Consider the following 144179-nt stretch of genomic DNA (forward strand, 5'->3'; position numbering starts at 1 on the left):
AGATGGCAGCCTTTACTTCAGTGCCAATCTCCATTATGCTGTACTGTTGTACAGAGGGCAGCCATAGGCTTGGGCACTGCTGTCAGAAGCTGCTGTGTATGAGGAGTTGTTTCCCACATATTCTAACCTCAGTCAGGCTGAACTTACCTCATATTTAGATGAAAAAGATGGTGCTCAGGCTATAACTGAGTTTTCAAGTGAGTGTTGTGGCCATAGAAGTTAAAATCCTAGCAAAAGTAATATTAACATCTTTTCTTTCATTTTCAGTCCCAGATGGCGAAGTAGCTATCTTTTTTCACTGTGAATAGCAGTGGAGCTTTTTCCTTTAATGAGAAATGTGCTCATTCTTGGGAAACTTCTTTTTCCAAAGAAAATAACCAGGAGGGGGCTGATTTTTTACATGGTCTAACAGTAATAGGACGAGAGAATGGCTTTCAACTAAAAAAGGGGAGATTTAGGTCAGATGTTAGGAGGAAATTCTTTACCCAGAGGGCAGTGGGGCCCTGGCATAGGCTGCCCAGAGAAGCTTATGGCTTAGAGGGGTTGGAATTGGATGGGGTTTAAGTTCCCTTCCCACTTAAGCCATTCTATAATTCTATGATTCTATGATTCCCTGCTACTACTATGTATCCCAGGTTATTCTCTCTCTGCTACATAGGATAGGGCAAAAAAAAAATTTAAAGAGAAACACACAGACAGAGAACAGAAACTCAGAAGCCAAGCGCTACAAATAAAGAGCAGAACAGCAAATGAAACTGGAAATGAAACATTGATTGCCAAGTATGGGAGCTCAGCAGGCAAAGAAAAAGTTGCAGTTCACTGTCAATGCACACATTTAATTTCCCTTTCTGGGTTTTCACCAAGGTTAAATTTGCTTTCTGTGTGCTTGTAGGAAGCAACTAAGCAGGGAACATTTACAAAGCAAAAGTGGTTGTTTTAAACGTCTCTGTGAAAAAGTCTAGAAGTAAAAGAGGATACCCAACAACGTTTTTTTTCATAGCAATGGAGTCACTGATTTGTCCATTTTTCTATTTGTTGGTGCTTCTGTTAAGAAATGAGAGCTGTACTCTGTATAAAGAACATAAAACCAGGATCCAGCTTGCCCATGGTATGATTTCTTGCCAGAGAAAAGCACATGCTGTTAGGCAGCATACCTGATCAATAGCACATGGGCACCAACAGGGGAGAAACCTACACGTTGTGACAAGTTAACTAGTACATCCCTCTGTGTGGTATTGTTCTTCAAGTATGTGATGCTAATTTGTGCCTATGGTTGGAGGTATGCTTGGTCCTGGAAAAAAGGAGATAAAACAGCATGAAACTGGAGGTTGGATCAAACATGGACTGGGAAGTATTGCTGATGAATGATCACTAACGGGACCAGACTGAAGGCTGCAACCATTTGTTTGCTCAGCGTGGTCTCTAAGATTGGATGTTCTGCCATTAGCATCCTGGAACCCGGTCAGACCTCCTCCTAGCCCAGTACAGGGAGCACAGATAGAAGGATGCTGCCTACACCTGCCCTTAGAAAATTGTAAATGCAGTTCAGTTCCCATCGAGATGCTGATGGACTTAGTGTGGGCCTTGGCTACCTCATTGGTACCCACCTCTCCCACTTCACCCCTCACTTTGAGAAAACAGAGCATCCCCTACTTCTGCTAGGGGTTGCAGGGCTCTCCAACTATGGTCCATGAAGCTGGACCCCAAGCTCCGATGGAGCAAAACAAAGGCTTTTCCACCCTGTAGCCTGGTGAGGACTCTGTTCTGTTTCTAGTGGAAAGAGTTGTTCCCACTGTTTCAGCCTTTTTCATGATGGCAGCAGCTTGTTTCTTTGAGAGCTGTCAGTGGTAATAAACTCTGCCCCATACTCTTTCAAAACTGGTTTAAGATGCCTGGATGTTTAATATTTAAGCCAGACATTTAATGTTTAAACTGGGCAATTGTTCTGATAGTCAAAAGAGGCATAGAAGCAGAATGGAAACTGTTTGGTGACTTCTGACAGTCACAAACACTGCCCTCTCCTGTAGAAGCACAGTGTCTGGGAGCCACACAAGTTTCAGAAATGCTGTTTTTAATCACCCTCCTTTGTTTGCTGATTGTTGCTCCCACTTGCAGTGAGATGTGCCCCTTCCCCAAGCAGTGAGCAACATGCCCCCTCTTCCGCTAGTTCAGGTGGTTTGCCCTTGCTCTTCAAAACACAAGCAAATTGCAATGGAAACGTGCACAAGTGAGGTGAAAGGTGAAGTTGAATGGTGTTGGCTCACAGGTATACGGCAGATTACTCTGGGTCTCCTTTGAACATATGCAAAGAGGCTGTTTATGGCTGCAATTCAGAAGTTTTGAATCAGCAACAAAGCGACTGGCTCTAACCACCATAAATACAAATGTGGGTGAGTATTTTGGAATGGGTGTTGTGCTCAACACTGTCACCAATCAGAAAAGGGACATGATGACAAGGGGCCACCAAAGCAACCCCTTCCCTCTGCGGAGGGCTTCTGTTGAGCCCACCAGCACCTGGGCTAAGATTCATCCACATAAATTATGGGGTCTGCAAAGCTTTTGCCCCAACTCTTACCCCTCCCTCTCCCCACCCCCCCCCCCAAAAAAAAAGTAAGAGGACATTTGAATATGATGGACAAGGCGGCGAGGAGTGAAGTCATCTTGCTTGGTAGGTGTTTCCCATGTGTGGCTACTGCACATGATAAGCCCTGTGACTTAATAAAGACGCAGAGAAACACCACCTTCCACAAACTCACCAAAAATAACACGAGAAAAAGAATATGAAGAAAAGTTTATAGAAGAGATTTTCTTATCAAGGTCTCAGGATTATTGAAAGGCACATTTCACTGATGTTGAATGACAATGGAGTTCCTGGACACATACAATGCTCACATTTCACGGCAAAAAGATTGCATAATGATAGTACGTTGTGAAACCTATATTCCAGACTTCAGTTAACACTAAAGTGATTATTTTAAGTGTGTCGTGTACATAATAAGAACGGAACAGGCAGATGCATCCAATTACTGTAATTTACAAGGCAGTAATTCAAGCCCCAAATATATTTCTCCTTATTGTAGGAAGGCAGTACAGATTATGAGCAATACGAGGGAGAGCAAATTGACAGGGAACCAGGAAACTGCTGACATTCTGAACATAACAGCGAGCATGTGCTGCAAGTCAGAGGGGCTTCAGCTTTGCTAATTCACTTCACTCCACATTAACAGCCAGTGGCCAGGATGGATCAATTGCACTTGGGCCAGGAAGCAGCTGAGAGCTGCTCCATAGTAGAATTGTAAAGCGTGAGGCTCACTGCCCTGCACGGCTTTTGCAGCCACACAGTGTTGCTACTTGCTCAGCTGTGGGCAGAATGAAGTCTACATGTGCTTCTACTCTCGCTCTTTAACGATCCACTTCATGCTAATTATCTTCTTCCATAGAGCTGATAGTAAAGTTTCACATTGTGATGATTAATAATTAATCAAATGCCTTTGGAAATTAATTTAACAATTCTGTGCCTGATTGGCATGCTAATTTCTGCTGCGCAGCAGGGATGCTACAGAAGAAACCTCCAATATTCTGAACCACTGAGGTGAATACGTAAGGGTACTTACTAACTCATGTGACAAAAAATAAAGCACCAAGTGGAAATGAATGCATATTCCAAGAGCTCTTCACGTTTTGGGAAAGATTTTCCTTTGCCTTCCCTATATTAGGAATACAACATTGATATAAAGACGTCCAATCAAACAAATGGACAAGGAAGAGGCAATTCTCAAAAATACCCCCACAGTTGATTTAGTTTTGTTTTGCTGGTAGCCACTGCAGTAGATTTAATGCATTAATTACAGTTTTAAAAAGAAAATCACAAGGAGAACACCTCTTGCCCTTTCAAATCGTCCATATCACTTCTCTCCAAAAATAACCCTCACCTGATAAAAGTGAAGAAGAGCAAGTATGCCCATTTGGCTGGACATTTAGTTTGCACTAGTTTCGAATTAACAGTCCCTTTTTAGAGGCAAACAGCACTGCAGCAGCCACAGAGGTGAAGAGCACAGTAGACCCAAGTAGACAGAGCAGTCCTGGCGCAGATGGCAGGTTCCTTTCCCAGAAGGTGGTGATGAATGGTCGGGATGGGACATCCTGGAGGAGAGAGAAATTTGTATGACCATAGGCTCTCCCTCACTGTGCAAGGGGACACATCAAATCATAGAATCATTAAGATTGGAAAAAACACTCTGATCATCAAGTCCAACCATCAATTCATCACTATCATCCCACTAAATCTTGTCACTCTGTGCCATATCTACACTTTTCTTGAAAACTTCCAAGGATAATGACTACACTAGAAAAAAAATATGGAAAGCTTTGCAAATTTGCATGCCATCCTTGCACAGGGATGCTCCCCACTAGGCAAGGGATATCACAAGTTTTCCTGAGGACCAAATAAGGTGGGGGTGGGTCAGGGTTCTGAAAAAGATCTGTTGAACCATGTGGCCACAGGACAGCGAAGGTAGAGCTATCTATGGGTCTTGGTTGCCCATCTCTTACAAGGGGATAATGATATTCCTTGGACAAGTTGAATAAATGGATACCATCAGCATGTGAAGTAAGGGAAGGAGAGCAGATTTAGTTTGGATGTCAGGGAGAAGTTCTTTACTATGAGAGAGATGAAGTGCTGGCACAGGTTGCCTGGAGAGATTGTGGATGCCCCATCCCTGGAGATGTTTAAGGCCAGATTGTGGGCCCAGACGGGGCCCTGGGCAGCTTTGTCTAGTATTAATTGTGGAGGTTGTTGGCCCTGCCCATGGTGGAGTGGTTGGAGATTCATGAACCTTGAGGTCGCTTCCAACCTGGGCCATTCCATGACTCTGTGATTCTGTGAATTAAAACCTAGCAGAGGAGCCACCAACAGAGAGCCTGCAGATCGATCAAGGGGCTGAATTCTCTGATTATGACAAGAAAGTCAGGCTTACCTTTGACTCTGGCTCTGGCATCCAAATTTCATTCTTGGGGATCTTCCCCATATGATATAATATCTAGAAAAGATAAACATTGGTACCACATGAGAAAAATGAAAAAAGCACACCAACTACTTTCTGTTTCAGGAAAACAGAGCAAGATGACACTGATAAAAAGCAAAATTGTGACCAGAAAACTGAATAGTGATTGAACCAGAAAACAAATAGTGATTTCTCTGTTTATATCAGTAATGAGAGAAAGAGGCAGTTTTGATAGTTTGTGTAAAAACAGGATAGTTAGTCATCAAATGGTTATGTGTCTACCAATGTCTTAAGGATGAAAGGAAAGTTCCACAGAGTCTCTTGTACCATCTGCAAGAAGTAGGCCAATCCGAAAGACCTATAGTTTTCCCAGATGTTGTGTTTTGGCTTTGTTCTTCTGTTTCTGACTACGAGTGCTTTCTCACACGGCAGCTTGAGAAATAGCATAGTGCCACGAACTCAGGACTGAAAGGCTGCTGGGAATGATGCTTCTTGAATCACAAATGAGGAAAATGAGAGATTCAAGTCTGGGGCTTTCAAAGTGCACCATTATGAAGTTACCTCTTGGCTACACTCAGGTATTATGAAGTTCATCACGGATCTTTTTTTTTTTTTTTTACAACAAATTGATTTTAACAATCATGGAGGCTCTTGCGGGTGAGTGAATGTCTCCAGAAGAGAGAGCTAACTGTTGTTATAACAGCTACTCAGGCATGGAGAAGAGAAATGAGAAATGAGGAGACTCAAGCACATAATGAAGATTATAAGGTGAATGTGACACTGTCAAAGGGAAACAAGGGGTTGATTTTCCATTATTTAACAGAACTGTGTCTCTACCACATAGCAGCTGTAACTGTAATACATATCCTTTAATGTGCATTTTTTCCCTCTTTCCAGACAGTTATAGAGATTTTACCTACTGGGAACCTAGCCCAATGTGTGTCATTCTGAGGAGATTTAAACATTATCAGAGGCACCCATTATGGAATTCATAAAGCCAAGCTCACTGTTCTCTCTGGTGAAAGAAGAAGAAAGGATGAATCAAAAATCAGAAAAATGCTCAGATTTCCAGATTGTTTCATAGGAAATAACTGCAAGCATTTCTGATGACTGAAACTGATTGCAAAGCATACCACGATTAATTAGATAGAAAGTATGGTGGTATATCTAAGGGCCTTAACAGGTTGGAGGGTTTGTTTTTCTAGGCATGGGGTATACAGCATGAACTTTGGTTTAAATCTCTGGTGTGGCAACATGCTGTGTAATGTTCAGATTGTTACACTATATTCAATAATTAAGTTCAAAAAGTGTTGTTTTGGCTTTTTTATTTTTATTTTTAAAGCCTTTGTTTCACTTTCTTTTCTAGGATTATCTGATTCTTCCCCACCAACCTCAGCACAATCACAGTGTGTGAGGCACCAAGTCAGACCTCTCCAAGCTAATCCTTTTTAGCCTTTAAAAGAGATGACCAAAGCAAACCAGTGGTACCTCTCTGGCTGCTCTCTCTCCTGCCTGTACAGCCCCCTCCATGTACCCGCTCCATTGGGTAGCTGTCTCTGTGCCAGCGAAGTAGATTCTGTCAACGGGCTGGCGAATGATCCTTCAAAACAAATGGAGAATGTCAGATGACAAGTCATAAGAAGGCGATGATCCTTCTAAAAGCAATTTGTTGGCTTTGATGAAGCATTCAACTTTGTTTCTCCATCATTCCTGCAGAGCAGGGCTGGGAGGCATGGTGCAATAAGCTGTTCCTGCAGGACCACCAACTTGTTTCTGTAAACAACGCTCAAGAGCTGAGAGAGAAAAACCAATGCATAAATCAGTACGCCCAGCTTCTGTGCAAAATAATATCAGCCTTATTTTAATGCTAGGATAAGAAATAATCTTAATGGCCTCCCAAAATATAGTGCAGCTGGCAGGTTCGTGACAGCTTTGCTGTTATCCTGCTATTACAATGGGGTGTGAATTATGTTTTTGCTGTGGTGGGTCACCAATATCAGCTACTCTTTGGGGGTTGGACTTGCTTGCCAAAAGAGGCTGGCTGCTGGAGGCCTCTGCATTCAGTGAGTTGCATCTGACCCTGAACAGAGGCATAAGCCAGCTTATCAGCCATGCAAAGCTGCACAAGCATCTTGCTCAAGCCAGATAAAGGGAATGAACTCCCTTTCCCATCCAACTGTGGATAAGAGACCTCAGCCACTGCTACATCTGAACACAAAGCGTTCAGATAAATTGTTACAGAAGAGTCTGTGTATGGGATGACTCCTTCCTACTCACATCTTGGACAGAGGTCAGGTATAGCTCCACAACGGACAGTCAGTTTGAGGAAAACATGTAAGAGCCCACACTGTCGTTTGGTGCTTGGTAATGAATATGCAATTTGCCTGGTTGTTTCTAATAGGTGCTGAATTGTGCTTTCCATAGGCTTTTCAGTGATACACCAAACGTTAATCGCTGTTATCTACTATGACCCTTTATGAATACAGCAGGTCTGTGTGGGGAGAGTACTGCAGGCTTTGCTGAATGGGAAGAGAGAATGAGTTTTTCTGTAAGGGTTTTGTGTCTTTTCCTGGTGATGCAACTCAACAGGCTCTGCTAGAACTCGATGTTCCACCAGCAGTCAGCGGAGACTCCTCCTCTGTCTAAGGAGGAGGCCTCATGCTCTCGAGGCCTTAGAAAGCACTACAAATTATAATGCAAATAGGCAAATAGTGCACAGAGGTCGATACTGCAACTAGACTACTGTGGAGAGGTTTTATAGCTCCGGCAGGTCTTTTCGTGACTGTTTTGTTGCCTTGAAAATCACAAGAGAAACTTGGCTCTTATTAAAAGTCAAAAGCAAGACTCATTAGCTGGCATGTAAGGGAATGCAAAGAGGGTTGGAAGTCTCCCACTGTGCTAAATATGCCCTAAGTTTTTTGCATAAAATAGATCACTGTACATGAGCTACAAAAGTATTCTGTTTTACCTTCCATATGAATACATTATGCCAGGTGGGAAGTAGGCTGTGTAACAGCCCCCTGAATACTGCTCCATAGTCCAGTTCTTCTCTTCATAATGCACTGGCTGTAAGTATTACCAAACATTAGACAGTGAAACAGTGGCAAAGAAATTGGAAATAAAAATAAAAAACAAGTTTTCTTTGAAGAAGGCAAAAGAACAGGTTAAGGATGCCATGTCATGTCATCTGATTAATGCTATCCACGTACACACAACAAACATTTGCATCTTTAGAGAAGCAGTAGTTTCCTGTGTGGAAATGATAGAGCTAATCAAACCGCACTCTTCCTCATTCTTGCAAAGAATGAGATTGCCAGGTCTTTTTTTCCTGCCCTCCCCTTGGCATTGTACATTCTATGGCACAACACAGAATTTGGGGTACCAGGAATTTTGACTTCATCCTCCAGAACAAAATAGCAACATTACTCTACAACGAAGGTGAAAATGGGTTCTAATTTCTTACATGTAAAGCCTCTTCCATCTGCATTGCCTTGGCATATGACTCACAGATTTTCTTCCTCCTATATATGAAAATAAAAGCATTTGGGAAAAGAAAAGGGGGAGATAAAAACCTCTCAGCTATTGCTCTTGTTATTAAAAAAAAAAAATAAAAAAAATTGTACACATTGCAATACACTGGAAAGAAAGCTGGATTTTGCTTTGCTTTTAAGTCTGATTTCCAGTTCTTATCTTAGTGTGCATATTCAAATGCTGATGCATAAATGTGACATCCAAAGTGGACCCTGGAATGGAAAATGAAGGCCAATTTTGGCAAAGTACTATAAAAAATAAATCTTGGTACACTTATTCTAGGATGCAGAGACAATTTGTTCTCATGTTCACTGGTGTAAGACCAGAAGAGACGTAATATAAATCAATGAAATCCTTACAGATCTACCATAGCTGAGAACAAAATATGAGCTGGAGTGTACTACTCACATTCCTAAGCAGAATTCCTCTTTTTTTGCACGTATACTAAAATCGCATTTAGAACATATTGTGTTCACTTCAGAGACTAATGAAGAAATCATACTGTTGTAAACACGGAGGTTTAAAACTTCTGGCGCACAATCTAAATGTGAAGGATAAGCAAAACTTTGTACATCAGAGCTGCATTTACCCCTGGGGTGAAACATTACTAAGTGGGGATGCAGTCTGAGAAATATGGAAGAGCAGGATGTGGAAACTCAGAAATATCCACAATTGGATGATATCAGCGTTCCTGTCTAGACCTAAAAGCTAAACCTTCACTGCAGTTTCCAGCATTGGCAATTGCACTGATCAAGTGTGTATATACACATGCAGGCACAAACCACGTACACTTCTGTGGAGAAGCATCATAGAATCATATTATAGAATCACAGAATGGTTTGAGCTAGAGGGGACCTCAAAGCCCACCCACCCCAACACCTGCCGTGGGCAGGGCTGCCTCCCCCCAGCTCAGGCTGCCCAGAGCCCCATCCAACCTGGCCTTGAGCGCCTCGAGGGATGGGGCACCACAGCTTCTCTGAGCAGCTGTGTCAGCGCCTCACCGCCCTCTGAGGAAAGAATTTCCCCAATATCTAGCCCAAATCTCCCCTCTTTTAGTTTAAAGCCATTACCCCTCATCCTATCACTACCAGATGGTGTAAAAAGTTGGTCCCTCCTCCTGCTTGTAAGCTCCCTTCAAGTACTGGAAGGTCGCAATGAAGTCTCTCCAAGAAGTAGCCCATATCTGAAGTATTTACTATTTCTGAACTCTTACCTCTCCTCCTTACTGAGGCTGGCCAGTTTAACAGCCTTTCTGGTAAGGATGAAACTGAAAAAGAAAAATATGGCATATAAATATCACAGTGTCAGCACTCCAGCTGATTTGTAAGTTTTTGCTTGAAATGACTCTAAAAAAAGATGGGTCAAGCATTCTAATGGTATGTAATGGGCTTGAGAGCTTTTCACTGTATGACATCACTTAGTAATTACAGGTCACAGGGGTGAAAGGCCTATGTGGGATACCCTGCGGAGTTAATTGAATGGAGGGCAAGTGTTCCCAGGGGGCATGCAGAAAGGACTGCCCGGCAGCTACCAGCTGAGAAAGCTGCAGATTGTAGGCGTGTTTGCAAAGCTGCCAACGCTGGTCTCATTCTCGTCTGGAATGAGCTCTTCATCCCCACTGATTCAGGAGAGCAAAGATATCCGCAAACTGAGCAGAGAGAAATGACAGCATTTAACAAGCCAGCTTGCACCAGCTCCCTTCTTACATTTAGTTCTCATCCAAAAAGTCTCAGACTAAGTTTTCTCGTGATTTTGATGCCTTACAGGCAGTTTGCCATACCACTGCCACTGCTGACTGGCCCTGTTAAGTGCTTGCTGCTCTGACAGGATCATGGCCAATTTTGTAAGAATTGGGACTGATATTCTCTCAACTTGAAAGAAACAGATTTGGTGGTTAGTTTCTCTGACTTCAGTGGAGATTTGCAGGAGATGAAGTAGGTTTCTACACCAAAGTTGAACAGAGAAGTCCACAAGAAGGAAGCATGAAATCATTTGCCTTTTGAGGTGTGGAGGAGGTTTACTGCTCTCAGGACAGAAATTGTTAAGCTTTGAATATGCCCATAAACACGTGCAGTTCTAGAACTGGCAAGCTGTCTTGCCAAATATTTCACATTTAGTTGCCTGACATTTATATTGGCTTTTTGGGCGGGGCAGGGGGGGAAGTTTCTCCTCAGATTACAGTGGAAATATTTGTAAAAATTGTTTGTTCATATTAGCTTAACCTTATTTTAAAAGCCAATAAATGCTGCTACATATTTTCTCATCTGTTCGTCTAAACTACAGCTCCTCTACTTGGCAGTTTCTTCAGAATGCTCATTTCCTCACTGAACAGCTGCTGCCGAACTTAACCACAAGCCAATGCCCTTCGTCCCTCCTCAGTCTGATGGGGAAAGGAGGCAAACGATGATGTCTTGAATAATTGCATTTTCATTTTGGTCCAGGTGCTAAATACAAGGTCCAACGTGAGCAGAATACTAGCTCACAAAACTAGATAAGTAAAGGATTTATTTCTAAATCTACTCAGCAGCAAAACACTATCTGATTGCTTAAAATGAGCAAAGATTAATTCAGCATCTCTTTCCCCACAACTGTCTCTGTATGGGGATATTTGTAGCAGTTTGTTGGTTTTTTTTTTTCCCCACATAAAAGCTTACATAGGCTAGAGGGGCACAAGGGAGATGTAGGAAGTATTCTCCTCTATATATGAATGATGTGGGAGTGGGCACAACTGATTTGAATCTCATTCCCATCTCTTCCTCTTTCTCTGGCTTCCTTATACAAAAGAAATACACATGTGCTAGAAGCTCCTAACCCCATAATGGCAGGAAAAGATCCATCAGGTTTCGTGTCATCCAAGGTAATTCCAATTGGACATTCTTCATCATCAATGAAGAGAGAAGCACAGCAACCTAAGGGGAGAAAGGAAAACAAAATGATTGTCAGAAAGACTCAGTGATGATCACCACTTCTGACAGCAGTGAACAGGGGAAACTATCAGTAAAATAATTGTACAGTAGTTCCTCAGTCACCAATAAGATCTACAAGTCTGAAGCATTCTTACAACAGTTTCTCCTTCTCTTTTCCACCTGACCCTGGAAAATTTTCTACACAGACTTATGAAAGTCACATTTAATTTCTGTTACTACTTAGCAGGAATTTTTGTGGCTTGCTGTAGGTGCCTTTGGCTTTCTATATTGGGCACAATAAGCATTAAAAAAATCTGTCTAGCAAGAACTATGATGGTTCATTCCATGAGCATCTTCAGTCAAAACAAGAGCAGCAAGAAATCTCACTGTAATTACATCTGGTCACCATAGGCACAAATGTGCACTCCATATTGATTTTGCTGATAAGACCATTGGGAATGGAGTCCAGTAACAGTAATGGTCAATCTAATCAAGTATCACATCCCCATTCCGACCGACGTGTTTCAGATGACCATGCAAAAAATAGATGGCAATGTATAAACCTGCTTACATTTCTTTTTATTCCCATTCAATTAATGGTTTATGTCTTGAAACACGCAAAATAATATTCTTTCAATTGAGAAACATTCTTGACCAGTGCAAATCTCGCTATCATTATACAGGAAGTGGAAATAAAGGGGTTGGAATTAGATGATCTTTAAGGACTCTTCCAACAGAAGTCAATCTATGATTCTATGAAACTAATCTGTCCATATGAATGTTTTTGGAAATGGTGACTGATTTTTTGATCATTTCTTAACAGTTAAAGCTGAGAAATGTGCGATGTTGCAACACTGGGAAAAATACATCCCGAGTTGAACAAAAAGGTAACCTAGTTTTTCCTTTCCTCTGAGATATCAAGTCCCTAGAACAGGCATATAACCAAGGAAGGGCCTTGCCCACACCTAAAGCTCTCACTGTGATTTGCTGTAAACTCTCTCTGGCTGCCCTAACTGTCCCAGCAAGGACTTCCTACTGCAGGCCTTTGTTTCTGCGTGCTGCAGGTGGCCTGGCAGCTTTCAGCTTCAGTTCACTGTGAAATCTGGCTTCTATCAGTCATCAGCTGGCAGCTTAGAGCTTTGGGACCGTGCTTGGGTCTGAAGTCTGCTTTGAGATGAAGTATATACTTAAGCTTAGAAAAACAGCTCTCCTTCCCAAAGAGCTTTACTTTTTGTTTTTTTTTCCGTGTGTTTAATGTGTTTTTTTTTTTCCACATTTAATCCCTCCTTGGATTTATTCCCTGACAGACAGCAGAGCTTCAAAATTATCAGAGCACTGGACTCCCAGGTCCTTCACCTTCCTCACATACCCTTCTTCTGCCAGAAGGCTTCCTTGTAGTACATCATGCATTTTATGACAGATCCCATAGGCAAACGCTGAATTAACTGGTTTCTCTTTGGTGGCAGTTCTGGTTTGAAGTGAATCTTTGTCGTCAGGATAGGAGGGATAGCAGAGATTACATACTTGCCCTGAAAGGTAAAACACAGTCAGTAGAAACAAGGCACTGCCTCTTATTGAGGTTGTCCTGCAGGACACATACATTGGAATAGGCTGCCCAGAGAAGTTGTGGTGCCCCATCCTTGGAGGCGCTCAAGGCAGCCTGAGCTGGTGGGGGGCAGGCCTGCCCACAGCAGGAGTTGGAGGGGTATGGGCTTTGAGGTCCCTTCCAACCCAAACCATTCTGTGATTCTATTCTATGATTTTAAAGATGCTCTTATTCATTGTTAACAACTTTCCCATGCTTGACATTAGTATTTGGCTTTCCCACACAGGTATTTCCAGGTGGCCAGAAGAATTCTGCCACTTGGGAAAAAGAACGTAGGGAAAAATACATTGTTTTGTGATTAGGTGATTCTTGGCAGCTTTCTGAACATTACAGGACCAGAGATGAAATCTGGCAGAATACAAGTTGGGGAATGCGACAAGCATAGTTAAAAGTGCCTTTTACCCCTCTCAAGGAAATATGACCCATGTTTATCCAAATGACAAGTTGTTAAAAAAATAATCATCATCATTTCTGATATGCATATTCACAGGATGATACTTCAGGATAAGCAATAGCAATGGTGATTTCAGCTTTCCTGAACGTGCTCCATTCTTCCCACAGTTCTGTCTCTGACCAGAGTGACGAAGGATGCTCTGCTTCAGGGCTCAGGATGACACTGAATCATTACACACAGGCTTGGCTCTGTATGTAGCACTGCATGTCATCATTGCACTGACAGCACCTCCCTGTGTGAGGTGGCTGAGCTCTGGTCTTGCTTAGTTCGTGACCAGCTGATCTTTCAAATCTTACTAAATGAGTATAAAATGTCTCTTCCTTCCCTTCCCCCCTTCTCTCTCTCCCCCCCAAACCACAAGCTTAGATACAAACAGGAACTTTATTTTTCTTCATTTGAAATAGTCTCAATGTTTAAAACGTAAAATCATATAATCTAGAAAATGTTAAGATGGACAAGGCAGACTAATGAGCAATTTGCAAAACACCAAGAGTGACTGAGCCATAAATAAATCTATAAAACAGGTTTCACAGATTGTCTGTCAGGACAGTCTGAGGAACAGACACTCACAAATGTGTACTTCCTGATTACATCTGGCTAAGAGCTACAGCAGATGTATTCCCCACTAAATGCATATTCTTCTTTTATCCTGATCAAATTACCTCATATGTCTCACGGTTTAGAGTCTCCACAATGACATTATCACCTGTCTGATCAATACAGACCACAGGTCTCTCCAGTTTAACCCTGCCTTTGAGGCGCTCCATTATTTTCTCCGATATCTGACCAGAACCCCCAACAAACTTCCTCTCCTAAAAAAAAAAGAGGAAAAACACAACAAAACAAAAATTCACCATCATTAGTCACAATGACATTGAAAAAGACTTCTGTTCATAATGAAGAAACTGCAGATCAAATCAGCAGACTTTCAGAAGAGCTAATCCCTAAGCCAAGAACTCAATGGAGAATGATACCAAAAGCATTTTTGCAATGGCTTTCCCAGCTAGCCAGTTTGGAGGCTCATGAGGCCAACAGAACAGAGAAACATAAAACAGGTAATTTACCTACTTTAAACAAATCACTTAATTTTAAAAAGGTTTTTAGTATTTTGCCTGTCACTGTGCTATTATAACCCTTAAGTGTGACAAAACTAACAGCTTGCATCCGTATAGCTGAAGTATTTACTTACAAATGCAGGAGCAAGACACATCTTGAACCAAATTAGGCCATGAGTGTGGAATGTAATGAGTTTTATTCATCCCTGGGAAGACACAGCACAATTTGCTTTTCTTTTTGTGTGATGTCCATGTAGAGCATCAGTGGAATCACTGACCCTCTTTTAACTGCTAGTCACTGTAGTTATATCAAGCAGCTCACTTTTACATGTTGGATACAGGTACTGGCAGGAAGGTTATTTTTATAAGACTCATCTTGGCTGTTAAGTCAGAAACACTCTCTGCTGTTGTTCAGCTGATTTTGATCGGGATGAGGAAAGGCAGGTAGAAACCAAGACAGCTTGATAGATCCAGGCACAAGGAACACGAAATACTATTTTCAGTCTTGCTTTCCTCTCTCCACACCCTGTCTAGCTAGGAGTGTCCTGGAATTCATCTTGTTTTTAATTCTTACCACAACATCTATCTAGCACTTGCTGACATGGAACAGCAACTGTAGCTGAGAGGCCACTGGGTAGGAAGACTCTTGCTCTTATTTGAGGGCAGCATTAGCTTTGCTTATTTCCTTCCCAACACATAGTTGTCCATTCTCACCACAATGGACAAATGTTGACTGGGACTTCACATCTCTCCAGGCAACTTCTTTCTATGTTTCCCTTCCTTTAGTGCTTGGAAACATGGATCTCTCTCTGCTTTTGCAGTTCATGGCTTAAGTCTGAAATACTGCACGTACCTTCTGAGGCAGTGTTAACTGAAGTAGGCTAATGAAGGGTGTTAACATATCATATTCCAATTATTTTGACAGATTCCCTCTTCCCTTTTCTGAAACTTCATCAAGAACAATCACATAAAAAACATGAGGTTCTGAATCCTGATGGGACCAAGGTGAAAAAGTCTCAAGGACTCAAAAAACATGCTGCCATGTAAGCTGTCTCGAGATGGAGGGTCATTTTACAAGCTCTTTCCAATTCTTGTCACTAGAGACTTTCACAAAAAATAAATAAATTGGTATTTCAGACTCAAGCACACTTGCTTTGAACTCTTGACAAACATTCAAATGTGATTAGTATCTCATGGAAAACAAATTGGCAGATAAAGAAAAGCAACAAAACTGTAACTAAAGGACTGATTGAACTGAATGCAGGAAGGAAGAATTAATTAAATTGTACCAATTTATCCCAAAGCCTTGCTAATAAAAAACCTCACTGCACAGAGCTGAGAGGGCTGCTCAGCCCTGTGAGAACATAACTGCCACATAAACTTGATGTTTTGGCCTCCTTCCACTAACTGCAGTTGGACAGGTACAACACTCCACTTGCTCTTTATGGTTTCAAGGGGGAAAGAACATGAGACATTTTGTACCTGGCCCCCATTGGTGACAGAGAATATCCTGGCTGTGCCACCACACTGCCTCACATACCACAGGAACCAGAGAGCAGAGACTTCATGAGGCTCAGACGTAACGTTGACATTCACAAAGAGGGTGGCAAAGTCTTTAACAGCTCTGCATGAAACACAGGAGCAGAATCAGATAGTGAATAAATGTGACATGCTGGTGGCTTTCATTATTGCTTATTTAGAAGTGTTGCTATCCTACAGTCAAAAAAATCAAAAATGGTTTGTATGTGTCTCATTTTTAGCCTGAAGCTTGAATGTTTCACAGAATCACAGAATTGTAGGGGTTGGAAGGGACCTCAAGAGATCACCAAGTCCAACCCCCTGCTAAAGCAGGTTCCCTACAATAGGTCACAGATGTAGGCATCCAGACAGGTATTGAATATAGAAGGAGACTCCACAACCTCTCTGGGCAACCTGCTCCAGTGCTCTGTAACCCTTATAAAGAAGTTCTTCTGCACATTAGTATGGAGCTTCTTATATTCAAGTTTTAGGCCATTGTTCCTTATCCTGTTGCCACTGAGAAGAGCCTGGCCTCATCCATTTGCCTCCCACTTCCCTTCAGATATTTATTAACATTTATCAGATCCCTTCTCAAGTTTTTTTTTCTCAAGGCTGAACAGACCTAGGTTACTCAGCCTTTTCTCATACAGGAAATGCTCCAGGCCCTTTATCATCTTTGTGGTCCTTCACTGGACTCCTTCTAGGAGACCCTTGTCTTTTTTTAACTGGGGAGCTCAGAACTGTACACAGTAGTCTACATGTAACCTCACCAGGGCAGAATAGAGGGAGAGGATCACCTCACTCGATCTGCTGGCCAAGCTCTTTTTAATGCACTCCAGGATATCACTGGCCTTCTTGGCCACAAGGGCACACTGCTGGCTCATGGCCAACCTGTTGTCTACCAGGACATCCAGGTTCTTCCTTGCAGAGCTCCTCTCCAGCAGGTCAGCCCCTAAACTGTACTGATGCATGTGGTTATTCCTCCCCAGGTGCAAGACTCTGCACTTGCTCTTGTTAAACCCCATCAGGTTCCTCCCTGCCCAACTCTCCAGTCTGTATAGGTTCTGTTGAAGGGTAGCACAGCCTTCAGGTGCGTCAGACACTCCTCCCAGTTTTTGTATCTTGAGCAAATTTGCTGAAGTCAGAGTCTATCCCTTCATCCACGTCGCTGATTGAAGATGTTGAACAAGACCAGATTCAGTACCAACCCATGGGGAACACCACTAGTTACAGGCTACCAACCAGACTCTGATTGCTGATGACCACCCTCTGAGCTCTTTCAGACAGCCAGTTCTCAATCCACCTCACCGTCCACTCATTTATCCCACATTTTCTAAGTTTTCTAAGCTGTTGTGGGAGACAGTGTCTAACACCTTGCTGAAGTCAAGTACAGAACATTCACTGCTCTCCCTGCATCTACTCAGCCATTGATGACATTACAGAAGGCTATTAGGTTAGTCAAGCATGATTTGCCCTTGGTGAATCCACGTTGACTACTCCTGATAACCTTCTTTTTCAATTGCTTGGAGATGGCATCCAGAACAAGTTGTACCTTCATCTTTGCAGAGACGGAGGTGAGGCTGACTGGCCTCAATGGTTGTATCAAGATCTCCTTCCCTTTCTCCTAAAACATTCACCCATACAGTTTTAAATCCCTCTGATTTTACCTCAGTTATTTCTTAATTAGTTTTCCACTCATCGTTTCATCAAAACATATACTTTTCTCAACAGTAGAATGCATTTCATAATGTGCTAGTGAAAATCTTCTGCATTTCTCCTCCACAGGGTGCTCATAAGGTACATTGTTTCCAAGGCCTAATTGGCCCTCGGGACCTCAACTAGACACACTGCCAAGACATTCCCCATCTTCCACATGACTGTGCTCACACTGCTTTTGTGAGACCAAGAGTTAGACACTGTAAGTAGCTCAAAGAAATCCAATATATAACTTATAAACTTTTATAACCCATTTTCTCTGGACATGAAGTCCAGTCACCTCTAGTCCATTAGCAAGGATATGAAGACACCATGCATGCAAGAGCCCTCTGTAACCATCCTGAAAACACTAACATACAAAATGCTGTATCCTGAGAAATGTGTAGAGAGTCTCCAGGATCAGCACATGCTGACCTATGACACATAACAAATTATTCTTATATTACAATCTTGACCGAACTTATACAGAAAATGCTGGAAAAGAGCTTTTCTGTTTAGGACAGTACAGTTTTTAACTATTTAAAAAAATCTGTTTTGTCTTGAAGATCTAAAAGAGGTTTTTCAATGTGTTCCCACTGTGCACATGTATTAACAGTGCAGAGTCACAAAGCCACTGAAAGTAGAAACAGCCTTGCAGAGGAACACTTTCCCACAGAGATCACTATAAACTCAGTTTTGCTTATACTTCACTGACTTCCTGACTAAGAGGAACAGTAAAAACAAGAAGAGGAAGAGCCAGTGCACTTGGAACAGAAAGGGTGGCTCAAGGGGACTGAATTTGCAGAGAAACAGCTCATGAAATTTATTGTAAAGAAAACTACGATGCAACAGAGAGCAAGAAAAAGTCAAAATCACTGTATCTTGTATCACATGCAGCCAGAGTGAGATTTAACACAGTGAAATAATTTCAAATGGAAAGTTTTGGCCAGGAAACTGCAGGCACAGCGCTAAACCACAGTCAGCATGAAAAAGTAAACAGAGCACAGTCAAACAAATAAAAAATACTGAATGCAAGGCAAGAGAGTAGTACAGAGTAGCATAGGGCCAGCAAAGCATGCAGGGATACAGGTGCTAGCATAAGCATGTTTCTCTTTGCCTAATAAATAGAATTAATTGAAAAGGATAGGAAGAAAAGAGTATTTCCAGCTGTTATCATTCCATATTGAACATTGTTCCTTTTTCTATTCATACAGTGCTGTCCTTCATAGACATATAAAATGCACCACACATCTTCTAAGCAATATATTAACTTGGGCCATGATCCTACAAACTAGGGAGATGCTCTGTTGGACCTGCTACTTACAGACAAGGAAGACCTGCTGGATGAGGCAAAGGTGAAAGGCATCCTTAGCTACAGTAAGCATGAGACTGTGGAGTCTAAGACCTTGGCAGGAGTAAGATAAACAGCAGAATTACAACCCTGGATTTTGGAAGGGCAGATTTTAGCTTCCTCAAAGAATCGATAGGCAGGATCCCATGGGAAACTACCCGGTAGGGCAGAGGAACCCAAGAGAACTGGCTGATGCTCAAGGACAGCTCTTTGGAGCAGAAGAATGGTGCTTTGCAATGGGCAGAGAGTTGGATAAGTATAGCAAGAGGCCAGCAGGGATGAAGATAGAGCTCCTGGTCCAGCTCAGGCACAACATGGCAAGGGAGGTAAAAGGCAACAAGAAGACCTTGTTTCATTTAAAGGGCTAAAGCAGACACACATTATAACTAAGTAGGAGAGGTCATAGCCAGCATCATTCCTCAGCTCCTAGTCTGCCATGGGGCTGGGTAAAACTCTTCACTTTTTCTGGCTTCATTTCTACGCCTGCCAGTGACCTTCATTCATACTTACAAAGTGGAGTTATTTACACTTTGCTTTTTCTAACGACAAAGAAAAGTATGTTCTCTAACTGAGTTAAGTGGAAATGTTAAAAAGAGCACATGCTGTCACTCCCACGTGTGGGTCTGCAGAAGAAAACCTCAAGTTCCTCTGGCATCTTCAATCATATCTGCCAGCCAACACAAGCACTGTGTTCTACCCTGTCATCCACACATCCTCATTCAGCACCTAACAACAGCACAACAATAAGATCAGTCTCATCTCAAAAATCTCCTGCCCTCTCATTGCCTGTGTACACACCTGCTATCTCTCAGACTAAACCATAAGCACTTGGGGTGAAATGCCATATATTTCTGTTGTGTTTGCAAAGCATCATACTCTGTAAGTATCTGGTCTGTGAATAGAGCTCAATGGCACTAAAATCATAAAAACAGATGTTGATAATAAAGCTTAGTCAGCTCAAATGACTGGCAATTACTTCTTTATTATTTGTGAATGGCATACCCTTACCTTCTCAAAAGTGTTTCAAAAGACTTGTTTAAATAGCTACTGTTTTATGTCAGTTCGAGCTGTCTGCATGCTTATCATAGATGTTTATATCTCATCTTCTCTGTCGGTTCCCTTTAGCTAAAACAATAACTGCACTGAAGACCACAGGAATTTTTCTACAAGGCTTCACATCATATGGTAATACTTCTCAACACCTCTACAAAGGCTTCCTCCAAATTCCTGGTAAGTTTCATACCAATTTGAGTCAGTCCTATTTTTCCAGTCCCCTTTTTTTTTTTTTTGTAACACTAAGAAAAAAAACATCATTTTAATTTCCTCCATAGCACTGAATAAAAAGGAACAAATGTTAATCTTGTTTTATCTGAGCTACTGTGTGTTACAGCAGTGTGAAATGTTAATGCATTCAATGTACTGTCCATATTACCTTTCTTTTTCTACATTGTCACTGTCTTATACTACCATCCTTGCCTTTGTTGGTATGAACCACATCTCATCTGCTTGAGACACTTATAAATTCTTGGGCTTAATTTGTCCTTTCAGTTCCCAAAGGCTTTTGCTACCCTTCATCCCATGTGTGCATAGCCCACCAGAGATTTGATTGTGCCCCATCTGAAGTCAAAGGAAACACGAGCAGGTCCTTCACAAGTAAGCTTCATGCTACTGTACTCCAGAATTTGCTAGGGGCCAACTGTCATTCTAGGCTTGATTTTGAAACGAGGGGTTACTTACTTGGTCCAACAAATCTTATTTATCAGCTCTTTCATGGTCATTTTGTCCCACTTTTCGGCATGTGGAGCGTCCCATGGTGCTTCAGGAGGAATCTAAAGACAGAAGCAACTTATTCAAGAAATAATTCAGCACTGTATCATTGCCAGGTCAAAGCTAGTTTGTGGCACCAAGTTGACTGATATGCTGGCCCCAAGATTTGTTCTTGTTCTCTGTTCATGGCGCTAAGTTTGAAACAAGTCCACTGAATGGAGTAGCTTTTATAACTCATACCCTTGAGTACAAATTGTACCAGGAGAACTAAATCTGACTTTGACTAATGAATTATATCCTTATGTTGGGACTCACCCAGCCTTTAGTGATCTAGGAGGGAGGTGTGTATTCTAATTTAATTGTCTTGGTTTCCTCTAAAAGCAAAGCGAAAAAAAATCCTTCTCCAGACATTCACTGAGTTATAAGACAGATATCTGAAGGCCTTTATGTCTCTCTGTTAACTACAGACAGATCAAAAATGTCTAGATACTATTAAATGATGTTTACACAGTTAAATTCTTACTGATAATCCATGACATTTGAGTACATTTGTGTACATTTTAATGTTTTAAAAATGCGTATTATTTTACAAAAAGATGTACAGTATAGTATACAAATTTGATTGTGCTAAATCCCATACAGCAAATGAACTTTCCTGTGATAACAGTAACTTCATAGAATCATAGAATTGTTTAAGTAGGAAGGGACCCTTGAAGTCCAGGTGGTAACACTCCCTGCAACGTACAGGGACACCGAGCAAGCTCAATCAGCTTGCTCAGAGCCCCGTCCAGTCTGAATGTCTCCAGGGACAGAACATCCACCACATCCATTTGACATGGATCTATTGACCACCGCTCTCTGGGTACGATCTGGGTACGATCTCATAATCAATTTCTTGTTCACTGAACAGTCCGCCCATCAAATCTTTATCTTTACAATTTAAGAGAACGATTTGTGGGGTACTGTGTCAAAGACCTTACTCAAGTTCAGATAAATGACATCAGTGGCTCTTCCCTTGTCCATTGACGCAGTTACACCATCACAGAAGGCCACCTGGTTGGTCAAGCAGGTCTGCCCTTGGTGAAGGCAAGCTGGTTGTCTTGCATCACATCCCGCTCTTCTATGTGCCTTAGCATAGCTTCCAGAAGGATCTGTTCTATGACTTTCCCCAGCACAAAGGTGAGGGTGACAGTTTGGTAGTTTCCTGGGTGGTCCTTTCCACCCTTCTTAAAAGTGGATGTGACACTGCTTTTATTCCAGTCACCGGGGAATTCACCTGACTGCCATGACTTTTCAAATATATACTATGCTTGTAGGTTATTGTATGGTGAGGCCCCTGGATAGACCATAAAGCAGCTGATAAATATTTGAAAAACAGTACGACTCTCCAAGGGATACTCTTTTGTACACAGGAAGACCTCCAGATGTAATTCTCATCCCCCAGTTTGTGTAGTGTTTTTCCCTGACATGAGAAAGTACAAACATTAAGTACATACAGTGAAAGTACTTTTTTTTTTTTTTTCAGATATCTTAGATGATCAGATCTTTTTCTACCTTCTTGGTAAGAAAGCCCTGTCATAGCTCACAGCTTCTGGTTAATCTAGATTTCTTTCCTGATGAGAGTTACTGTTTTATTTTTTATTTTATTTTATTTTTATATTAGAGAAGCAATAAAAAGTCCGCTGAGGGTGCAGTCAATCCCAGTGCCAATGCCATTGATGAAGATATTAAAGAGCATCGGTCCCAGTACTAAACCCTGAGGGACACCATTTGTCACTGATCTCCATTTGGACATTGATCTATTGACCACCACTCTCTGGAAAAAAAATATAAACAAGACAGATTTTCTTATGGTGACATAGGCATTACAAAAAACAGGTGGAATTAACACAGCCTACCTCTTTTCCCATCTTGTCCATGGTCCTCCAGAAGTTATTGTAATCCAGATACACTAAGGGATTCCATGTTGGAGGGTTAATACCCATGAACTGACGTGACTTGCCCTAAAATAAGAATATAAGCAACATAAATAACAGAGACACCACATCCACATTAATCATGAACACAGAATTCCCAAAGTCATCACTTAGTCAAACTTTTGGCCCCAAAGACTTAACTCACTATATTTTTTTTTCCCTGCACAAAAGTGATAACAATTGAATGCATAAAGCTAAGTATGAAGAAAAAAAAATAAGTTGGGCTGATATTACAGCTGTTGTTTTTAATTTTGTTCTGGACAGATTGTCAAATTCTGGGCTATGGAGACTCAGGCAAAGGCCAAGGAGGTGATATTCCTTGTTCCTATGCATTCTTCATTACCACATATCAACATATTTTTATATCACAGAATATGCTTACCTGCCTGCTGGACAATTTGCACGGGTTTAAAACTGCACACATTTTAAACTTTCTGACTATCTAAGTGCCTTTATGACGCCCTTCACCTTTATAAAATAAACATATTTCTTTATTATTCCAAGTGTCTAGAGAGAAAAATAGACCCCCAAAAATTATTTTGCCAAAAAGGAAGATTTAGGCTGCAGAAAGAAAAACTCTGCAAACTTGCAAAAATATTATCAGTACTTACAATGCTCAAGACTCACAGTTGCAACAGGAATACAGACCATTTACAGATAATTCTGTGATATAAAGATGAGCAAAACTATCTAACAGCAGCTGGTTCTTTCTGATAATATTAATCTGAAGGAGGATTGGATGAGCAGGCAGCATTTTCTCTTATTAAATTGCTCTGAACCATTTCCATGTAACTCAAGTGCAAATGTCTCACCAAAACATTTAAATATTTGCTTTTCCAGGTGTGTCAAAAGTTTGCACAGGTCACGTGGCAGGATGCAGGGAATATGCTGGACCATAGCAGGTAGGAGGTGTGGTTCTATGCTGTGTTTAATATGCTTCTTGTGCAATGCATATGCCATACCAACACACCAAAGTCTTCCCCACCGATAACTGTGTGCAGATTTCTGATATTTTCCAGACCACTTCTTTGCAAAGATCTTAACAACAACAAATGGCTCAATATGAAACTTAGAGAGCATACTGAACTGTCAGTCTTGAGAAAAGTAGTAAGAAAAGCCAAACTTTCACATTTTAGTCAACTTTTGCCATCCCCAGAGCAGGTGCAACAGCGGAAAGAGGAGTACTTGGGCAGGGGACCAAGATATAAGAAGGACTGGGTATGTACAAGTTGGCTAGGGAGGTTGTTCCAGCCTTCTCCAGGTACATGTGTGCATGCAAAACAAACTTCTGCCACAGCCAGAACAGAGAAAGTGCTCCTACAAACTACCAGTAAGGGAATGCTCCCTTCCTTTTGCCTGAGCAGTATTCAAACATAAAGCCCACCCACCCCAACCCCTGCCATGGGCAGGACTGCCCCCCACCAGCTCAAGCTGCCCAGGGCCCCATCCAACCTGGCCTTGAGTGCCTCCAGGGATGGGGCACCACAGCTTCTCTGGGCAGCCTATTCCTCACTGCATGTTCAGATACAGAAAAATGGACCAAAAAAATGTATTCAGTGTGGCCAACTGCATGCTATAGCTTCTACTGTAACAAACTGATGCTGTATCAAGCATGGTAATCCTTATGCAAAGCAGTAATACTTAGGTAATCATTTTCTTCTTACTGCACAACATTTTATTTTTCAAAAGATTATTGCACAGCACTCTGTCAGTTTATTTAATGCTGGTCAGGAATGCAGGTGGCATCAACGTGTCTTCCTCTATGTTCCTCTATGCTTTAAAACTAATAATTTTGACCTTAAGCAGAGGTGAAGAGCAATGTTAACAGGTAAATATGAGTTATTACTGAAATCTTGTCATGGTGATACTGTAAGGGAAAAAATAATGCCCTCAGTTCAGGGCTGTTTTGTTCAGTTTGAAAAAATTCCCACGATTTTTCACTGTTGAGTAAAGTAAGATGTTCTTCTAAGCTTTTCAAGAGAGTGTTTGAATGGAATGGTGTAACTTGAAAACACTTGTCCTGTCCTTGGCTCACATAACTCAAAAAGAAAAAACAACAACAAAAAGAAAAGCAGCACTTATTTTTAAAAAGAAAGTAAAATAAATAACTTTTTAAGGCTTCCTTCCTTTTTTTTCTTCTTCTTTTTTTTTTTTTCCCCAGTCAAACATATCCCTTACATTTCTTGAAACAACAGCCCAAGAAAAGTATCACTAGGTAACTCTATGATGGGGTTTGTGCCAAAACTTTTCCAACTCCCAGTATTGACTTTAGCATGTTAAACAGTTCCAGGTTCAGAAACTCCCAAACCTATTCTGCAGATGGCTGCAGACGGAATGATTGCTGGGGCAGAGAGAACTTGCCCACCTCCTGCCTGCCTCACATCTTCCTCCAAATTGTCCAACACTACACACTGGCTTTGAATCACTATGACCACAATCCATTGAGAACTAATCAAGAAATCCTATAGTCTAGGCCACTGGTATGTCACAATGGATATTCACTTAACTGCTATTTAAAAAAAAATAAAAAGAACGATCATTTTATTGATCTGAAAATAGTCCCACATCTTTGGTCAATGGCAAAGGCCGAGAAGATCAATAGGAAAGCGTATTTTAACCCTCTCAGAACTAGCAACTGCCAAATGACAATGTATACAGTCTAAATCAGTGTTATTTTCTGTTCTCTTATGCATGCAAAATTCATAACTCTAGTAAGATTCAAGACAAAGGGAGGAAATCCTGGAAAAATGCACTACCAACTGATCTGGAAGGGGCTGAGACAGAATTTATAGAGCCTGGAACAGTTCACAGGTTCACTAACTCCTTGTGCAGGGGTCTGGACCTGTAACAGGTCAGGGCCAATTGGACAAAAGCCCCATTCTTCTAAGTTCCAGGAGAGAAATTCCCATTGTCCACCAGACAGAGAGCCAGATCTCTTTGTTCACGGAAGTTCCTCCATAGCAGGGACTATCCAGCCCATATGGCATGGGGTTGGTAAATTATTCATTGTTTTTTAATATCAGCTTCCTGCTAGGCACAGGAGCTCTGGTCACATGCTTCACAGAGAAGGTCGTTGCAAATAGCCAAGATCTTGCAACAGTCCATTTTTAAATGAGTTTACAGTGTTCTGGTTAGATTATTTTGGGAACTACTGTTTTCTTAACTGAAAGGCAAACAGCCTCCTGGCTTTGTTCCCATGCTAACACAAGGCTGCTTGATCGCCTCACAGAGTTTATCTAACTCTTTTTTCCCATTTCCTGGCATGTTGAATACTTTCCTGCAGACCTCAGAGTTGCATCCTGCTGCCTGCCTGGATTAGTTATCCCACATCAATCCAAAGAAATTATATCCCCAGGCACTGTAGTTCCACGACTAGCAAGGCCTCAGAAAGATGCTGTGCCATCCAAGATCTATCTTCTCTCTGCCCAGAGTTAAGCTGCAGCTTGTAGCCATTGCTACAGAAATGAAGCCCAAGTGATAATACCACTGCAAGAATGGACAATTTTGCTTAGGAACATTGTTTAGTGGGCATGATGGTGATAGGTGGATGGTTGGACTAGATGATCTCTGCAGTCTTCTTCAACCTTACTGACTTTTTGATTTAACTACTAGGATCTTTGATTGATATCTATGAAATAAATAGGGTATTTAAACCTCAATAGTGTCTTTATGTTTATGAAGCAAAAGTAAAGAACATTTCTTGTGCTTCAAGAACAAAACTCCTATTGCTCCTGGGCCATATACAGCATGCACAGCTGTAGCAGCAGCTCCTTAAGGTATGAGTCTCTTGTGTGCACCCCTCCCTGCTAAATACCTCCAGCAGGTGTAACCTAGCAAGCTCTGCAGAACCTGGGGTTGCCTTTGATTCCCATGGCTGGACTGCAGATATACAGTGACAACGTTAATCTCTTAATCTTAAAGCTGGATGAAGGAAAGAGAAGATTAGGATGGTGAATGTGAAGCACCGCATTAAAATTGCTCATCTTTTGTCACAGGTTACCTTGCTCTGAAAATGGTAAGCAAACAAATAAGCAAAACCAGTCCTTATTTACTGCTCTCAGGTGGAGTTGAGTGCTGCAGCCACGCACCTAGAGAACTGCTGTCATATGAGGAGGTTAATAATTTACCAAAGCATGAATGCCTTTACATTCTAAGGTCTTCTGCTAAAAAGAAGGTGAAAATGAAGCTCAGCAAATTTCAAGGACCTCTGTAAAAAAAGCAAAGCTATCTACCCCTTCTGGAAAGACAGAACCTCAGCACATCTGCCTTTTCTCAGTCCAAAAATGCTTTTTACGAACTATGGGAGAGCAGCCATGGAGCAATCTGGCTGGAAAGAAAGTCTGGCAAAAAAAAAAAACAAAAAAACCTACGCCCAGAAGTTACAGATTTTCAGTGACAGGATACAAACAAGTTTCTGATTGATATCAAAGCAGTTCATGCTACCATGCTAACTGATGGGAGAGAATGAATATATAAAAGAAAAGATAAACTATAATTACACATTTGGAATTTCAAATAAACCAAGACTGCAAAGCAAACCTGCCTACACGAAGCAACAGTTTCTAAAGCATCTAGCATGTGGGATTTTTCCACAAACATACTGGAAAAATTCCATCCAGAACAGAACAGCTCATGAAATCCCTCAGGGGGACTTCCACTTTCCCTTGGCAGCTTCCCCTTCTGGACTTTCCTACTTTTTCCTAACCCAGCCCAAGCTGTATCCTGGAAACCTGCAGAAGGAGCCAAACTGAACTGTGGTAAACAAACGGCCAAAAATCTCTTTATCTGGGTATGGTGAGGATCACATATGATTGAATGAATCATTGCCAGAACTACATCTAAAGAAATGTTCGGCCTTTCCTCAGTACAACTCTCCCTCTCACCACTGACAAAACTGCTGCAGGATCACAGAGCCCACAGATAGGCCCTTGGGAAGAGCCCCTCCTTTCTGATCTTGCCTCTGCAGCCATTAAGGGACAGAAACAGTACATGAGATGCAAGGGGAAAAGCTTTCAGGCTGACTCCTCAAACTCGAAGGGAAGCTGGCCCACAGCTGGCAGTGTCCAAGAAGCTGAACACATCCCTCTTCTAGATTAATATTGAATTTCTGGGGCAGTATCCTCTAATATCAATTCACTTCTTCAGTAACACAATTTTTATCTCCTAGGAAATACTACTTTGGGTTCCCTAAGCACCTCTGATGAATATGAAATGTACACCTACAGCAAAGAAAGCACAAATCCCCAGCAGGAAACTCACTGTCAGTGCACGATAGATAAAAAGTACAAGCCCTAAGATCACTGAGCACTCATCAACCTAGCCAACAGCCTGGACTGCACAGTTTGTTTTCAAAAACTTTCAAGCAGAAGTGGGATGTAGAGACAGTTCAATAACAAATCCCTGAAACAAAGGACACGGTGACTACATGAGCTCTCAGGGAAGGAGTAAGGAGAAAAAAGCAGTGAAAAACCTTAGGGAAAGAAAAGAAAACAAAAAGCCTGCAATTCATGGGAAGAGGTTGTGGGAGGAATGAGACCTATTGGAGGAAAAGCATAATTATTATTTATTCCGTGTTTAAGTCATTCCACACAGGGAGATCTCAGATTCTCTTTGCTGTCCTCCTGTTCAACAGCTACGCCTCTCTTGGGAACCTTGGTTTTCTTGGCATGACCACAATGCCCAGTCTAGAATTGATCCAGAGCCTGTGATCCAACTAACAGCTCATAATTCCACCTCTTGCTTAGGAACATGATTCCACTTCAAAGAAAACTTACAAAATTACTTGGTCATTAGCAAGGACATGCATAATGTAATAAGGGACTGAAAAAGCTGTATTTTCTGTGTCAAAATGGATTAAGGACTCAAATTCATGAAACCCGTTAGAGCCTTTTATTTAACACACAGAGGATAAGTGCCTTTTAAGAAGCAAAGAGTTCCATGTGTGTGCTCAAATTAAATACAGTGGGCCAAGCATACAGCTGGTAAAAACAGCCCAGCTCTCTTGTCATAGAACTATGTCAGCTTTACACCAGGTGGTGCAGTTAATATTTTGAGTGGAGTGACTATACAATTATTTAAGATGTGACTATTCTATGAGCATGGCATGAATCTCCCCAGTAAGGAGAAACTATAGAAGTAGGCCATTGAACTTTCCAGCATGAGCTTATTGCTCTAATAATAGGAAGAAAAAGTGAGAAGATAATAAAAATTAAATCAGTTAAGAATCCACCACATAGACTTGCCTCTATCAAGCAGGTCAATTCTGCCTCTCACAGGCTTCAAGCCTTGTCTGGGAAGTACCAAAACAAAAAGATATTAAAAAAAAAAATAATAATAATGGAAAGTAATTTGTGAGTTATGAAGATGGACACTTAGCACCTTATACAATTGTCCCTCTCTCTACCACTCTCCCTCTGTACTGGTCCTGAGTAGGACCTGAGTAAAAAACGGATGGGCTAAAGAACTAAGACAAGAGCTGATAAACTGCTCTAAAGATAGTTTTCATTTAAGTTCACTTTAGCCATTTAGCCATACCTAAACAGAAGGAGTTATTCGAACTCCCTCGGTCTCACATCTCAGACACGTTTATAGTGAGCCTTGGAAGTGTCTGTTCCACACCATGAGCCAGAGAATCTCAGAAGTGTGCAATTTCTAGACATCTAATTTTAAGTAAGATGAATCCCACTCTAAGGAACTGAGAGATACCTCATGTGAAGCTAGCAACATAACTGGGCCAAATACATTACAATACTCCAGTGCTAGTCCCTTAATACTCTTGTTTAATATCATTATTCAATATTATCTAATAGCATTATTCTTTTTCCAGTATTGAACTGGGCTTGTATTTCAGAAAGAATTTTCAGGCAACAATTCTTCAGAGAATGTGTGAAAAGATAATCAGGTGCTGAATGTATCAAATTTTAGAATGCCACGTGTCTAATTTTTTGAGTCCTTTTCAAAAGAAAACAAGAATCATTTATCTAACTGCCAGGAAGCTATAGGAGAGTAACAACACTTCAAAAGGTGTTAATGGGATTCCCAAGAGCAAGCTTTAAATGAAACCCCTTGAATGACTGCCAGCATTTTCCAAAATTCAGTGTTATCTTTAAGTATCTGAACATGAAAGATGTAATACTTACCCACTTATAATGGATGAAATAGCCATCTACATTCACTTTGTAGGTCTCAATACCCAGCTCTTTTGCCAGCCGGAGAACACGATTTTGTGTAGGTCCCACATATGCTCCACCAACATCCACATAATTAACTTGCTTGTTCTGTCAAAAAAAATAATACAGGAATCAAAAGCTGTATAGGAAACTCCTCAGTACAAACACCTATAATCAGAAAAAATTATTCCATACTGAATAGCACTGCAACCATATGAAGAGGAGACAAGACATTCTAACATAAGCAACAATGAGCCCTTAATGACAGACACACAAAAGATCAATGTCTTTACCACGCATATGTTCAACAGGGCTTAACTTGTTTAAATTTCACTATAGTTTTCAGTATTGGCTTTTTGTTTACACAAAAGGCATGAGAATATCCAACTAAATACCTTGGTAAGAAGTCTAACCTCACCCTCTCAGAACTCATAATACTTTACTTGCCATTGCAAAACCTTTCTCAAATCAAAACTATCTCAAGCACCAGGGTTGTTTTTTTTTTTTCCCTCTCTCTCTCTGCAGATACCTGCTTACATTTAATGCTGTAGATGCTGAGCACTGCAGTGCAGTATTCAAAGGATGTAAGCTCCTTTGCAGCATAGCACACCATGGATCTGCCCCGCTGCACCTAGGCTAGCAGCCTCTAGCCATGCCTGCCAACAAAGGCACTCTGCACATAACACTTGGACCAGCATCACGCTCAATTGGGAAGCAGGCAGAAGAAGTTTAAGGTACATGCCGTTAAAAGCAGGCTGATTTTCCAAGGCAGTAACACTTTGGACAGTTAACTTTTTAATGCTGTTTATAGCGAGCATTTGAAGCCAGGCATTTTCAGCATCACAGAGGGATGCTGTTTATGTTTCATGTACAATTATTTCTACTGAAACACCACTGTTTACCACTGTTTCCCAAGCAATGGCATCTGACCTAATTTAAATCTCTCCCATTTTTAGATTGGGAGGCAGAAGTAACATCTGTATTACATTACCCTGTGCCTCAGGTGACTCATCGTTTCTTTCATTTTCTTTTCAATAGCAGCCAAGATGCAGTCAATTTTCAAAAGCAGGATAATGTTAAGCCATGCTAAAACATATACCTGTGCTGTAGTGATGTCTGGCCCTGCTCAGGCTGCTTCCTACATAGCTATCATGCCTGCTAAAGTTTGCAAAGTGAGAGGGGAATGGGAGGAGAAATATTTTGAACTTCACAGTCTCAGATGATGGTTTCTCTCTATAATCACAAAATCATTAAGGTTGGAAAAGACCTCTATGATCATGTAGTCCAACTATCCTACCATCAATATTGCCCACTAAATCGTGTCCCTAACTACTACATCTACACCCTTTCCTTAAACACCTCCAGGGACAGTGACTCCAGCACCTTCTGGGCAGCCTGTTCCAGTGCCTCATCATTCCTTTGGAGAAGAAATTCTTCCTAATATCCAACCTGAACCTCCCCTGGTGTAACTTGAGGCCATTCTCTCTTGTCCTATGACTAGTTACATGCAGAGCAGATCCTGCCATGGATAAAGGATATGGACAATGCAGGCAGAGTTCAATTACCTTAATAAAGATGATCAACAATGTTTTAGACAGCCTAAGGTATCCAACACTTCAGTGCACCTACAGAAAACCTGCTATCAGAGGCCAGGCAAGGTATCACAGTTCAGCTAAAATAGCACTACATGCATAAGATTCTTAGGAATCCAAATTCCATTTCATAACTCTCAAGTGTCACACCTAGATCAATTTTAAAGTGCCTCCTGTCAGAGGAGCCCACTGGCACATATGTGATGCAACTTGCGTTCAAGCAGGGCCACCAAGAGCTGCTTGCTCAAGACCACGCTCAGATTGCTTTCGAGTATCACGAAGGAGGAAGACCTCTCTGGGCAATCTGTACCAGTGCTCAGTCAATCTTAGAGAAAAAAAAAACCAAAACATTTTCTGGTTTTCAAATGGGACCTCCTTTGTGCCAATTTATGCCCATTGCCTCTTGTCCTGTCACTTGGCACCAGCAAGAAGAACATGGTTCTGTCTTCTTTTCATCCTCCTTTCATATATTTATACACACTGATAGAGTCCTCCCCTGAGCCTTTTCTTCTCCAGGCCAACCAGTCTCATCTCTCTCTGCCTTTCCTCACAGGAGAATGCTCAAGTTCCTTCATTATCTTAGTTGTGGCCCCTTGTTAGATTCTCTCCAGTGTTTGATACTGGGACTTGTAGTATTCAATATCTTTATTAAAACCCCAGATGGTAGGACTGAGTGAATCCTCAGCAAGTTTACAGAAACACCATGATGCAGCTGATATGACAGAAATAAGAGATGCCCTCCAAAAGGCATCTGAACATGAGCCAGAAGTGGCCAAGAAGGCCCTGGAATGTGCTCGAAGAACGGCAACAAAGCTGGTGAGGGGTCTGAAGCACAGGCCTTATGAGGAGAGGCTGAAGGAGCTGGCTGGGATTGTTCAGTCTGAAGAAGAGGAGGCTTAGGGAAGACCTTACTGCTCTCTATGACTACCTGAAAAGAGATTGTAGTGAGCTGGGGGTCGGCCTCATGTCTCGTGTAACTGGTGATAGGTCTAGAGGGAATGGCTCCAAGTTGCACCAGGGGAGATTTAGGCTGGACGTTAGGAAATACTATTTGTCTGAAAGAGTGGTCAGGCACTGGAATGGGCTGCCCAGGGAGGTGGTGGAGTCACCAACCTTGGAAGTGTTCAAGGAACATTTGGATTTTGTGTTGAGGGACATGGTTTAGTGAGAACTATTGGTGATAGGTGGATGGTTGGACTGGATGATCTTGTGGGTCTTTTCCAACCTTGATGATTCTATGATTCTGTGAAAGGGACCTGGACAGGCTTGAGAAAAGAATCCATCTGAATCTTGTGAAGTTCAACAAGGCCAAGTACAATGTCAAACATCTGGATCAAGGCAACCCCTGGTATCAGTACAGATTAGGGGAGGAATGGATGGAAAGCATCCATTGGAAAGAAGGACTTCATGGTACTTGTGGATGAAAAATTGGACATGAGATAGCAGTGCGTGCTTGGTGCTTGGAGGAGATCATCTTTAAAGGTTCCTTCTCACCCAAATCACAAGTTTCTATAATTCCATGTTCTTGCCTCTCTTGAACTGCGATCCCAGAACTGGACACAGTCCTCCAAATGTAGCCTCACTAGTGCTGAGTAGATCACTTCCCTCCACCTGCTGCCAATACTTTGCCTAATGCAACCCCACCAAAAAACATGAGATTTCTTTGCGGCATAAGTTGAATGTGGCTGGCTCACATTCAACTTGGTGTACACTAGAATCTCTCAGGTCCTTTATTGCCAATCTGCTTTCCAGCTGGGTGACCCTCAGCATGCATTCATGCCTAGTGCTGTTCCTCGTCAGGTACGGGACTCTGTACTTCCCCTCGCAAAACTTCATGAAGTTCCCATCAAGCCATTCCTCCAGCCTGTCCAGGTCCATAGGGATGGCAGTATTACCCTCTGGTGTACTAACAACTGATTTCACTTCGGTATCATCAGTCAACTTGCTGAGGATACACTTTACCTCACCATTCAGATCATGACATAGATATGATAGCACCTCAACCACAGTGTTCAGTTTTAGGCCCCTCACCTTGAGAAAGATACTGAGTCATTGAAACATGTTCAGAAAAGCTAGTGAAGAGACAAGAAAGCAAGACATATGAGGAGCAGCAGAAGGTACAGCAGCTGTTTAGTCTGAGGAAAAGGAGGCTGAGAAGAGACCTCATTGCTCTCTACAACCACCTGATAGGAGTGTGTAGCAATGTGAGAGTCGATTTCTTTTCTAAAGTAAGAAGCAATAGGACACAAGGAAGTAGTCTCCAGTTACAAAAGGTTTAGACTGGATATCAGGAAGAATTTCTACATGGAAAGGATGGTTTGGCATAGGAACAGGCTGTCCAGGGAAGTGGTAGAGGTGCCATTTAAGAGATGTGTAGATGGTGGTGCTGGAGGACAGGAATTAGTATTAAGTAATGGTTGGACTTTATGATCTTATGGATCTTTTCCAATCTAAATGTTCCTAGCAACATTAATGAATACATTGAACAGGATTGGACCCCTTGGATACCCCATTAGGTACATGTCTCCCTCCACACTTCATAGAAGTGCTCATCAACCTTTGGGACCTTCCATTTAGGTAATTTTCAATCACACTATCAGCTTAACATACTTCATATTTTCTCTATGAGGATGTTATGGAAGACACTGCTAAATTGCTGAGGTCCAGGCAGACAGTATCCACTGCTCTCCCACTGTCTATCATGATAGTCATTTCATCATAAGTTATCAAGTATGACTTCCCCTTCCTGAATCCATGCAGACTGCTAAATTTCTTGTCCTTCATATGCCTGGAAATGGATTGAATTGAAGCTTGAGGCCTGTAGTTCCCTGAATCCTCTTTCTTGCCCTTCTGGAAGACAGGTGTGACATTTGCAGTACCATAGACCAGCAAAAGTGAGAGAGTCACAAATTTTAGAAAGCACCTACCCTGATGGTGAATGTCCTTCCTCCAACTCTGTCCCGGGCCTCGAGCACCACTACATTGAGTCCAAACTCATAGAGCAACTTGGCAGCCGACAAGCCTACAAAAAAAAAAGAGATAGCGTGCTTTAAACCAAGTGGCAACTATTAAACACAATGGTCCAAAACCAAATCAAGGCTTCATGATCAGGAACTATAACAATATTTTCAAAGATTCCTGCAAGAATTCTGAAACTTTTCACAGTGCCTTATCACAGAAATTATATGACTGCTGCTTAGCTGCATATTACAAGTAACTGTAAACAACATTCCACAGATTTAAGTTGCCTCCTCTGGGTTAGCATTTTTGGCTTTTTAAATAAATTAATCTCTGTTGCTACGAGCATGCATCTCATTTTTCTTTTGTGTAGTGCATTGAAAGGGGGAGTCCACCACATGGAGCTTGTGTGGCTAGAGTGATAGGAATAGTAATATAACAAATAGATATGTTCTAGCACATTTCTTCTCTCACCCAACTCTCTATTCTGCTGCTGTCCATTGTCCTCACTTACATACAGAAATAAAGTCTGCTTCACTGTCAAGATTAATTTTAAACAACAGAGTTTGATCGTGGCAATCAAATGGCCTGTATGTAGATACTTTATAAAAGGAATTCCCATCTCAGCAAAAATTATTTAATTATGGGATTTTGTGATAGACACACTACAGAGAACCAAAAATTCAATAGGAGAGAAGTCCTTTTCACTTTTTACAAATGAGAAATGAAATTGTTAAAAGCAATCATGAGTTTCTGAAATCAGATTATCCCATTGTCCTGTAGGGCAATTTGGCACTGAAGCATTGTTCCTCTGGAGTTGTTTCCCCTCCTTAAGTATACAAAAGCCAGACTTATTGATCAAAACTTCTAATATACCCTGTAATAAGGAATAATAATATTATATTCATATATATTACACTACTTCAAAATTTGATTAAAAGCAACTGTTTGTGAGCCCACAAAGAGTGCAAGTCTTAAAGGGTCAGATGAGAGGAATCATTCTAAGGTTCTGAGCAGCGCCAAGGGTACTTATTTACACTGAGGACAATATAGAACAGCCCATAAACTTCAGTGTATGTGATCTTTTAATATGGTAGTTTAGGATTTAATGGAAACAAGAAGAGAGGAAGTTCAAATGTTTTACACTGACAAAAAAATTCTCAGTAGAAGTGAACATCTTGTTAATTGATATAATTTTTTTCAATAACTTTTCTTGCGTGAGAGACTACAGGCAAGACAGTTAATTATAGTGATTGTTCATTCTTAAGTCAATTTGCTGATAGTGTTCTCATCCTCAGCATAAACAGAGACAACATAAGTCTTCAGTGCTGGAAATGCAAACTGCAGCATTTTCTTATAAATCAATATTTTTATATTTGGAAGAATGATTTTTTTCAAAAAATCGCACTGGTTACTGTCACAAAAACTTGGATTTCCTAAACACATAAAATGGAAACTTGAATTTATATATTCTTTATGAATTAGACACTCAGGCACGAATGGTAATTCTTTTACAAGAAAGCCTATTTATATAAGATGCATAGATATTGGATAGATACATGTTTTTTGAAAATATATATAGGAACATGAAATGGCACAAAATCTGGTCTAGGTATGAAAAAAAGTGACTGTATGCAAATCCAATAAGCTCATTAGTGTCAAAGACTGACAAGCTTGTCTCTTATTTCATACTGTATACAACAGTTATAACCACACAACAGCTCTTTAGAAAGAATAATGGTTTCAGTGAACTAGGTTGGAAGTTAACTTGAATGTTGGTTCATACCTTAATTATATGATGTGTCCTAATAAAGAAAGGCAGCTAAAGTATGGAGAACACGTGGTAATATGACTGAGGTCTTCTATCCTGCTTATTCATTAATTTTGCACTCCAGCCAAATAGATTTTTAGATTTGTTATTGTTAAACCAAGAATCACTGTGGACCAATGCAAAAAAAGAAAAAAACAAACCAACACAAACCCAGCTTCAGAGCTATAGAGATTGGAAAAGGACAAGAGATACAACAGGACAGTGATAACTTAATGGCAGTTGGCAGAGAGGCTGACTGAGAATTAAAAACAGTGCCAATTTGTAAATTCAGGTTTACGAAACTTGAAAGGCCAAAGACACAGCATAAGCAGAGGTGGTGATAGTTTTATCTCCCTAAAATTAAAAGCTGAAGATTAGACTCAAAAGGTCAAATATAAAAATATACATATTTATGCAGAAAATAAAAATAAATAAGTACATAGAGCAATCCCAGATTAAAATAGTTTTCTTCTCTTAATAGAATAAAACCAGCAAAAAAAGTAGGCAGGGATAGGGGCTGGGTAGAAGACAAACAAAATATCCTGATTGAAGATTGTTACTCTACATTTGTTTGTTTGAAGCACAAATACAATTTTCTTTGAGGATGGAGGACTAGCAAGAACACTCACATGCAGAGAATGTCTACACATAGCTACTGAACTCAACTCTTTAGCTCCTTTCCAGTTTGAACTGAAGTGCACAACAGAGAGGTGCTTCCATGTTTTAAGAACCCCACAGGTCAAAAAAGCCTGTGTGCTTTTGAGACATGGGCTAACTAGCCTCAAAAGAGATTGCCATGCCCCCTCACCGCACGCTGCTCTGAAACCAGACACAATATCCAAGTTGTCCTTCAAGCACGGCACACCAGGCCATGCCAAGCAGTGGGCTGTGAACTCCCAGGCTACAGTCGGGACTCAAGCAAGACATTTCACTGATACACTTGTGTATGCCTGTACAACTAGAGCACAGATATTTCTTCTACCACTGCCACTCCACCCGAGTGCCTTCTCCTTCCTAAGCTGGAGACCTATGCCCTGACAAGCACATGTAGGGCCCTTCCCGTGACTGCAGCAGGCACTGTTTCACAGCCTTTCACCACACTGCACTTGGAGATGTTTTTCTCACCCTGTGATTCCTCCCATCATCATCATGGCTTCCAGTACCCAAGACTGGTGTTGTGCTGGTTGACTCCTCCACAGCCTCTGAGTTTGGCCTAGAGATAAAGCGGCAAAGAACCTCAAATCGCTGGCCATGCTCATTCCGTACACTCTACAAGTACAAAATACTATCTGCCTCAGAAAGATGAAAAGAGCCTGCCAAAACCGTGCTTCATTTGAAGTATCTGGCTGGAGAAATTCACTTGTTATTAGATCAGAGTAAACAAAGCCGGATGACTTATACATCCTCCACAAGGGTTTCTATGGCAATCTCATACCAGGCTCTCTGTGTCTGAAGACACCACACAAGAAAGCTCTTCTCCAATTGATTCTGCAGTGCTGTTAAGGGCACAGAATTGCTGCAGTCACAGATCATACTGCTGCTGCCTTCATTTCAGAAAATTGTCATAATGATATCAAGCAAAGTGGTTTCAAATGCATCAAAACAATGGCTACAGTTAAAAAAAAAAATTAAGATGATTTCATGCCAATCTGCAGACTATCAGCCATATACCATGGATGAAACAGAGAACAATACTGGATTCTGTACGTGGTCTAAAGGAAAAATCAGCCTTTCAGTAGCTAAAAGGGAGCTACAGGAAAGAAGGGGACACACTCTTTAGCAGGGTCTGTTCTGATAGAACAAGGAGAAACGATCTCAAGCTTAAAGAGGGGTAGATTTAGTTTAGATAGAAGGAAAAAGTATTTTACAGTGATAGTGGTGAAGCATTGGAACCAGCTGCCCAGAGATATGGTGAATGTCCCATCCCTGGAGACTTTTAAGGCCAGGCTGAACTGGGCTCTGGGCAATCTGATCTAGCTGTGGATGTCCCTGTTCATGGCAGGGGAGTTGGACTAGATGACTGCTGTTTATCTCGCTTCACAACTGCTGCTCTGAATAGTTTTTCTTGTATTCCCACAGATGACCTATAAATGTCCCTTCCAACTCTAAGGATTCTATGAATCTATGATTCTATGGGCATACTGCACAGCATGCTTGCACCTCATAGGAGAGAAAAGATCCTCCCTACAGATAGAGTCCAAGGCTGAGACTTAAGAGACTTCAGCTCAACTCCCACCAGAGCCATGTAACATGGGAAGTGTTTCCCAATTAAATAGGGAAGCATTTATATGAGAAACATTAATTAAAATAATTCCAAGTTACCTCATTATAAGGATTAATATGGGGCATCTAAACAGATAGAGTTCTATGACACCAGTGGTGTGAGATAAAAAAAACAATCATAAAAAGATGTTGCTTTATTGGAAACACGATAGGACGGTACAGAAGAGTAATTCTACTTTTCAAAATATGTAGTCTGTAAATCCAGTTCACCAAACAGATTCCCTGATGTGCGATGACAGGAAACAAAAATTACCAGCATCTATCCTAGAGACAGCACTTCTAACAAAATGGACGTTGAGCATTTGCAAAATATATGAGGGCAATAACCACAATGAAAGGAAGTGGTGGCAATCTAAAATCATGAAAACAACACCAAGCCAGGCAGAGAACAGTTCTGACCATCACAACACCAAGACTAAAAGTTTTGGATCCCTCTCCCTTCTCTTCAGATAACTTGCATCAGCTGAGTAACAACTAGATATTTAAATTGAAAATCAGCTCATCTGCACTATGCATGAATGATAGAATCTTAGAATCATTAAGGTTAGAAAAGACCTCTAAGACCACGCAGTCCAACCAGCAGCCCATCCTCACCATGCCCACTGCCCATGTCCCTCAGTGCCACATCCACACGGTTCTTGAACACCTCCAGGGTGTGGTGATTCCACTACCTCCCTGGGCAGCCTGTGCCACTGCCTCACCACTCTTTCTGTGAAGAAATTCTCCCTAAGATCCAATCAGAACCTCTCCTGATACAGCTTAACAACATTACCTCTTGTCCTATTGCTGTTACCTGGGAGAAGAGGCCGATCTCAACAGTATGGGTACTCTGCTCTGTCACAAATATCCTGCAAGGCACAGCTGCATGTCTCTCACCAGGCTCCATCTTCCCAATTACAAGTCATGCTCTCTCATCATGAGCTCTACCTTGGTTAGCTGCAGCCAGCGTGAAGTTCACTACAGCACAGCCTTGTAAAACTCTTACACTGCCTTTAGGCACTCATATACCTGGTGAAAAAGATCATGCTATGGGCATGAAGTCTGAAAGGCACTCTTAAGTACATGAGGCAATTCAGTGTATTAGAGAAGCCTAATTTTTCTGGGACTTTGAACCTTTCAAACTGAGGCCAAACTGTGTCACATCAAGCACTCCAAAACAAAGAGAAAATTAACTGTTACCATGAAAAAGGCAACTGTCTGTTGTTTTTCTGGATGTCTTATTTATTCGCTGGTTTCTTACACAAAGTGTATTTGCCTTTTATGCAATCAGTGGCGGGATGAAAGTTTAACAAAACCAACTTAATAAAACATTCCTTCTTGAAATCTTTCTTCATTACTCTTCCATACAGGAAGTGAGATCATTATCTTCTATGAAAGGCTACAAGCTCATTGTTGTGGTTTTCTAGCAAGCTTTAATTGAATAACTTAAGGACAAAATCATTATGGAAAGTCTTAACATTTTCCTGATCTTAACAGTGGAATAATTTTTAGATCTTTTTGCTCATTGTTCTAATTTACATCAGTAATATAAAGCAATTGTCAATATATCCTCATTAAAGTTCCACTGTAACAGCATGCTAACACTGAGATCATTGTTTCTCTTCCACTGATGGAAAGTCTAATTTTTTCAAGATACAATTGAGTAATTAAATCTGGCAACAGCCACCTAAGAATTATGTCTTGTTATTCAACCCAAAGCCACCTTGCCAAGTAAATACAAACCTGCCAATAACAGATGCAAAACATTTGTAGAGTAAAATCTCTCTTCCTTTCCCCTTATTGTCATTCTTCCCCACAAGATTTTGCTTTCATTGAAAATTTTTGGTGCACCTTGAGTTTTAAAATACAGGCAAAATATACTCAGTTGCATCAAACTAGCTTCAGAGAAATCACTAGTGGATAGCAACACATAGAAGGCTGATAATGAAGGCACTGTATCCATACTACAAGTCTGTCTGATCTAAAATTGCCACAGATATTAAGTAAAAGATCTTATTAATTAGACTCCTTTAAATTTGCACAGAACAGCAAGAATACACAGCATGATCACATGCCTATATTCATTTCTCCTTTCAGCGTTGCCTAACACCAGGATACCACTGTTAGCTTCCTGTTCGTTTGAGACTGCATTTGGTCTTTCTGTGAACTTTTTCATTATCCCTGTTGCAGTGTATTTAGCACTGGGGATGAGGGTGCACTTCTGCATTTTCTTGTTTTCAGATAGAAGATTTTCATATATATCAATTCTCCCCCTCAACCTGCATCAAACAAAATCCAGTTGATTCACCTAAGATTTCCACATAAAGGAACAAGTATTTTCTGTCTCAGAGAACACTGCTTAACTAAGAGCAAGCCACTCTGGCTAGTTTCAATGGCACTACTGTCCAGACACTTTAAACAGATGCAAACTGTGTCCTGGAGGGTACAAAGACAGTTTTTCATGGACAATGTTAAGAGAAACACAGTGCACATGAAGAAGAGCAAATTGTACTCAGAGGATGATTCCACTCCTACATACATACCCATGCAATTGTCAGGTCCAAAACCTGGCTGCAGTAAACTTATCTCCTCAGTATAACTTCCTCTATGCCCCAAAAATAGAGGCAGAAAAAGGTTAGCTAGCACAGAGTTCACAAGGGAGCATTCTCCTTCTTACATGAAAATGTTCACAGTTTGATAGCACCTAGTTTATGGAAACATCTAAGGTGCTCATGCACATTTCTTTTTACTTTGATCAGCAGGCAGAATAAATTTCTATCAGCAAAACAGCAATTGTCAGGTAAATAAATCTGTGGAAAAAAAAATTGCTGCAAAACCATGATCTATATATTACCACAAATACTGAAAACAGCAGCACTGGTATTCGTGGGAGGGACATAATGCCTGTCCCATCCCTATTCTCATTATGCTATCATATTTTGATATATGCCCTAACAACTTGGCTATTTCTTTCGCCTGCTGGAGTAAATAACGCTCTTAAGACTGTCTTAACTGAGCTAACAGGAATATTCTTTGCCACCTTTCAACAACTTGCAGCTAAGCCTGGAGTGTGGTGCAAAACCTGCTTCCCAATGACAAACCATAGATTTATAGCATGCTTCTAGGAACACTGAATTTGCTAATCAATGAATCACACAGCTGTATATACTATTTTATTTTATATTTTTACCAGAATCCAAAGGAGCACATGCTTCATTCAGTAACAGAAACAGATGTGATCACTTAGGTTACTACCTGTGTTAGGTAAAGTTTATAAATGACACGTCTGCCATAGAAAACCACATGAAGAATGTGATGAAAGACAAAAAAAATAGAATCATACAACCATAGAATGCCTTAAGTTGGCAGGGACCTCAAAACCCACCCATCCCAATCGCTGCCGTGGGCAGGGCTGTCCCCCTCCAGCTCAGGCTGCCCAGGGCCCCATCCAACCTGGCCTTGAGCACCTCCAGAGATGGGGCACCACAGCTTCTCTGGGCAGCTGTGCCAGCGCCTCACTGCCCTCTAATATTTGTGTACTTGGCATCCCAAATATGTTTTGGCCAATGCTAAACATCTTGCAGTGAGCATAACACAAAGGGATGTTCTTCACAAAAAAACAAACAGTCTGCCCCACAGTCAGAAGATTTTGTATTTGTGGTAGCAAAACATAGGAACATATAATGAAGAAAGAGGCAAATGGAAATTTGTATTTTTGCTTATTTGTAAACAGTGTACATAATGCCCTTAATACTTTTTTTTTTATGGGCAGAGAGGGGTCCACTGTTCTGTTCCTGCAGTAAATTCTTCACCTAATGACATTCAGTTTGCTAGCAGTACACAGGGAGCAGAGAGCTCTGTGCAGCATTTATCCTCCATCCAAAAACATGGCTTATAGGAATGTCTCACTCCAAATGACAACATTATCACTGCTGCCTTTTCTGTTGGATACAGAAAGAAAGCAAGAACAAATCATGTAGCCAGAGCCCAGCGCAGGGCACATGTAAAAAGAGAAACACAGTACACATTTTAGGAGACAGGTACTGCATTCTTCCAGGGACAAATTCTGGAAGTAGCACTAGAAAAAGGAACTATAAAAAACTACTCCAGATTTATACAGGTGCAACTGAATTTTATCTTCTACCACTAACTGTGTGTTTGACAGTTTATTTGACACCACCACCCACCAGCAGGTTGGTATGCTGTCAAAACAATTTGAGCAGTATACAATGTAAATTATACTGCCAATATAGCAAGAAAGAAAAAAACTGCATCTCCTCATTATTCAGTATTTCACTCCAAGTCCACAGCCAATGCGTAGGTAGCTCAAGTAATGGAGTTGTTGATTGCAAATCATGGAGCAGGAAATGCCAAAGTATTCTTCCACGGAGGGGATAATAAAAAATCAATCGCATAGCATATCATATGCTTTATTTCAATAAAAAGACTAATTACTAGCATTTTTACATTTCAGCTTCCCTTACAATTCATGGCCCTTAGACTCCTCTATAAATGCAACAGAAAACACTGCTGATTCCTTCGTGTGGCTGGCAAATCTAAGCATCTGTTTTCTTCAGCCACGAGAGCTCCTTGTTTCTAGCTAGGAACAAACATGTTTTTATTTGGAAATAAGAACTATCTGTGTCAGAGAATGACAATCCTCAGTGCAAGTTTCAATTGTGGCAGTGTTTCCCTTGTGCTTTGTTCTTGTAATGCAATGTGCTGAAAACTCTTCCAGAATATTTGCATGCTAGTTCCCTTCAATTTGCTTGCTTTTGGCTATATTTGTCCATATCTGATATATCTGTTCTGTATTATGTATATAATCAGCCTTAATTATCCATATGTTTGATAAACTGGGCTTCCAATGTCTTAAATTTCATATGTAAACTGAGACTGGCATGTAAATACAGTCCAAACTTCCTAATGAAAAAGTTGGGACATTTCTGTTTCATCCTTCTTTTCCTCATTTTGAACTATTTATCATAGAAATCATAGAATAGCTTGGGTTGAAAGAGACTTTAGGGAACATAAAGTTCCAACCCCCCTGCCACAGGCAGAGTCACCAATCTCTAGATCATGCCCTAGAACAGATTGCCCAGGGCACCAGTTAACCTGGCCTTGAACACCTCTAGGGATGGGGCATCCACAACCTCTCTGGGCAGCCTGTGCCAGCACCTCACCACTTCCTCAGTAAAAACCTTTCCCCAACATCTAATCTAAATCTTCCCTCCTTTAGTTTAAAATCATTCCCCCTTGTCCTGTCACTATCTACCCTTGTAAAAAGTTGATTTCCCTCAAGCTTATAAACTCCTTTTAAATACTGGAAGGCCCCAGTAAGGTCTCCCCACAGCCTTCTCTTTTCCTGGCTGAACAAGCCCAGATCTTTCAGCCCATTTTCATAGAACGGCCTGGGATCTCAAAGATCATCTAGCTTCAGCCCCCCTGCTATGTGCAGGATCACAAACCACCAGACCAGGCTGCCCAGAGCCACATCCAGCCTGGCCTTGAATGCCTCCAGGGATGGGGCATTCACAACCTCCTCGGGCAACCTGCTCCAGTGTGTCACCACCCTCTGTGTGGAAAAACTTCCTCCTAATATCTAATCTAAACCTCTCCTGTCTCAAATTAAGACCATTCCCCCTTGTCTTATTACTATTCACCCCCGTAAACAGTCATTCTCCCTCCAGTTTATACATTCCTTTCAAATATGGGAAGGCCACACTGAGGTCTCTCCGGAGCCTTCTCTTCTCCAAGCTAAACAAGCCCAGTTCCCTCAACCTTTCTTCATAGGGATGGTGCTCCATCCCTCTGATCATGTTAGTGGCCCTCCTCTGGACCCATTCCAAGAACTCCACATCCTTCTTGTACTGGGGAACCCAGGACTGGATACAGTACTTCAGATGGGGCCTCACAAGAGCTGAGCAGAGGGGGACAATCACCACCCTCACCCTTCTGGCCACCCCTGATGGAACCCAGGATACCACTGGCCTTCCAGGCTGCAAGCGCACTGCTGCCTCATGTTCAGTTTTTCATTAGCCAGGACCCCTAAATCCTTCTCAATAGGGCAATTCTTGAGTTCTTCTCCCAGTTGGTGTATACATCTGGGATTACTTCAATTCTATCCTGATCTTTCAGGGTGTGGTTCTTTTTTGGTTGGAAAATCTTTGTCAAAATTGGCTGACTATTTCTAAATATTCAGGAAACAAACATCCTTCCAAAGTTTTTAAAACAAGTATTTTCTGGTTTTTGTTTTTTTTTTTTTCCCCTACTTTGGAAGTACTAGCAGCAGCAACTTGAAATTTGGCAAGGAAGTAGCCTTTGAGTCAATATAAGGCATTTTGTTATCCATGGGAAAATATGTGCCAGTTAGGTTAGTTACAAAGCTCTGAGGATCATTTTCTAGATCTTAAAAGCTGAAATATCTGAGCGTTCAGTAAACTCTCAGAGTGCTCAGGGCTGCTCAACCATTAACACGCAGTCTTTAAGGAGTGAGCGAGTATGCTGGAACTCCTTGCAATCCATCTCATGTATCAAAGGAATGGGGTATGCTCCATCCTAGGGCTACAGAGCTCAAACCCAAGACCCCTGTAATTGTGGACTTAGCTTGGGGAACAAGTAGTGGAGATGGGATTGAGACAGTGTGTCAGGTATGACAGCAACTTAAAGAATCAGAATTATTAACATTAGAAAAGACCTCTAAGATCATCTAGCCCAACCACCAACCTATCCCCACCGTGCCCACTGCCCATGTCCCTCAGTGCCACATCCACACTGTCCTTGAACACCTTCAGGGACGGTAACTCCATCACCTCTCTGGGCAGCCTGTGCCACTGCTTCATCACTCTTCCTGAGAAGAAATGTTTCCTAATATCTAATCTGAATACTGCTAGGTAGTAAGATACAAGTTCATAGTATGTCACACACTGTCAGTTTACTGTCCTTGACAAATGAGGGGGTGTCATAGTCTAAACCAAAATGCACAACTGAAGAGACACAATCAGTTCAAATCAGAAGAGCATCTTCAGTTCACTAGAAAGTCCTCTAAAGAGAAAAAGGGAACAATATTCTAGGTGTATACAGGTGAATTCCCCATGGGTATGAGGAAAGTAACTCCATTTATTAATTTATTTAAGATGCTTGATTATAAAACGTAATAATTACCATTAACTGTAAAAGGTGGACACTATCCATTAAGCATGACGCAAACATGTTCCTGAGGCTTTTACTGGCCACCATACTTTTAATGTGCACACACATGTAAAAAGAGGAATTAAGCCCATGCTCTGCAGCTTCCTCCTCTCTGCAGGGGTCCAGAGGTACTTGTTCAGGCAGTCTGGACAGCTTGAACACAACTCTACAGAGTACAGCAGAAAGATCCCAGTAATAGAGGCCACCAAAGCAGAGTTCTTACAAGAGTTCTTCCCACAAAGGGCTCAGTGCAAGAAGCAGCCCTGGTGCCCAGGTTACACCCTTCCTACAGGTGCAGAGCTGATTTCATATCCCTGGCAGTGACTGCATACAGATGTGGGTATGCAGAGGCCAGAAGGAGGATGGGCAAGAAGATTGCATTGGATTTTACAGATGCTATCTCTCAAGACTATTCCTCACTTCAAGGAACAGTTGCCTCCAAAGGTGCCAGTCAGGATTTGAGATGTGTTTTGCTAGGCACTGTATGAATACTTTAAAAAGCCACCGTCTCATCACTGGGAAGTTCTCACAATACAGCAAGCAGATTGCTTGTCCTTCATATACATTCATGTATTAAAGAACTTGTTTATCCCAATGTTTCCTATCATTTCTGGTAAGCATCAAGAAAAGAGTATTAAGGATGTAACAGTAGCAGAGGAGAGAATAACCTTACCAGATGAGCAAATGTATCTTCAGAGAAACAAGCAGCAGCAAGTCAGTTCTGGGATAAGAGAGATGTAGAAGGAGAAATCCTGCCCATACTTCACCATATTTTACTGTTTATCTCATCAGAATCGAAATCTTAGATATGCATTTATAAGAGCAGAAATCAGTACTTCATACATACCTGAGGTATTTTGGTACAGACTGAGCAGCTGTGTGAAAACCAAAACAAATCAAGAGCTGATAGGAATTTCTATGCCCAGCTATGATAGGTACTCTGTATTAGAGACAGATTAATTATGAAATAAGGCATTTATTGTTCATTTTTCTACAGTCACTTTCTTTAAGTGATGTATGTCCTAATCCTTAAGAGGTAAACTATGCCACTGGTATGACATTGGCAAGGAAAATGTTCCTGTACCTCAAGAGGGTTGTGATGTTTACTTGTCCTCCCAATTCCTCTGACAAATTTTCATGGATTGCAACACCTTGAAATTTCCGGTTTGGCTCCATTGACAGTAGGCTTTAATCCATGAACTGTTCTGAAATAACCTACTGATGCTCACACTATGAGTCAAGATGTGAAACATGCCCAGAAATGCCCAGTGTAATTTCTAAAACACTACTGTAGATCGGAAAGCCAGAGGAGCAAAGTGCCCTCCAGGGATGAAAAGCTTCACAGAGTCCTAGAAACCATATTCAGGTCACACATTATGGGGTAATTCCCTAAGTGGACTGTGTGCCTTACAGGAACCTTAAAGATGAAGAGCAAATGACCTGTGCTACCGGGAAAATATCCAGGCACCTGGTAAAACAAAAAAAGCCATGCTGCTTTGTGTATAAATTCATTGGAGTTTAATCATGGAATCACAGAATGGTTTGGGTTGGAAGGGAGCTCAGAGTCCACTCAGCCCCAACCCCTGCCGTGGGCAGAGCTGCCCCCCACCAGCTCAGGCTGCCCAGGGCCCTATCCAACCTGGCCTTGAGTGCCTCCAGGGATGGGGCACCACAGCTTCTCTGGAAAGTGGATCTGAGCCGCATTTTGGGATGCATTTTTGTCCTGGTAAGGAGCGAAGCACCCATCGCTGTGGGGAACTCAGCCGTCTGCAGGGCGCATCTCTCAGCAACACCACCTGTAGCGACCGATCTGTCAGTGCGGGTATTCCCAGCCGCCTTTCCGCGGCATTTAGCAAAAGAGCACCAACACCCGCACTGCACGAGCTACCCAAAGAAGCACCGATGAAAAACACCATCGTTCTCGAGATGTAAACCCTCCAGCATATATCCCTGCACAGTTCCACACCTGTAGACGTTAGAAAGTCACTTTTTCTTACAGATTTCCCTTTGACGAGCAAAATGTGCAAACCAACACGGGAAGCGGACACATCTTAAGACGCCAACACGGAATTTTTTTCCTTCCCCCCCTCCTCCTGTTTTCCCATCCAAGTGGACCCGGAGTCACCGCAGACCCGACCTCGCATGAACGACCGCCCAATCCCCCGAGGTGCTCCCATGGACGGGGAGATCCCGGACATTCAGGCGGGGGCTCCGCAGCCCCAGGCACCGTCCACCGGCGCTGGACGAGCTCCGGGACCGCTCCCAGCGGGGATGTCCCGCTAGAGACCGACGCCGCGCCCTCTCGAACCCACCTGAGATACCGCCCCCGACCACCACCACGTCGTACGGCTCGGTCATACTGCTGCCGCTCGCCCCGCTTGTTGCCTTCAACCCGCCCTTCCGCGGCGGCGGCTCGGGACCAGCTCCCGGCGGACGGACAGAGCCGCGCCGTCCCGCCCGCCCCGGCCGCCAATGGGAGCCGCCAGGGGGCGGGGCTTCGATAAGCCACGCCCCTCCCGCTGTTCGCCACGCGCCCGGCCCGACGAGGCGGTCGGGTCCCGGTTTGGGCGCGGTGTGAGGGGGTCGAGGGTGACGCAGTGTCTGCTCTGTTGTCGCCTTGCTGATCAGAGCTGACAGTGAGCATAGGATAACTGGAGATGCGTGGAACCGAGGTTGCAGGAGGCAGTAGCAAAGCCGTAGCATTTGTTAGAATTAAACAGTTGTGAGCCAGCGAATGAAGTGTTAACCTTCACGTATTCCCCACGATGATGCCCGCAGTAAAAGCTGGTTGGCAAAATACCGGTTCTGTTTGTACTTGTACTACTATGCTCTGGTGGTGGGGTCATGGTGCGTTCTGCAGCTCACCCACTTTTATTGCTGAAGTGTAAATGTCATCTCTGGGCAGCTAAGTAGAAAAAATAGGCAGACTGCCTGTGTATGGCCTTCCAGGTAAGCACAGAAGACCTTTAAAATTCACATAATTATAGGAAATTCTAATGCCACTTCGTGATAAATATTGATATAAGTTCCAAGAGATGTCAGATTCCACAGTCACCTCCATGCCTGTGCAGGACCAAAGGAATGAATGGGAGTTTGATGCTACGCAGACGGTTCCCACAGAAATGCTTTGACTTTCCCACAGCTGAGACAATTAGGGCTTCTGATTTGTTCTAATTATGTCAAAGCAAGACAGCAGTGACCAGAGGCAAGAATACATATGAAACCAGTAATCTTCTTGAGGATCGAGAGTAGGAGACATAGAATAATAGTTTTTCTTTCAAAGTAAAAATAGGTACTGGGAAAGTATCTGCTATCTAAAAGTATCCAGTATCTAAAGGGGGATATAAGAAAGAAGGAGACAGACTCTTCAGCAGTGTCTGCTATGATAGGACAAGAGGAGATGGTTTCAAACTAAAATACAGGAGATTTAGACCAGACACAAGGAAGAAGTTTTTTTTACAATACAGATGGTGAGGCACTGGCACAGGTTGCCCAGAGAGGCAGTGGGTGCTCTGTTCCTGGAGACACTCAAGGTCAGGCTGGACTGGGCTCTGAGCAACCTGATGTAGTTGTAGGTGTCCCTGTTTGTTGCAGGGGAATTGGACCAGATGACCCTTAAGAGTCTTTTCCAACTTAAACAATTCTGTGATTCTCTTCTATAAAAAGTAGGGTGTGCAGAGCTAGTTCAGTGAGGTGAAGGCACACAAGTGCCAGATATTAATGCAAAACTGACAGACAGCTCTCAAGGAGACCACTGGCCGATACAACAGCTCATTGTCACTGAGACTGCTGCTGCTTCATGCCAGAGTAAAGTGAGCTCAAGGGGACAGCACAGGATGGTGAGTGATAGGTATTTTGGAGCAGAACATGCAACACACCAACAGTTGTTTGTGCTTACTGGGGGAAAACAACTCTACTTCTGGAGAGTGGTACGGAGAACCATTCTCATAGCTATGCTGGCCCTGCTGAATGGGTCACCAGGAGTTGAACAAATGAAATGGTGTCACCAAGTGTCACTTCCTTCAATATCCAGAAGCCAAGTTTGGTGAAGAGCAACAAAAACATCCTCTTCACTAATGAGGAAACTTGTGTGCATCTAGATAACTGGATGATAGATGAGGTTGCCAAAAAAATCTCTGCTGCTGAATGCAGCTGCAGCTGGCTTGTTAAAGAGCAGTAGAGATACACATGGCTTTACCTAGCGCAGCTCTAATGATGAGAAATGACATCAAAGTACAAAATACACACATTCTGTTAGCCAAGCAGGTAAAATTTGATTTGGAAAGAAGTTAATTGTTGCTTAGAACAGAGAGATTAATAATAAAGAAATGCTCACCAATGGCCCCCATTCCTTATGTACTACCAAAAAAACCCAAACAAACCAGCAAGCAACTCTGAAGAGTGAGTGTAGGAAACTACTGTAGCTGAAATCACACCTAGCAAAATATCCTGTCTGCTTCAGTGAATGAGTTGCAGTAATAATTTACTGAGCCTGGGGAACATGTGTAATTGGCAATATGAAGGTATATAGTATCACAAGACTGACATAGATTTTCATATTTACCAGGAAAAAAAAAAAAAAAACAAATAAAATAAACAACCCACACATAAAGGTGTTGAGTAGTACAGTGGAACATCCAGAGCAAGACTTTCACTTGACATCACGGCTATGTCTGCAGTGAAAAAATAGTCATGTAAGAATGAGCCAAAATGCACCAATTTCTTGGTCAAACAACAGGAGGAAAATTATTCAAAAATAAATGCTGTCACTAAGTTCTTTGTTGTACTAAGTGTGTTTTGCCTATCAGTTATTAATAGTTACTGAGCAAGTCAAATGTCTCAGGTTACGTTATCAGTAGCCATGGTCACGTGTTATTTTTCTATCTGATTATTACCTCAAATGATGAGTAAAATCAGCCATAATCATTTGGGAAGGCACAGATATTTTGTACTTCTTCCTGTTGTCACTGTTACAATATTTTGCCAATGCATTTGAGTATTGGAGCAGAGACTTTGGCAAAAAATGCTGGCATTAAACCTTTTTTTTTGTAAAAAAAAAAAAAGTTCTCTGTTGTAGATTCACATTTATAACTTATTAATTCTTTATTTTGAAGAGTGTCTTTCAACAGATAAATACAAAGAAACTTAGTGCTGTAGGGCAAAAATACATTATGCCTAGAAGACTGATTGTCATTAAGATCAGAATTGCTGCCACTTAGCTACCTCTAAAGCCAAGTATTTCCTGTATCTTAACAATATCAACAGAGACAGCTGAAATATCCTAGAACTTGCCATCTTCAGTGTTACCAGCAACTTAAATGTTTACCATTAGTTAATGATCTGTATTGATTAACAGTCTACTTAGCAGGCACAAAGATGAGCTCTCAAGAGAATATCTGAGCATTTTGCAAAGCTTGATTCTACATCTACATGCCAACATCTACTCATTCTGGCAATGACACAGATAATACTCTTCTTTACATCAAGTTGGAACACAAAAAACTGCAAAAAATAACCCAAGCTCTTCCAGACATCAGACTTCATAGTTCTGATATGAGCACATAAGTTGGGCAACAGTGTGCACGATACGTGGCAACTTCAAGCCTCAACTGTAGGTGATACAGTATGTTTTACGGACAGTTTTCCTTTCTGGAACAGTATCTTAGACAATATTACAGTAGATTTTAGATCTTCAGTTAGTTTACAATACTTAGGATGTTTACAGAGTCCTCTGTAATTTTTTTTCCCCATAGATTTTATCACCGATAAAAATGTTAAATGGTAAAATAGCACATGTAAATACACTGTTGTATACTATGGGTAGAAAAGAAAAGGAAAAGCTGTTATATAAAATCCAATACATAATATCCAAACAAACAACCTCTAATCAAAGTCCCTCCAAGGGATTTATGAGAGTGGAAATAGGGAAAACGTGTTCCCAAGTAGAAAGGAAGAGGTAGTCCTGCCTCCTCCTCAAAGCTGATCCCACTGGAGCAGGTGTCCCAGGGCTTGACCAGCTTAGTTTTGAATGCATTTAAGAATGGAGACTCCAGAACCCCTCTGGGCACCTGCTCCAAGGTTGGACCACCCCCACAGTGGAGCTGTTTCTCCTCATTTTGAGTTGGAATTAACTTCTCACATTTTCAAGGAATGTTAGCTACACCTGTACCATCACAGTGCACCCTGGGTGTTTTGTGCATCTTCCAGCTTGGCTGTTTTGGATGTCACTTGCACTCCTCTGTTGGAGGTACTTTGGGAACTAGTAAAAACATTACACTAGATAGTGGATTTTGAACTTACACCTTCATATTCCGGTGTCCTCTTTGAGTATCCTGGGGGATGTTTGTCATCTCTTTGGCTCTCTCTGGTTCTTTGGATACAGAAGTATTTCAGTCAATTGGAATGGTCTTAAGAGAGGAATGATAAAGAGATTATGCAAGAGTTTGGTAAAAACTGGGAAGAATCAAGATGTGAACAGTATTGTAGAGCATTAATACACAGTTATTGACTGAGTTGTATATTCCTAGCTTTTCTTACTTAGGCATGTATTCAAAACGATCAGGAAATAATCACCATTCCCATGTGGTAAAATAGTCTTAACTGCTATGAAAAAGGCTTTTGCACACAGAACATGGCTGGGACATGTTTATTCATCATTATTCATCTTTATTGGCATGTTTTCAACAATTATAGGGGCTTGAAGCTTCCTGGATATCTCTATTTCAAGCCCTGCGCTGAGCTTTAATCAATGAATAAGCATCTTGAAGCAATTTATCATCACTCATGGTTATTAACATTTGATTAGATTTTTTTTTTTATCTTATCACCATAGCCTTCTGAAGAATAACCCAGGCAATTATTGCAGGCAGTAAAAATTTATTACTTAACCCTCTCCTTGATGTGTATTTCTTACCCTTTCTGTTCCCAGGTGCTGCCTATCCCAAGTGCGAGGCAGTGGCAGTGGGACGCAGCACAGTGGGATGGCAGTGGGACTGTGGGAAGAGAGGGGCTTCAAGACAGTACCCACCATTGGCAGAGTTCTTGCTCTTCAGGGATGGATCTGTACTCAAATCATCTGCTTTCCATCTTCTGCTCTGCTCCAGAGTCACTGGCCCCATCTACTGTGCTGGATGCAGAATGAATCACTCATGTGGCTGTGCTGTGTTTGTGAAGCTGGAAAATTTGGGTAGGGATGGGGAGAACAGGTGATTGGATGTCAGGAATTTTCTTAAAGCCATGATCAAAAGGTCAGCTTGAATGTCCACAAGGAAACCTACTCAAATATATTTAAAGCATTTATCCAAATTTAGAAGTCCAGCTCTGTGACAGAGAGGATAGAATAACAATGCTGGCTGAGGCTTATGCCCTAAGGGAAAAGTCATCAGACACACACAGTGAAGTTCACTTTTGCCCAAATAAACTCTTACATACTGACTGGATAAAGTCTTCACCAAAAGATATTTTGCCTCGAAACTGTGGACTAGAATTAGAGATTTTAGGTAGTTCTAACCACCAAAGAGCTACATGTATGTGTTCTTTTAGTGATAGTATATTATCAATAATTTCATTCTGAAAAATATTTCCAACACCATATTTCAGTTTATCATACAACATACCTAGACACATGGGGAACCAGCATTCATAAGATAATCTGGACAGGAAGCTGAATTACTTTATCAAAACAGTTAAAAGTGGCCTTCCTGAGTGGTTGTCCAATCTAATTAAGGTTGTTATTGATTTTTAACAGCACCAAATTCTTCTCTTTGTGTGAGTTTTAAAACTGTCAAATATTGTTAACTGATACAGATTTTGAAAATTCAAGCAACATGTTATTAGCACTGGATAGGCTGCATCATTGGGTGAAACATAGCCAAAATCTACATATACCAGAAGAACTCCAATATTCCCAGGCAGCTGTCTCATAAAGAAGTGATTCTTCCACATGGCTGTAAGTAGAGTGAAGATACTGTACTTGGAAAGAAGGATATGAAGTGCAATAAGCTCATTTTTCATTCCCAGGACTGAATCTTCTCCTATTACAGCTTCTCTGAAAGAAAACAACTATTTTTTTTTTCAGGTATCTTTAGAATTTAATAACTAGTTACATTCCATTACACTGGCACATACAGATTTCAGAAAACCTCTTGATAAGTGTCTTGCGGGGGCTGTACAACCAGATCACCAAGCATTATTGATGCCTCTAAAAATTTGCAAATCCCACACAAACTTTATTTTTAACCCAAGGCAGGAGAGAAATATAGTTTCAGAGAGCTGACTCATGCTAACAATAAGCATGGAAGCAATTCAAGTTAAAGCTAGTAGGTGTGATTCAAAAAATAATGCTGGTAACTCCTTTTTAATCTGTTTAACTCACTAGTTTTTGTCTTTAATTATCTATCTTAGTTTTGTCAGACATGAAGTCTTTCCCCTTCTCTCCAATTTATTTTTATAACTCATTTGTCTATAAAGAGATTTAATAACTCTGAGACAAAATGCATTTGTTGACTGTAATTATAAGAATTTCATGTATATATGTGTGTGTGTCTTTGCTTTCAAACAAAAGAAGCTCTCTGAAATGATTTCAACAAGCTGAAGTTCAGTAAGTCCTCTATGATACTTAGTGTTACTTTTGGGGTCCAGGCACTGCTCAGACTGCTGAATTGCCTAGATTTGCTTTTCAGATACCACATGCATGCTTTCTGACCTTTGGAGGGGAGAGTGCTGGCATTACCCAATGCATGCACTAGCTAGCAGATATGGCTGTGTCTGAAGAGCTGAACTTTGCTCATGTTCGTTAGGGCATGTGAAGCAGACTTACACTCTGCAGAGTCACAGCTGGTATCAAATTTTTTGTGTGCCCTTCACCACCAACACACTATCAGATTGTTCTTATACATCAGTTTTACAATGCACTTTTGCTGATACTAAGAAAATGTTCCTCCAATTACCAGCGCCATAGAAAAGTGGCTTGTATACAGCTCATAAATTGCTGGTATAATTCAAGATAAGATCAAAGGTTGCATAAGATGTAACATCAATCTGTGACAGTCCATTTGAAGCAGAATTGGTTAGAGATCACAAAGTCTGGTTGCAGTTTGAACTGGATATTAGAAGCAGAACAGCCATTACAGGGATATAGGGAGATCAGTAGAGATCATTAGTGGAGACAGTTAAAAAGGAGAGAAGTACAATAAAATCTGATCTGAGAGTAAGGAAAAGCCTGGTGGAAGTACCAGACAGAATAATGAGTCCAGTTAAGCCACTGAACTCTAGCCTTTGAGACAACAACAAAATGCATCAAAAACTTCTGCTAAAGTAGGTCAGAGAAGTTGGTCATGTCCTCACACTCCCTAGCAGATAAAATGGAAGTGGAAACATATGGAAGGCATCCAAAAAGAAATAAAGACTGTTCTCTGCAAATCCTGTATAGGAACTAGTCAGCTGAAGCCATGTGGACATGGCTAACCCTAACCCTTTGTGTCCCTTCTAGATTAGTGAGTGATTCACTAAACACATAAACTCCCAGTACCTCTCACAAGAAACAAACTCATTGCAGGGATTTGGGGGGTCGTATCCCTTTCTCCTGGGCCTGTAAATCGATCTCAGGCATGGTTTAGCTGGACTCATCCCTAAGCACTGACAAGTAGAAATCCAACACACTGACATGTTTCCCCATATCTCAGTTCAGGCAGCTGAACTGAGATGGACAAAAGGGCTCATTTCAGCTTTCTCAACAAGTTTTTGACTGGAGGCTATCCTGTAGATCCATCACTCTTTCTAGTGTGATCTGAGGAATCACATTTTTTTTAATTGAATAAATAATGTCTGTTTTCGTGCTTGCAAACCAAAATAGAGAATCCCAGACCCTAAAACAGCATTATCCCTCCAAACAGTAATTTGGGGTATTAAAATAGACACTGGGAATAACATCATACCCCTTTGTAAGGCTGACTTAGAAAAAAGCACATACTTTGTGTCTGGCGAAATTTCTCTGTCTTGGTTTTGGCTGGGATAGAGTTAACTTTCTTCCTAGAAATTTAGATAATAAATTATTAGACCAAAGCATAAAATTAGCAGATTTTGTAACTGACGGTTGTGAAAAAAAGGGTTGAATTCCTAAAAATGTCTAGTAATTGTTATTGCCCTCTGGTGTAAATATTTGACCTTAGCAGTACTTATGATGGTCATTATCATTTATCTGGTGATATCAAAACGTGCTCTAGAATATTATCAATTACTTTGCACTATGCCAGTTAGTAAACAATTAATCCTATTGACTGCTTCAGAGAAAAGGTGTCTCAGATAAGGCTGCAGATTGGAGGGGAAATAAAGGTAGAAAAAAATAACCTGAAATGAATCTCTGATCAAGGTAATCCTGGCAACATGCTTCCAGTCTAAGAACAAAAACCTAAAAAACGTGGGTGTATCCTATGCTGATACCCACTGACACCATGACTTTATCTTCTCAGAGTAGTAGCCTCTGCCAGCTTCAAAAAAGATCATCCCAGAAGGTGAATGGAAGTGGCTGGCTGCATAAACCTTCGTGATTAATAAACAGGTATGCAGCCGTGCTGATGCCCTGCAGCATTCAATTATACAGAGGAAGCAGCATGAGTCTTCAGGGCCTCAGAGGGCTGCATAGGATACAGGCAGCAGAGCAATCAAAGTTCAATTTGTAGCATTGAGGTGACAGGGAGGACAAGAGAACTGCTCTCAAATAGGAGCTGCTTGCCTCTAGGATGTTGATTTACTTAGGGCCAAATGCCATGTGAAATGTATGTACAGCAGTAGCAGGAGGCAGCTTTATCTATGTGTTGCTGCTATCCTTAGCACAGGCGTGCAGCACAGTGTGTGTGTATTAGGGCATCTGGTCTGGGCAGCGAAGACTTTGCTGTCATCAAATCATAAAATCAGAGAATAGTTTAGTGTGAAAGAGGCCTCAAAGCCCACCGACCCCACCCCCTATCGTGGGAGTTCTGCCTCCCACCAGCTCAGGCTGCCCAGGGTCCCATTCAACCTGGCCTTGAGTGCCTCCAAGGGATGGGGCACCACAGCTTCTCTGGGCAGCTATGCCAGCACCTCACCACCCTCTCAATGAAGAATTTTTTCTTAGCATCTAACCTAAATCTCCCCTCTTTTAGTTTAAAGCTATTCCCCTTGTCCTGTCACTATCAGACCATGTAAAAAAGTCAGTCTCCCTGCTGCTTTTATAAGCTCCTCTTGAGGACAGGAAAGTCACAGTGAGTCTACCCAGATCCTTCCATTCTCCAGGCTGAACAAGCCCACTTCATTCAAGCTGTCTTCATAGGAAAGGTACTCAGGCATTTAATCATCTTCATGGCCTTCCTCTTGATCCATTCCAACAGCAGCATGTCTTTCTTGTGCTAGGGCTCCTATTCCTAGACACAGTACTCCAGATGGGGCCTCAAAGGGAAGAGCAGAGGGGGACAGTCACTTTCCCACTTTATTGCATAGCGCTGGACAACATATATAGCAAAAAACCTCACTCAACACTGCACATAATCTACATGTTTTAGTCCATAGATACCACAGGTTATAACAGATGAAAGGCTATTCTTCTGGGGAAAACAGCATAGAAAGTCTAGCACAATCCTGATAGAAAAATATGAATAAATGGGATTATTTCCAATCTGATTAGTCACTAAGAGATCTAACTGTGATCAGCACACCTTAGACAAAGAGCCTGAGGAGATCCAGGTGTGAACTAGAAAAGAGTTCCTAGTACGATGCAAACAAGCCCAGGTCTTTCATGGAGTTGTGGTTCAAACAGGCACAGAAAAAAAGCAGCAGAATCTTCTGGGAGTGGCTCACACTAATGCCAGTATTCTAGCCCATAAACACGCAGGAGTTTCACAACCCAAGATTTATTGTAGTTTTGCTTGTTCTGTGTCTTTACTGAATGAATCTCCTGTTAACAGCTGTTACACCATTACATGAATATTTTCTCAGGAAAAGGTTTGTAACTGAGTGTCAGCTCCTTATAAATATGTTTGAAAGCCAGACTAATTGCAGAGGAGGTAAAATTCGCCTTTCAAGAGACTCTGATTTACTGCTATGTAACTTGCAGTGCCTGCAGATAAAATGTTCCGCAGGTCAAAAGTTCAGGCAGATATAAAAGTTCACATATGTGATGATCCTGCAGTTCAAAAAGTGCATTTTCACACTGAGAGGAAACATGCCAAGCTGTTTATTGCTGTAGGATCATTTTAATCTCTCTATTGTGTTCAAGATAGAAAAATTGAAAAGGGTCAGAAGGCAAAATCCAGAGGGTACTACATAAGATATATGCTTACTAAAGCATTGAGGAAATGATACGCAAAAGTAGTCTTCACACCAAAGTGTTGTATTACATGAGACAAGCAGCCCCAAGGTGGGCACCCCAGGTTACTGCACGCTGGCAAGGCTGCAGGAAGTGTTCAGAGGGCCCCGGGCCTCTCCTCTGCTGAGATGTACTTTTCCGGTGGCCCAAGAGCACCAAGGTGCCTGTGAGACTACACTGTGATGCCCCCGTATTGCCAGCCCTGTGGAGGGACGCACAGGGCATCTGCAGCCTGGTTGTACAGGGTGGACATTGGTAGGGGCCCCAAGCACAAGTAGGATATTTTGGAGCAGGTCCTGAGGAAGGTCATGAAGATACTCAGAGGGCTGGAACACCTCTCCTATGAAGACAGGCTGAGGGATTGGGCTTCTTCAGCCTGGAGAAGAGAGTTCTCCTCAGAGCCCTCATTGCAACTGTCCAATATTTAAAGGGAGATAATTTACAGGAGGGAATTCAACTCTTTACATGGATAGATAGTGATAGGATGAGGGGGAATGGCTTTAAACTAAAAGAGGGGAGATTTGGGCTAGATGTTGGGGAAATTCTTTCCCTAGGGGGCACAGCTGCCCAGAGAAGCTGTGGTGCCTCATCCCTTCGAGGCGCTCAAGGCCAGGTTGGATGGGGCCCTGGGCAGCCTGAGCTGATGGAGGGCAGCCCTGCATATGGCAGGGGTTGGGGTGGGTGGGCTTTGAGGTCCTTTCCAACCTAAACCATTCTGTGGTTCTGTGATTCTAGTATATGATTCTATGAAAATTTTCTAGATACTAAAGATTTGATTATCCTGCTGGTCAGTAGCCAGCAGTCAGTACAAATATAGAGCTGACATTAAGATTGACTGAAAAGTAATGGCTGCCTAGGCAGAGCAGCCCCAACTTGATATTTTGGGAACTTGCAGTGGCCAAGCACCAGAGAGCAGCTATGGATTTGTGGTTTCTCTGTCATTCTTGGCTGGCTGCAGAAGGACAAGCAACACCAAACAGCTTGAGTCCAGGAGCCACTCCCACGTGTAAGGACAAGTGTGATTTCCTCCTCCGAGCCATACAACCTCCCTACCTCCCCCATCGCACAGGGGCTGAGCTACTGGCTTTCAGGAAAACCTCTACAGACTTGGATCCATTCAGCCATCAGGCTGGTGTGGGGATTGTCATTCAGCTGACTGCTTCTCTGTCACTTTGCAATGGCCTTGCCTCACATCTCCAGCTGGCATGGCTTTCTTTTCTAAAGTGCCTGAATGGACTAAAGAGTTTCAACAACTCATTTGTGAAAAGGCATTACTGCTTAATTTCTAGGCCAACCATAAACAAGAGCCTCCTTTATTGTCTGGTCAAATAAGAGAGAGTGACTGCATAAAACCCATCTCACCCAACTTCACCTGTGTACCAAGAAGGCATGCTGTCTGTCTACATTTCACAGAGAGATGGGTATATTTTTGTATATTGTGTTTTCCTGCTTATTATTATTTTCCTTCCTGCTATTGTCCCCAACAAAGATTGGCTGCCTTTATTGTTCTTCCTCTCGACAATTTTTCATTGATGTTTGTCTAAATAAATCAGGTAGGACTGGTTTTTAGTTTGAAATATGTGGATGGCTCAGGTAGCTCTCCAACTTCCATGCTTCTAGTTTTACCTGAGTTTTGATAGTTGCCAGCTGTCAGACTGTCAAACTGTGAGACAAGATTATATCTAGTAAACACTTGACAGTGATGACTGAAGCCAAAATCTCATTCTCATTTCTGGATTCCTGTAGCAGAGAGACTGCATGTGCATTAAAAAAAAAAATTATTCACATATGCCTTTGTGCACACAAAGCCTCTGGGTTCAAAGGCACATTAAAAGGAATATAGAATATACAATGCTCATGTACTTGTAGGAGTTCCACTATCCGTTACACCCAAAACTGACAAAGCCAAATGAAAATGTTGATTCAGAAAAGGAAAAGACTATAATAAATAAACCAATGCATTAACAAACAGAATTTTAGATAGTTAATGTTATTTTTTCTTGCTATCTAGCAGAAATCTATTCAGGCAGATATTTTTAAACACCTACTAAAAAAAAGGTAAGGGAGAGGAAATTAGCAAAGATGCTTTTCTTTTGTCTAGTCTTGAAGCTGTCATAGCATGAAGGTAGAAAACGTCAAAATCCTGGTGTACCTGTTAAATTCTGGATTAAATGATAATTTCATTTTTTAAAAGTTATTATTTCTGAATTTTTGCTTGAAGCTGTGAACCCTTTCTTAGAGCAATTAATGCAGCATTTAGTTGAAACTTTCTCTCATTTTCATAAATATGTTCCCACAATACATACTATTGTAAAAGTAGGCAAGCAAGAAAAATGTATTTTTCCTTACCGTTCCTGTTTTCAGTAGCAAACACAATATCTTAGGTATTGCACAGGCAGGACTAATGTCTAATAATCAAACTGATGATTTGAAGCTGTGATTTAAATATACACTGCCATAAGTTGGCACTTTTCCTTTTATAATTCAGCATGCACAACTTATGGCATGGGCTTTTATTTACTGTCAGAAAAACAATCCCAATTTGGAAGTAACCAATGGCTTTCCACAAAACCAGACATCGTGGTAATGTCAGCCATTGAGGTTTATAAACACAATAGTTCTCCCCAGTTATTTTTCCATTTTCATGCATCTTTGGACATTTCCTTAAATTGGGATATAAAATGCTGAGATATTAAACAAAGATGGCTCATTTCACAGGCATCTGCAGCCATGTTTACTTCCAGAGGCTTAGCATCACCAAGCAATGAGTTTGGTCTGCATGCTGGGGAGGAGAACAGAGAACTCACCTTTCATGGAGAGTCTGCATTAACTCATACCTCTTCTCCGCTGGTGCTCTGGAAGGATTGTTGGGAGCATTTGTGAAGCCCAGCAACCTGTGAATGTGATGTTCTCCTTGCCTCAGTGCTCCAGACCCTATGACAATTTGTTAGCTGAGAGGAAGGACCTCTTTGTGGCTTTGCAGTCATTGTCCAGCTACCCTTGAAGGTGAAGCTCAGGACAAGGAAAGGTTTTTGCTGTGGAGGGATCTCTGTTGTGCCCAGCACAAAAGCTATTGATGAGTGAAGCCTGATGACCAGAGATGTGGGCAGGTGGCAGAATGGATCTACATGGGCATCAGGTGCTCCCGGATATTTGGGTACATGAAGCTTCTTTCCCACAGTTTCCAGGAGTGTAGACTGCATCTGTTCAAACACCATTGGACAGGTCATGGAATGGACAGGTCATGGAATGGTCTTAAAATTTTTAGCAGTTAGAAAAAGAAAAAAGGAAAAAAAAACTGAAAAGAAATAGTAGGGAAAGGGGAGGAGAGGAGAAGGGAAAAGGGAGAAGGGAGAAGGGGGAAAGGGGGAAAGGAGAAAGGGGAGTGGAGAAGAGGGGAGGGGAAAGGAGGGGAGTGGAGAAGAGGGGAGGGTAGAGAGAAGAGAAGAGAAGAGAAGAGAAGAGAAGAGAAGAGAGAGAGAAGAGAAGAGAAGAGAAGAGAAGAGAAGAGAAGAGAAGAGAAGAGAAGAGAAGAGAAGAGAAGAGAAGAGAAGAGAAGAGAAGAGAAGAGAAGAGAGAAGAGAAGAGAAGAGAAGAGAAGAGAAGAGAAGAGAAGAAAGAGAAGAGAAGAGAAGGGAAGGGAAGGGAAGGGAAGGGAAGGGAAGGGAAGGGAAGGGAAGGGAAGGGAAGGGAAGGAGGAAGGGAAGGGAAGGGAAGGGAAGGGAAGGGAAGGGAAGGGAAGGGAAGGGAAGGAAAGGGAAGGGAAGGGAAGGGAAGGGAAGGGAAGGAAGGGAAGGGAAGGGAAGGGAAGGGAAGGGAAGGGAAGGGAAGGGAAGGGAAGGGAAGGGAAGGGAAGGAAGGGAAGGGAAGGGAAGGGAAGGGAAGGGAAGGGAAGGAAGGGAAGGGAAGGGAAGGGAACAATAGCAATTCCATTGTTTCTTCTGCATTACTGGTTTTAAATATTTAATTACAAAATCTAGAAACCACAGAAAATTTGGTGGAGTCACAAGAATTGGCAGTACTTGCTCTGCCTCTCAGACATATGCCCCTCTGGATAATCGAGCAGTTGTAGTAACTTTGAGAAAATACCCCAGATTTCTGGCATGCCTCTTAGAAGAGAAATCCTGAGCTTTCATGGGTTGCTTTCTTTATTCTTGTTTCTCTACAGTCAAGCCTGAGGCAGCTGGTACAAAAATACAGCATTTCCAGTAATGCAATTATGATTTCTGCCCAAGCATAATCATTTATACAAAAATGTATGACACCCTCAGGAGCAAGCTTCTGGAAACAAGATGTTTCATGACAATTAAAAATACAGATCTCCTTTCACATTAATCTGCAGCAGTTATACTCAAGTGTAATAAATGCTTTCCTTCTTTCTTTCCAAACCATGTCATAGTTTGAATGACATATAAAATATTTATACAATATTTGCAAATACATTATTCAAGATCCATTTACTGTTTTATGTTGGCATTATAAGACAGGTAGTATAAAACAGGTGTTGCTTTCCAGACAGGGACAGACACAGCTGGGAAAGCAAACAGCAAGTTATCTCCCAGGGATAGCAGCAAGAACAGGCCCCCAGGCCAACTGGACACTGACTACAGCACTGTTTTCATTTACCTCCTCGTCCCTTATCTGCCCCTTGCATAGCCTGGATGGGCAGATCCTGCCAGAGCCTCTCTTGTCAAGTCCCATGCTTCTTCCCACCACTGCTATGGTGGTGGAAGCCAAGATGGGATGTGGTCCTGTGGGAATAGAAAGACATGGGGGTGGGGTAGAGGGTAATGCTGGCCTTCCATACCCACGGAAGGGCTGTTGCAGTGGGTTGGATCCTATGATGCCAAGGAGATCCTGTCCTAAAGCCTCAAGAGCCCTGAGAAGGAAGCCACTACAGCCTCTTGGCTCCCTACCTCAGAGTGCTCCAGTGCTTAGGGTTTGGGCTGTGACACAGACCTAGGAGAACTTCTGCTTGGAAAAGTGAGCAAGAGATGGAACTACATCTTCGTTTCTATTTAAATTCAACCTATGCTAAGATTTACACAAGTGGAACAAGTTTTCTGAAGTTTCAGATCTCACCAGCAGCAGAGCATGTTGCTGATCTTCCACAGAAGTTATTAATTCAAATAATGATGTTCATCTCCTTGGCTTAAGTGGCATGCAACTAAGACATTTTAAAAATATGGGAATGAGCAGGTATGTGACAGACTACTAGTGTAAAACATACAAGAAAGAGGTTGTCTCTATAAAGATTTAGCCAGCATTACAGTCTTTCCTGGGGGAAATTACAATTTCAGATATATCTGGAAAGAGAAATAAAAGAGTATGTGCTTGTATGACAGCCACTATCTCAAACGAGGCACTGGTGACTTATATGTAGACATTCAAAAATAAAACTATAAGCTGGTTCAGCTTAACCTACAGAATTAATATCAGGGGCTATAGATACTCCCTATAACAAATTTTGAATAGTGGATGATAAATACCTCACAAGCTAAGAAAAATAACATTCCTGTTCCCAGAACATGAATAAAAATTGTAGTGGTAGACCCTAGTTACTAATTAACAGCCAGGAAGCTATCTAAGCCAAACCAGTGATAATAGTTATCCAGGATCATGGGCTGTCACTCTCCACTTCTTTTGCTCCATGTCCTGGTCCTTGACCTATTAGTCGCCATTCTGTTGCTTGCATTTTTTGGTGATCAGCCATGCCCCATCTTGATGGTCTCTTCCAACCCAAGCCATTTGATGATTCAGTGATTCGATGATTCCATGACTTCTCTGATATGGAAAGGCTGAAAGAGCTGAAACTGCTCAGCCTGGAGAAGCTGAAGGAATCTTGTCAGTTAGTACAATTATCTGAAATAATGATGTTGAAAAGGTGGAATCAGTAGTGTCCACTGCTATGACAAGAGGCAGTGGGCACAAACTGAAACACAGGAGGCTTCACGGGAAAATAGGGAAACACTTTTTTGTGTGAGTGACTAACCAATGAAATAGATTGTGGTGTTTCCCTCCTTGAAGTTCTTCAAAAGTCAGCTGGCCGTGTTCCTAGACCACTTGCTCCAGGTATCCTTGCTTGAGCAGAGGTGAGATCGGATGGTCTCCAGAGGTCCCTTCCAGCCTCAAACACTTTGTGATTCTGTGGGAGAATTCTGTCTGAGAAACAAAATTGAAAAACAACATGCTAAACCATTTTCTCAGTCTTGGTGCTTCTCTGATCCTATCTTTCTGCTGCATTGGAGATTCCTTCTAGTTTATGTTGCCTGTCTGTCACGTGTAATGGTCTTCAACAGGGAAAAGGGGTTGTTGTTCCACCTCAGCAACCTTTCCTTCCATCCTGGACACTTGATCTTCTCAGAGACCACGTGCAACACACTTACCGTGACAAATGTAGAGCTGACATTAAGATTGTCTGAAAAGCAATGGCTGCCTAGGCAGAACAGCCCCAGTTTGATATTTCGGGAGCTTGCAGTGGTCAAGCACCAGAGAGCAGCTATGGATTTGTGGTCTTTATGCTGGCACCAGTGCTTTTGGCCTTCTCTCTCTCTTTTTTCTTACCCTCACTTTTTGTCAGACTGACTTCAGGTGCTTTGCTTGGTTGATGCTTTTTATCAGTGTGTGTTCACAAACTGGAACAGGGACAGATTATGCTGTTCCTGCTTCTGCTGAGGAGACTCCTTAAAGTGACCTTACGGATGAATTATTAAACACAGGACAAGGAGGGCTCTGACCCATATGGAAGGGCAGACAGTGAGATGCTCTGCATACTCTGCCTCTGTCCCATGAAGGGAAGCAGACAAGTTGGGTTTTGGGGAACTACATCCTACAGTATCCAGCTGCTGAGTGGACTGCTGTTGGGTCCCATGCCACACCTCATCAGCTGGATAGAAAAGTTAAGGCATTTGCTTTCCCAATGGGTCACTTCTCAGCTGTGAAAGACATGCTCCAGTGTAGGAGCGTATGGTCCCTTGGCTGATGGATAAAGAACTGTACAGTGAGGCCTTGAAAAATTCTACCGCTCTCTGCTGCTGGAATACACTACTACCTGGCATTTTTTAAGTGTTCAGGAGACAAAGTGTAATTCTCTGAAAGCTTCAGAAATCATTCTGTAAAGGTGACAGCATCTTCCTTCACAGTTGGCTGCCTGCCTGAAAAGCAAAACTCCAGAGTTGTACCAGATCTTTAACAACACTGATGATCTTTAAACTCAAATTAAGATTTCAGACATTAAATGGACAAACGGGCTTGTGGGTGGTTTTTTTTTTTTTTTTTTTTATAATGTGTACTGTTACATACTCAAACTCCTTTCCCAAGTGAGCTCCTGCACAGAATAAGAATTGAACAAACTATAATGAAAGACAAAATGCCATCACCTCTTTCAAAAGATATGACAATTTCTGATACTACAAAGACTATGCAAGTTTTTATAAGTTTTTATAAAAATTCAGTTATTTTTTTTTTTCTCTTCAACAATCTCTGTAAACTTGTGATTCTGAGGAACCTCCTGGAAAGCCTCCTTAGAGATGGCAAAAGCATCACAGAAGGTATTCTTTGTCCAGCATCCCGACTAAAGTTTGGCCAGCAGTGCCCTGAATCTGAACATTCTCTCAAGTACTGGGCCTGAACAACCTCCAGTATCACTGACTCAGCTCCAGTCAATCTTAATTGAATATTTAATTCCCAGATATATATATATATACATTTTTTTTTAAACAGCTTCTTCGGCATTGGATATTATTTTACCACTTTAGAATGCTCTGAGAAGAACACTGTGAAGCATGTTTAAAACCAATAGAGAATGTCTGGGGATACTTCAGATTCTGTATCCTCCTACTGATACTCCAGTAGTATGTATGATGCCATTAACCGTGCTAATCTTGGGCAGAGGTGCTCATCAAGGGCCATGTATGGATTCAGGCATGCAGGGGAACAGGCATGGTCAAGCTCCAGCTGCTGCAGAGCTGAGTAGCCCAGGGCACAATGTGAGAATTGAGCAGAGGGAAGCAATGGGATGCAGAGGGGTCTGAAGAAAGGATTGCAGTCAGGCAATGGGAGTTGGTCGGTCACTTCTGCTTGTTTAGCTTTCAGGGCTTCCAGAGGTTAGTGACTCCCTTGGGGAGGGAACAGAGAAATTTTCCCCACAGATTTCTGTATTCAGTGTGTGCTATTATCTTATGTGGTCTAACATCATGTTTTAAGGTTTTTGGTAATGTTTGTTTTGTGTGAAGAGTCCTATTCGGGGTTATAAGGTATAAGAATTAAAAGTGGGCATTTTTCTAATATATACTTCAAAATTACTTCATTGCACAGTGGCCAGGTAGCTATACTAGGCTATACTAAGTCAAGGTACTGTTGACTGAAAAAATGCTAAGTCCTGTGATATTCTTAACTTCAGTATTGGGGCATGAAAACTGTACTGTGCTGTCCTGTGAGCTTGGGGAGATGCATCTGCTGAAGGTCAAGGTGCAACCAGGTGTCTGCATTGAGTCCCCACACTTTTAATCTTCAGGATGTCTTTGAGGTTACTTAATGGCTTGTGAGAGCCAAACATGAAGAAAAGGACAGGGAGGGACATGACTAGGATGACCTGGATTAGAAATAAGGTAATGGCCTTAAGCTGCACCAGGGGAGGTTCAGATTGGATGTTAGGAACAATTTCTCCTCAGAAAGAGCAGTGAGGCAGTGGCACAGGCTGCCCAGGGAGGTGGTGGAGTCACCGTTCCTGGAGGTGTTCAAGAACCGTGTGGATGTGGCACTGAGGGACATGGGCAGTGGGCATGGTGTGATGGACTGATGGCTGGATCTGATAGTTTTAGAGGTCTTCTCCAATCTTAATGATTCTAGGAGACTGTGATTCTAAGTTGTTCTCATCAGCGAGTAAGTGACAGCTGTGTAGCAGTGCTCTGATTAATGCAGGTTCTTATGTACGCTCTCTCCTCCTCAGCTCTTCTGTTCTGTGCCTACACTTGGATGTCCATGCTGTCAGAACTACACTCAGAGATGACTTGCTTGGTAGGCTATACAGAAAGTTAACTGATCGCTTTAATGAAGAATGCCTGAAGTCTCACATGCTTTGTGCTAACTGTTGCTAATGAATTGCTGAACTAAAAATGTTTGAATTCCATGAATTGGATCAATGTCCACTAGTAATACTTCAGTGGATATCACCAATATTTTCAAGCTTAATTAGGCATGAAATTACATTCCTAACTCTTATTTCACATGCATTACTTGGATCACTTAAAAAAAAGGGAGTAAAGGTAAAAACAAACAAACAACAACAAAAAAACCCACCAAAACACCAAAAGACAACAACAACAACAAAAAATACCAAAACAAACAAACAAACAAACAAAAAAAAACAACCTAAATGTCTGACTGCCTTTGTTCAAAGCCCAAATGTCTATGTTATAGCTGAATGCAGTGATCAATAAAATATTCTGCTTCTGATAATAATTTTCTCTTTGGTATATCTTACCTAAATCTTCCTGACAGGATGGTCTGGAAGGAGGAGCCAATGTATGCTGTAAAAAAGTACCTGACTTCCTTCCACCAACAGCAGACTGCATCTGGTGGGTATGTGGTTGGAAACAGGAAAAATAAACCAAGTCAAGGGAAAACAGAATCTGACAGAATTGGTAATTGAGTCAGTTTCTTTGCTAAAATAAGAAGGAACAAGGAGAGACGTTTTATCTGTGTTAGGAGACCTGCTTGGCTTTTAAAAAATCAGCTAGTGTCTATCCAGAGCTACACAGCATGCTGGCAAAGAGGCACGAAGTAGTCTGTAAATCAAATGGCTGGTACTGGAGGGGTTCATCAGGAAGATGGGATGTGATAAAGTTGAGAATTTGATGCCTTCATTTGTTTTTTGTTGATGGCTGGACATTGAATGCTCTGTTGGCATAAGATGATGAAGAGCTGTAGGCAGAAAGTGTTGGCTATGTCCTGGACTGAGGTAGATATGAGGCAGCAGGGGCAAAATATTCAGATTGAGAGTGTATGATGTGCAACCAAGCCCTGTCTTCTTGAGAATTTATGATTGACTACAACCTGTGTTGGTGTGCTTTGCAGGGAGTTTGGGGGGAGGTGGGGAGGGTTGAAAAGAAAATATCTTACATCAGGACATTAGAAAACTTGCAGGTGATTGCACTAAAGTGGAACTGAAATATTTGTATGTGGGCCTGCAGCTCCAGCACAGAAAGTATCTATGAACTGGACCCAGATCTGCCATCTTTCATTTGTTTGCTATAATATCTTTCTCTTAGTGATCTCTCAAGCCTCCATTTCTCTCCTGCTGTTTTTCGTTTCCACTTAAAGTACAGGTCATAGCACTTTCATATGCTGAGTTTGAAAGCAGGTAGGAAAAACGGATAGATGCTTCACTCTGTAGGTATAAATTGTGGCAAAGGGCCATTTCCAAGGCAAGGAGATGGTTACAGGCCTACATTAAATAAACTCCTGAGTACTCAGAGCAAAACTTGAAGGAACCAGTTGCTAGTGCAAATGCCAAATGCCTTTAACTTGGCTTTTCCTCCTTGAAATGAAGAGAGGCATGCCTGACCCAAGGTGCACTGAGCCTATAAAAGGAGTTACAAAGTGTCAGAGTCGACATTGTCCATTGCATCAAGCAACAGCAGAAAGGGAAATCAGTCAAAACCAGCACGGAGATAGAGCAAACAAAATGTAAAGGTTCATATAACAATAACTAGTAACCTACTGTTCCCTTCGTTCATCCAGAAAATATGAAATCTATGTATAATCATCATAGTCTGTGTGCATTTACTATCTTTTGTTCCCCAAAGACACCAAAGAGTGCTGCAAATGAGAATATATAGCAGTAATTACTTCCACAGTGGGCTGAAAAGCAGGAGCTTTTTAACTACACATTACAGTAAAGCTGGGGGGAGGGAGGGGGGTTCATTTTGCAGGGCAGTACTGGGCAGCACCCAGAACACAGTAATGAGTCTTCCTGTCTTTGTAAAGGAGGATATTCAGTTATTTTACGATCACCAGTATCCAAGCCATCCCTTCTATATGTCATCAAAAATCTTTCCCCATATGTGTAGTTAGGATCCAATTAAGTGCCCAAATGCACACATATTTTCTCTGGACTCAGCAAAACAAAATGTTAGTGCTTTTTAACTTGTTGAAAAACTGGCAGTCCTGATGTAGTTGAAGATTTGGGAGCTAAAGAAGCTATAGTCAGAAGCCCCAAAAAGCATCTCAGGGAAATCATGTATAGCAATGGAAAAGCTGAATGCATAAGGCTGCCTGTTTATTTATTTATGCAAATATATAATTTATAGCCACACTGGTGATTTCTTGTTTAGCCACAACTTGTTATACAATGCTTAGGTAGAGCAATAGATTTCAGCCAGAGTGTCAGCTTGGGTCGTTCATATCTCTATTTGGCTATTATATCTATCAGTGAAGACACTGGAATAAATCCTTATTGCCTGTGCTAAGCAATAAACTCTCTGAGGAGAGTCTCCACACTTGTAGAGCTTTTTCAGCACTGGCAATTGAGAGTTTGTTTACACTGGAGTTATTTCTGTGCTGCCTTCCTACCCTTCCTACATTACATTTGGGCTAAATTTATTCCAGGGGAAAAATAATACAGTGTAAAATGTTCAAAATTCCTTTTAATGCCATGACTTTATCCTCTAGACCTTTCATACTAAGACACATTTTTTACTGTCATCCTGCCATGTTGTACTGTTCAAGTCCAGCAACATACTGGGAGCTTGTGCTGGAAAGCTGAGTTCCATTGCTCTTAAGATTTGCTCTTAAGATGAAGACTCAGAAGCTGCAGCATTAGATTTCCAGGGAAAGTTTGATTGAATCGTCAGTGGCCAGTGAGAGCACATTGGGGTCAAACCCAAGCAGGGCACAGAAGGATCCATTTTGAGAAGCCCTAGAGAATGCCTTCTGTGAAGGGCACTGCAAATTCTCTTAATGCAGCCCTAGCAGGCGGTCACCCAAACTGAGGTGTGACTGATGTGCAGGAGATGTCCTCAAAGGCTCATTTAACCAGACATGTGCCTCTACTGACTTTCGTTGCCATGAACATTTGGCAGCAGAGTGAGTAAAGACCATGTTGTTTCTATTCACAGGCTTCAATAGCAAAGGAGAGTGTGTGCAGGAGCACTAGAGAAATTTCTGCTATAAACTGCTGGTTTCAGAATCACTGGTTCAGGCTAGGTACTGTGCACAATAACTGACCACTGGAAAAGATAGGGAAAAAGTTATGGATTGTAGCATCATCACTGGAGGCATTTCATAGTACTTGTCCTTCTACTGCACAGTCTTTGCTTTGCTGTTACCCTGACAGACAGATGAAAGAGAGAGGAACCAGCTGAGAAAGGGGATTAATCAGATATCTGCACAGAAATGGGCAGCTCTGCCAGCTGTTGGAATGTGCCCATCCAACTTGTAGATAAGTAATAACTGAGTAAAGTTTTTGTTTAATCTAGATTCCAAGACAGTGGGAATGGATTATCTTTGCCTAGGTCACTGTAAAATGTTCCATTCCTTGGACGTGCCCAAGGCCAGGTTGGATGGGGCCCTGGGCAGCCTGATCTGGTGAGGGGCAGGCAGTCCTGCTCACAGCTGGAGGTTGAGGCTGGATGGGCTTTGAGATCCCTTCCAACCTAAACCTTTCTGTGACTCTATGATAACCCCATCTGTTCTTCAGGTGAGAGCCTGAAGCCCCAGCTCAGCATCTCAGAGATGTCTGGGATTCCAGGTAAAGCCAGAGCAACATGGACATTGCGTAAGGCAACACAAAAATATCTTTGTCATGGTCACGATCTTCCTTGTTCCTTTGACAAAATATCCAGAGTTTGAAATCTCAGCCCCAGACTGCTTCCCTTCTTACAGCCTTACTACCAAAAGGACAATTTGTTTATTGTAAAATTGCTCCAGAAGGTGCAGGGTCTACAGGGCCATTTAGAGGCTTAAACCAGTGACAATCTGGTGTCATAGGAAAGCTCTTACACATGGGTGAGAGCAAGCTAGCTAGGACAGTGAATGCCTGGTATTAGAATGAAGGGATAAAGTGACTGTTTAGGCGGACGTCTAATTAAACACTGCAGCTGATCTGCAATAGATCTCCTGCACTGGTTGCCTCTGACAAGAGCTCTCTGTTTGTGCTGGCAGTTGTTATGACACCGGCGGATCCCAGTGGTGGGAGGTGCATACACTTAAGCCTGTAAATACAGACACGAATACATCAAAGAACAGAAAAGCAAAACGCTGCTTCTGCTAATTCTGCATGCATAAGCCTGTGGATATCTGGATATCTCAACATATCTGAATATCAGGGCTAGCCGGGATTAAAAAATAAACAAACAAACAAACAATTATTATTTTAAATTTATTTATTTATTTATTTATTTATATATTTATCTATCTATCTATTTATTTATTTATTTATTATTTTTAATTCCGCCGCCCAGGGAAGAACGACCCGCTGGCCCCACGGCGGCGGAGCCCGCGAGGGGGCGGCATTGGCTCAGGAAAGTCGCTCCGCTCCTCTGCCCCGCACCATCCTGCGCTGTCCCGCACCGCATCGCACCGCGCAATGCTCTGGACAGCGGTGACGGTGTGAGTCTGTGTGCATCCCGACTTGCACTGAGCAGGGATGTTTACAAAGCCGTTTGGGCGTAAACTCAAATGCTGAGCCATTTTTTACTGCCTTAGCAAAGGACACTGAAACCCTCCCCCGGATAAATAAATAGATAGACAGACAGATAGATACATCCGTGCAGGAAATAATTTCGGTCCTCCTTTCGAACAAACATGGGGAATTCCTTAAAGTCAGTCAAGTCATCCGCATTGGCAGAGAAAAGATCCAACCGGCTGCAAGGGCAGAGCATCGTTCGTACTCGGATTGCGTTGGAAGCACCCGAGCTCCCATGGCAACCTCGTCTCCTGCTGGAGGGCTTTATTCCATCCGCCGCCGTGGAGAGCCCCGTGGCATCCTCTGCTTTGCGCAGCCCTACCCGTCAGCGTGCGGCGGGGTTTGCCTGCAGCTGCCCGCCACCAGCAGGAGAAGCGCGTTATCTCCATCCAGCTGCACCGTGAGCTAATTGCAAATGCAAACATGCAGAATTTGCCATAAAATGTAAGGAAGCCAAATGATGTTTTCTCTGTATCGCTTTCACTTAGAAAACTTTAGTGATATTGTTGTTGTTTTGTTGTTGTTTTCTTTATTGTGTTTTGTTTGTATTATTATTTTTTTCTTTCACTTGTAAGGAAATTGGAAAGGAACTATTCCTATTTCGTTGTTCCTTCAAGAAATATAGAATAATAGAATCATTAAGGCTGGAAGGACCCTGTAGTCCAAGCACCAGCCCATTCCCACCATGCCCACTGCCCACACGGCTCTTGAACACCTCCAGGGACGGTGTGACTCCACCACCTCCCTGGGCAGCTTGTGCCACAGCCTCACTGCTCTTTCCAAGAGAAGTGGTTCCTAACATCACAATTTGAGGCCATCTCCTCTCATCTTATCACTGTTATGTGAGAGAAGAGGCTGATCCCCACCTCGCCACAGCCTCCTTTCAGGTGGTTGTGGAGTGCAATAAGGTCTCCCCTGAGCCTCTTTTTCTCCAGACTGAACAATCCCAGTTCCCTCAGCCATTCCCTTAAGTCTTGTGCTACAGACCCTTTACAGCTTCACTGTCCTTCTCTGGACACACTCCAGGGCCTCAAATATGATGGGAACCATTTCCTTTTTCTGAAGGCATCTCCCCTATGATGGTTCTGTGTTTACAGCCTTCTTGGAAATGCAATCCATCTGCATCAGTTCAAAGGCATGAAATACAATTTAGTTACTTGAATTTCTATGTATCTAAAATCTATAATTTCTAGCGTTCTAGTATTGCTTCCTTCTCATTTATTCCAGTCACATCCTCACAAATCAGGCATAAAATAACCTTGACCTTCCAAGTAAACTGTGTGATCCTTCTGCAATAATCACTTAGCAGTCTCTGCTACACCTCCATGTGTACACACACAGGTATACCCATAACCATACCCCAGGCCATTTCCATATGCTCCATTTCACATCTCTGGTAGCCAACCGGTTTGCTGGTCTAAGCAGGAAGCTTTATAGGCTTTGGTATCTACTGAAAATGAGTGAAACATTCACAAAAATCTAAGTAGGTCAATGTAAGGGATAATTCTGAATCATGAAGATTCAAAGGGTAGAAAAATATCCAGAGTTTTGCTGTACTTTCCCTTTTTGTTCTGAATCACAGGAGTTTGGTTATGGGTACCTGAAGTTCTCACCCCGTGTTTGGCATCAGCACATATGGCTAGAAGGTCTCTAGTTTGATATGACACCATTCTCCTTAGATAAATGGCTTACATGATTTTGCCTGCTATATCCAGCAACATTACACCAGAGGACTATAGAGGTCTCATTCAAGGACAAAATAAATTCATATGTTCATTTAATTGCAATTGCTCTTTTGAAACTGCACAACCAACCAGGAAATGCACACTGAAATGTTCAATTTCTGGTACACAGAAGAGAAAAAATGCACTGCTTTTTCTAAATACAACTAATGCTTTTAAAAACTGCATCCCACTCCTAGTTTTCAGGACAGTGTTCTAGCACAGCACATCCAAGGTCACTTGGTTTTCTGAGGGCAATTTATAACTTTGATCTGTTTTAAATTATAATTTTAATATTTGCTCTCTTGGAACAAATTTCATTTTTTATGGGAAGACTTAGCGTTAGGGTTTCATATCTTAAAAGCCTGTGGCAAACTTCAAGGAGCTGTTATTTTTATGCTTTGTTATTTTGGATGTTCATTGCACGTGTGTATTTATAGTGGCACCTACCTACCTCACCACGGGCACTTATGAAGAGGCATTCAAGATGCAGTCAAGGTACCCATGATGAAGGGCACCCAACAAGTGGGTAACAAGGACCATCATGGTTCAACACAAAATAATATTCTGTAAGGGTACAAGAGCAGTTCTTCCACTTCTGCAGTTTATTTAATGCATGGAATACTTGTAAACTGAATGCAAGATCACTGAATCACAGAATTGCAGGGGTTGGAAGGGACGTCAAGAGATCATCAAGTTCAACTCCCCTGCTAAAGCAGGTTCCCTACAATATATCGCACAGGTAGGCATCGAGCTGGGTCTTGAATATCTGCACAGAAGAAGACTCCAAAATGTCTCTGGGCAGCCTGTTCCAGTGCTCCATCATCCTTACCATAAAGAAGATCTTCCACACGTTTGTACGGAACTTCTTATGTTCAAGTTTTTAGTCCACTGCTCCTTGTCCTATCATTACACACCAGTTTTGGCATTGTGAGCTGAGAAAAGTTAGCAACTGACCCATCTGGTAAAACCATATATACAACACAATTTTTTATCACAGAATTGTCATGAAACATGGAGCAGGAAAAAGGAAATCCAACTCAGATGGAGAGTTGAAATAGCTATATAATTAACTTCCTCTGAAACTTCTACTTGAGATGGCAGAGCAGAGGGTTTGGAACTGCAAGATCCAGTGATATAATTTGTGTAAACCCTGTGCATTCTGGGCTCTTAGGCTTACTGCAAGATCCAGGCAGTCTCATTGAAAACACATGAAGAAAGCACGTTTCCACCAAACAACTACTGAAAAGCAATTGTTGCTCTAGGGCACTGTCTAGATAGTATTACTGTCTACTATTCAAAATTGGGAAGTCTTTCCCCAGCCTAGCAAAGCACGTAAGCACATGGTTAATAACACACAGTGTAATAGTTCCAGGGACTCCAATCAAATTAAGCTATGTGCTTACAAGCTCTGCTGAACTGGAACCGGATTGCATTAGCTTGCTTTAACCTCTCCACAGATCACAAACACTAAGCTGGAGACACCTGCTCATAGAACTGGAGGTAATAGAGTGATACAGGAGGCAATGCTCTGACGGTGGCTGCTGGGATGTGAACGGGCTTCAGCAAACCTAAGATTTAATTCAGATGCTGTACCATGATTTGGGGAAATAAAGTCAAACTAACCAGAGACCTTTCTTCTTGATTTTGATAAAAATGCTTGTGTGTGCAGAAAGAGTGGAACTTCTGCATGTAGAAAGAGTGAGTCACAAAGTGGTCTGTTGGCAGTATCCAACCCTACAAGAGATGACTGATGCAAGATACAAGCTGGTTTAAAGACTGTGATCAATGGAGTGACAGCCGCTTCCAATCTGCGTGAACTTTGTGTGTTTTGTCACTTGGGGTATTCTTACATTGGCAAGGAGTGTTACTGACACAGTTCAAGCTAGACTAAAAAACCCTGCCACTGCCACTGCTGTTACCCAATGCTGTCTGTACAAAGACTACACTGCTTAATGTCCTTCTTTTTAATTGAAATTGGATTTTTTGTCTGAGAAACAAATGGTTGGTGTTGCTGGAAATCTAGTACTTCAAAAGCATTGCAGATCTCATGTGAAACATGCTGGTTTTTGTGTTATATTTTGCCAGTCACAAAATGGCATAAGCTCCTTGAATGGTATACTTTGAGAAACATTAAACATGTTCAGTGCTGGCAATCTGTCAGAGATTCCTGATGGCATCCATTTTGGAGGCTATTACAGCTCTATCTAGGGACTTTCTGGCAAACTACAGGTATCTAGGGACCATGTCAAAACAGTCAGATTCCGTTTTTCATACTTAAAGCCTTTTGTTATTTAAGGACCTGATTCTCTTCATATTATTTTCATCAAGCTATATCACAATAGGTCTGGGCATGCTAAAGATGAAGAGCCATTCCTGTATTTCTGTATTTTCTTTGGTTTTAAAAAGTCCTTAATCATGCACTACCTTTACCAGGAGACTGAAGATTTGCTGTGGAAAATCCTGAGATGTGAAATGAATACCATAGGCACCTGGTTCAAACCAAAGCTGTCCATATAAAAAATAAATATAACATTTATGTGAAACACAGTCAGTCTCAATATGCGTTGCTAGCATTTCAGCAATGGTGCTCACTACATTATAGTTATAAAGTCTTCTAAGGGGGTTTTCTGGTGCACAACCAGTGGACACTCACAGCTGCTAAAATCCATTTCCATGGCCTACAGAGGGCTTATTAATAGGTGGCCAGAGCCAGCCAGCTGCTGACACTTGGCTTTTCTTCCTCAATGTCTGCTCACCAGAGAGGCTGGAGCTGCTGGAGCCATGCAGAGCCCATAGAAACTTTGCCAAAGCCCAGTCAAGCAGACAGTGCCTAGGGGAGCCCTGGGCTGCTGCTCCAATGCTCTGTTCACTCCTCCAGCCCTTCCCACACAAATGTGGCAAGGACCTGTAAGTCTGCTCTATGGCTTTATGACACCATGGCAAGTCTCCTTTTTTTTTAGACACAGCAGGAGCCTTTGAAATGCAGTTTAGAGCAAAGCAGAGATTTGTGGTTTTAATCATTGTCACAAACACTGGCAATAAAGGTTTGTTCAGTTTGTCCATAACACTCTAACAAATACAGCACCAGAATTATATTCTACTCTACCCTACTCTACACTACCCTACCCTACTCTACCCTACCCTACTCTACTCTATTATACTCAATATTATTAATGTGATACCGTATAAACAATGACAGAGAGGAAGAAAAGAATGTTCTCTGAAGACAGTGTAATACTTTGGTTCATTCTGCAAAGCTCAGTGAATGGTTTCTCAACAACTGTCAACAACAGCAGCTGATGACAGGAAACAGCACATATAAAATTAGAGGAAACATCTTTTTATTTTTACAGTTACCATTCAATCAGTATAAAGAGACTAATATTTTCTCTTTAAAATTTGTATACCACTTCAAAATGTCACCTGAAAGCTACATTATGACCATGACAATATAGAAATTCTCAGTGCCATTTATTGCTATTTCTTGCGCAGGGAAGGAGGATAGAATGAGTTAGTCCAGACCTTTTGTATTTCCACAGTTTCAGGGAACATTTCCCTAGTTTATTTCTCAAATTCTAAGAGTCTGATGTGTTACTTGTACGAACTGCCCTTTCTTCAATAAAAATAAATGTATTTTTTTAAAGATTAGTTTAGATTTGCTACCCTTGTTGCAACTCTTGCTTGTAACTTGCAGGCTACTGCTCAGATGCTACAATTTTGTACCATCTAATACACATCTAAATCTATTACCATACTGGGAGAATAAAATGTAATATCAAAAGTACTTCAAGCCTTGTTTCATAAGCACACTTTTTAAGATAAAAGCATCAGATGTTCAGAGAAGTCAGCAATAAAATTCACATTAATTTACTTGGTACAGAATCAGTCCCATAGAAAATCTTGAATGATTTGGTCTACAGACTTCAGCTCTGAACGTCTCACAAAACTCATCTCACAGATAACAATGATGAAGTGTTATTTCATCAAAATATGAAAGCTAGCAGTGAAGAAAAGTTGTTACACAGTGAAAGTGCTCATAGTATGAATACTCTGACCAAAACATTTTGGCACACCTCCTCACTCTTATTTTTTTTTGTTCTTGGGGGCGTATGTCATTTTTGTGATACTTCTTACAAAAGATCAGCTCTTCTGCTACCATTAAAAACACAGGTGGCAGGAGATTTCTGTTATTCTCTCTTACACTGAGAAAGAGTCTGAAGTCTCCTAACAAAAGTCCATGGAATTAGCACAGATTTGACTTGACTTCTGGGGAGCATAAGGTCCTGTGTCACTTCGTTGGCCATTCATTGTGGGCTGGCATGGCTTCAGTGACGTTATGGTTCAGATTCCATCTCTGACATGTTGTGAAAAGCAGTTTAACACAGGAGCCTTACTTTCCATAGGGGGACCCAGCAAATACACTGGATATTCACACTCACGGTTATGTGTTAAATGTAGACTAGAACTAGTTGTGGCAGTTTCAGAAAAGGAAACTTTCAGAATTGCATTCCTATAGTTTCTATGACAGCAGTTCTCTAACATGCAGTGAAATAATGCCTCATCTCAACCAAGCACTCAATTTTACTCTCCATGATTTGGATCACCCAGTAACAAAAAGCTGTCCTTCAAATCCTGCAGAGCTTGGGCTTAGCCTCCACCTCCTGTATCTTAAGCTGTAATCTAGGCATTGTTCTGCATAGCTTTTTCATGGAATTCAGTTTAGACTTCATCCTTGTGCTTCTGCAGGACATCTACACATGTGTAACCTCCTTTTTGGAAGAAGCATTTAGTAGCTGCTCATTAAAAACAAGTGCGCTTTTGCAGACAAATATTTATGTGAATGCACTCAGGAAGAGATTCTCTAACCATCCTCAAAGGCAGCCCATATTACTACTATATAGACATAAGCAGACATACATTCCATGTGATTCCCTTCTTCTCAAGCCAAACACTTCAGTGGTTAAAGTACCCTGGTATTTACTTGCATATAAATGTGTTCTAGACTTAGTGCCCAAATTCAATTCTTTATAAATATTTTTCTTATAATAGGGCTTTGCTTAAAAACTGCTCAAGAAGATTATGAATTTCCTCTGTTGTTTTTCACTTGCTTAGGAAAGGTGTTATATCAGCTGTATGGACTCGTATTTACTATTTACTGTCATAGCTCTCTTCACTCCAGGACAATATGGTTACAGGTGAATTATCAGCCACCTCCCCTTGAACTCTGGCAACATTTATTTATCTGAACAGAACAGAGTGAAAGGTTGCTGCCTTTTCAGTCCTGCAAACTGTACTTTCACTAGCTGGCCTCCTTAAAGTGGCAACAATCACAGAATCACAGAATGGCCTGGGTTGGATCATGAGCCAAGGATCATGAATCTCCAACCCCCCTGCCACATGCAGGGCCACCAACCTCCCCATTTAATACTAGACCAGGCTGCCCAGGGCCCCATCGAATCTGGCCTTGAACACCTCCAGGGATGGGGCATCCACAACCTCTCTGGGCAGCCTCTGCCAGCACCTCACCACTCTCTCTGTAAAGAACTTCCCCCTGACATCCAACCTAAATCTTCCCTCCTTCAACTTAAAACCATTTCCCCTTGTCCTGCTGTTATCTACCCTTTCAAAGAGTTGAAATCAATCAATCACATGCAGGTCCCACTTGGGGCTAGCTGTGGTCACACCTTAACTGGGGCTGCCCCCATTCTCGTTCAGTTTGAACAAGCACTGGGAAATGGTACTGCCTTGCATGCATTAAACTCTAAATTATTTTGTTTAGTCAGATCATAATCAGCGCAAACTTCCTCACGCAGCTGCCGAGTAGGCTCGGTGCTTATCCATAGGGAGCAGTGTTTTGAAAGCAAACATGCTTTGCTAGGCTGCTCTTGGCATACCTGCCATAATTCTCCCATTATTCACAGGGTGGGACCTGGGCCATTTGTCACAGTACAACCCTTACATGGGGGACTCATTTTACTTAACTGTGACTGGTGCTGAGGAGCGTATACAGCTATATCTTTAGGTCCTCCAGCTTCCTACTGCAGCACAAGATCCTTGCTGATGAATCCCTTTACCCTTGGCAATCCATTTATGTAACTGTACAGTCAGGGATATTTTTGTACTGTAAAAAGAGCAGGGAAATTACAGCAGTTGCTTTTCCCTTTTGCTCAGTTAGTGCAATTACCTTTCTCTCCACATAGCCTCACTCCTTTCAGCAAGGGGTCACTCTGTGAGAATGAAGGAGAAAAGTTTGACCATTAATTATGTTGTATAGCTGGACTTGTCCTTAGTGCCACAGTTCTAAAAGGATATAAAACCATTAGAGAGCAACAGGGCCCGAGGGAAGGGCATGGAGCTGTGTCAGGGTAGGGGCAGCTGGGGATTAGGGAAAGGGGCTGCACCAGAGGGTGGTGGGCATGGAAAGGGCTGCCCTGGCCTTTGGGCATGGCCACCAGTGCTGAAATTCTGGGAGCAATTGGACAGTTTGCTGTCAGACAAAGGGTCTGATTTGGGTGGCCCTTTGTGGATGCCAGAGCTGGATTCAATGATCTTTATGGGTCCCTTCCAATTCAGGATATTCACTGCTTTCCTGATATATAAACAGAAGTATGAAAATATGGATGGAAAGTTCCAGTGGCAATGTTAACAAGGTAGGGCAATGACATAGCAAATTTTGATTTCATTATTTTGAACTCATTAATATAAAAAGTGTGTGCTTACTTAAGGAGTTCAGCAAGTTGGACATCTGTAAAACAATGGATGAGTAGCAGTAGCATGTTCTTTTGTACGGTTTTACCACAACCTTAAATGTCTTTCATCTATTTAAGTCCATCATAGAGATGCATATAAATATGTATCTCCTTATTATACAGTTTTCTTATTCAGGAAAGAAGGAAGATTGGGCATGCAACTGCTTCAGGATTCCACTTTTCTCAGCTATCAACAGATAGTGAAACAGATGTTAGCATGCAATTGCTACTTACATTGCAGGTCCGGAATTACAAACATAAGAGCACAAGAAATGCTCCCAGCATCCAGACACTGATGGCAATCACATGGTCTTGTAGTTGTCGTGCATACACTACTGTGCATGCAAATGTGCATGTAGTCACAGCATATTGAGATAGGAGCTCTATCAGTTCAGTTTACCAGGGCATAATACCTGCGTAAATTCTAATATGTACATACAGAGAATAAAATGAGAATTGATCTGTGAGCTGCAGAGTAGCCTTTGAACAAACACATAGTTCTAACAAAAATACAAGATTCTCTATCCACTCCCATCTTGGTCACTCCCTGAAAATACTGCAGTGAAGACTGCTGAGTGCTGCTTCCACTATTTAAAACTGAATACAATAAAATTAAATGTGTACATTTAAAAAAAAACCACATTAATAAGATCAAAATCACAAAATGCCATTGTACAAAACCCACTGTGTCAGAATGAACCATTTATTTGTTCGCGTGTTTGTACAGGAAGGTAGAGATGTTGAATTAAAAAATCAGTCAACCTAGATGCTGTTCATTGCTCTTTTACGTCTTTTTTATGTCATCCACCCAAGGCACCTCCAGGGCGCAAAGAGAAGTGCCATAGTGATGGGATTAATAAATTCTGAGGGGATCTATTTCCAGAATAGGTACAGAAGGAGCCCACATGAAACAGGCATAGACCAGATGCTTACCTTCTACAGGCTGAAGTTAAAAGAGAGAAATTCCTTTTCTGTATTTGTTTGTGTCTGCTTGGAAAGCTGAAGATAATGGCACTTCACTCTCTCAGACTGTTCAAATGAAGAATACTGGTGTATTATTACAGTATAAATACTTTTGAGAAGGAAAAAGGTTTCTGGAAGAAATAACTCTGAAATAAATCAACCCACTGTTTCACAAGGCTTGGGGAATTCGTTTCAATTCGATGAGAAAGTGCAGGAATGATCCAAAAAGCTTACTTTGAACATCACTGATGTATGAGTAAATCCATTCTACTTAGCAAACATCTTAATGTTCAACTCTCTGAAAACAAGGTGTAAATGTAACCAGAGAGAGATCATTCATATCAAGGATTCCAGTTTAATAAAAATATACTGACTTTTCCAGGATAATGGAAAGCACAGAATATCATCACTTCATGGAGAACTTACTATATTATCTTGGTCTGATTCTCATGAGGTTGAAATGGCTGGACACTGCACCAACATATATGCTTATTAGTGACATCAGTTATGGGTATATAACACTTAAAAAGTACATCGCTGGCCTCATTCGCACAAACCATCTGTGTGCTTCTCCACACAGATACTTTTCTCAGCCTATGTGCAATCCAGCTTTTCTTTTTCCTCTTTGCCAAAAAGGCACAATCTGTGCCATGTGATGTTTAACTTTCAGTAGCCATTTATCAAACAATTTATCACATTTATTTCACAAATCAAATCCAATGAGAAAAAGAGGCTTTGAATCTTGAGGATCATTTTAACCTGTGATATTGTTCAGGCAACTCTAGTTAGTAACTGCTTTTGAAAGTATTAGTGATTTTGCACTAAACAGAAATATTGTCCTTGGAACATGATTCTAGGGCATTTCCTGCCCTTCAGCAACTTTACTTTTGATTTCAGGTTGTCTTCTTAAAAAAATATGCCTTCCTGTAGTGTCAGGTATAGAATGGTTATACTTTATCGAAAAGTTACTGGAGCTTTCCAAAGAGAAATATTGTCGCAAATGCTATTTTAATATAATAATATGAACTAAGCCTTGCATTAAGAACAGCAAACTTCTGAAAATGTCCACCAATTCAGTAAATATCCCTTCATCCCAAAGGGTGAGTACTCCGGCTCCGTACTGAGCAGAAGACAAGATTTGCTTCATACCAGAGTGCTGTGCTGAACACAGAGCAAGATAGGGAAATAATACTCTTGACCAAATGTAGGCATGTGACCATGCTCACTGAGTCAGCTTCCTTCAGCTCAGTCCTTCTAAATATCTTCACAGAGGTCTTAATCATCTTTCTGCTGTGCAAAAGCATCCTTTAGCTTAAACCTCAATAAACAGAGTTCAAGCCAATGCACACTACTGCAATTTGGGCACATGAAAAGCAAAATCCACACAGTTGCTGAGAGTAAAGTGGGTCAGCCACCTCATATTTACTGTCTCATTTAATTAAAAACTTATGAACTATGTGATATTCTGTTAAGTAACTTCTTCAAGGAGGTTATGTGAAAGCCTAAATCAGAGGGGAGTTTGGCTGTTCTCTGACTTTAAAAGCAAATGTGAGTGAGGGCACTTGATACCTGTGAATATTTATCATTTTGTTCAATTGCATCTTTTATTTTCCATTTTCTGAATGAAGCATGACAAATCCAGAGTGCACTTTCCTGCACCTTTCGCCCCCTGATATTTATTACTGAAGGCCATGAACAGTCCTCCTCATTGGAGATCACTGACAGACGGGCAGAAGGGAAGCTGTGATAGGTTTTGGAGCAGCTGGTACTCAGGCTACACGTGTTTTAATCTTCTGCTACTGATGTGGGCTGACCCAACCCATAGCCAAGGACTCATACAGCCATTCATCCACTCCACCAACCCCAGTGGGACGGGGAGAGAACAGCAAAAGTAAAAGCAAGAAAACTCATGAGTTGAGATGAAGACAGTTTAACAAGTGAAGAAAAGAGGAAAAAGAATAGTAAAGAAAAAGCAGTTCATTGTTCACTGATTCCCACAAGCAGAATGATGTCTCCAAGGAATGGCCATATCTGAAGCAAAAAAAAACTGAGATTTTTCTTCCTCTATCATAGTTTTATTTCTGAGCATGATGCTCTGTGTTACAGAATACTGCTTTGGCCAGTTTGGGTCAGCTTCTTGGTTTCCTGTGTCTCCTGCTGCCTACCCTCTACCTATCATGTTCTGCCTACCCTCATAGAACTTTTCAGGGCCAGAGTGAGAAAGCCTTCATGCAGTGTGAGAAGAAAATCTTGTTTGCCAGAGGTTGGTGCTGAAAGAAGAGACTGAAGAGTTCTGCAAAAGTAACTTTATTCGAATAAAGAGTGGACTCACAGACATAAACTCCCATGGAATTCCTCGAAAATTCCAGAAGATACAACACCTTTTATTTCCTAACTCCTACCCGCATGAGACCATCCTCTTTACCCACTGACCTTCCCAGTTCACCTACCCAATCATACATCCTATGCCTGACTATCTCCATGGCAGCCTTGGTCAAATTTCTTTTTCTAAATTCTAATTGATTCTCTCAGACAAATTAGTAACTTTGTTAAGCAAGACTGTTTACAAGATTCCCTTCAGAAGTGGCATCTTGGTTTTGTAAAGACAACCCACTGGCCCTGTCAAGTGCAAGTACTGTTCAGTCATAGACAAAACACTGCTGTGTTAGCAAAGTTGCTTTAGCTCCTGTACAAATCACAGAACAATATGGGCTGCCATAAAGAAAGTGAATTCCAACCCAGCCAGACCCACTATAATTATTGATGGGCTGAAGAGGTTGCATAATGCAGCCTTACCAAGGGAAACTCTAAAAATAAATTACCTTTTCTGCTAATGAATCAACAGCCCGTCCTGTCTGCCATCTATATAGTTCTGAGTTGTCCAAAATACAGGACCCTTCCATGGGCCATGGCCGCTGTTGGCCTTAGCTGTGCTTCTTCCACCTGCCTTGAGTGGAGTTGCTGCAAGGGAGCACCAGGGTGTGAGACAAAGTATGCATATCACAGAATCATAGAATGGCCTGGTTTGAAAAGGACCTCAAAGATCATCCAGTTTCAACCCCCCTGCTAAGTGCAGGGTCACCAACCACCAGACCAGGCTGCCCAGAGCCACATCCAGCCTGGCCTTGAATGCCTCTAGAGATGGGGCATCCACAACCTCCTCAGGCAACTTGTTCCAGTGCATCACTACCCTCTGAATGAAAAACTTCCTCTTAATATCTATCCTGATGGAGATGGTCTCTAGCTGTCTCTCCTCTCATCTAAGGTCTAATGACCTAAAGGCAGTTGAAATGGTGGGAATTTTTGTTTTGATATCATGACTAGGGGGGTCTGTGGCTAATACTGTTGCTTTTAGAGAGGCAGCTGGGGGTCTGAAATGCTAAAGCACAGACAATACAGTAGAGAGCTTGGCATGGGAATGAAGGAGGTATAAAAGAAAAAAATACAAGAGAAGTTATTTGTCCAACTGCCTTCTCACAGCTCAAGACCTAAAGCTCTTTTACCAAGTCTTAGCACATCCACTAAGGCAAATCAGCTTCGAACTACTCAGTAAGTCCTGTCAAATCTAATCAATGCTACTAAAGAGGCAATATGGACTGTATCTTTCACATTTGCATATGGTTTTTCAAACAGGAAGGTTGTGAGGTCAATCAACATATATGGCCTGTCTACTCTTAGCCTTCCAGTACTATTCACTCCATGCTTTGGTTACTCCCAGAATCATAATTTGGGGTGGCCACTATTGTTTTGCAAAGACTGAGGGACAGGATCAAGGGACAAAGTGTACCTGCAGGAAACTAATCTAAACTCTAGGCAGAGTGCAAAGAGGGGACTGGATGTCCTCTCCATTCTCACTCCTGGCTCAAAGCTAGCTATAAGCAGTTAATTAAAGGTGCATCTTCACAGTAATAAGAATACTGTGGAGGATGTGCTGGGCCTCTGAGTATCCATCACCCTGTGCTGGAGCAGCTAGTTGAGCATTTTGCTAAGCTCCAAAACAGAGCAAAACAAAATGCAATGCTTGTGAGACAGGCTAAGCGCTGTGTTTTGAAGGAACCTGTCCAGTAAAAAAACATTTGGAAGATCGCATCAAGTTCTCGACCAATAAGTAACAGCAAGCTGAGAGGAGAGGAAAGAATTTCCTTTGCTGGCCAGAAAGTCATTTATAAGTCAGAATTAAACGATGAGACATTTACAAAAAGACAAACTCAGGCACTTCATTCCCTATCAGGAGAACTGAATAAGGCTGAAAAAGCTGAAATGAATCTGCATTTATCATCTTCTGGTATTAGGGGTGTCAGGGTAACCTGCTTTTATGTAATTGAACTAATAGCTGTGTTTATTAAGATCATTAAATCAGTGCTGTCTAGTAAACTTTCCTTTTATCTCACATCACCTTGTCTGCCCTGGAGAAAAGAAATGGTTTCCTAGAAGTGCATCCTTCCGCATCATACATGAATTGGGTGACAGGCCCTGACACACGCTGATCCAGGGCTGCACACTGATTGTTTTAATGGCAAGGAGGAAGCTGCTGTTCTAAATGAACACTATAACAGCTATCACTGCACTGCTGCACTTCGGCTAGCAATGGCTGCAAGCAATCCTTGACAGTACAGACACCCCCAGTTCACAGTACTGTTGTTTATCTTGCAGGTGTAAGATGCAGCTGTAAATAAGGAAAAGTGCAGTGTGATCTGCTTTGCCAAAGGGAGTCTCCAAGCAAATGAAGATTTTGTATTATTGGATTGTTTGATGGGAAGGATTACAAGAGGAAAACACCTACTTGTGTTGTGCCTCTGCCATCGTGATGAGTCTGCAGTTTTCAAGCCTGCAGTTTGCACAGAATGCATTATTAAAGGAGATTCTACTCTAGGAAAGAGGGCTGGATATGCATGGGACACTGCACGGCAAGCAGCATGCACTCAAGTATCAGAGGGGAAAGAAAAGGAAATACAGACCTGAGGAGTGCTATCTTTTTTCAGTATGTTAGCTGAGGTCCCTAACCATTCACACCTATATCTATAGCAGCAGTTAGTGAAATTTTCAGATCCTGCTAATGTTGCCTCTCTTTACCAGCTTTAACTGTCCCTGCTGCCAAGGTCTATTCTTCTGTATCCCCCACAGCTAAGCTGATTTCTGTTTTTTATAAGTCCCAAGTATTTACTTCCTCAACTAGGGATGCCATACAAAGAGTATGAGGTACAGACTAATGTAAAAAAGTGGTAGGATGTAGAAGTAAAAGCATGTGAAAATAAAATAGCTGTATAAGCCACGAGTAGAATACACACGAAAGAGGAAAAAAGCTTTCCTGACTTCAAAGGATTGGAGTGTGTGTTTTGAATGATAGGTCCACAAAGACAGAAAAAGCTGAGGCAGAGGTGGAGGAGAGCATCAGGAAACTATTTGCATATCCATATGCCATGCACATTGGGCCTACCTAAAAACTCTGAGTGACAGTTTTGCCAACGTTCATCCATAACCTCACGTAAAAGAAGAATTGCTGAGGGTGGGCTTCTGCACTACCACATCTCTTCCTTCTCCCAGCTCCACTCCCCTTGCTCCTTTTTCTACAGAAAGGTGTGTTTTGCATAAGCAAGAGGAAGATATACAGTATCCTCACTGCTGCAGGGACGTTATACTGATTTACATTTAGCTTCATCCCAGCACATCTATGGAGCGAGAGCTTTGTCAGAGGGAGCTGTTCCTGTTCTCAGGGGAATTCACTGCATCCAACCTCCAGCTTTGGTGGGATGCATGGGAGTCCTTATTCCTGGGTGGTAGACTGTTTCTCTTGTTTTCCTATGCATTGATAGCTGTAGTCATTTTGTGCATTACCAAGCTGCCAGTCACTAGCAAATGTATTTTCAGAAACAGACCCAGAAAACTTCCACATTCGAAATATTAGTATTGTGTCAGTGAAATACTGTAATTATGGTCCAGCAGTGTTGTCCCAAAAGCCCCTTGTAAAGAACTCCACCGATAACTGTTTACCAGTTCATTTGTTGTGAAGTTTTCCTCCACGCTTAGCAGTGGACTCCAGGAACCAGTCAATACTTTATTAGGTTACTGTATATTAGACACAAAAAGCACAGTTGCTTCACTAATGTGGCTGAATATAAAAAAAGGTAATGCACTGTGAAGCCTTTTATTCTGATGGCCACAGTAATGACAAAGAGTGAAATTATGGTCATGCCAAACAAAATGCCATTTACAGTAGCCTTGACAATGTTTTTCATGTCACTTACTTTGATTAAAGGTTTTTCAGTGGAACTGCTGCCAGAACTTTTGTTCTCTGAAAGAGCTAATATTGATATAGCCTAAAAATGCCTTTTCTGCAAAGTGTTATGATTGCTCAAAAGCCTAAATGTAGAGCATCCCAATGAGACAAGCTTCTCTGATTTGTCATCCTGGTGAAATAAGTTTCAGAACATAAATCAACATGCTTTAAGGACCTTGCTGAATCAATGCCTAACCACCTATATTTAAGAAGCTTTGCCATTGCCAAAGTCAGAGATTTAACAGACTAACAGGCCAGAAGAAGACCTGGCCAAATGCGGATGATGAAAATCCCAGTGACTCTTGGTTCCCCTTGCCTGATACTCAGAAGACCTCTTCTTCCCTTTCCAATCACTGCCCCATGTTGCTCCATGGGTCTAATACTGTGACCTTGTGAAGTTATCTTCCTACAGAAATATCTTTATTGCTGTCTGCTCTACATATAGCCTGCAAGCAGATGGTTTGGAAGGTGGGAACTTGGGGAGCACTGCCCTTCCTGCTGTAAGTGAAGATCAGGTTTGTGACCACCTGAGGAACCTGAACATTCATAAGTCTGTGCATCCTGATGAGATGAATCCCAGAGCTCTCAGGGAGCTGGTTGATGTAGTCACCATGCCACTCTCGATGATACTTGAAAAGTCATAGCAGTCAGGTGAAGCCCCTAGTAACTGGTAAAAAAGGCAAATTAACACCCATTTTTAAGAAGGGTAGAAAGGATTACCCAGGGAACTACCAGTCCGTTAGCCTCAGCTCAGTGCTGGGGAAGATCATGAAACAGATCCTCCTGAAAGCTGTGCTTATAAGGCATGTGGAAGACAGGGAGGAGATATGCAGTAACCAGCATGGCTTCACCAAAAGCAGATCCTTCCTGACCAACATTGTCACTTTTTATGATGGTGTAACTGTCAGTAGACAAGGGAAGAACCACTGATCTCATCTATCTGGACTTCAGTAAGGCTTTTGACACTGTCCCCCATAGCATTCTTCCCTCCAAATTGGAATGATGTGAATTTATAGGTGGACTGTTTGATGGATCAGAAACTGACTGCCATCCAGACAGGCTCAAGCAGTGGGCCCAGATGAACTTCATGAGGTTGAATGAAGCCAAGTGCGTGGTCTTGCACCTGGGTCATGTTAATCCCTGCTACCAGTATAAGCTGGGGGATGTAAGGATGGAGCATAGTCCTAACAAAAAGGACCTGGGGATACTGGTGGATGGCAAGCTGGACACGAGACACGAGACAGCAATGTGCACAGAAAACCAACTGTGACCTGGGCTGCATCCAAAGAAGCACGGTCAGCAGAGCAAGGGAAGTGATGCTGCCCCTCTGCTCTGTGCTGGTGAGATCTCACCTGGAGTATTGTGTCCAGATTTGGAGTCCTCAGTACAGGATTGATGATGACCTGTTGGAGATCGTGCAGAGGAGGGCCACAAGAATGATCCAAGGGATGGAACACCTCCCCTACAAGGTCAGGCTGAGAGAGTTGAAGATGTTCAGCCTGGAGAAGAGAAGGCTCTGGAAGTGGCCTTTCAGTATCTAAAGTAACAAAGGAGGAGATAGACTCTTCAGCAGGGTCTGTTGTGACAGGAAAAAGGGAAATGGTTTCAAACTAAAAGAGAGGAGCTTTAGACTGGATTTAAGGAACAAGTTTTTTACAGTAAGGGTAGTGAGGCACTCGTACAGTTTGCCCACAGAGATGGTGGAAGCCCCATCCAGAGAGACATTCAAAGTCAGGCTGGACCAGACTCTGAGCAACCTGACTAAGCCGTAGATGTCCCTGTTCACTGCAGGGGAGTTGGGGTAGATGGCCTTTAAGGATCCCTTCCAACTCAAATGATTCTATGATTCTATGATATTTTTTTCAGAGATCATAGTTTGTACCTTCAGTCTCTATATTAGACATCATAATCTATGGTCTTCATAGAATCATAGAATAGCTTGAGATGGAAAGGAACTGAAAGCCCACGCACTCCAACCCCTGCCATATGCAGGGCTGCCCTCCATCAGCTCAGGCTGCCCAGGGCCCCATCCAACCTGGCCTTGAGCACCTCCAGGGATGGGGCACCACAGCTTCTCTGGGCAGCTGTGCCAATGCCTCACTGGATGCTCAGCAAAAAGTTTCCCTGACATTTAATCTAAATCTTGCTTCTTTTAGTCTCAAACCGTTCTATCTTGCCCTATCACTATTTATCAGTCTTGTGTTCCATTCACGTAATAAAAACTAGAACAGACAAACTTATCTATATGTTGTTTCATGCTGGGCAGTGGCATGTCCAAATGCTATTCATGCCAAATCAGAAATAGCTTAACTCCTTTTGGATGTTTTTGCTTTCCACTGGACAAGATTTTCTTTATCAGGTAAGATAATTTTTTTATATGTCTTACCTGCAGAAAAATATTCCTAGTTTCAAATAAAATCTCCTATTGTTTTCTTTCTTTTCCCACTCTTTTTCTTTCTTCTTTCTTTTTTTCACCTCTGAGGATATCACTGATGGCAAATGTGTTTGTGAGCAGGCCTTTCAAGTCAGCTGAGGGCTGTATAGCATGGCAGAATATAAAGGCTACATTGAATCAGAAGCAAATTGAGGAAATTATTATTTCCAACCCCTGATGTCTCTGGGCTGGGTGAGTGTGCCTGTGTGCATTTTCTATGGAGCTTGCTGCTTTCCAGAGGTCACCTGCAGACTGAAGGCCTCATGGGACTGGTCCTGAGGTGCAAAGGAGGGAAGACCTCACAGTGCTAAATAACAGCCTTAGATTTCCTTTAAATCCTGAATCAAAACAAGGCCTAAGAGCAAAACTGCCCTACAAATTCAGTTCAAAAAAAGTTTCCCTTTCTGTACGCATCATCCTCCATGTGGATACACTGCATATTCTTCCTTTTATGCTAGATGCAGGTTTGAATTAATCCAGTTTTCCCTGGCTAACAACCCACAGCAACAATCCCAGTTTCTATACTGTTCATATTTGCATGGCTTTGTCTTTCACCAGAAGGGAAGAGAGACCACAGTTCTTACCACAAGCACCTATATAGTTCCCTCACTGGAACAGTTTCCGCAGAGCAGAGTTTGGAGTGGAAAAGCTGGCTGTGAATAGTAAGGTTGTTCATTAAGGAAAAACCTAGTGGAGAAAGCTCGTGCCCAGATTTAATGAAAAGTTAATGAAACACGTGGAACATCCCTCTGATCTGCAGCTCGTTTTGAACAGAAGCTGAACTCAAACAGGTGCATCTGAGGTTTTTGATAAATGTTTCATAGGTATTTGTGCATAACCCCAGAACTGGGAGGCAGCAAGGGACCTAGCAGTTAAACTGTGAGGTGCACAGAGAGAACCAGGACAGTGGGTTGGAAGAAAGGTCCTTTCATGTTTTTAAATGAGAAAGAGAATGCTAATAAGAAAGTGCTTTTTAATTTACTATTCTTTGTCTATCAGCTATTACCTCTGAGTAAATTAGCTGGTAATTAGTTGAAGGAAAGTCAAATATAATTAAGATACATTGAAGTACATGATCCCATTTATGGTATTGCTGCTAGAAGATTAGAACTAAAATGTTGGCTTACATTTTGCAATCTATTGTTTGTCTTTAAAGCTTGCTTGTGTTATTCATGTTAAGTCTGGCCTGCACATAAGTCATTATAGTACAGAAAGGGAACAGGTAATGTGTGCAATGCAGCTCAGTTCTCATTCTGACAGTAAATACATTAGAAAGTCGGTTTACTATAGTGGGTTGACATCTAGCAAAGAGGGTGGAAGTCTTTAATGCTATCAAATACTCAAATTCTGCAAAACAAAGAGACACTGCAATTGAATTTGTTCTGAAGTTTATACCATCATGTAACATAACCCAAACCAAACTGCAATGCTGAATACTTGAGAGTTTACAATTGCTTTTTCAGCTATGTGTAAATTATAAATGCTTGTTTCTTTTCCAGACTGTGTAGTTAATGAGACTCTATCTGCTTGGAAATAGACTTGTCTGTTTAGAGAGGCAAGCTATGTGTGAAACACAAATGGATAACCAACAGGCTCACAGCTCTGGAAGTAACACTTCCTGACAGCGCTGGGACAGCACTCCTTTAGCTAGGAAAAGGCAGTCAGAGTCGCTTATGCAACATAACATGCCCTGGCTGCCTTAGCATGTGAGGGATTTTTCCCTGCTTCACCAACCTCAGTGAAAGAGCCGTCCATTAGAAAAGCACTTCCCAGCAGCCCCATTCCTCCCTGCGTCCTACCATTGTGTCACGTCTCAGGCACATCAGGTGCATCTTTTTCTCAAAGATGCTGAGTAAAACTCAGTCATTTGTTAGCTCTAATTAGCCAGGAAGTAGCAGGAAATGCTGAGCTTATGGAAAGCAGCAATGCAGACTACAAAACCTTGTAAAATATTCATCTCTAGTTTCTATAGTGCACTGTGTATACAGTATTAAAGAGCACCTTGAGTCCATACAGATCTTTTGTCTACATGTTGCAGAAGCTTCCAGAATAAAATGCCCACTGTCTTAGGAAGGAGAGAGTTCCATATGTGGCATTATGGCCTTCTATTTCTTCAGTCTCTATAAAATGCAGACCTAGATCTGGACTTCCTGCAGGGCTCCCATCCCACTTTCACATTAACTTTGATAAAAACAACACCATGGATAGTGGGTTTATTCTGCCTGCTGGAAAGCTGAGAAGTAAAACTCAAAAGAAATCAAAGGATGGGAGGAAGAAATGGGAAGGAGCATCTGCTTTGTGAGAGGGGCCAGAGCTGCTCAACAGCACCCTGTGACTCCCTCAGGAGCTTTTCTCCAGAGGCTTTCACCCCAAATTCCTCCTCTCCTGACTGCTTCATGTTACAGGGCTCCTGGCTGCCTCTTGGGCAGAACAGGTTGGTACCCAATTTCATGTTTTCTTTCCTCTTAAAGTCTTCTGTTTCCTGCTGGCAGTTATTTGCTGCTTCCAGACAGGCTTTGTAAAGCCATGATACACTGGGGAGTCGTTGGTAGAGCAGCCTTAGAAGTGTTGCTGACCTGATTGCAAAGTATCACATTAACAAAACAGGACTTTTTTTTTCCCTAGCTCAGCCCACTAGTAGAGTTTCTGCTCAATCACTCCATGTGTGTGGGAGAGAAATCTAGACACTGCTGCATTACTCACTGGCCTGAATATGGAAAGTGTTTCCATATGTTTTTTATAATGTGTGTGTACACATTACAAACTGAACTTTTAAATCAGATGCTTTGAATATCTAACAGTGATAAGGGATCAGAATTAGGCTGTCTCTGTCACGGAGGGAAAAAAAAAAAAGCTTTTTAGCTTCTAATTTTTTCCTTGGTTTTTATGCCAACATTTTTGATGGACACATAAACCTACATAAAGGAGATGATTACAGCCAAGTTAGCACAAATAACAAATCTACTGAAGCTTGAAAGCATTATTGTGGTTTCTCTTCTTTCCTTTCTTCATTTCAAGAAAATATTACTGTAGTGTTTATTCTTCGCTGGTTTTATTTAACTGTGATATCAGATGCCTGAGATTCAGATACTATCAATTCATTCATATATAGTTATCCTAAATACAAAGGAAGCATTAGGCACTCTAAATTAATGTGTTTAATTACCTTCAGCTAATCTGAATAAAGCAATACCACATGACAGGCAATGAATTTTTCACTCACACAACTTTATCTGTTCTCACAGAACATGCTTGGGATGACACAAAGAAATACCACTGCTGTGGTCATAATTTCTAACCACTGGGAAAGCCCAGCCATCACCTACAAGTGCACTGTCTGTCACAGCTCCTTGATACTATGAAATGTGACTTGAGACAGTAATGGACAAGAATGAGAACTTAAAAGAATACTGCCAATACCTCCAGTTTGCTCCAGTTAAGAACTGGGAAGCCTCTTCAAAGTATTTTCTATTGTGGCTGAGGAGAAATGGTAATGAAAGAATAAACTGATCCACAGATTCAATCAAGTCACATCAGACTTCAGTACCAGTGTAGCACAAATGGGCAACTCTGACAGGGAGAAACTTAGAATCATAAAATCGCTGAACGGCTTGTATAAAGCTTTGCTGGGCTGCATGCAGCCCATGGGCCACAGGTTTGACATGTCTGGTCTGGTCCCCAATTTTCACCCACAAGCTCTCGACCTGATTGTGGCTGTTTCTCAGAGGGAGTTCTTCACACTCTATCCACCCCCTAACATCGAGGACAACTCCTCTGCCCCTCATTTACTGCCTGTCTTGTCTGATAAGTGTGTAGCCCTCAATAATTGTGCACCAGTCTTGAGAATAATCCCACATCTGTGATTGCAATTAGGTCAGAATTGCTCTGTGGCTTTCAGCTATTCCTGCTTATTACCCAGGTTGCATGCACTGGTGTAGAGGCACTTCAGCCAGGCTATTGGCAAGGTTACCTTTTCTGAGGAGTCCCTGCAAGATCCTTTGGGACAATTCAGAGGTACTTCCTCACTGTTTCCTAAATTGATAACATTCTCTGACCTTTCTCTGTCACATAGAACTCTATCCCCTTCCCCTAACAAATCCAGTTCAAAGTCCTGGTAATCAATCCAGCCAGCATTTTTCCCAGAATTTTTTTTTGCTCAGCTGTACTGCATCTGATGCCCAAACAACCTGGTCTCTCAAAGACCTGTCCAAGATCACTGAACTCAAAGCCTTGATCATGTTGCCGTCCACTCAGCCAGTCATTTACCTCACCTGATCTCTTCCTTCTTTCTGGGTCCCAGCTGCCATCAGGAGAAAAGAAGAAAACACTACTTTCACTCTTGATACCTTCAATGTCTTTCCAAGGCATGCAAATTCTCTTTTAAATATTCTTCAATTTCCTTGTTGCATTCTCCTGAGATCTAGCTTCAATGAGAATGAGTGGATAGTAGTCATCCTTTTATAAGATTTGGTAGACTCTTCTTGATGTCTCTAACACGCATCTTTGGCAGACAGCAAACCTGTCTGGAGAGGTTATCTGAGTGGCAAATAGGGATTTCAGTGCTCCTCAGCGAGGAGTTCCCAATTACTAGGACTCTTTACCCTTTTTTGTTGGTGCTAGTTTTGATGTGATTTCTCAGCCGGTCTTGCTTAATATGCTTGTTATTTCCTGGGGTCAGACTGCTATCCAGCCTCTCTTCTTTTTTGAGCCCCAGAGCCTCATATCTGTTGCTCAGGGGCACTATGGTGGTAGCAGATGCCTCCTTCTGCTCCAGGCAGCAATGAAGGTCCATCCCTCTTCACCTTGAATGTTACTGTGATCTTCTTCCTCAAAGTGGGAAGCTGAGTTAGCTTCTTTACCTTGCAGGGACTTAAGACAGGGATGTCAATCAGCATGTGTTGGCCCAGACTGTTCCCTATCCATCTTCCTCTCTGATTGGCCATCTGCTCAAGAAGTTCCCAGAGCAGTGACTACAACGGTGGCCATCTCCAAGCTGGCCGAGGTGACAAAGACATCATGAGAGCTATCATGATGCTCAGAATCCGTCCTGCCAGGAGGGAGCCAGGCAAGGGCAGGAATGAATAAAAGAACAAGGGTGACTTTTGCAATGGGGAGACATTTTATGGAGGAAACTAAGAGGACAGAAGAGGCAGTAGCTTCTGTATGGGAAAGAAGGACAGGAGAAAGCAGGAAGGTGTGGAAAGAAACCTCACTAACTCATAGGGCATGAAGACAGGAATTTGGAGGGGGCCTCCGTAAAAGAAGGAAAGGAAAACAGAAAAGTCTGGTAAAGCTAGAGTCTTGAAAAGAATCACTGCTTGTAAAGCATCAAGGCATCTATGGTGAGATAACTGCTCAGGTAAGAGGCAGCCTGAGTCTTATAACGAAAATGCCTTTTTCCTGGTAAAACAGACACTGGAAACTGGTATTGTCTAGGTAGAAAGGGTGCATTTGATTTGAGTTGAAATTTATCGGGAAGGATAAATGGTGGATAATTTAGAGGTGTTACTCTGGGTGAAGACGGAAGGAAATCTAGTTTTATAATATATGGAAAACCAAAACTGCAAGGTAGTCTGGCATAGATCTTGACAATGAAATGGCTTTCAAGGAACTGTTTCTTCACTGTGTATGGTGTAAAAGCAATGCCAAAGAAGACAGATTTATTAAAAAATACATAGCATGGTTTCTAGAGAGGATAGATATCCATTGAGGAGAGAATAGCTCGTGGGATAGTAAAGGATATTAAAGATTTAGGCTTGCAAACCACTGCCAGAGCTAGCCAGGTTGAGATTGCATAATCAGTAGCCTGAGAGATAGCCTCAGTTCTACCCTGATCTTCACATACATATGAAATCTTCTGAACCTGTGACTTAAAAAATAGCCCTCAAATGGGCACTTGGGGGCAGTGGTTGCTTGGCTGTAAGTGAGGCAGAAACTACCTGATTGTCAATCTGGAATTGTGCAAAAGCCTCCCTAAGCAAACAACCATAATGAGAAGGCAGCATGGGCCAAACCACAAGCTCTCCAAGTCTCAGAAGGCTTCAGTTTTCGGAAATACATTCATGTTCTGTCATGGCATTGAATTATGAAGTGATTCCTTGGTTTTAACTGGCCCTTCAGGTCTGAGGAAAGCACGTGACCCTGAAAGGGCTCAAAAAAGGAAGAGGCTGCACTTCCAAGTTTGTCCCTTCCTATTTAGTTATTAGCTACACTCTAGCTTTTTCTAGCTTTTTTTTCAGTCAGAAGATTGAGCTATGAGAAGCCTGTATTAAACATCTGTGTCAGGATCTTCTTCAGAGGATGTTGGGTTGGATGCTTTTGTTCTTTACTCTCTCCATCTGAAGAAGCTATTTAATGTCAACTTTTTTAACATCATTTGTTGTTTCTGTTGAGCTCCTGTACCTCCTTAAGGCCAGCAAGCACCAAAACGACAGCATCATCCTTTTATGTATTCCGTGATTTCTCATAAAAGAAACCTCAGCAAAGAGGTAGGATGGAAAAGGAGAGGAATTGAAATCTTACTAACAGTCATCAGAAAGACCTCTGAAAAGTGAATACAGCCAAGGCTGTGTTAGTTCTTTTGCATGATTTTTCCTTTCCATGGGATAAAATGTGTTTGGTGGTTTCTTCAGGCAGCAATAAGAGGAGGACACAGACAGATGTATATAGACAGACATAACCCACTCCCCAGCTACAAGTCACCCTGAGACAGCTGGCCACAAGATATTTTTGATCCTTAAAGCCGTCTACCTGGGCAACCGTAATCTTCTGCCCAGGAGAAAATACTTCTTTTCAGCTAGTTTTCTTTATCAAAGAGGCCAAGATGGAAGCTGGAAGTGTTCAGCCCTACAACAGAGGGATGACACAAAAGCAGTTGGGGTTTCTTTAAAAATTTGCAAAAAAGCACTGTAAAAATGTTAGGATTTTATCACGAAGTCTTTTATGGATTATAACATGAAAGTTCAAAAGGACAACTAGGAAAAATGTCAAGGCCCCATTCTTGGGAATTACTCTGAGGAGGCAAAAGCAATTCAGTAGGTGATTTCCATGGTCAGCCATGCATAAAATAAATGCCCCCATCAGAAAAAAGACTTACAGCATTTTATATTTTAATTTTGTTCCCTTTCTTCTATGCTAAATTGCCCGAACTTTGTAAAACATTAAGGCATTATAAAAAGAAACACAACACTGGTCGAAAAAAAATGACCTTAAAGATTAAAATTCTGAAATTTCTTTATCCACCTCTTCTGAGATCTCCCTGTATTGGGCTTATATGGTGAGATATTGGAAGAAAGGAGGCTGCAGGTGTGACCTCTGTGACACATACAGCTGGCTACAAAAGAACCTGCCATCGGCCAAAGCTGAGCCCACCCATAGAACAGTTCAGACAGGCTAAAAAAGACCAAGCAGCAGCCGTGAGAGAGTGAGAAAATGTGAGAGATGTAACTCTGCAGGCACCAAGGTCAGTGCAGAAGAAGGGCAGGACGTGCTCCAGGCACACAGCAGCAGCTCCCTGCAGCCCAGGAGAGGCCCATGGAAGAGCAGGCTGTCCCCCTACAGCCCATGGGCAACAAACGGAGCAGGTCTCCATGTGCAGCCATGGAGGAGCCCACAGTGCAGCAGTGGATGAGGCCTGAAGGAGGCCCAGCCTATGGACACCCCCACAAGAGCATGTTTTCTGGAAGAACATCAGCCTATGGGGGATCCATGCTGGAACAGTCCATTCCTGAAAGTCTGCACCTTGGTATGAATCCATGCTACACCAGTTCATGAAGGACTGTATCCCATGGAAGAAGGAGCAGCAGAGACCAAATATTATGGACTGACTGCAGCCCACATTCACTATTCAGCTGCACCACTCGGTGGGGGAATTGTAGAACAGCTGGAAGTGAGAGAGTGAAGTTGAGCCTGGAAAGAAGGCGGATATGGGGAAAGTGCTTTTCGTTTTCCTTTTGTGTCTTGTTATCCCATCCTGCTATTTAATGGCAGTAAATTAAATTAATCTTCTCCAAGCTGAGTCAGTTTTGCATGTGATAGGAACTGGTGAGTGATCTTCCTATCCTTGACCCACAAGCTCTGTCATCTCACTTTCTCCTTCTCTCTCAATAAGAAATGGAAGTGAGAGAGAGGCTGGATGGGGGGCTGTGAGTTGGCCAAGTTAACTTACCACACTTGCTTTCACAATTATTTAAGAAAGAGCTAATTAAATCTATTAATGTAAAACAAAACTCTTTGGTGACATTATATTAAACTTGCCATATTTCATGCACAAATCAAGACTGCAGATTTTATGCATAATTAATTTTTTTAATGCTCCTGTTAATCGCCCTCTTGGTTCATCAGCGAAGCAAAGGAGCACATTGTTTCACAGGAAATCCTGTGGAAAAAAGACTAGAGAAGCTCATTCTTTCTGCGTCTTCCTGACATGAGTCCTTACGAGCTTTCCATTGTCAAGCTAACAGGAGAGTAGCTGGAAGTGTCCCATCTCACTTCAGGGAGTGCACAAAAGGCAGAAGTGAAGAACATTTCCATCAGGAGGGCTGAAGGACCTGTCTCCTCCTGCACCAGTACTCTGATGATGTTCTTTAGAAACAGATCCAAATGGAGAGATCTACAGAGATAGTCAAACATCTCATACAAGTACTGTTATTTTCGACAGGCTTTTCAGCAAACTGGAATAGGAGCCCTGTTTATTTACCTTGGTAATTCTAAGGGCTAGCATTCTTGCAAGGTGAATTTTATTTTGTTTTACCTTTATAATTTCTTAATGACATAAAAAAATGAACACTTCCTTTGGTCAATTAGTTCAGCACTCAGCACGTTCCTCAGCAGAGAGCTGGAAATGAAAGGCCGTAGTCTAATCTCAGTAAATTCAATAGAGACTGATATTACTGGGATTGATGCTGAACCTACGTACGTGTTGCCAGAGGCAGATCTGGAAAATGAATAGAAAGCATGCAAAGTTTGGTAGATATTTGGCTACCATCTATCAGTACTTGATAATAAACCAAAAAGAATAAAAGAAAATATGATTCTGAAGTAATCCTGGTGGTTTTTTTTTTAATAAAAGAAAAACAGATGCATAATTAATAATACATAATTCAGAATTAAGAATCTATGATACCTTTGTCTGAAAATGCTAGCAAAGTTCTGGATTCCATCACAATTCTGCATTGTCCCGATCAGGTCATTTATATTTCTGCATTGTGAGATTAACTTTTCTCAATTAATGCTAATATCAGTTCTTTTTGTTCTAATCAGACTCTTCCAAAAGAGCAATAAGCAGTGTAGGATTAGTATTCATAAGAAAAAAAGAAAAACAAGCATATTATGCCTGCTGGGTTTTCGCTGTTAGTGTTCCACTTCCACCTACACTATTAATAAGGCTCTGGGTGAAACTGGTTTCTTTGATGATGGAAAAAAATAGCAATGTACTTCTAACAGAATTTTTTTCCATGTAGAAACTGTTATAAGCAGAACAATTGCATGGATGCAATGAAAGGCAAATGTCAGAGTCCGAATCTTTTCCTCTCAAATCATTGACAGTGCCAATGCAAATAGTCATCCAAGAAAAGTAGAAATTACAAAATAAAATGCCTACCACAGTAGTCAGAGGGCTTTAACTTTATAGTATGTCAGCTGCATGGAGATCAAAGATAAAAAGTCCAGAGGAGCACAGATTATTCAGCATGAGGGCCACCTCACATGCAAGTCCCCTCCTTTCCCCTCTGCCTCAACCAGAAGCTAAAGAAGCTGCTCTGAGTGCATTATGGCCAGTTTCTAGTTCTGGCTTTGTCTGTCACAAAACGTGTGAATTTAATCCCTTACAGGTAGGAAAGGTTTGTTGACTGAAGACAGCTTTGAGGAACAGAGCACTTAGTGGTTTTGTATGTTGATGTTTCATGCCTGGATAGAGAAGGGATGATAAAACCTCCACAAGGTTGGGTTTTACACACTGGATAAAAAGCACTAGAGAGGTTTCATTATTACTGCTCTTCAAAAGCTCTCTGTAGTGCAGCCTCACTGAATGTGATGCATTCAAGTCATCAGGAATGAAGAGTTGTGGTATTTCACATAGGGTAAGGCTATGAAACAGGAAATGAGTAAAATGAAAGGCTACTGAGATATCTCTCTGTAGCTGAGAGGGCTCCAGTTCAACCTTATTGGACTATTGCAAGCAGAAGGTGCTTGAGAGAGTGTGTGCCAGGTACACAGTAAAGTCCTTAAGCCTACAGAAAGGAAAGGGCATAGGTTAAGGCTGTGGATCAGGACAAAGCCTACTCCAACCGGAGAGTAGTCATGTACTCAGGGAGGATATTGTCTCCCCTTTTCTGATCAGCAGTGTATCTCAGAGCTTTCCGGGCTGGATATCCTCTTATTGCAGTGATCAAGGGAGAGGCCAAAATACTCATATGGCTAATGCCCATCCTCTTCTGAATCCCATTTCTTTCTCTCTCTAAAAAAGGAGGAAAAAACAAAAACAAAAAAAAAATTGTTTCAGAAAGCTAGGACTAGTGCATATTTTCTCCTGAGAACATAACTGCTTGCAGATCACAGGCTAAAGCATGGTGATGGTTTGTGAAAAATGCTGTCTGTTGACCACTGCTACTCAGAGTATTTTCAACGTGCCATAGGGTCCCTCAGTGCAGAAGAACATCACACCTATTTTCTTCATACTACGGATGACACTTTGAGTGGAGGCAGCAAGTGGCCTTGAATGCATGGATGGAATTTTCAGGACCTTGTAATCAAGGTAGAAACATGCCAACTTCCCACAAGCAGCTGCTGCCTCTCAGAAATTTTGAGGAACTTTAGTTTTTTCCTACAGACTTCTGTTCCCAGTGTAACTCTCAGACTACAGTAACCTACATGTGATTGAACATTTTCCCATAATGGGCTGCAGTCTGGCTTTTTGCTATTATGTGGAAAAATTAACTCTTTAATAGAGGTGTTACTACCAGTATGATCCTGGGACTGGAGCTGTGTAAATGAGATCTTTAAGAGGGGTATAACATTCAGTACTGTTACAGATGAGAACAGATGAAACATATAGACAATAGATTTCTAATCTGTTGCAGAAACTGCACTACATAAAGGCCAGATCACTTTTGGTCAGAGCCAGAAGTAAATAAAGTAATATGAACAGTCCTAGATTCACTGTGCCTCTTTTTAAAAGCACATGTTCTTATTTTTCCTTCAAGCTTTAGAGATGTAGAAGGCTTTGGAAACACAGAACATCCTGGTGCAAGCATAGAGTCATATTCAGGCATATCAGAGCACAGCCAAAGGCAATTTCAGAGAATTGTAGATTTGATTAATTGGTTTGATAGCATTCTCCTCTGGAATGAACTAACTCCATCCATATATATATAAGCATGTAGATATATACATGGCATATAAATATAGCCACAGTGCTGTGGCTTACTATCAAACTACAAAACAGGTGTTTATAGTCCAGAGCAAAATGACTGATGAAACAAAATCATATGCATGCCTTGGTGTTCTGTTTGGTGGTGTTTGAGACATTTCCTATCAAGAGTACACACTGTTTGTGTCAAATGCATCCTACAAGAAGTACATGGCAGGGAAGGCTGGTGTTCCTCTCCTGTGTCAAAGTTTTGTACCTATCTGCCGCAGATGTACGTGTTGCTTGGTGCCTGCCTTAAAAGAAATATGACATTTTTATATCCTCTCTTATACTACCAGTGCATATGGCAAACATACTGCAGACTGTTACCTTTTCCATAAAACTTTTTCCAGATGTATCATCTCTACTACTCTGATATTAGTTCTGAGTCCTCATTGCTCTGCCTCAAATTAAATCCTCAGAGTATTAACTGCTGTCAGCACTTTGCAAAGTTGGATTTATCATAACTTTTGTAGGATGCAGACACATATCCTATGCTAAGTAGATAATTTCCTGTTGAGAGATTAAACATAGCAGGAAAATAGGAGGACTCACAAAAACCTAACAAAATTACCTCCTTGAGAAAAACTAGATGGAAACGTTTAGGAAAGCACACTACAAAATGAGACGTAATTACTGTCATCCAGGTAGGGTCTGTAGGTTTTCTTTTGAATGCATTTGAGGACTGACTCAATGAGTTGGCCCCAGAAGAGAGCTTTCCATCTGTATCCTCATCTCTGGCTTCTCAGGCACTGCTGGAGCTGCAATACCCTGCATGATGCAGAGGTGGAGACCCACCACCAGCCTGGGCTCTGTGGCAGCCATTTCTGAGGAGCTTCAAGAGCCACGGGTCTAGGTGTCGAGGCTGCTCCATCCAGCTCTAAAGGCAAGCCTTAAGCCTGAGTGAGTGCTTGAGAGGTTTGGCCACCCCCTGCTTGCTGCTCAGCTGATCATCCTGGCACTGGGCCCAAGGATGGGAGTTTGCTCTCCCTCAAAGGCATGATCCCATTGCAAACTGTTGATAGCGAGATACTACATGTGTGCTGCCCACCAATAGCAAAGCAGAAGTAGTTCTTTTCTGAACAGAGAGGGCTGTATTCTGCCTGGGCATGTGGTAAGGAGAAGGGAGCAGGCAGGCCAGATCTCTTGTTGGGAGAACTCCTATGACCTGGTGTGGGATGACGTTTTAAGAGTTTCTGGCCACATGTGAGCCTGGACAGAGTAGATATGATGGTGTGTTGGCATGGATTCCATGACATTCTGCTAGGGAGCTGCTAGGGAGGTGGACAAGTTTGCTAAAGGATGTGCCTGAATGCTGGTTTAAGGGCAGGGACAAATGAGACCAATGGGATTCCTCCTCAAGGGCATGGCTGTTGCTGGTACTAAGGGGAAGGAGGCAGAAATTTGACACTGTTTACTCCTACATGGGGTTTTTTTTCAGTTCAAAGACTTTTGTAGTACCACCCTTCTACTCCCCCACTGAAGCTGTTACCTCTTGCTATTAAGCAATGTCAGTCATGGGATCTAAGACCATCTTATTTCTTGTCAACGTAGTGTTATTGCTGTCTGAATTTTCTAAAGGAATTAACACTTCAGGTGTCAAATCATGAAATCATTGTAATAGGCAAACATTATCTGCACTCAGGTCACATCTCCAAAGGTCTAACATTGATTTTAAATTCTGCAGCCCTGCTCAGGCCCTGGCAGGCTTAGAGCTGCCAAATCTGCTGTCAGCCACCTTCAGAGACATACGTGGCTGCAGTGATGGGACTGTCCAGAAGAAGGAGGACAAGACAGGGCTGGCACAGGAACAGAGCAGATAGCTCCCAGCTCTCAGCAAATAACTTCATTGTCCAGAACTAAAATCTCCTTTTATACATCAGCTTGCCATATGAATGTACTCTGTGACTATGAAAAGATACTAATAAAACAAATATGGAAACCCTTCTAATAGAAATGCTCATCAACGGGTTTTTTTCCATAATATCTTTGCTGATGAAAAGTTGCTCACTTGAATGCATTTGTTTTCTCCAGAATAAAGTGAGGCTTGGGGGTGGGGGAGACATTTTTTGTTTTTGTTTCTCCCCAAGGGAGAAACTACTTATGCAGTAATGAAGGTAGCCACTACTGTTGAGGCTACTCTGCATCCACAGGCTAGCCATCAACAGCACTTTGTCTGCACCACAGATAATTTGAGTTCTCTTATTTGAAAGCCAAATAGTCATCTTCATTTTTGTAGATGCAGAAAATATTCTAAAGAAGCATTTGAGTCTTTTGTGTAGCCCAGAAACAAATACTGGATCCCCGTAAGTACAAAAATCTTAAGTTTTTAAGTGCCATTAGAATTCACCTTGTTTAGCCTTCCCTTTTCTCATTTTTTTCCTTTACTTTTCCTCGGATAGTATCAAGAGAGAATACATTGCTGCAAGTGAAATAGCTTTGATCCAGGATTTCTCCATGCTCTGAAATTGCGGTTCTGTATACCCAAGTGACAGCTAGGTAGGGGTTTCAAACAATCACTTACTTAATGAGCACTTCTTCATTAAACTCACTGCAGGAAGGGCTTGAAGTTCATCTGGTTCTCCTGTCCTTCACAGATGAGGCTCTGTAATTCCCTCTTGAATTCTCAGTCTGTTTTTTGACTCTAAGGCTTTTAAAAAAAAGTTATCAGTGATGGTCTAGAAAAAAATGAATATAGTTTTATGATTGTATTTTATAATTCGCACACTATATATGCCCCTTTTAGAAGTGATGGAAAGAAAATGTGGAAGAAAACACTGCTTAGGAACAGGAACTGGTATTCTCAAGACACGCACTGTCTCTGTGTCAGTAAACTTTGAAGGCATATCCAAACTAAATCTTCTCACCTGTAATTGCTGTTCCGTTGTTATTGCACAAAGAGCTGGTGAGAAGTAAAGGCAGAGGTCTCCAAATATCTTTTTTATAGCCCTTTCACTGCCAGAGCCACCTGCCACATGGAAGACTGGTTCCAAATCACCTGTGATCAGTCCTGTAAAGAGCAGATTTTGCACTCTTTTCTCCTTTTCTGTTCTCTTATGTCACAGTCCTTTATACAGCATTGGGTGACAGTAGAGCACACCTACCAAAAGTCTTGGTGTAAAGAAGTGCCTGAGGTTCACTACAGCTCCCTTCCATCTCATGTTGCTGAAGTTCCTCCAGCCTAAGCATACCTGGGTAGCTGCAACCCCTGTTGCAGTAGAACAGGATGCTGTGGACTGACTATGCCTACATTTTATTTCGGATAGCAATGGTACTCCCCTGCTATTTAGCATCTGAAGACAAAGTTGAGCACAGCTCAGCCATTCAAGACTGTACAAGCATTTCATACTTTTAGGTTTTTTTCCAGGAAACTCTGTGGTACAAAGGGAGCAGTTCTACTTAGATGAGTCACTGGACATGTTCCTATGGGGCAAGCCATGCGTGGGATTTCAGCTAAAAGGCACTTTCATGGGAAATATGGAATGTGACAACTGTTTGAACTGAAAGTTTCTTCTCAGACATGGGGCCATGTTTTCCTGAGGGTGTATGAGCTCCTAAGCACTTCCTGGAAAGTGGGACTGAAACATTTTTGCCTCTTTGGGCATACATCTGCTTACCCTATCTATGGCTTGCCAAACCTGTCTCTGGAGCCATGGGCACTTGCTTGTTTCTGTCTCTTTTTCATGCCCCTTCTTATTAACATTTTCGACAGGTTTAAGTTTTTCCCCTGGGAGAGCTAGCAAGAAATGAGTAAATGCTTGTGTTGCTGCTTTTCATCTATTTATTTTGCCTGTTTGTTTTTGCTCTTTGGAGACACTATGATGCATAAATATGCTATGACCTGTCATACCAGAGGGAGGAAATGAGAGATGGTGCGTGGAAAATGTTCTCTAGTTTTCCTCCTTTAATTTTAGTAATGATATCATACTAAATGATCAGGCTTTTCCCTGGAATTGAGTTTGCTGTATTTTCTTTTAATCGTCCCAGGTGTATATGCTCACAGTAAATCTGAAAACAATTTGGAATACTTATCTTTAAGTCTTCCAAGGTCTATATTATACCCCATTTAAACAACCAATTAATGTTTAATTTCATTGTAGTTTTCCGATACAAGGCAATCACTGTCTCCTGCAGTGCCGATAAGAACTGCAGCAACAAAGGCTAACACTCCAAGTAATAATTTAAAGACAGAGAAAGGAGGTGAAAATGAAAGATTTACCCCCTTTGAAATCAAGCAATTATAAGCCTGCAGTGGCCATTTCCTGCTGCGACAACTGCTGGTTAAAAAATGAGAGATATCCTTAGCATATAGGCTTCGCTGTCATTTGGGGGTGAAATAGTTTTTATTGGTTTTATGTAATTTTTTCTTAGGATTTTTTTTTTTTCCCTCTCGGTTGTCAGCAGGTTTTTTCCCCAGGAAGTTTCCCCAGTGCTTCCCAGTTTGTTTTAGAGCTGACCTGTCAGTATCCTTTGCTGTAGAGGGAATGCCTTTGAAAAGCCATATAGACTCTTCCTTGAGTGCATCTGCAACAGAAGCTCAGCTATCAAGTTTCTAGCACTTGCAGTTAAACAGAGTGTCTGGTATGTGATGATTTTGTGACATAGATCTTTATCAGGGAGAAGCTAAGCTGAAAATTACTTATTTCATTTCACACAAGACAGGGAATGGAGGCAGGGCTGGAAATAAAGCACTGTAGCTAAATTCAGAAAATTCAAATGGGAACAGCTTTGCTGACTTCACCAGAGTCTGGCTTCTGATTACAGTATTTGAACCAGACTTCTCCAACTGCTTAACATAACGTCTCCTTAGAGTCCTAAGTCAGGATTTTACTAATTAAGACTACATGCCTATATATGCTAGTGTACACATTAGTGTAGTTAAAAGTTGATTTTTTTCTATTATATTGTGTTTTTCTTAACAGTAACAGTTAAAAATAAGTAAGAGAGAAGGAGAGACCAGAGATTGGAAGCATAACATGCGCAGGACATCTGCAGATACTCTCATGACACACAGATAATAAATTAAAAAGCCCAAATCTTTGGAGGTTTGACAGCATAGCTGCAAAAGAATGACTACAATTTCAATGCTATCTGTTTTCAGTGTATTAACGGTTACTGTCTGTGTGTTTCCACAATGATGTTTATGGTACTAGCCTTTTCTTTTTCTCTATTAAAATGTTTAAATTAAAAAGATGGAAAGAAAAAGAAATTAAAAAAAAAAAAAAAGACACCAAAAGACCTTGAGGCAAATTTTCTTTTATTTTTGGAATCCAAACTTTGCCACTTCACTTCCTTTGGCTGCAACACCCACAGTATGGCAGTTCAAGGTCACATGCTGTGTTGGTACTTTCTTCTATTTGTTTCTGAAGACCCCGTTTCAGAGGAGAGTGGCTGCAGTCAGGCACTGGTGGGCACTTGCCAAGATCTGCAGCCTCAGGCAAAAGCAGATGCTTGTCTGCTTCCAGGCTCCAGATGCTGCTGGGCAAGCTGGGAGACCTGGTGGATTTCAAGCACCTGGTCACTGCGAAGTTAAAGCACTCTGACTTGTGTCCATCACTGCGAGCTCTGCTTGGGCTTTTCCACTGACCACACTCAGAGATGCCCTTGCCTTTGTGTTTTTGACCAGAGTCTGGTTTCAGGTGAGGTTAGGTGTGAGCCCTTGAGGGAACAGGCTTGGCTGGATTATCTTGTACCAGGAGGTATCTCTGTTGTGGTTAAACCACCCCTGTTGTGAAGGAGGGCTTCCAGCCCAGGATGATGATGGCTCCTGTGGTTGTTTGGCCTATAAATACAACAAAGGTCATATACCGCAAGAACTTGACTATCAAGCACCAGCTGATTGAGGAAGTCCTTCCCAGGATTCAGCAGTAACCTGTAACCATGGTCACACCTATAGCCACAGAGGTATGTTACTGGGAATGCTCCATGCAGGTGCACATGTGGATGTGATCTCATTACACTATCAAAGGGCCTGGGCATCTCAGGGCCACTTCACAGCAGGCCCAATCCTCACCTGTTGGGGGAGAGGATAAGTGACCTGAAGTAGAAGACATCAGGGTAGAATGAAAACATGTCCATCTCTAAATGAGGAACAGGTTGAAATTTAGGAAAATTTTATTCTTAGACAGAGTGGTGAGGCAGTGGCACAGGCTGCCCAGGGAGGTGGTGGAGTCACCGTCCCTGGAGGTGTTCAAGACCCTTATGGATGTGGCACTGAGGACATGGTCTAGAGCAATCACAGGCATGGGTCAGTGGTTGAACTAGATGATCTTATTGGTCTTTCCAACCTTAAAGATTCTGTGATTCTATGAACATCAGGAACATCAGCATTTTCTCCACGCCAGGGTTGAATGAAACAGCAGAGGTGATGTGAAGAAGACCACACAATCCCACAGGCAATGGAGGAGTAACACTATGACAGAAACATACTCTCTTTGTTCAAATGATGGGGAATTTCCACTGGTTCATGAAATTTAATAAATGTGCATTCTCCAGTAAGACATGGATTCTTCTTCTCTTTAAAGTTATTATATTATATCCAATTCTCCGAATTCATGCACGCTTATAGATTATACAAGGTAACAAGATGGTCTGTGGCCAAACTGAGAGAAAGAGTTGAAAGGAAAAAATGCTGTTTCAGGTTGAGGGCAGATATGCAGTATGGAGAAAGAGCACAGAAACCTCAGCCATACCAGAGCTGGTCATCCATCCTCCTGCCCCTATAACTTTTAAGCTGTTTTTAGGCACTAACACATGGGAGCTGGGAAGGGACTCGGAGTGTGGTCCCTAAGATGAGAATGATTATTTTCCTTGGGGAGATCACTGTTCTCTCTCGAAGAGGCCATTGGACCCCCAGACTTGTAATGCCAAGGCAGGGTAGGTTTTGACAGTTCAGACGTCTCTCTTCTTCTCATGGATGGAGCATGGGCTACCCCTCAGAGCACTCACTACTGCCAGTACAGCCCCACCTTGCTCACACATGGCCACACTGAGGAAGAGGCTGGAAATGATGCAGTGGGAAATAGAGATTGCTAAAAAAGCCATCTGCACATGTGGTCTGGTGGTGGTCACCACAGTGAAGTGCTTTCAGGATGGGACATGGAGCAAAAGTCTCAGTGACAGCTTGTTTATTGCACTCATGCTTATATAAAGCGCTGGAGGCTCAACCAAAAATAATGTGAAAAAAATGTTTGCTCTGAACTGAGGGAAAAAGGAAAAGGTAAAAAATTGGAAAATAGCAAAGTGAGAAGTGAAGGCAATAGATTTGCATAAATGAAAGGTTTAAATTTTGATAGGAACCACATCCTGTGTGTTCTACTGGGTTTAAATTGCGATACAAAGATACTATGGACCCCAGAAAATAAGTTAGGCTATATCAACATAAGAAAAATGCATTTTCACAGTTTCAGAAGTACTGTATCACTGTTCTGAGCAAATATTTTTTTGTTGAAATCCATAATTTAGATTTAAGTGAATAGGAAATAATTAAATAGTAGATTTGCAGTCAGCCATTGTGCAAAGCTTATCTGTAACTCACTGCTCTAGGATCCATGTTAGAGACCAATGTTGGACCTTCCTCTGAATCTTGGCGCATCACACCTTTGGTCAGGCATTAAAAGAAGGAATGAACTGCGAAGAACACTCCATAGCTTCTTGTCCAATTTAAAATTTAACTTTTTTATAATAAATGTTGTTTATTTAGGCTGAAAGCTAAAGAATACGTTAAGACTTAACTGCCTAGTAAGATTAATTCAAACCCAAAGTATCATTTTAAAAAGCCTAAATTCTCCATTACAAGAAAAAAAATCCATGCAACCACCCTGTAAATAAATACAAATTTGCCTCAGCATGATCTGAAAGAGCTCCTATCCCCACCCCAAGACTGGCTTCTTGTCATAGGCAAATGCTTAATAGGTTGTGGCTGGAAAATCCCAGGGAAAATTGGAGATTTTTATGAGATGAGCACTGATTGTGCGGGAGCCTGCAGCTATTGCTGACCTGCCTCTTGCACAGAAAGAGGATCATTACATAAAAAGAATACTGGAGATATTCTATGAAAAATACATTTTAATTTCTTTCTCAGCAAGAGAATGAAGTGGAGAGAAAGGAAATAGGAGCAGGCAGAGGAACTGCTGCTGCAACTCAGTTAGGTGGGATTCCTTTATTTTTATTATTTTTATTGTTATTGTTGATACTTGGAAAAATCTTTAGAGGATCTTATCTGGGTGTAGATGAATATATACCTAGTCCCACAGCCTCCCTTCATCTCTTCCAGTTAAAAAGAGATGGTCTTTTGCATACATAAAAGCACATATACTCCCATGAGGGTATACGTTTTTCTGGCTTTTTTTTCCCCGGGATTTGCCTTCTGCTACTCCCTCCTTACCTATTAGACAGGTTGAACAGAAAGAAAGGCACTATTTGTCTTTCTAATTACTGTGCACATAGAGGGATGTCAGCCTGAGTTCCTCTCCTAATTGTTAGCTGTCGAGGGGCTCTTCTGTTGCGGTGTTTAGTGCCAGAGAGCAGCCTGCCTTCCTGCCTTGCACTGTAGAGTGTGAATGCAACACCATAACCTCAATATCTCTGCTTTCCTTTCCCTCACTTCCAGTTGCTCTCACCTGGAGACAGCAGCTGTTTCTGCTCACCCATTTTCAGCCTCAGGTTCCTCCTCAGGTTCCCCCCTCCATTTTCCATCCCCCTGGCGCTGATGTTGCACTTCATGCAGCTTGTTCACCTGTATCCATGACAACTGGGATGACATCAGCACAAGGGCTCAACATCACAGTAAGGACTCAAAGCCAATTAAGTGTTAATAATACCTTTTTAATTGCACTCAAAATACTTCTGGTGCTAAAAAATAAAAATAAAAAAGGGGTGGATGGGTGAGTAGATGCAGGTGGAGGAAAAAAATTCTCTTTCCTTGCTGGCTGCCGACACAATGACAACACTGTGCTTTCTCCTGGCACCACAGCAGTCTTGGCTGCTGTCAGAAATCATTCTTGCGTATCACCAAAGCAGTCGCTCGCATTCTCAGCATTGCTACGACCAGCTGCAAATGCTTGGATGGCCACTAATGTGTGCTTGTGCTTGAGATGGGCAGAGGAGTGACACTGCTACCGGCTTAATTCCTGCTCAATTAGGGAAGCATTCAGCTTTCCTCAGGCCAGATCTCTGCCATCGCCTTACCCTAGCCCATCACTCTGCTGCTGGGAGTAGCTCTGGGAGAGCTGTCCAGAGCAGCCCTTCTCCTGTGAGAACACATGGTAAATCTTACAAAGTATCAGTGCTAGGGTAGGGCAGAGCTGCTTCCATTTTGAGCAGGGATGAGCAATCTTGAGTCCTTATCCTCGCCCAAGTAGGCAACTTTTCATAATGTGCAAAATTCCTGAACGCAAAGCAGAGAGAAAAAAAAAATAACTTCCCCCTAATCAGATTTGTATAGGAGCAGCCCTTCTGACTTGCAGTGGGTATTAGCAATGTAGGTCAGTCAAAGCATGACAACTGGAGATCTTTCAGCAGTGGGGGAGCAATTGTATTCCTTTTGTCCACACGTTCTACTTAAATATCTGTTCCTCAAGCTCCCTCCATTACCTAGAGCCAGGGAGCTTCCGCTGGCTGCGTCCCCCATGCTGCCTCCTCAGCCCTCATGGTGTGGCTGTTCCATACTGAGCAGGCTTTTGCAAGGAGAAGGGAACATCAGCTTCACAGGTCAGGGGGTGTTTATACTACAGGGAGCACATTTGTCAATGTTTCATCGTTACTTGGAGACAAACCTGATGAACTTCATCGAGAGCAAGTGTAGGGTCCTGCATCTGAGGATGATGCATCAAGACAGGTTAGGGGCTGATCTGCTGAGGAGGTCTGCGGAGAAGGACCTGAACGTCCTGGTGGACAATGGGTTGGCCATGAGCCAGCAGTGTGCCACTGTGACAAAGAAGGCCAATGCAGTGTAATCTAATCCTGGGGTACATTAAAAGAGTGTGGTCAGCAGATCAAGGGATATGATCCTTCCACTCTGCTCTGTCTTGATGAGGTCACATTTGTAATATTGTGTCTAGTTCTGGCTTCTCAGTTATAAAAAAAAACAGATCTTCTAGAAGGAATCGGGTGTAGGGCCACAGAGACAATGAGGGGCCTGGAGCATCTCCGTTATGTGGAAAGCCTGAGAGAGCTGGGAAAGAAAAGACTGAGAGGGGATCTCAGTGATTTTTATAAATATCTGAAGGGCAGGAGCCAAGTGGATAGGGTCATTCTCTTTTCAGTGTGTACAACAGGAGGCCATGGACAAAAAGTGGAACAAAGAAAGTTCCACACAAACATGAGGAAGAATTTCTTTACCCTCAGGGTGATAGAGCACTGGACCAGACTACCCAGGGAGGTTGTGGAGTCTCCTTCACTGGAGATATTCAAAACCCACCTGGATGCCTTTCTTTGCAACCTACTGCAGGGAACCTGCTTTAGTAGATGTTAGACTTGATGGCCTCCTGAGGTCTTTTTCAACCCCTATAATTTTGTGATACTGCATGTTGAAAGTGTTTCAGCTTCAGTTCATTGCCTAGTCAGTCATGCAATAATCCCTCCCCTCATGAAAACAGTCCCTGTTCATCTATGGCATCCTGCTGAATCATAACAGGTCAACTTTGAGCTGCTTGTCTTAGTTCCTATTTTTTTCAAGGAACAGGTCTTTGATGTCCTACATGATACGTTTCTTCTGTGGAAAGGTCTTGTGAAGCTGTCAGTCCCAAGAACAAGGTGAGACTGAATGCAGGTAGCAAACTATCTTGGCAAGTGTTACCTAGATGCTCAGGTGACATCAACCTCATGGTACTCAGCCTGAGGGTGGAGCCCACATGCTTGATAGAGCTGTCCTCATGCTGTAACAACAAATGCCAAACAGGAAAAAAAGGATAGAGCATAAAAAATGAAAAGAAGAAAGGATAGAAAGGGGAAGAGAAATAGGAAATAAAAAGTAGAGAAGAGGAAAAAGATGTCAGTAAAATAATGAACCCAGTTGTATCTGGGAAGAAAGCAAACAGGCAAGAAAACAAAACATTGAGACTGGACTTCCCTCTGACTACACTGTGTGAATAGCACTGTGGCAAACCTTGGGCTATATGGGAAGACTAGATGATCAAATCAGTTGGATGAGATCAACGTCCCTACTAATTCCTCAGAAATATACTAGTTACTGCTGCTGCTTGGGGTGCTAATGGAAGGTTTGATGGTTTGATGTAGTTATTACCATTTATGTTTAAGGGGCTGACTGTTTACCACTGGTATCTGTCAGTGTGACTAGAAGTTAGATATCTGGCAAACACCAATATATTGAGTCATTTACTTTTATAAGAAGGGATAAATTTTAGCTTATGAAGAAAGTAGATAATTCATGTAACAATCTTTGATGCTAATCCATGAGGATTTATGTTGCTCTTGTCCTATCTTATTTGTGTGAACTCCTTTACCTTGTTATGAGAGTAACTGCACTGGTTGGCTGACAATGCCCTTTTAGCTGAACCATGAACTGATTTAAATTGAATATTGGACTAGTTTCCTTTGTGCTCCGTTTTCCTATAAATTGGAGAAGGTGTTAGGGGAAGGCTACTTGAGTGAAATAAATGTTTTAATCCTGAGCTAGTTCAACTCCTTTTCTGTAAATGCTATTCCAACACCTTATTTCCAAATTTCCAGATGTCAGTAGAATAGCATCCAGCCACTGCTACAGATATTCGTGGCAATCTTTCAAAGCATGCTGAAGGAAATCTGTCAGCTAAACTGGGTACAAAAGTAAGCCCAATGAAAAATCAGAGGAAATTTTAGAAAGGATTGAGTTTTAAATCTCAAACACATTTTCCTAGCAGAAAGAACAAGTCCCAGAGGAGCAATTCCCAGCTCACTTTATCCATCAGTGGCCTGTGGTCTGTGCAGAGTTGTGTGCTGAGGGATCTGAACAGTGCATCTGGGAGAAATCCCTGGCTCAGATAGAACACCTGTAACACCACAGATGCTGCGTGAATGATGAAGCTGGAGGAGGATGAAAGAAATTTTGTTTGGGAAAGACTTCTGTGAATCGCAGCTGGAGAGAGGGAAAGATGCCACTGTACTTGTCCTGGAGGCAGGAGAAGAAGACCATTGCGGGTGCAACTTCTGTGACAAGAGTAGAGATCCATTTTCAAGGACAACTGCTTTGCATGGAAGGAGGGACTGTCCAGGGAAAAGCTGTGCTCCTCCTTGAAGACAGCCAGCTCTTTTGCAGAAAAGCTTCTCAGTGTGGACAGGAAAAAAGCTGCTTGCTCAGTATTTTCCCTACTATGACCTGAGGAAATATCCACCTTGCACACAGCTAGAAAAGCCCTGAGCAGAGCTTCAGTTGCTACTGGAAAAAGGAGGCTGAAGGCTGAACTTGCTGCTTATCTTCAAGCTCAAATGTTGCCCCAAATACGGTGTTTTTCCACTTGAGCGGGGTTCCAGTGGAACCTGAGAGAGAAGCTCCATTCCTGAGTAACAGCACTGCTTGAACAACATCATGCTGAGATGTCAAATTCCATAATCGCAATGTTCTCCAACCACTGCTAAAGTTCACAGCAAAACTATGAGTGACTTAGCAGAGAATAGGAGCAGTCTCTATTAGCATTCACTGTACCTGCTCATTGACAGTGCTGTATGTCACATTATCTCATCACTGTAGGCATCCAATGTGCCATCCCACAAGATACATGCTCTGCATTTTGAGCAGCTGGATCCTATGTGCTAAGGCACTTGTCTGCCAGCTGCCTTTCTCTCGCAGCCTGTCTCACTGTATCCCTTCTGCATTTGCATGGGGCACTCAGCTTGTGAAACTCTGAATTTCCATCAGTTCACCATCAGAAGAGCTAGAGCAAATTTATGATTTGTTCCAGGCAGGCAACAGCTGAAGTCTGAGCTTGAAAATCCACCATAGCTTTCATGTGGATCCCTAGAGGCTGATGCTAGGATTTGAAAAAAAGGAATGTCTGCCATTAGCTCTAAATGTGGAAGGAAGCATCTAACAAACAACCCATATTTGGAAACTGTTGACTGCTCAGACTGTCTGGAACTAAATCATTTGTTACACGATACAAGATGAGTTCAGAAGCCTGATTGTAGCTACTCAAATCTGAAAGTCTTGTTTTAAAGTCTGTCTAGGTGTTTTTGTACATGTACTGATTTACTCTTGATGTTCACTCAAACCATTACAAAATGGTTTGTAAAATCAAAACAGGAGGTGACTTTGCTGCTTTACCATCACAGTACAGTCCTTTCCTGACTGCCACCAGAGGAAGGCTGGTAGCATGAAGAGGTGTGCAAACACTCCGGGTTCTCATATGTATTATCTGCACTATGTACTTCAAACAGCTGGTTTAGTTCCTCCACCTTGCCAGAGGTGCTGAAGGCTTTCTCCTCAGCTGCTCCATTCACCATCTTGGAGTAGGAGTCATAGAATCACACCATCACAGGCTTGAAAGGGACCTCAAATCTCATGCTGCCCAATCCCCTTCCATGGGCAGCGATGCCCCCTACCAACTCAGGTTGCCCAGGGCCCCATACAACCTGGCCTTGAGTGCCTCCAAGGATGGGACACCACAGCTTCTCTGGGCACTGAGAAGGAAGGAATGGGAGATGCCTTTGTTTTCAAAACTGCCTTTGATTTTAGGAAAAATTCTGCAGAGGCATCATACAATGGATACCATGCTGTCTCCTTGAGCTGCTCTTCAGCTCCCCCATACCTGCTTGGCCCCACACAGTAGTCTCTGGGCTCCATGGGTTCTCTGATGTCTTGCAGGCAATCAAAAAGCTAAGGGTTTTGTTTTTGTGACATTTTCTTCAAATAGAGACTCAGGTTGAAGGATTAACTAGTTTCAGTAGTGGCCCTGCCTGTAGCACTAGACTGCTGGGAATTAGCTTGTCATTCTGTGGCTCATTTACAAATGGGGGAAAAATGGTCTCGACTCCATTCAGCTGTACCACTTTTCACCCTAGAACTGCTTTTACAGCTGATGTTTGAGCTGCAAGCATGTATTTTCCTCTTTCCTCATTATGCTTCCAGCTCTCTCAGATATTAAATAGCAGGTGCTACGAATAAAGCATATTATTCTGACAAACATTTTCATCATGAGGTAAATTGGCACTAACTGCTTTAAAATACTTACAAAGTAATTGAATACAACAGTATAGGTTACTATGCAGAAGTCTGTCTCTAACAGTTTATGATTACACACATTTCGCTGCTAAAGAGTGAGACTTTTCTGCAAATTGAGGTGGTTGTTTCAAACAAGAAGGAAAAAAAGGAGGGAAAAGACAGTGGTCTGTGCTACCCCCATAGAATATTCTTAAAAAAAGAAAAGAAAAAAAAAAGAAAAGAAAAACACAGATGGTTGTATTTTGCAGCAGCTTTTGAAGAAAACTTTAAAGAACTCTGCAAATTTTGCCAATGCTTTTTTTGGTTTGCATATTTCTTCTCAGTCTCTTGTTCTACCACACATGATTACAAATCTGTTTCAACTTATAAATAGATTTCTTCTTGCAAGCAGAGAGCTTTGTAATAGCAAGCTACATGTTCCAAAGATGCCAAAGGTGAGGGGATGTTGTTATTGTATAGGAAGTTTTGGGTGGCACAGATCAATGCTTTCCATTTGGTTAATGTATTGGATGAAAAATACAATCCCTGCCCCAAGGAGTTGACAGAATAAAAGGGACACCATCAAACTTTAAATTACATATCTGCCTGAAATAGCATTACCTACTGTTTTGGCAGTTAATGCTTACTGCCAAAAGGAAAGCAAAGGGAGAGCATATACCTCCATTTTTACACCTTGGTTTGTATCTTTACTGGCACTTCGTACATAGATGGTTTTATGCTTTACTGCTGGCCTGTTGCCCTTCCTCTACTGCATACCCTAAGATTCGTTGAGATTAAGATTGTCATGTGTTGCTCTGTCCTGTGACAGAGTGACAATTAAGAATGACAATTCTTAAATCCTGTGACAGAATGACAAGATTGTCATGTGCTTCTCTGTCCTGTGCTCACACACCTACCTTCCCTGGCCCTAGCATGAGCCATGGCATACCATGCAGGTATGGTGGGATCTGTGAGATGCTGGAGGGAAGTTCAGATGTTGCTGGAGGGAAGTTCAGATGTTGCTGGAGGCAAGAGGTGAGCAGAGGCCTGCTCAGGGCAGTGCCCAGGATGCCACCGCCTCCTGAGAGTCTCCACATTGCACAGAACCAGATTCTAAGTGAGGTATCATATAGGCAATGCTTGCCATCACATCATCTCCCAGTTTCATGGTGATTTAAGTAAATAAATTCACTTTGCAATTTCAGATGCCTTCCATGGGAATACTGAATGAAACTTGTTCTGAAATTTCAAATGCACCCAGAGATGCCCTCTGCCATGGAGTGGATGGGTTGGTCTTGCTGTTTCTACTAGCCGTAGGGATCTACCATGAGATACCTTCAGTCACTCATCGTTCAGACCAGAACATCACATGCAGTGCACTGTTTTTTTTCCATGCACTGCTCCCACGGGGACAAATTCTTGGGAGAAAGTGACAAACTCATATGCTATTCCCTTCCTACCTGGGGTGAAAAATGTTCAAGGCCCTGAAACAAGATCATGGAAACCCTCCTGCGGCCTGTGCACCAAGTAAATCAGCATCTACCTGCAGTGGTAATGCTGGTAAGACCAATACTAGATGAGCTGTGTCCTGGGACCCAGACAGCTCTGCTAGTAGCAATCCTTACCACTTCCCTTTGGGCTTGAAAGAGCTTCCCAAAATCCTTGTATGCTATTCCTTCTGAGGTCTAGAAGAGTTCTGCACTTCTCTTTGGGACCACTGCCTACAACAGCAAATCCAGCTTCTCCAGTATCGTGGCTGTTTGTGGCCACGCTTCGCTGCAATAAAAGCAACTAATATCTTTCCTATGAAGTGGTAGGTGCTGTAAATATCTCATCTTTTACTAGGCTTTTTCTCTTTATCTGTCGGATGTCTGTTAGACATAGCAAATGAGATCTATTAAAGTTCTTCTGTATCTTCGCATATTGGCAAGCGTTGTTGAATCTGACATCAGTTTCTAACTGTGCAAACATTTTTGCTTTTGGCATTCTGTTGAACAAAATATCAGCCAGTAACAACACATGCTGTAGTGGTACTGTTCTGTAATTTAGCAGTGCTAAATAGTGCTAAATAGGATACAGAATGACAGTGACATATCCAAACCTGTATTTCACTGCAAACTGCTTAAGTTAGGGCCCATCGAACTATGACTAATTGCTAGATATTACTATGGCAGGTCTGTCATGTCGAGATAAAATAAATTAGATATCCATCATTACAGGTTGAGATACAACCTTGTTAGGAGTTCTGCCTCAGTGCAGTGGACATAATGGTGTAGGACAACTTTAGCTCGGCTTTTTTTTTTTTTTTTTCCCCCAGTGTGTAAACAATTCATGTCTGCTTCCCTCCAGAAAGGACAATTATTCTTAAACTAGAAAAACATCATTGTGACCTGGTTTTGTAGCATGTATAATCAACATAATAAATCCCTTTTTTGTTGCCACTTAAACCTCCTTAAGGTACCTTTGACATTTAGAGGGGTTTCATTATGGGTCAGGATGTTCCATTTTGTGCCTCTAGGTATTTGTTTAGTGTGCATAAATCTTGAGTCTGAGGAGATAGATACCAGTCTTACCCAAAATACAGGCAGTATATGATGTCTAATTGAGGTCTACCCTGAGCGTTTGTGTAATGCAATAAACTTCTTCAAAATTCCTACAAGGCTCCTTAGAAGGAACCATTCTCTCCTCTCCTGCTTCACATCTCAGTGCCCTCCATTGTGTCAATAGATGGAAAGTAAAAGCATATGCACTACAATCATGCAGGGGTCATAGTGCACAGAAAATGTCTGTTTGGAAGATGGTTGTCAGAAAAGGCTTGACTGCTGGTTTATTGATTGTCATACAGTTCTTTAGATCAAGGAGCCACTTGTGGCCACATCTTGTAGCCACATGGTCCATCCTTTCCTAAAGCCATTAATCAAACCACCGCCTCTAACTCTGGTTATGAAAATTGCTACTGATTTTGGTGAAAACTGGGTACGATGCTCAGTTATCCATACCTGGAGAAAAATGTGAGGCTGTTGAGAAAAAGGCCTTCAGATAGGTACAATGTTCAGATCCATAAGTGGAAAATTCAGACTGCAAGTTGATCAGAATTTTTACAAAGCATGGTTTTTGGAGGTAGTCTGCTCTAAGAACTTCAAGAAATAATCACCTTCAGAGCAGAAGACCCTGGCAATCTGTCATGCCCTGGCACATGTTGGCAAAGAACCTTCTGGAGAAATTAATTTCCATTCACTGGGATGTACCTGTTGAGCAATCCTCTGTGTTACCTAGTCAGTGATGCTGAATATCCACTTAACTCATCATAACTGGTAATGATCATAGAAATGAATGTTATCCCTGAGAGCCTATGTCTTGCTTACAGAAGCTCCCCAAAATCTCAGTACGCAACTTCTTTGAAGTTTTAAGGTGGACATAAAATAGGAAAGCTAATGGAATAAGTTGTTTCAAAATAGCTGGCTATAATCCATGATTAAACACAAGAGAATTAAGCAGATCCTGGCTTGACACAACCGGCCTGTAGGACAATTAAGTCTTTCTGACATCTTTCAGAATAGGCCATAAGGACATAACTGAGTCTTCACGTACAGACTTTTATGTTTTTTTCTAATGCTCACAGAGGCCATCAATTGGGCTTTTTCCATTGATATCAAGTTAGTCCTAGGAGTGATGTGTTAAATCTCTCTAAGGAAAGGATAAGAGAAATGGCTGTTAATGTTATGGAGGGGAAATTCAATTTGGCTTGGAGCAGAAAAGGCATCCTGACCAGACCAGATGAACTAATATGAGTGCAGTTAAAGATATATTACTAGAGTTACAGCTATATCAGAAGAGGAAGGAATTTTCTTGTATTGGGAATTAGGAGGTCTTTTAGAGGGCAAGCAGCCTTTGTTAAGCCAGTGAAGGAGAAATGATGGATTCAGAATTAAATTCACAAATTTTTCCTCCAATTCAGTCTTGTAGGCATCATGGTCTGTCTTTCTTGCCAATGAATGAGTCAATAATTAATGAACATTACTGTTACTGGAATATTTAAAGACTAACATATCAGCAGATTAGATCTCATTTTGAAAGGAAATACAAATAAATTCATTGTTACCTGCCTAGCCTAATGCCAATTTTAACGAAATGACTCTATAATTAATTTTGACTTCCAGGAGTTCCCCCTGGAATTGATTAATACTACCATCTTCTGCTGATGCCAAGTGTTGCTCCAGCAGTCATCCACTTTTTGAACAAAAGACCTGAGGATTGACTGTGTCATTGGAGGTATCCTCAGGCATCCATTTGGCATCCTCAGGCGATATAGAAGTCACAGGTCTCCTGGATGCCCTCTGTCATGTCTACTGATCTTCTGCGGGTGTTTCAAATACAGATATTTTGGCAACAGAACCGAGTCACCAGTGTATTGTAACTGCATATAAACCATAACCAAATCCATCCCCCTGCTCCAGCTAATGAATTCCAGGCTCCGTCTTAGATGCTTTTGATGTGCCAGGAAATCTTCTGGGCCTACTTCCTTGTCAACCTGTATGACTTCTTATTGCCTAATTATCTTTTTCAGTATAATCATGAAGCCTTCTAACATTTATCTTTCTCCCCAAGGAAAATATATCTCCATCACTAGAAAATGACCTTCAGCTTCTACTGTGAACAATGAAACAAAAAGTATTCAGAACAGTATCAGCTTCATCTGTACTTTTCCATTGTCATGCCTTGAAGTCTCATTACTTTCTGGTAATTTCTTCTGTATGTAAATAGTTTCTCGTTGTTTATCCTAAATTTCTTGGCCATATCTATACTTCATATACACTTATGTATTTATATACATGCATATACATGATACTGTCTTTATCAACTTCATCTCTACCTTTCTCCTCGGATGCTTTCACAATAATACCAACAATTCCTGTCATAAATAATTTCAAGATCCTTTATTCATTTACTTCAGTTTCTTGAGGTCTCATGGTACATGCAAATTTGGTGTGTCTGAACTCTTGGAGGGATTGATTCATTTTCCTTCTTAGCAGAAGGAGTAAAGACGTTCCCTATATGCCACTATAAAAAAGGCTTACAGAACAAAGCTGGAAGCTGTGCATAGACAACACGAAGCACGTGGGAAACCTTGCACTGGGAAGTGCTCATGGGGTGAGAAGACCTTACACCCTCCACTGGCTGACTGATCCCAGATGCAGCCAACTTCCTGAGTAGCTCATCTCTTGTTTTCTGATCCCTCATTATTAAATGGAAGAAAAATCCCCTCAAACTGACCCAAGGCAGGGGCCCAGACCTTCAGTCTATTGCATGATTTCATATTCTTCTGCTAGAGAATCTTCACTGTCAGTCTGAACATTTTTCTTCAAGCACCTTCTCCAGTGATTTTCAGGGGAACTTACTGCTTCCTCACTATTAACTGCCTTGACTAAGGAAAATTTTCACCCCTCTAGTCTTTTCCTTGAGACAGTTTCACCAGTCTGCGGAAGAGTTTTGTGCACTTAATCTCTCTGGCGTTAGCCTTTCCTTGCCTTCATTCCTTACAAAAAACACCTGTTCTGTGGAGGCAATCCAAGTGAGAAGTATGATAGCCCACCATATTTTTCCAGCTATTAGGGATAAAGCTCCAATGCAGGCACCCTTGGCTTCTCAGCAGTCTGTGTCCTAGTTGCAAGAGGACAAGGAGTCCTGAGGTTATTCACAAGTCTAGTTGTCCCCTGAGGGTTATGTATTGTATTATGCCTTGAGCCACTTCCATCTCAGTTAATCTGATCAAAGTGGACCTTCAAATTCAATTGTTTTGACTTTTCTCTTAGGTTTTCACTTTTATTTAACTCCCAGGCCTAATAAAATTGCTCCCCATCATTCTGTATATTCTTTTCTTTAATAGCTTCCTAATTCTCCACAGTTAAAAGTCTTCCACATTTATGTTCCTGCTCTTTATGTCTACCATTTTTCTAGATTTTACCATCCCTGTATTACACTGAGTTATTGGGCTAATGACTCTTTCACTTGGGAATTAGGAAAATAAAGAATGATTTTTTTTGTCATCTATTTAAAGAGGGCGATGAGAGTTCTTAATTAAAACAATCACATTAAATGTTTTCCTTAACCTGAACTTACCTTTTCATTTCTTGCAGTTTCATTGTGTCTTTTCCTCAAATAATGTTTTTAAAAGAAGTCCCTGGAAAACCACCCTATTTCAAATAGGAATTCCTTCCAGGAAGCTGCTAATTTAATTTCTGAGTAGGTGTTTTTTTTTTTTTTTTTTTTTTTTAATTAGACTTACAGAGAAGATGTGCTCCAATGGGACACATTATAACCTTTTTGGTAAACCATATTCTATCAGTGTCAATGAATTCTTGAGGTAGCTTATCTGTAAAAATATCTGGGGAAAAAAAAAATCTTTAGATATGCTATGACATCCTACTCTGTTATTTTTCACGATAACCAGACATAGAAGTAAATATAAGGATTTTCCTATGGAATCTATTACACTAGGTCCATCACCCAAATGCAGTTATATGCATTATGCTTGTAGATAAACATGTAGGAGAAAACGAATTACAACTATCATGATATTTACTAGGCATGAAATTCCAGAATTTATAAGAAAGGAGTCAGAGTTCTACCACTACTCAAAGCTTGAGAAGGTTTTCATAGCAATATTTTTAGAGTAATGTTTATCAGTGCTTCTGCAGCCACTACACAGCTATGGGGGTTTCATATGGATTGACTGATAGACTTTGTTTTCCAGTTATCTTACTATTTTGAAAACTTGGATGACTGAAGAATCTTCATCAGACATTCTTGATGCAAGTAAATTCAATACTATTATGCCAGTCACTCTGAGCTTGATATTTTATATACATGAAATGCTACCTTTTCTAATTCATTTCTTCTTCTGAATGTCTTCCTATGAAATTCACAGTAAATACCGTACCACAAACTTTCTCCATTTTAAGACATCCTAAAGCCTGAAAACTCTGCTTTCTCCTGTGGAGACAACAGTCTGGAAACAAAGGACAGAAAGACCTAAGATGAACAGTAAGGATCCCAGCTTCACAAAATAATTTAATTGTGGAATATTCTTATTTCTATGAGTCTGCATCACTACTTCTTTCTTTTTCTTTTAAGATCAAAACTTGTTGAAGAGAGTAAAGGGAGAATATACTATCTCAAAAATCCTATTTTCTTGAAACAGTTCAAACTAATTGTGCATTGATTCCTTGGAGATACACAAATGCTATTTATCAATTGATTTAAAGCCAGGGTTTGAGATCACTAGCTAGCTAAAGAAGCTGAGGTTCAAAAATAACAGAATAATAAATGGCTGTGGTTTGGTCACACAGAAGTGAGGTAGACAGTCTATATCCTCCGGCAGTGCAGCTTATTTTCTGATGCTGCTATAACTGGGAACACTATGGCCTCAACTGCTACCAACATCAGTGCCTTTGGAGTGGTGTTACAAACTCTTTAAGAGAGGTCAGAAAAGAGAAACAAACAAGCAACCTTCAGACCATTTCTAAAGAGCAGCTTAAAATACAGTTTGCTTTGCATGTATCTTATACCCCCGACTTTCTTTCTTTGAGAATCTGCTTTGACATTCAGTCAGCTACAACGCTGTGAAAAAGAACATGAGCTGGGGATTGTGCTGCCTGAAGCATATGAGGGAACTCAGGGAAATGATGCATGTACAAAATTCACCTTGAGATGAAAGCAACCTGCAAAAGTAATTTTTAGATTCAATTTGTCCACACTTCAGTCTATCAAGCTTTCTGGAAATAAGCCTGATGTAGTACCTGTGGGACCTTACCAACATCTGCGTGGTTCCAACATTTATCTCCACTTCAGGGATGCCTGTGTTTTCCTTGCTGAGCACAAAAGACCACTTTCAGGCCCAAGGAGCAAAGGTCTTTTCCTGTCCCTACACTGTTATGAGAGACCTGGTGGTGGCAGTGGAGTGGCAAGAGTACATCATGGGGTGCACCAAAGGGAGTAGTACTCACTCCACTGTGCTGCACAGGGCATGTGGGCTGCAGGGCAAGCCTGTGAGAAAGAAGGGCTTCTTGCAGATTTATCTAATTACCTGTGTGATTTTTTTTCCCTCACTTTAGCCAGCACAACTTCATATGCACAGCTTTTTATTGCAATAAGATAACCCCTCCAAACGCCTGAAAAGGACTGATCTGGCATTTTGAGTTAGGCAGTTTGACCATTTGCATCAGGAAGCCCATCTCTTGCTAGCACATATCACTGATTGTGCTGTGGGTAATTTCCATGTTAAGGAGTTATACTGACATCAGTTATGCGTGTTGACTTTGGCCTGAGAGCAATACTACTGCACCTTTTCTTGGTTAAAAGCTCCGGGCAAACTTTATTAACACCTTGTTGTGTGAGTAATTTGCAAAACTTAATTAGTTGTGAGGTGATGCTGATCTAGATCCTCAGGATAATAAGTCCTAAATAGCATGGACATGGGCAGCTCTGTCAGATGTATAGCATCACATGCAGATTGTTAAACAATGCTATTATCCTAGTGTCACCATGAGATTATTCTAAGAAAAGGAAAATCATGGAATCATAGGATGGCCTGGGTTGAAAAGGACCACATCTAGTTTCAACCCCCCTGCTATGTGCAGGGTCACCAATCACCAGACCAGGCTGCCCAGAGCCACATCCAGCCTGGCCTTGAATGCCTCCAGGGATGGGGCATCCACAACCTCCTTAGGCAACCTGTTCCAGTGCATCATCACCCTCTGTGTGAAAAACTTCCTCCTAATATCTAACCTAAATCTCCTTTGTCTCAGTTTAAAATCATTTCCCCCTTGTCCTATCACTAGTTGTTATCTCTCCCTTCTGGCCACAGTATTTTCTTAGAAATTCCGGAGTTTTAGATGATAGAGCTGTAACACTGATGGAAAATAACATCCAAGGGAAATGTGAAACTACACAGCAACAATAATCAGACAGTGCTGTTTTCTCCATGCATTCAAACGGTCTATTCCAGCTTTTGTAGGATTGTTTATACATGTTTATTTTCCCTCATTTCAGGATAGGAGTGACTGAAAAAAGCAGTACAGTGCAAGAGATCTTGTTTTGTTTGACAAAAAAATCTCCAAAGGAACTCCTTGCTGTCTTCACTGGAGCTCAGGGAGAGAGAGTGAAAGTTTTTAATTAAAGAGAAATCATTTCTAGTTTCAACATAATTGCTGGGTACTAAACATCTTATCATGTACAATTTGTAATACCATCTTCTATAAAAAATTAGAGTATATTGTTTCCATATCAGTGATGCATTTCATTAAACTATTCAGATAATCATTTTAGAATGTTGCAGAGTTACTCCTTTCATTTTATTAAGGAAAAAATCCTGATTGGAACAACACATTCAAGTGTTGTTCAACTGAGGTAAGGGAATTCAATTCAATTGAGGTAAGGGAAAAAAAAAAAAAAGAAAAATTGAAAAATAAAAATGTCAACAGAAAAGGTGTAAAGTTTCTGACCATAACTGTTAAACGTCCATTAATACCTGATTCATGTAAGCAGTATTTCCAAAGTACCTGCATCCAGAATCAGAAGACTTCCCAACAACCTCAGTATCGTCAGAGCAGGATATATGACAAAATGAAAATATACTCAATACATCAGGCTCTCTCCTTTTCTGCAGCTGCAAGTGCTGACCTCCATAGGAAATCTGGCCTATTCTTGGCAGAAAGTCTTACTTTCATCTCTGCATCAATAATTTTAACAAAAACTACCTTTCAGCATTGTTTTGGTAGAAGAGCTGACAGTTTTGAACTGTTTTTCATTGCCGTAATGAAGACTAACAACAAAGGATTGTATACCATCCTCATACTATAATTTCATGAAATCCCTATGTTCTCTTAGGGGTCTTTTCCAACTGAAGTGATTCTATGATAAAATATTTAATGCATAGCTTTATACACAGACGCTGCAGCAGAAAAAAAAATGGCCTTAGATTTATCCCTGTGTGCAAACTCTTCACATGCATAAGTGCTTGTAAGATGAGCACTTAATCTTGCAGTTTCCCTATTAATCAAGTGGGTGGCTGGGAGAAGCACAGGAGATGTAACAGAGGTGGAAAAAATCAATACTGTGATTTGAGCAGAAGAAATCAATGCAACAAGGCAGCAAAAAGAACAGAATATAGTGGTGTGGACAGAGGTGATCAATAAAAATACATATGCTTTTGTGATGCATGGTGATTGAACCGGTCCAAATAGGACAGAAGACTAATCTGGACCTTTATCTGAATCCTGTACAAACGGATGTTTGGGGGGCTCCACTGAGCTAGTTTTTTTTATATAAAAACACACTTTTTCCCCATTCTTTTTCTTTCTTTTCTTTTTCACTATACCTGCAATCCCAGGTTCCAGCCAGCTGTGGATTCACAAATGAGAAAATACTCCATATCTGGAAAAAAAAAAAATAGATTGCCAGCATAATCTGATGGTTGGTCTGAATAGCTTGCGTGCTATTTATTCTATTGGATATTGCTATTTACTGTGTGTACATTTTAAATGTTGGCTTTATTTTCTGTGTTTTCATAATGAAGTAAAGGTCTTCACCAATCTACTTTCCTCCCCAGAACTAGATTTCTAAATCCAGCCATTTCTTTGCATCAGCTTAGCAATTTGCCTCCCATCCTGAGACATATTAAAAAAGGTAATCCCTGTATTATCTGTGAAGGCAACTTTGCCAGGCTTTTAGTAAAATCCTATTTGACTGGCTGCTTTTGATGTGATATATATAATATATATACGTTCTAAGGACATTCTGCCCAGACTTAACTTCTGGCTTGGTCTTTCTATAATGCCTCATAGGTTGGTTGTTTATTTTTTCCTTGAGTACTGCTAAACTAGATATAACCTCAAAATTGATTTCTCCATGAAGGAACAACCTCTCTCTCTTATTTCTTTTCTTTTTTTTTTTTTTTTTTTTGCCATATTAAGGCACAATTTTTTATCCCTTGTTCAGAACTCCTGACTTTGTACCACACTGGTTGAAAACATTTTTTTTTCTGCTTTGCTGATGGATGCAGGATATTTATGTTTCAATTCCAATGTATGGGTTCCTGCAATGATATTACATCCATAAGCTACATATCTGACCCCAATTCTGCTACACCATTTATTACATTTATCACATTGCTGCTGTGTAGAGTTCTGAAATTTCAATTGCTGCACACTTTACACAGCCAGATCCACATTTTACCGAACTATTACAATAGTAACACTCAACAGTATGAAATCTGAAATCCCTGTTTTAAAATGCCACTGTATTGCCCACCAGCAGGCACAGCTCCTCCCAAACAAGTTCCTAACAAAGCAACAAATGCTCTCTTCCAGAAGATCTTGGATGAGACTCATGGCTGGGCTTTGACCTTGCTGTCCTGCTTGAATCTTTCCAGCCCTCAGCATCATCTGGCTTTTCTGCAGGAACCCAAGTGAGACTGTCTCTATCACTAAGACAAGGGAGCTGAGGCTTTCTGGAGAGCGAATCACAGAATCATCCTTTTTGAACTGAGGAGCCCAGAACTGGATACAGTACTCCAGTTGTGGCCTCACCAGGGCAGAGTAGAGGGGGAGGATCACCTCCCTTGACCTGCTGGCCATGATTTTTTTAATGCATCCCAGGATACCATTGGCCTTCTGGGCCACAAGGGCGTACTGCTGGCTCATGGCCAACCCGTTGCCCACCAGGACCCCCAGGTCCTCCTCCGCAGAGTTTCTCTCCAGCAAGTCAGCCCCTAATCTGTGATGATGCATGTGGTTATTCCTCTCCAGGTGTAGGACTCTACCCCATAATGTTCCTCTCAGCCCAACTCTCAGCCTGTCCAGGTCTTGCTGAATGGCAGCACAGCATTCCAGTGCGTCAACCACTCCTCTCAGCTTTGTATCACCGGCACACTTGCTGAGGATGCACTCTATCCCTTTGTCCAGACAGTTGATGAAGACATTGAAAAGGGTAGGTGTCACACCGAGTGACATGTTTTAGAGCAGTCACAGCCATGGGTAGGTGGTTGGACTAGATGATTTTAGTGGTCTTTCCAACCTTAGTGATTCTACGATGAACAAGACTAGGCCTAGTACAAACCCTGGGGCAACATCGCTAGCTACAGGCCTTTCTAGTTACAGACCTTACAGGCCACTGCTAGTCACAGGCCTACGCAGCTCACAGGAATCACTTAAACAAAATGACGTTGCTAAGTGTCCGTCAACTTGCCTGTCAGGGACACTATGCTCCCGGTACAGGTTGTTACTAAAACTTGACAAATCTGATGATTGAGGGTATTTTTCTTTCTGCAGCATGTTAGTCCTGCCAGGAGGACTTAAATGTTTGTTTACAGAGAAAACAGGAATGCGGTGCTACTGCTGCTTCAGTTGGCATTAAGAACTGCCTCTGAATGAGCTGGTCCATCCAGCACTGCCAGAACCAGCACTCAGGTAGAGACCTGTGACAGAAGGTTTCAAAGGAGTTGGCTTCTCAGTGATGCATATTTTCCTAATTCTTAAGTTTATTTTCAAAGCCTTTTTTAAACAGTTATTTCTTAGTAGCTTATCTGATTCAGAAAGCGTTTTGCTGTGCTGATATGTGCATTCCTGGGAAAGAGTCCCACTCTGCTGAGGTGATATCACTTCCTAATGTGACTGTGCATTTTCTGCACTTCGCTAGCACAATTGTTGATCATGTACATATGGTTCTAAATCCTGGTTGATGACCTAGCCAGGGCTGCAGAGGGAGGGAAGGACAAGTGGACAAATGGAAAGAAATGTATATAGCTTACTGCAACCAAAAATAGACTTATCAATTTGAAGAGTCTGAACTTACATGTGAACCTATGGAGCCTGGTTTTCTCCTCCAGGCAATGCAGGCATGGTGGTTGAGTTCATCACCAGGTCTCGCCTTGCCATATGGCTGCAGCAGGTCCCACCCTGCAAACTTAGACCTGGGATATTGAAGCAATGCTGCACCCTCAGCAAAGAGGTATCCTGCCACTACAAGGAAGATATTGAGGCCCTGGTGTGTATCCAAAGAAGGGCAATGAAGCTGTGAAGGGTCTGGAACACACAACTTATGGGGAGTGGCTGTGGGAACTGGGATTGTTCTGAAGAAGAGGAAGCTCAGGGGAGACCTTATTGCTCACTATAACCACTGGAAAGGAGATTGTGATGAGGTAGGGGTTGGCCTCTTCTCCTAGGTAACAGTGATGAGACAAGAGACCTCAAATTGCACCAGGGAAGGCTCAGGTTGGATGTTAGGAACCATTTCTTCTTGGAAAGAGTGGTGAGGCAGTGGCACAGCCTGCGCAGGGAGGTGATGGAGTCACTGTCCCTGGAAGTGTTCAAGAATGGTGAAGATGTGACACTGAGGGTCATCGTTACCGGACATGGTAGGGACAAGCTGGTGGTTGGACTAGATGATCCTAGTGGTCTTTTCCAGCCTTAATGATTCCATGAAAAGAACAGGATGACCCATAACACTCAGCCATGAGGTCCATGGTATAGGCAGGAAAGAAGCTCCTTCATCTGCCCCTTGTCAGATATTCCCATAAGGAATGGGAAGATCAAATTCCCCTATGTTTAACTTTTTCATTCATTTGACAGATGCTTTTTTGAAACTCCCTCAAAGATCTGTATACAGCTTCTTCCACTGAGCTCCCATTGTGATGATGACACCACATTTCCAGCAAAATGAATGCCTTCTCTGGGAGAACCAGGAGAATGTCAATGCCAATTATAATTAAAAAATAACCTCTTCATTTTTAAACACGTGTCACAGACTATGGAGTAAAACTCAGCAGTGTTTCTTAATGATTCCAGCTTACATATTTCCACACTGAGTCAAAAGCACTTGAGGCAGGATGTTCTTCACAGATGAGCAAAACCCTTGTATGATAACTGCATAATTTGAAAAGTGAAAATCCAGTGTTATAATTTAAGGGGTAATGCTAATGCTTCAAAGGAACGTGGGACAAGATCCAGATCCCATCTACACCACAGCAAACCCAGAAAAGCTTTTGTGAATTCAGTCTGATGACTTTCTTGATTTACATCCCTGTAACCAAGAGGAAAATTATACCCTCCAATCTTAAATCACAGTTTTGGCATTAATGCTACATGCCCAATTCTAAGGCTGTCGGAAGAGAATTTCAAGGATCTATTTATTGATTAGGAAAGAAGGTTGCCCTTTCAGAGCACATCAGCCTGATTTTTCATTTATTTTCATCTTCCTTGGACTTTTGCAAAAGTAAAGGAGATTTAGAAACAACAGGGAACTGGGCAATCTTTTACATATGGGGAGCTGCTCCAAAGTGATAATTAGCTGCAAGCAACTACTGGAAATGAAGTAGCTGGAAACATTTACAGACAAGATCTGAAAAAATCCTTCAGTCTTTTCTGGGGCTCCTTAGTTTAGTGCCTGTTCAGGTAGAGCAAAGTTCTGAAAGCAAATCTTGCCAAAGGCAAAAATAAATCTTGATTTTTAGGCTAGGCATGGTGGTGTTTGAACATTGCTGCAGTTTTAGTATTTATGTGTTTGGTGGTAAGAGTGAGTGGGGAATGGAATGAAAGTTTCTGGTTTTCATTCATAAATTTGAAGAATTACTATTACAAAACTGACCACTTCTTCATTCAAATGTTTTATGCCTCAGACCAGTAATTGCAGCTAATTCAGAAAGTTCACAAACTCCCACATATGGAGGCAAATATGTACTTCCCACTGCGTATATTGTGTGAGTCGCATTCAATTAAAGCAAATAGATTTGTGCAACGTTGAATTTGACCCTACATGTCAATGAATGTATGTTCTTCCCACTGTGTGTTTGAGAGAGCTGCCTGAGAATTGCTTTATTTTAGCTGGGGTGCTGACAAGGAAGGGAAGTGTAATGAAAACAAAGCAGCCAGCGTTCACAGACGTGATCTATGTGCTGAACTTGGGAAGTTTTTCTCACTCTGGATTTTAAAATGCTGCATGCAATATACATGTCACTCAGCCTAGATGCAATCCTGATCTCAAGGAGTTGTAAGAGTCTCAGACACATTGTTTTAAACTTTGATTGGCTGAGGAGTTTTTCTGATACTTTTCATTTTACAAAATGACATTTGCATGGACAGCTTTCTGTTAAGTTTTGCTCAAAAAAAAAAAAAAAGGAGTTTATTAAAAAGACAATTATGTTGAGGTAAATGCTGACTTTGATTGGGATTTATTGCAGTTAGTGGCTTTTGGTTGTTTTTGAAGCACTTATGGTTTAGAGAGCTGGTCTGAACTCATGGATACGTCCTGCACATTCTCTCTTCCCTCTTTTTCCTCCCAGGTAAATTTGACCTCAAAGACTTTCAGGGGAGATTTACACTGAGGAATCTAGGAATCCAATAAAACCCTGGAGTGGAATTCAGTGCTCCTCTTATCTTTCCTGCCTCCTGAAACCACCTTATAAATAGCTGTGAGCATGTCTGCCAGATAGCTGCTCTTCCAAGAGGTGTCAAACAAGCTGGTCCCAAAGTTAACTGGGTTCCATGAAGATTACTTCCCTCCTATATGCCGTTGAAACATGGTGTTGATATCGATAACAGGAAGAAAGGCTTCTGAAAGAGCTATGCAGAGCAGTGGAGTTGAATTCAACAATATTTTACTTGCTTCTGTGAATAACTGTGTCCTCGTGTTTACATTTTAACCACACATCTGCCTTACACACTGGTTAATGGTGTTCAGAGATGTTGGGACTCATGGCAAACACTGAGATCATGGCCTTTCCCAATTTCAGGATGCAAAGCTAAGAAATACAACCATACTGTTCAGGAGACTCTATCTTCTTCCATCTTTTCACTGTTTCCCCATGCACCATGTTGATTTCTAGGCTTCAGTGGTCTGAGAGGAGATGGGGAAACACAACCTGAGTTGAGAAGTTATCACAGCCACATGCTCCCCCATGCCCTAGGTATGTCATAGCCAGTGGTGACCACCAGCCACTGAGGAGGAAGAGAATAATGGGGCATAGGGGTGAGTTATTGCACTTATCTTTAGTTGGCTTGGCACTTGTTAGTCAGCATTAGTTGTCAGTCTGAGAGAGGCCAAGGCCACACTGCACTGGCCTGAAGGTCAGGTGCTGGAGGGCTAAGTGTTGCTCCTGGAGCTCCCTGGCTTGGCATTTTGTGAGCCCCGTCTAGCTTCCCTTGGGCAGAACCACTGCCACTGTCCACAGAGCTTGCTGTGAGTCACAGAACTGGCAAAAAACTGATTAAGTCTCTGGTGGACTGTTTTCATGCTGAGCCTCAAACTACTGCAACTTCCTTTCCAGCAGCACTACAGTTTGCTAAACCAAAGCTAACTCGAGAGGATATATACAGCCCCTGCAATTGCTGGGCTAGAGATGTATCCAGACCTAGAAGGCCATGCACTGCAGGAAAAGGTGCCAAACCACCATAAATATACCAGTTGATCACTAAAAGGAGTCTCTTGCTAGTTTTGGGTTGTATCATTACCTAGAAATGCTCTGTAACATGTTCAGGCTGCTGTGGTATGGTTGGTGGGCTCACAGCCTTCAAACTTGGGACAGTAATTGCTCTTCCCTTGCTTTTGCCTCTTCTGCCTATAGTGCTACCTCCCTATGCAGCAGCCACCTAACAACATGCAACCAGAATAAGAATACTCCAGCATGAGTTTCTGGGGTTATACTTTATACATGTTAAAATTCTACTCACTGCAGCATTTGAATGACTTTCAGGTTGTATTATTATCTTTAGTTTTTCACCAATCTTCTGTTTTCCAATATGGTGCTAATTATTACTCTATTCTGGAAGATTTCTCAAACAAATCTATGCTGCTCTTCTTAAAGTCTTCTTAAAGACAGTCAGTCTCCAGATCTACCCAGTCACCTCTGGGAGCTTGCTTCCTGGGTTTTTGGCTGCATGATCTCAAAGGAAGCCAGATACCTCTTCCAATCAAGAGCCAGTAATGAGCTGTCTGTGTTTGCCACATTTGGCATATTTGTTAATGTGTAGATGTATAGAAATGTACACAGAAATGTAAGTCCCATGAATGGATATGGTTCATGTTGAGCGGTGCACCCTGAGTCACTGAAAGTTGTGGAGGGATGATTTTTTTCTTCTGTTGAGACTAGGAACTGTTAAACGGATAGATAAGTCTTCTTATTACAAGGTGACATATGCAACTTAAAAATAAATGATCTGATTCTTAATTTAGTTACAGGCTTATCATGACTACCCTCAAATAGATTGGAAGTAAATATATTTAATGAGGAGGAGGCACAGATTTGGAAAGGAGATGGGAGATTAACTCTGTCCACATCCTCCTGGATGCTTCAAAGAAATTGTTTATGAAACTGGCGTGCTCCACTAAGAACAGTTTGCCTGTGATGTGTGAAACTTATGGCACAAAGCAAGACAGAGTGCCTCATGAGGGATGGGTCATAAAAAGTCTATAACAAGTCAACCAGACAGGGAAAAAGAGAGAGATTCAATATTTAATTTGGTGTATGTTTCATATCATGATATATCTTTTATAAATATTGACAACAGTGTTATTGTCCATCTATTTTGGATACCATAAACAAATAGTTCCATTTTTATTTTCCTTTAACTTCTTTTGAGAAAAGTGTGATTTCAAAGTAACTGGATAAGAAGAAGATTATTATCACACAAAGGAGGATATCTGTAAAACAGAGTTACAAGATAACCACCTTCCTCCCTTAGCATGTGTCTGGAACATTCCAAGAGGAGTCTTCACTGGTACTGGAAGGACCGATCTGAGAGCAGATAATGACAGGGAAGAAAGGGTCTTCCAGTGGCCACTCATATCCAGGAGGGATCTCCACTAAATGAGGTGATGGACCCAAGGGCCAGTGTTCCCGAGAGAGGTCACACAATCCCTCTGAAAGATTCCAAAACCTAAGCTATCCTTGATGTTGTCCTGACCTTGAGAGACATTTCTTTCTGTTCTCTGCACTAGCCAAAAAGCTCTGACTGCAATTACAAATAGTTGAGATTTTCCTCGGGAAACCATTTCAACAGAAAATGACCTTCTCACAAAATCCACAATTTACACAAGCAAATTTATTTTTGCCCCAAAAGATTCTGATTCTCCTAGAGAACAAGAAGTGGGCTGTCCTGGAGGTTCCTCAAGAGCACACCGATTCCACATTTTTGTTGGAAGAGAAACAGGAAAGTTAACCAGAATCCTCCAATCATAAGATGAAGCAGATGGAAAATAACAGCAATAGAAAAAGAACTAGTGTTACAGCTCTCAGACCGGAATGTTCCTGGAACCTTTTTTTATTTTTTTTTGGTTTTGACTTTATGTCCTGGAGCATAACCAAAATGTGGTCTTTGTGAGCAAGTTTTTTGGTGGCTTGTTTTTTGCTTGCTTGTTTTTGCATGTTTTTTTTTGTGTTTTTGTTGTTGTTGTTGTTATTTGTTTGTTTTTGTTTCTTTTTTTCTTGGCAAGACTGGATTTCTGTTTTCCAAACCTTTCTACAGGTTGCTCCCTTCATCCACTTCTCTTGCTCTTATTAGTAGATCAGTGTTGGACCTACTTTCATAATTCTGTCACCAGTCTTTTGCTCTTTCTTTCTTAAAGCATCCTTTGGAAAAAGCTGATTTTCCCTTACAAAGGACTACACCTAAAAATAGGAGGAGGACTGGTGCTGTTGTGATAATACACTGAGTGTGATTTTTTGACTGTATTATTCTAATCTCTACCCTTCGTTCCCATTAACCCTGTAACATATCTTCCCCCTCTTATTTTTGTCTAGTTTGAGTCTGCATATCTCATTCAACTTGTAGTCTTTATGCAAATAAATCAGTGAAGCCAAACAAGAGAGGATTGCTCATTAAAAAAATCTGTTTTATACCACCAGACTTCTCTCTTGGGAGAATATCAAGACTGTTTTTTGGGAAAACACTTCACACCTTAGTGGCACTGTATAAATACTGATTTTAAGACTGAATAGCTGAGGATAAGATTATAAACTCTTCAAGTGAGGAAGAAGTATCTTTAACTATATTGACGTCTCTAATCAATATCTAAAGGAGGACTAGAAGAAAGAAGGGGACAGATTCTTTGGCGGGGCTTGTAATAGGACAAGAGCAAACTCTTTCAAAATAAAAGAGGGGAGATTTAGACTGAACATAAAAAAAAAGTTGTTTGCAATAAGGTTGGTGAGGCACTGGAACACGCTGCCCAGAGAGGCAGTGATACCCCATCCCTGGAGACACTCAAGGTCACACTGGATGGGGCTCTGAGCAACATGATGTGGTTGTAGATGTCCCTGTTCATTACAGGGAATTGGACTAGATGGCCTTTAAAAGGGTCCTTTCCAACTCGATTCTACAATTCTACAATTCTATGATTCTGTTATTCTCATCAAGCACACGTCTCATTATTAGCACTGCTGCTTAGATTAGAAAACCATTCTTCTCTCCCTTTTCCTCTTAGGTCAGTGAGTAAATAAGCCCTCTGCACTATCTCATTTGAAAAAATAGGTCGATCTTGCTGCTGTTAGTCTGAATTACTCATGTTCTCCAGGAGAACTGACATCCCCAGGACAGGCACAGAAAACAAACTTTGCTGAAATTCTGTGGTCCAGAGACAGCTGTGCTGCTGGCACTCTTCTCACAATCTCAAAGAGGACAATACATATGTTTTTTTTACAAAGTCATAAGATCATCCACAGCAAACATCATCTTTCTTATTGCAGAACATTTGAGTGGGTCTGAGCATCGTGAAGTACTACTAGGAAGGCTGAGACCACCAGCCACGGCAAAAGGCTGACCTCAGCAACCCAGATCTAGAAAGGAGGGATGCAACCATGAACCCACTGCCAAAAACAAAGCCTTCCAACCAAACTCATCCTTTTACACTCAAGTCTTCTTCATCCTTATAGAGGGGGAAAGCTCCTTGGATACAGCCATGAGAAGAAGGGAGGACAGGTGTCATGGTCTGTCTGTGAAGCAGAGACACAGAGCTGTTCTACTGACACCGCCACCTGAACACAATGCTCAGTCATGTCCATGGAGGCACGCAGGACTGCAGGTAGTGCAAGCAGAGCAGCAGCAGGCTCCAGAAGGTGGATTTACCATGTGCTTTGGTTGAGTGGCTCCAGCAATGCAAATTGCTGTAACTCTGATTAATTAGGCTGCTAAATCAGATTTACAGATGCTATATATTGCCATAGGAGCACAAAGCAGCTGGAGATTTCCAACAACATTTCATCCTTATGGCCTCGCACACACACAAGGTTTTCTTGTTTTTAGCCACTGAAACTGTGCCAGGTAGGAAATGTTTCCTACCGATTCACACACATAAACCCTGAGTAGCTATCTTGGCATAACTGTTCATTATGGCTGCCTTGCGTTTTTAATTCCCAGACTAGTATAAAGCACCTCCTGGAGCAGTCGTGCTCAAATTAAAAAGATCATAGCACTTGGACTTAGTACAGCATCAATATGCAATCATTCTTTAAACCAATATGGCTTCTCATATTTTGCAAAAGTTCGATATATGATAAAGCTCAATATTAAGCAAGAGAATATAACATGTAAGAAGAAAAGCAGAAAGAGGACAAGATTAACTCCTCTTGAATCTATTTTCGCTCAGCTGAGGTCTGAAAAAAATCTGCATTTTCCTTTTAGTTCTTCTAAGGCCAGACTGCATCAGGCCCTGGGAAGCCTGATCTAGTGGTTGGCAGCCCTGCCACAGCAAGGGGTTGGAACTAGATGATCTTTGGCATCCTTTGCAGTCCAACCCATTCTATGATCTTATGAATCTCTGATTACTGACTCTCTCCTTGGCTGTAACTTTGAAAATATTTTTCTTTACCATCTTGATTCCTCACCAAAAAAAAAAAAAAAAAAAAAAAAAGAAAAGAAAAAAAACATTGTCTTCAAACAAATATCTAAAAGAGTTTCTACAACTGATTACAGACTGATGCTGAGTGGAAAGAAAGATAATTATGCATGTGCTCATAGATGTTGAAGGGACAACTCTAAACAATCATGCATGAATTATATCTTCAACAAATGTAATTACCAAACAATTCAGAAAATTGTGAAAAAGCTGGTGGTTTTTCGTAGCTATTTCCTTTCCTGGCCTGTGTTTTGGATTGCTTTCAAGCATCACTGATTAAATCTGGCCAGAAATCTTCTGGTGGAACTCATTCCCAGAGAGAAATGACGATTCATCAGAACAAAACACTGATGAGTGTGGGAACCTGTGGAGCTGGGTTCAGCATACATGGGCTTCAAAACTTGCCCTCTGTGAAGGCTTCTGGCAGAAAGCAGCTAGATTCCCTTCTGTCCCAGCTGCACCTCCCTTGGCAGCCCACCAGGCAGCCTGCAGAGAGGGGCCTTTAGACTTCCCGCAGCCATCTCTGCAGGTCTCTGAAAATGAAAGAGATCAGGAGATAAAAACTTAGTAGCTACCCACTAAACAAAAATCTTTATTCTTAAAATACCTGGAGGCAGAGCAGTCAGCCCCTACTCAACTCCTACTCCTACATCAGTGTTCTGATGTAGGACCTGCAATCCCAAAGCAGACTGCGAAATCAGCATAATACAATTCTTGTCTGAAATTACTTACACGTGACCCCAGAAAAAGATTAACCTTTGTTTACAGCAGTATGTCAGAAAATGTGTCAAGAGCTCTTTAATGCAGGATATTTGAAAACTTTTTGACCTGTATTTCTATTTCAACTTCCTGTGCTAATGCTGCATTAATCACTAGTCCCCACTGCTGGACTTCCTTCTTCTGGAGAAACAAGTGAGAGTTGCATGCAATTGCAACCATGCTCTTCATGTTTTTTTATGTACTTGGAACTCTGCACATACTTGCCTCAGAGTCTCCACAAGGAGTCTTCAGTTACCTGCAGGACCTTGACACTACACTGTAATGTGTCCTGTGCCATGTTCCCCATGGGGTCTGTACTGAGCCTGATGCTCTTCAACATCCTCATCAATGACATCTACACTGGGATTGAGTGTGCCCTCAGAATATTCATGGATGATGCCAAGCTGTGAGCTGACATGCTCAAGGGACACGATGCAATCCAGAGAGACTTAGACAGGCCCAAGCAGTGGGCTCAGGAAAACCTCATGAGGCTCAAGAAACCCAAATGTAAGGTCTTGCACCAGGGTCATGGCAACCTCCACTGTCAGGACAAGGTGGGGGATGTAAGGATAGAGCACAGACTGCCAGAAAGGACTTGGGTACTGGTGGATGATGAGTTGGACATGAGCCAGCAATGTGCCCTCTTAGCCCAGAAAGCCAACTGTACCCTGGACTGCATCCAAAGAAGCGTGGCCAGCAGGACAAGGGAGGTGATCTCACCCCTCTGCTCTGTGCTGGTCAGACCTCTGTACAAGTACTGATTTTAAGACTGAATAGCTGAGGATAACATTATAAACTCTTGAAGAGAGGAAGAAGTATCTTTAATCATCTTGGCTGGCTCTAATCAGTACCTAAAGGGGGGCTATAAGAAAGAAGAGCACAGAGTTTTTGGCAGGGTTTGGTGTGACAGGATATGGGAAAGCATTTCAAAATAAAAGAGGGGAGATTTAGATTGGACATAAAGAAGTTTTTTACAGTAAGGTTGGTGAGGCACTGGCACAGGTTGCCCAGAGAAGTGGTGGATGCCCTGTCCCTGGAGAGACTCAGCGTCAGGCCTGGGGGGCTCTGAGTACCCTGATATATCTGTAGGTGTCCTTGTTCATTACAGGGATTTGGACAAGATGGCCATTAAAGGTCCCTTCCAAATCAAATTATTTTATGTTCCCCATAGCAGAAATTATCTGAAGTCTCTTACTCCCAAACCCCCTTCTGTGTGTTTGTTCAGGACATTACAACATCAGCAAAGGCAGAGTGACAGGGGTGTCACTGGAATGTGTGCATTGGCACAGGTTCTGGGGTTCCCAAAGGAGATGATAGCCCTGAGGGAGATGCCAACACAACCTCCATATAATGAAAGGTATTTTCTACCCACTTAGCTTAAAAATGAAGGAGATGGGACATTACACAGTCATGGGCTAGAAGGGAAAACAGAATCAGGGTAAGGTGAAGGGCTTCACCTGACATTTTGTTGGTGAATCCATACCACCAGGAATGGCCCTTCTGGCAGCAAGATGGTACTGCACACTGCCTGAAATCTCTTTACCTGTGTCACGCCAAGGGCATCCTACTTGCAGTTCTGCAACCTGCCTCTTCCTCTCTGCTCTGTACCCTGCTGCCATGACAGTTTTCCCTTGCTGCTCTCATGCTGTTGGTCTCATGTTGTTATTCTCATGTCCATGTATCTACAAACTTCCTTGGTGTGAGAATGATCCCCCTTCCTCTCCTTCCCTTCTGCCTCATGCTTTTCTCCCCTTCTGCCTCTTGTGCTCCAGTCAACACCAGGAACATCAGAAGTTGAATAAAACAATAGGGACTCCAATCAGGTAACAATGGAAAACGTATGGGACAAGGGGGGAGTAAGAAAAAAAAAATCATCCTCACTGTCAAGATAATTTGCTGCACTGGAAAGAGAAATCTTGGGAAAATGCTTTTCTGGACACCCAGAGTGTGGGATGAGCTTTTCTCTTTCCCATTGCATTCTCTTGCAGAATAAAATTTCCTTTTTATTTCCTGAAAGGTATCTTTATATTCACTGTTTGCTACCAGCTATGGACCCTACAAATAGACTAGAGAACGTAGGCCTATCACAAGTCTGTTTGTGTTATAATGTTTTGAAGGACACAGCTGAAATCAGAGCCCAGCAATGAGCATCCCAAATCCCTTGTCTGTTAGGGCTTTTTAGCCACACTGGGAAACACAATCTATTTTAAAACTTTTATTTCAGAACAGTGCACTGAGCTCGAGTCACAAGATGCACGCTCAGGTGATTTATCTGTGCGATAAGCAGTTTTAGACAGAACTATTTTCAGTCCAGTTTGAGACAAGATGTGATCTACAGGATGCATTCAGAAGGCTTAGAGAATATATAACACATCAAAACACTAACCTGACTTTCTTATAGCTCTTTAATTAACCCCTGTGATCAGAAGAGACCTTTCTGAATCAGGTGAGCTCGTACTTGTCTCTGGTCTAACTCTGCTGCTCACTGCTCTACCTTTGAAATCTGCAAATGCTTTCTCTCTCTTTTTTTTTTTTTTTTTTTTTTTTTTTAAGTCTTTGTATAAATCTGGGCTCTGATTGTGTGCAGCTGAAGTCAAAAAGAGTTAAAAATTGATATAATTGTCAGCAAGATTCAGCCTTTCTTTAGGAAAATGAGACAGGAAGGGGATTGTCCTTACTAATTTAGTTAATTTGTTACAAAGAGACAGAACTTGCATTATGCCATTAACCTTGTAGTAATTCAGTTTTCTTAACCATAGCTGGCAATCATAATTTCTATGGCTGCCAAGAAATTCATTTGCCTCTGGAACCTGGTTTCAGCAGCTGAACTCCGTCTGAGACCTACTGGTGTTAAATGAAACCCTGCCTTATTGGGTCTAGAGAAATGCTAACATTTCAGCAGATACTCTTTGTATACTCAAGAGAGTAATATTTCACTGTATTTCCAACATGTTTTGGATTTGTTTGCAACTCTAATCCTGAATGAATCCCACGGGAACAAATGGTTGACTGTGGATTTCTTGCAGAATTCAGCATTCCTGTATTTAGCTTTGTCTGTGTTCAGCCAGTAGAGGTGAAAATTGCTCAGATACTTAAATTTCCAATGAACAAACTGTTGTAGGTTAAAAAGATTGCTTGAATTGTGAATGCTAAGAAGTAGCTGGTAATTGGCTGTAGATGTGCATGTTGAAGGGCTTGTCCAAAATTGTACTTTTGAACTCCCAAGCAGATGTCTGCCACTTGCAAGCTATGAGTGATACAAGCTGGTTTTGAATTTTGATAGTACCTATACCAAACAAATTTGATATGTATTGAATCCTCCTTTAGTGCAGACAGGTAAGACAGAAACACCAGATATGATCATTAGAGTCACATTGTTCTTCTGTACATAGACTATTTCGATTTGGAAAAGCAGAGACTTGGGGTTATGGGAAGAAGAGACAACCTAAACCAGGAACTTTCCAGAAGAAAAAATTGCCTTGGAGGGAAGGGATCATAGGCTGAGGAAGCTGAAAAAGATCTCAGCTAGAAGAAAGATCCTTTAAGTGGGGAAAGGTCCTGGAGATCAGAGAAATGGATAGAGAGAAATGCAGTGGGATATTATGGGACCTTGGCCAGTAATGCTTGAAACCATTAACTTTAAGCAGCAGCATGATATGACTTGACAAGACTTTTGCCTGACTTTCCCACACCAGCAGTGACCACCTTGCTGTAGAGTTGAGTTGAGACCTCACAAATGCAGTTCAAGGGAATGTGACTGTGTGAAATAATTAGATAAGATAAAAGCTTGATGGTTCTTTAAGTAAACTCAAGTTTAAAATTCACTTGAGTGAACAGTACAAACCCTATCACTTCAGGAAAGTCATGGACCTGGACTACTTCTGGTCTTAGCTAGTATAGTGTCCTTGTATTGGTTTACTCTGTAGGGATGAATTTAATTCCCTTCCTACCCTAGAAGTCATTATCCGTAGCAGAAACTAAAGACTTTCTTACTCTCTTGGACTAAGTATACCGTTGAAAGACACCAAACTGAATGGAACAGGTAAGTCAGCAGGCCTTGTCTTTAAATGTTCTTTTAAATGTTTTCTCTTTCAATCTTCCTAGATTCCTTCTAGAGTGGAAAGCTAAGACAATTTTTTTCCTTGAAGATGACTGTCTTTTGCTATCAGTTCAAGACTTCTTTTTCCTTCAAGGCAATTCCAGGATATGAACACAATGCAATGTATATAGAGAGATTTAAAAAAAAATAGGATGGTTTTATATATATGTAATTGTGTCGTTAGCAATGACATCTTCATACAGCAAAAAAACAAGTAATTATGGACAATTTTCCTTTCTTTTGTTTTCTTCTTGTCATTTGGCTAAATACTGAATTTCTGATTGGAAACTCAGCTGGGAAGCAGTCATGTCTCATCTTGTTCTCTCCCACTTGTTTGTCTCCAGTGTTCTCCTGGCCTCCATACGTATGCTTGATGAAAGAACAATGCTTAACCAACGGGAGCCTCTAGCAGTCTCTTTGACCCTGTTAGAATTGTAGAATCATGTAGATCATAAAGATCATCAGGTCCAACCACAACCTAACCATACTACCCAAATTCTAACAACCCTCTGCTAAATCACGTCCCTGAGCACCACATCCAAACGGTTTTTAAACACGTCCAGGGATAGTGACTCAACCACCTCCTTGGGGAGCCTATTCCAGTGCTTAACCACCCTTTCTGTAAAGAAGTTTTTCCTGATATCCAACCTAAACTTACCCTGGTGCAGCTTAAGGCCATTTCCCCTCGTCTTGTCACCAGTGAGAAGAGACCAACCCCGCTCTCACTGCAATCACCTTCCAGGTATTTGAATAGAGCAATAAGGTCTCCCCTCAACCTCCTTTTCCCCAGACTAAACAGCCCCAGTTCCTTCAGTCTCTCCTCATAGGGCATATTCTCCAAGCCCTTCACAAGCCTTGTTGCCCTTCTTTGGACCTGCTCCAGCACCTCAGTGTCCTTTCTGTACTGAGGTTCCCAAAACTGAACACAGTACTCGAGGTGAGCCCTCACCAATGCCGAGTACAGGGGCAGGATGACTTCCCTAGTCCTGCTCACCACACCATTCCTGATACAAGGCAGGATGCCATCGGCCTTCTTGGCCACCAGGGCACACTGCTGGCTCATATTCAGCCATCTGTCCATCAGTACACCATGGTCCCTTTCTATCAGGCAGCTTTCCATCAACTTCTCCCCAAGTCTGTAAGGTTGCCTGGGATTGTTGTGACCAAAATGCAGGATCTGACAATTGGCCCTATTGAAACTCATACAGTTTACCTTGGCCCATTGATCCAGTCTATCTAGGTATCTGTTGCTAAGAGAGCTTTCCCAACATTGCTTTGAGATACCAGCTGCAATTCCAAATATGCTGCAATACCATCACTGTGGCAGAACAGGTAGAAAGACATCTTCTCTTAAGAAGGCTGCCTTGAATGACTTTCAGGACAACCAGCTCCATTCTATGAAAAATAACATGCTGGAAGTTGGTCTGTGTAGTTGCTTAAACTATGACTTACCTACTGGCCAATTCATCTGATGGTATGAGAAGACATCTCTGGCCCTATGAGGAGCTGGTATTTTCAAGCATAGTGATTTCAGCTTTGAGTTAGGACAGAGAGAATAGTTTACTTATAATCTTGATTACTACATAGTTAGAAGAAACATTTCTTCATCAACTGCTGGGCTTTCATCAACTTCAGTGCTAAGGGGCATCTAGAATGGTGCTATAATGCATGATGGGAACTTATAATGAAAAAGTATTAGTAAGACAACATCTGCACATATCTTGGCATCACTTAAGCAAATGGTTGCTGCTGATTTGTGTTAATGAAGATGATATTTCAACCCACTGCTTGTCTGGCTTTAGCACTGAAGAGTTTGATATATTTTTAGACCAGGCTGAAGCAACTACTTGTACTGAGATTGCCAGGACTGTGAGTACGAAAAGATGGAAACAGATGTAAAAAAAGAAATGTCAAGTCTTCGCAAAATCAGGAGATGCAATGTCAGCAGATGTGTTCTAAGGTATGCTTCTAAAAGGAGTCACCATCAGATGATGCTTCACTCCACTGTCCTGAGCATCCAGAGAAAAAGCAGACAAAGAGCAGTTGCTTTCAGCCACTGTGCTGTTCAGCCAATGGCTTTTGGGGATGACAGAGCTCACTCTGCAGATATTCAAGAACAGATTAAAATATTGTGAGGTTCGCATTTACTGATTTGACTTAAAGAATCATTCATATAGTAAAAGAGGGTGTTTTAAGGCTTCCCTGTAAATCTCTTGTTTTGTTCCTATGAAAATCAAACAAAATTCCATGAAGAATATGTAGATTAGCTTTAAAGTTATTTTGGCTATTGAATGAATGACTGTAGCACAAGAATGTTTAGCCTGCAGCACCTTGTACACTGCAACTAGTATATCATATTACGCTGTTAACACTAATAAACTCCAAATTGCAGAACATAAAACACTTGACAGCAGTTCTGGGATTATTTTGGCCTCAGTCAAGAAATACGACTATCATAGCTGTGAAGCTATGTAGAATTTATGACATGTTCATCATCACCAATGCTAATTATAAACAAAGAAATCTGTGAAGAGCCAGGTCATAGCACTGTAATGTAATTTTAAAAGGATTTAGTATATTTTTTTAAAGTTAGTGGAAAAAGGGAGATGTGAAGGGGAGAATGATGTAGAATAGTCTGTGCTTATATGGTGCTAAGGGAATCAGTTTATCCTGCATTCAGTAAAGGCAGCAGGTAAGGCAGACACACATAACTGATGATTTCTGTGCTGTTATACCCTGCCTGGTAAGACCCTGGCACCTTACTGTGTGTCCTTTGGACAAAAAAGAGTAGCAATAAGGAGCGAATTCTCACTTCTGTCTAATAAAAGGAAAATAACAGCTGAGAGATTTGTAAATGTTTGCTGTAATTCTGC

At 41.6% G+C, this 144179-nt stretch overlaps 2 protein-coding genes across 2 annotated transcripts; both read right to left on the reverse strand.

The window, feature by feature from the left end:
• Window positions 1–2774: 2774 nt before the first annotated feature.
• LOC100540365 (amine oxidase [flavin-containing] A-like) lies at window positions 2775–48316 on the reverse strand. Its single transcript, XM_010724032.3, has 15 exons — window positions 48157–48316; window positions 34551–34645; window positions 30002–30139; window positions 22785–22889; window positions 20857–20948; window positions 16038–16179; window positions 14163–14312; window positions 12810–12969; window positions 11347–11443; window positions 9748–9801; window positions 8467–8524; window positions 7972–8069; window positions 6492–6603; window positions 4977–5039; window positions 2775–4143 (listed from the first exon to the last, which is right to left on the reverse strand). The coding sequence occupies exons 1-15, from the start codon at window positions 48200–48202 to the stop codon at window positions 3988–3990; spliced, it is 1566 nt and encodes a 521-aa protein (XP_010722334.1). The 5' UTR covers window positions 48203–48316; the 3' UTR covers window positions 2775–3987.
• Window positions 48317–52986: 4670 nt separating this feature from the next.
• Window positions 52987–72067, reverse strand: LOC146545561 (uncharacterized). Its single transcript, XM_085223062.1, has 4 exons — window positions 71950–72067; window positions 60992–61118; window positions 53655–53891; window positions 52987–53119 (listed from the first exon to the last, which is right to left on the reverse strand). The coding sequence occupies exons 1-4, from the start codon at window positions 72065–72067 to the stop codon at window positions 52987–52989; spliced, it is 615 nt and encodes a 204-aa protein (XP_085079188.1).
• Window positions 72068–144179: the final 72112 nt, after the last annotated feature.

This window comes from Meleagris gallopavo, chromosome 1 (assembly GCF_905368555.1).
Source record: "Meleagris gallopavo chromosome 1, MGAL_WU_HG_1.1, whole genome shotgun sequence".
NCBI lineage: Eukaryota > Metazoa > Chordata > Aves > Galliformes > Phasianidae > Meleagris > Meleagris gallopavo.

Excerpts from the sequence above, each read along its gene's own strand:
- LOC100540365 (XM_010724032.3), bottom strand. The coding sequence starts at position 48,202 with ATGACCGAGCCGTACGACGTGGTGGTGGTCGGGGGCGGTATCTCAG. Across the intron at positions 16,180-20,856 it reads AATAAGATTTGTTGGACCAA|AGCTGTTAAAGACTTTGCCA; the intron begins GTAAGTAACCCC and ends TGTTTCATGCAG. Across the intron at positions 12,970-14,162 it reads TAAACCGTGAGACATATGAG|GGCAAGTATGTAATCTCTGC; the intron begins GTAATTTGATCA and ends TTTACCTTTCAG.
- LOC146545561 (XM_085223062.1), bottom strand. The coding sequence starts at position 72,067 with ATGCTCTGCCCTTGCAGCCGGTTGGATCTTTTCTCTGCCAATGCGGAT. Across the intron at positions 61,119-71,949 it reads AAATTATTTCCTGCACGGAT|GGTCTGGAGCACTGAGGCAA; the intron begins GTATCTATCTGT and ends AAATTGTCATAG. Across the intron at positions 53,120-53,654 it reads ACATGTTGCTTGAATTTTCA|AGGTTTCCTTGTGGACATTC; the intron begins AAATCTGTATCA and ends ATATATTTGAGT.